Below are 144,179 nucleotides of genomic sequence, written 5' to 3'. Positions count from 1 at the left end.
GCTTACATGTAGTGCGACCATTGACCGTTACCCCAACGTTAATCTAAAGCCAAAATGAGGAAACCACCATTACCCCGGTGTAGAGGAACACTGTAGAGGAACATCTGAGCCATTTGGTCATTAGCTTGTGACATGCCACCAATGAACTACCCCCAGCGACCACCGTATATGCAAGGTAATAAGATTACCATTCCTGATCAGATACAGCACTTGCATTCATTACATCCTGAATCAACACTGAAAGCTCTTCTGATTAGATGCACATAATGATTCATGGGCAGCTGAGGACCGTGGCCTGAGTTTCGTTTGGCGACTGCCGCATCAGCGTGGCAGTAGAATCAGGAGTAGCGAGGAAATGAGCTGAGAAGACCGATAGCCATGGCTTAGGCAGGGCTCACGCCACCTTACGGAGTCCAGAACGCAGCCAAAGCAGGTTTCCCAATGCAGAACTAAAAGACACAAGCAGAGACAGAGTTACTTATACTTCATCCTGACTGAATGATTAAAAGAGTAAATAGGGGATCCTAAGCATGGATCGGAAACAGAGATCATGCTGAGGGTCAAGATCAGCAGAAGAGACTTCCCACACCACACGAGCCTGATAAGCTGTTTAAAGAGAGATACCGATATTTAAAGAGAAAAGCCTTAGATCTTAATCCTAGACTATTTAGACACCCAAGTGATAGAGGCCCTTTATGAATTAACTTACATGAGCGGCATATGCTCTTCATGAGGCCTTTGAGCAATTGAATATGAGCTTAAAGAGGTTAAAATAAGCTTGAGTCGTGCAGACCCGAGAACTATTCAAGACCACCCTCGTCCTCGAACTGGGATGAGATACACTACTATGTCCCATACAAGCAATCTATGATCATGCTGCAGAATCGGCAGCACTGCACATGGGTGATGGTGATGGACTTACTTCTTTGCCAGACACTTTCGAAGAAAACCCAACCGTCCAAGGCGGCCAACACTGGCTGAAGAAGCATTGGTGAATCTCCTGACTGAGCGACCTTAGGACGTCTGAGATTGTGCTGAAAGAAAGCTTAGGGCCAAAAGAACATCTGAGGGTCATGAACCTGTTGAACAAATGAGCTGCAGATAATAGATAAAACATGATATGCTTTGAGAGAAAGCAAGATATATGCCTGTCCTGTATAGCCACTTATTTTTATTATAATTATTAATATTATTAATACATGTATTACTTAATTTAACATAACACTAAACAGCTTCTATGAGGAAGCAATGACAATGGCTACAGATAATTGACAACATTGATGCCACTAACTATGAATTTATTACTGCATTAATTTAGATTGCCATCCAATGCCATTAGTAGCAATAACTAAGATGAGCGGAAAAACAAGCCTTGCTGAGTCATGAGGCCCGGGGGTAGGAGCCCAACTCTTGATCCAGAAGTGTGAGGCGGATTGATGTACACGTACAGCCCCTGGACGTGACACTAGAATGACGCAGGGACTTACTCCATTACGACCGTTGATGCCGAGTGCCGAGGATCGGAGGAGGCACTGGGTCCCCATTTTTCCGGAGTCTTTGGTATGACCCAGCCGGTGATCGAGCCACAACCTCCCAGTCTTGGGGCAGACTCGTCTAGCCGCGAGGCCCCTGGGCTGGTACCAGAACGTGAAGGCTTACAACAAGATTAGAAGTAGCTACCAAGCAGCCACAAAGAAAATCGGCCCCATCCCTACTAACTGCAACGTTAAATAGATTAACAACGAGATATACTGGCCATCTTGCACAAGGCTTCCCAGGCTGCACAGGGGAAAACACAACCAATAGGTTGCACAAGCACTGCGACACGGAAGCCAAGCTTGCTGCGAACATAGACTTACGTCTATGGCTGCCTTCCTTCGTCCCAGGTCCTCTCACGGATAAGTGATGAATTAATGCTTAGGAGTTTCACTTTAGAGCTCCTGGCAGTGGATGTTAGTTGTGCAGAAATGAAGCAATACAGCGAGCTGCTAGCCTACCACCTTTTGAAACATCTTCAGTCCCACAAAACAACTGCCATTACCTAATCAAGGACTGATCAACAGAACATACAGTATGAATCTGAAACATTAAAGGTGACAATGAGCGATGGGACACACGGTGACAAGACGCTATATGTATATATTGATCTGAACTTCTGACCTCAAGAGAGTGAGGAGGGTATGCGCGTGACATCATCATCAAACCAGGAAGTTATGCGGGAACGCCTACTGAGTGGCAGAAAACTACTTCTGGCCTTGACAGCCCATGCATCCAGACAGAAAAGTCCAATATGATTGCATTAAACGATGTTAAGCAACGTTAAACTCACTTTGCCACTCAATTTGCCATTCACTTTATGCATGCGCATACCCTCTATACACTGGAGTGACTAGACCGACAGCTAGATATGCTTGAAGAGGCGGACGGAGGCAGCAGTTTGTTAAGGCTTTTAACTCTTCTCCAAGACAGCTCAACCCGGATAGTGAAGCTGAGACATGATACAACGAAAGAAAGCACTAATTAAATGATACCCATTGAGAAATACGTCCGAAAATAAAACGCTAGAAACAAATCTACAGATCTACAGCAGTAGACCGTAGGCTATGTCACTTGACATGACATTACTGCAAATGCAATTTGCAATTTTAACCTACTTTAGAATGACACTGCACATAACTGAAATGGATTGAGATGAACTTTAAGATGAATAACTATGCCACATATGACTTGACAGTGTTAATGTTAACCAGGCATAAACTGAAGCATAATAAATCACAGGGCAAAAGGGTGCTAGCTTTAGCATTAGTTTAGCATGAACAAACCCTCATGGCAATGAGGAAACCTCAACACTACATGGCTACAAAAGCACCAAACCTATATCAAGATTGCAAGTAAGGTAGTTACCTCACAGACAACACTTTCCAAAGCACATAGAAAGTATTTTAAGGAATACTTTGGTAAGCAGAGTGTGACTGAAGTCTTGCTCCAAAATGAATGAAACTGCTAGGAGACACAAACAGTCAGCTGAGTTGCCAGATCTTGAGAAAGAAAGCAACCAGGTGTAGAACCATCCTGTACCCGACTAGGACTCGCCATGTGACAACTTAACTTACAATATATACCCTAATGACTACGACGACTTTGAAACAATACAGTTCATTGGCCAAGGTCATTTGGATCCATGACAGAACACCAGAACCGAACAATTTGACTACAGAAAACAAGCCCAACGTTGCTTATAAAAGCGGACGTGGCAACCACTGCACATGAGTTGAGGACCCATCACTGAATGGGAGAAACACTGCACCTGGGCTGACTTGGCAAAACATTAGCAAAATGAAAACTTGGCTATAGAACACATACCATGTTACAATAGAAGCTGCAGCACTGACTGCGCATCTGGCTTAATTACCAAAACGGGCTATTATGAAGCTTGTTGAAGCCACATAGTAGAACTCAGCAGCATTAGCAGAATCCTATCAAACTCAATATTTTGCATACAACCTGCAGGCCCTTATCACAGCAAGGACAGTAGCTGAGAAGCATAATTTAAGCAGAAGTAGCTGCACACACGGACAGCAATAGCAGCAGCAACAACCACGAGGAACAAAAACATCACATACAACCAGGGACCATATGCAGAGGAAGGCAGGAAGAGCACATCTTCTTCTTCTTCTTCTTGTGGGTTTCCGGCAGACTGGATGCCTTATCGGCACATTGCTGCCCTCCACTGGTTGAGAGTAACTCTCTTTCTTACATCCCATTACAAACTTAAAATAATTCCCACCCGTGCTCATCACAGCGTGTTCCCATTTCCCACACCACAGTCAATTATTATTTTACTGTCCGTTCTCGTATTCTATGTCTGAGTCGGTGCAACGCCCTCTCTCAGCATGACATCTAGTTCCTCTCCCGAAACTTCTTCAACATCCAGGAACCTCCTAGCAGCATCTAGCACCATTTTGATGCGTTCCGATTTCCTCGGGATTTCAACGGCACAGTTTATGACCATCGCAATAAATGTGAGGAATCGTCTCTTGTCAAGGCAGATGTTATTGTGCCCACTTTTCTCCACCACATCCTCTTTCTCTGCCCCGCTTTCATTCTTCTCCAGGTTCTTGACCGCGTCCGCATATGACAAACCTCCCTGCGTCCTCAACTGCTTCACCTCCCCTTCCTTCTTTCTTCTTGCACATTTAGCCGACCCTGCATTATGTTCTCCTCCGCAGTGTACACACTTTGGTTCGATTCCCTCTTCTTCACATTTCCTCTCTTCACACGCAGCCTCTCCACATCTCCCACATCTGCGTTCCGCCCTGCACACAGCAGCAACGTGTCCATAGCCTTGACAGCGGTAGCACCTGAGAGGTGCTACTTCGATCGGCCGGACTTTGTAGCTCACGTAGTCTAGGTACACCCTCTCTGGTAGTTCACCCTCGATGTCGAATGTCAGACAAATTGACCCACTTTCCTCGAAATTTCCGTCTCTCCGCCGCATCATCCTCTTTGCCTCGCACACCCCTTCAACCTTCTCAAACGATCCTGGATAAACTGACTTTGGTACGCTGCTGATCACTCCCTTCTTCCTTGTTTTCTCTCCAAGTTGAAAACACTTCACCCTTGTCGTTGCCGTTCCGTCATCCCACTCGCTCATTTTCAAAAGCTTCTTAATTTGCCCCTTCGTTCTGCACTCAATTATGACCATTCCACTCCGTGTTACCCTCACTGATCCGATTTCCCCAACTTTTCCCACCAATAACTTCCCCACTTCATGTGGATCGCTGAACACTCCGTCTCTCCAAGATACCGTTATCATGCCAACCACATTATCTTTCGTTAATAGCGTTTCACTTCCCGAGCTGGATTCATCCCTTCTCCTCCTTTTGTTCTTGTCTGTTCCTCTCTTATCTTCTTCCATTCGTATCTCGCGCTCCGTCTCCGACTCCGTCCTCCGACTCGTCGCCATCACCCCTCCGACTCCACCAGCGGGTCTACTGCTCCCAGGAAGAGCACATTGCAGACTGGTGAGCTTAAGTAGCCCGCCCAATTGGTCAGCTGACTGCCACATCAGCGAATGACATGAGGGTCTTGCACACACTGAATACACCCACATAGTAATGCAGCATGTTAACCCCTTGAGTATAGTATGCGCCTTGAGCATGGCATTAACTCCCTTGAGTGTGACTGACAACTAACTCCGCAAGCTACGTCTCATTTAAATATAACGTCAGGCTCAATTAAAAAATATCCAGCATGAACAAACTCTGAGAAGAGTACGGCAAATCTACAGGTCAAATTGCAGTGAGACAATAAGGATAAGATTGAGAATAAAATGTATATTGCGACTTGAGACTATGTCGGATACTGTATAACAAAAGGATGGTTTTAATAATAAAATTCTAAATTAAGTGAATTACTAAAAGCTTTTCCACAAATCACATTTATTTTGGATTCCCTCCAGTGTGAATTTTCAAGTGGCTTTTAAGGTTAGTTTTGTGAACGTGAGTAAAGTCAAAGCAGGAGTTAGCATAACAGTGCAGAAGTGAAAGAAGGTTAAAACTCAATCAGCAGTGGGAAACAGAATTACAATTAAAAAAATAAATTAGAGTTGGAGCATACCTGCTGTTTTCTGGGAGTTTTTCCATGTGGTGCACAGATACTGCTGGTTTATAATAAACCTTAAAACATTGAGTAGTTCATCCAAAAATACTTATTTTCTACCAAACACTCTCCATTGGGACTCCTACTGGAGACTGATGTTATCAAACTATATGGTATGGATATTATGTACATGCACTGAGTATCTGGATAAATATGTACAATCTAACTATTGAATAAGTGGATATGAAGTAATTGTTACTGCAGCAGAGCCATTCATCTTGAGGATTTCTCCACATTCTTTCAGTAACATCAGAACCAAGTAGAACCAGCTCTGGTGAAGAAACAACTGCTCATACTGTGATTTACATCCCATTGTCTTAATTTATCTTGGAACAATGTTACATTTATATTTGTTATTTTCTCTCTCAACTGACTTTTCATGTGTTTATTTTATACATTTTATATTAATGTTTTATAAACATTAATATAATAGGCCTAAGTATTCATAAGTATCAAATTCAGAACAGTCATGTGTCCAGTGAACAGCAGAGTATAACAACTGAACAAACACAATAACAGCAACATTAATGTTCATTTAAATATGGAAACCTTACAGTGTAAGACCTTTGTTCAGGTTGTGTTGTTGTGAAGGAACGTGGAACGTTCATTCAAAGTATTTTTAATGCAAATAATTAAGTACACCTGCATTCTTTCACCTGGTTGAAGTGTAAATAGGGTTAATAGGCTACATGTGAAAATTATGATGGCCGATGCTTCATTCACTATAAACAATGCATTCAAATGCAGAGATTAAGCGTGTTAATGGTCACTGGTTGTCTGGCATTGGACAGATCACCTGTTAATGAGTGACGAGTTTCACCAAAACTACAGAAATAGGTCTATCACATGGAACTGTCTACAGTTCCCAAGATAAAGACCACCCACCCGCAACCACCGCAGTTAGTTATATTATATCAGGATACTTTACCATACGCATTGGTTAAATCTGTATAACATTTTATTTCTAAAAAGTTGCAGCTTTATATAATTTGAGTTCTCCTAATCCTTTTGTTTTGCATGCTAAATTAAACATGTTAAGATTGCCCCAAAGCACATTAGAAATAATGTGTTTTATAGTAGTTATGAGAACCATGAAGCACATTGCTGTGTTCATAGATAGACTGAGACCACTTCAGCACACACAGTACCTCCACAGGGTTTAGTGTGATAAGAATGGAACTGGAACCAGTCCCATTTATTCACGGAAGCTATAATTATGATCACCACTATTGTGAGATAATATTAGAAGTTGACATTGTTTTGTTATTTAATATATATTTTATTGAAGTTGTTACAGACTTAAAGAACGGAACAACAAAGGACAAAATACATTTGGAATAATTCATAAAGAAAAACAAAACAAGAAAATACAATATATTTAATATAAATCCAAGGTACCGAGACGACTCGCCCCTTTTCCAACTCGCCCTCGCGAAAAGTGAAGACGGCTCGCCACAGAATTTCGAAAAGTGAAGACGGCTCGCCACAGAATTTCGAAAAGTGATGACGGCTCGCCCCGAGCCGTGGAGAGCCCGCCCCCATAGTGTGGACGGCTCGCCCCACAGCGTGGATATCTCGCCCCAACGCACGGATATCTCGCCCGTGTTTATTTCATGTTTATTTTACCTTATTTATCATATTGGAACATTGTTTGTCAAAGGAGAACATTTAGAACCAGTTAGAACCCGTTTGTTTGTTGTTGGTCAATGCATGGATAATGAATGGCTTACTCCCCTCCATTGTTCTGGAAATTCCATTCCAAGTACAGTACTTGAAATTATATGCACTCATGTTTACATAAGTACAGTACTTGAAATGATATGCACTCATGTTTACATAATGTTATCCAGTAACATTCGTTTTTGCATGTCATGGTATGGAGTTGCTTATTTCATTGTTTAGCTGGGGACCTGGAGCCTGTGAAATCTTTCACAGACTTACAGTGCCACCAACAGGTGGATTTTTGAAAATGACTCAAATCACGAAGGCAATTTACGTGGAATCTTTCACAGACTTTCATACTAGTCTACTACTACTAGCCATATGCACTCATGTTTATGTTGCATGTCGACATGGTAGGCCTACCTGCAATTTTGTTGTTGTACTAATATACATAATAATAATAATAATAACAACAATAATATAGGCCTACCTGCAATTTTGCATTTATTTCAGCAGGTGGCACTAAAGTTCTTGTTGCTTCCCACTTACATAACATTGTATTATTTATTTCAGCAGGTGGCACTAAAGTTCTTGTTGCTTCCCACTTACATAAAATTGCCTGCCTGTTATTGTATGCTGTGTGTGTGTCAAGTTCTTGTTGCTTCCCACTTACATAAAATTGCCTGCCAGACACCATTCTGTAGAATAGGTAGCCTACAGAATGCAAATGCTCCAACCTCAATACAGGTCCATATAGTCCTATAGATTACAGGAATTTAAAACCCGACTATGATGGCCTGCCAGACACCTTTGATGTGGGCCATTCTGTAGAACAGAATCCCAGAATTCCATGCCAGACACCTTTGATGATGGGCCATTCTGTAGAACAGAATTCCATGTCAATGAATCAATGATGGTCTGGAATGTAGCCTACAGAATGCAAATGCTCCAACCTCAATACAGATCCATATAGTCCTATAGATAAGCCTATCCCACAGAATTTCCCCGCCCCCCTTAATACGCCCCCTTTCGGGGCTAGTGGTGATAGCGTGATGTCACTCCATAGACGCTACATGTTAACAGGGGTAATTTAAGAAGTCTACAACTTTTGTTTTCTCAAGGTAAGGTTTGTTCTATCTGTTCGAGCTGATTTACCATCTTGTTTGCTTCATAATAATATTGGTCTGTCACATTTTTACATTAGAAAATGTACTTGGAAAAAAACTGAGAAAAAAAGTGTAAATGCTAATGTTAAAGACACCACTATTTACCGGAAGTGGGCGTGGAAAGCGGGCTGTGAGATAGGCCTATTACAGGAATTTAAAACCCAACTATGATGGCCTGCCAGACACCTTTGATGATGGGCCATTCTGTAGAACAGAATTCCATGCCACAAGTACTTCCTGAACCACTGTGGAGTCTCCTTGTGGAGTGGAGGGGAAGTTGATCTTTTAGTTTGTGACAACAGGAATTTAAAGCCTTAGACTACATGACTACATAGCTACATAGTTATGGTTAATGTAGTCATGTGTATGACTAATTGTAAATTAAGTAACCCAGATGTTTATTTATAAATATCAATATAAATCAATACAAATATAAATCAATGCAGCATAAATATCAGGTTATTTCAATGTATTTCAAGGATTTACTATAGCCCATAGCATTTACAAACAACAAGTTATTACAAGTTCAATCAATTAATGTAATCTGGAAGAATCTGGTCTCAGTCCACTACGTGACACTGAAGACCATTTCCGTTACCTTCTTGCTGGACTTTGAAACTAACACTAGTTTTTGCTGCTAGTATTGAAGTAGCGTTGTGTATATATATTTTTGTTCAACTTTTTTTCTTCTAGTATTGAAGAAGCGTTGTATATATTTTTTTTGTTCAACTATTTTTTAAAGTGGCATCTGTATATATTATTTCTCTCAAATAAATGGTTACATTCCTACAGTTGATCTGTTGTTGTTGTTCTTGTTGTAGTAACGACCCAGCACACTCAAACAAAAGAGGCTGATGACCCCCCTTGGGCCCCCTCCACTCTCACTATAACTAGACACATACCCCCCCCCCCCCCCCTCTCTCTGTTTAAAAGTACAGGAAAAATCTCAAAGTACATGTACAAATATAGTACAGGTACAAATCTCTCTCTCTCTCTGTTTAAAAGTAGGCTACTATTGTGAATCAGTGGACCATGACAGCTTAAACACAACTCTTCTTTACTTTCAAAATAAGTCAATAATAAGGCAAAGCAACATCATCACACATCATGTTGTATGTCAAGACTGAAGTAGTCGATCCCAGATAATCCCCCCAATCATCACAAACAACACAGGAATATGCAAGAGCGCAGCACAATCAAACAGCTGTCAGTGAGACATAACAGCTACATGTAAAAAATCTCTCTCTCTCTTTGTTGGGGCGACTTCTCCGGACTTTTGGGCGAATTCTCCGGACTTTCGGGGGCGAATTCTCCGCGCGTTGGGGCGACCGCTCTTCCCGTTGGGGCGACCGCTCTTCCCGTTGAGGCGACCGATCTTCGCCGCTTTGGGCGAGTTGGAAAAGGGGCGAGCCGTCTCGTATTCTTTTGTGACAGCCAGACTTTAGTTTTTGTTTTTTGCGAGTACAGAAAATCATACAATGATCACTAAGCCCACATACAATAACCCCTTTCTTGGAGATTCTGGATTTGTCCGAGGTCAGAATGAGATCAATGACAGTTTGAGTAGAATCACACACTCTTGTGGGTTGGGTAATTAGCTGACTGACACTATGCAGATCACAGAACTTACTGAATGACTTAAACACTGGTGCTTCCTTTCGTTGCATGTCTGTATTGTAGTCGCCAATCAGGATTTTCTCTACACATTCCTCCCCAGCTAAGCACCCCTCAAGTATATCATAAAAACCATGCTGATCGGGTGGTCTATAGACGGTGCCAACTAATACTGATTTTGCATTTTTGAAAATTAATTCAACCCACACAGTTTCAATTTCATCATGCTGTAAGTCAGTACGAGTAACGTATTCAGTGTCTTTGTGAATATACATGCACACACCACCACCATGCCTGTTTCTGTCGTTCCTAATGATAGTATAGTTCTCTATTTCAATCTCTGGGTCCTTGGTGGACTCATCCAGCTTTGTTTCAGAGAAACTTAGGATGTTTGCCTTACCACTTTGGAACACTTGTCTGATTTCAGCCAGTTTGGGTCCAAGGCTGTTGATGTTCAGGTGAAACAAATGGAGTCCGTTGACGCTGGCAATACTGTTAATGTCCTCCATGTTAAAATAGGAGAGCGGAGGGCCATTGTTGATGTCTGTAGTAGCCGCGGGTTGCCGTGGGGGGAGGGTGGGGGGGTGCGTGGGGTGGCGGGAGTGGGGCTGCGGGTGGGGGGAGGGGTCCCTCGTCCAGGTTTGTTGTAGGCTCTGGTGGTGATGATTGAGCCATGGTGCCGACTGGAAAAATAGCAGGGAAAGTACTATCCCGGTGTGGCCGATTATGTCCGTCTCCAGCCGCGTCGTCCCCCGTGGTTGGATGTGGAGACTCTTCACGCCTGTAGATGGTGGGGTTAACCGTGTCTTGTGCCTCGACTGCCGCCGACGGTAGATCACTTCTCAGCCTCCTGCTGTTGTCTGGGACGCGCTCGGCTCTTGCGAATATAATATTCACAACCGGGATGTCAGCGTGTATATCCAGCATGGGTGTGCAGGTTGGCTGGGGAGGAAGGATGCCAGCGGTGTTGTTGTTGTTGGTCGTCGCCTCACTAGTCGAGATCATTGGTGTTGCTGTGTCGACGGCAATTCCATTGTTCTCCACCGTTACCTGTCCACACCGGAGCAGTCTGTCGTGTGTTCACGGGACCAGGGTTACTTTCTATGTCTCCAGACAGTAACAAAATAATGAGACAGAAAGATCTCTTCACTTTGCTAAGCTGGAGCTTGTTTCTTCGGACTAATAAGGACTGAATAGCTCCTATGCCGTATCCAGGGCGCTTACCATTGCTCTCGTTGTTTTCGTCACTGGCCAGGAAAATGTGGAAATATCCGTGACTTTGAGTCTGAAGACGCGCACGAGCGAGAGAAAACACGTCTTGCCATGATGAAAGCGGAAGCATCAGGGTCATTTTCAATTCACTGGAATATTTAATGACGTACAAATGTACACTTCTATGAAAAACAGGAAATCATCATATAGCCTAGTTAAAAAAAGGAAAAAAAGGGGAAAAAATAAAATCACACCTGTGTGAAGTGAGGGGCGGTCTTATCATCATAGATATATTTGTGTCCTCACTTTTCCATCCTCAATTTTATCTTCAATGTTTTACAGGGGCCAGTTTTGAATTGCAGCCGCCCGCAAGTGCTCTGTGAGAGCGGTTTTGAAGGAGTCTAGGGATTCACATTTCTTAACGGATACCGGAGAACTCGCCAGTTTAGTGCATTTTAGTTTTACTTCACCTTCATTTAAATTGCATTGAATTGAGACAGAGAGGATAGTTGTTTAGAGTTTACACTAGATGAAGTGGGAATGCTAAAGTTTATACACCAAAGTACCAAAACAATGTAATTCATTAGTAAACAATATCCTGAATAGGCCTACTATCATTGGTATTCACATACTCAACCTTTTATCATTGAATAGCTGACCATTTAATTGCACAAAATAATTTGATCACTTTGGAAATGAACTATAACATCTGTTGGTTTGACATACTACACTGATGAAGACAGCATGTTAGCATAACGATGAAGACATTGATGAGGAGTTTCCGGTGCGGCGAGTTGGTAAACTGGCGAGTTCTCCGGATAGCCTGTTGGTAGGGTGTTTTTCCACGTTAGTGGCATATGTAATGTGTACACCAAAAAATAACCCAAAAAACAAGGAATTGATTGTCGACTTCAGGACGAGAATCAGGCCACAACACCATCCAATGACCATCTATGGATTGATAGATTGATTGATTGAAGTATTTATTAACAGTATGCAGAATAGGTCAATTTCAAGCACAACTCAATACAAAAACTGTTAACTGTAGACGACACCATAAAGCATTATACTTGTTTACACCATTCCACCATTTTCAATTCATCAGAACATTTAGAGACGTACAAATATACACTTCTGTATAAAAAAATCATACCTGTTTGAAGTGAGGGGCGCTCTTATCATCATACATCATCATGCATCATCTCATACTGGCCAATCAGAATGCCTGTTGCCACAAATCTACGTCAGGCCCGCTCCTCTCTGGAGGGCGGTGATGGGGATAATTAAACAATAACTGTCTTCTTTTCTTTCTTTTCTCTTCTAGGTGGCGGTGGTGGACCCAGCGGACGGCGAGATGAGTGGTATAGCCTAGGCTTTAGCGTAGGGCTTTAGAATAGCGTTTAGCATAGGATTTCTCCCCCCCCCCCCCCAGGGGTCCCGTCTACAGGTGAAGTATGACAACAGGTGATATATGTACAATTTACAATTTAGGCATTTAGCAGACGCTCTTAATCCAGAGCGACTTACATTAAGCAAAAACAAAAGCATGGCATACATCACATATATAAAAAGTAGTTATCATGAATCATGCGTAAACTAAGAACGTAACAGTGGAGTATCTATGTTAACTATACATACTATACTATATAATATATTATACATGTGTACTATAAAGTGCTATGACTACATAAAGTGCAATTCTAGAGCTGTCTACGTAAGTCTGTTTAAAATACTATCTAAGTCTACATAATGTGCTATCTAAGGGGCTAGGCTAGGGCAAGTGCTACGGGCCATGGTGGAGTCTGAAGAGGTGGGTTTTCAGACTACGGCGGAGGATTTGGAGTGAGGCTGCAGTTCTGACTGTGATGGGAAGTGCATTCCATAGTTTTGGAGCCAGAAGGGAGAAGAGTTTGGGACGTGTGGAGCGTTGTCCCGGCGTTTTTAGTGAAGGTACCTCCAGCTTCCCTGCGTTGGCTGATCTGAGTGAGCGGGAGGGTTTGTAGGGTACGATCATACTTGTGAGATATGGGGGGGCCATGCCTTTGGTTGCTTTGAATGCCAGCATCAGAGTTTTGTATTCTGTGCGGGCAGCGACCGGGAGCCAATGGAGGGAGCGGAGAAGGGGGGTGACGTGTGAGAATTTTGGCTGGTTGAAGACCAAGCGGGCTGCGGCATTTTGGATCAGTTGGAGGGGCTTAAGTGCACATGCCGGTAGGCCAGTAAGGAGGGAGTTACAATAGTCAAGTTTTGACAAGACTGTTGTCTGGATTAGGAGCTGGGCTGACTCCTGGGTGAGGAACTGTCTAATTCGTCGTATGTTGTAGAGTGTAAACCTACAGGATCTAGTGACAGCTGTGATGTGTGTTTTGAACGAGAGCTGACTGTCCAGGACAACACCAAGGTTCCTGGCTGTCGGGACAGACTTTACCAGGGCGTTGTCTACGGAGATAGTTAGCTCCCGCATAGGGCAGGACTTAGCTGGGAAGAACAGAAGCTCAGTCTTGTCTGGGTTCAGCTTGAGGTGGTTGGAAGACATCCACTGTGAGATGTCAGCCAGGCATGCAGTGATGCGCTCTTCTACCTGGGTGGCAGAGGGGGGGGAAAGATAGAAACAGTTGTGTGTCATCGGCATAGCAGTGATAGGATATATTGTGAGCAGAGATGATGGTGCCAAGTAATTTAGTGTACAGTGAGAAGAGGAGGGGACCAAGTACAGATCCCTGTGGGACCCCAGTTTGGAGGGTGCGGGGGGATGATAGCAAACCTTTCCAAGAAACCTGGTAAGTCCGGTCAGAGAGGTAGGAGGAGAACCACTTCAGCGCTGTCCCGCCGATGCCTAGATCAGCTAGGGTGCCTAGGAGCAGCTGGTGGTTCACTGTGTCAAATGCCGCCGATAGGTCTAGGAGAATCAGGACTGCAGAGTGGGAAGCAGCCTGGGCAGCATGTAGTGCTTCTGTGACTGCGAGGAGTGCAGTTTCCGTGGAGTGTGCCTTCTTGAATCCTGACTGGTTGGGATCCAGCAGGTTGTTCTGTGAGAGATGGAGAGAAAGCTGGTTAGAGACAACACGTTCAAGGGTTTTGGAAAGAAAGGAAAGGAGTGATACCGGTCTGTAGTTCTTGACATCTGAGGGGTCAAGAGTTGTTTTTTTGAGGAGTGGTGATACCCTGGCTGACTTGAAGGCAGATGGGACGCAGCCTGAGGTTACTGAGGTGTTGATAATGGAGGTGATGAAGGGGAGCAGGTCAGGTGCGATGGTCTGGAAGATTGGAGACGGGGCGGGGTCGAGAGGACAGGTGGTAGGTCTAGTGGATGTGACTAGTTTCAGGACCTCGTCTGGGGATAGAGGAGAGAAGGAGGACATGCATGGTATGTTATGGTTAGCATTGGTTGAGTCGAGTGCTTCTTTATGGGGGAGGGGGGTAAAGGAGCTACTGATATCATCAACCTTCTTTTCGAAGTAGGTGGCAAAGGCCTCCGCGGTGAGGGATGAGGGTTGAGTGGGGGGAGGGGGTTTAAGGAGGGAGGAGAAAGTGGAGAAGAGTTTCCTTGGGTTAGAAGTGCAGGATTGGATTTTGGTGTGGTAGAAGGAGGTTTTAGCAGTGGTTAGTGAGAGGGAGAAGGCAGAGAGGAGTGAGTGAAAGTGGGAGAGATCATCTGGTAGCTTTGTCTTGTGCCACTTCCTTTCAGCTAGCCTGAGAGGTGTTCGTTCAGATCTGAGGGTTTCAGATAACCAGGGGGCCGGTGGGGATGAGCGAGCTGGCCTGGTCGAGAGAGGGCAGTGTTGGTCAAATGCAGATGAGATAGAGGAGAGGAAGGATGTGGTTGCGGAGTCGGGTGAGAGAGAGAGGAAGGACTCCAGGGAGGGTAGAGAGGAGAGAATAGAGGATGAGAGGGAGGAGGGGTTTAGGGACTTGAGTTTGCGTCGGGTGGTGACGGTCGGAGGGTGAGTAGGTTTAGGTGGGAGAGTAGAGAGAGAGAGGGAGAAGGTTATGAAGTGGTGGTCAGACCTAATTAAGGGAGTAACAGAGAGCGTGGAGGGGGAGCAGCCTCTGCAGAACACGAGGTCCAAAACATTACCAGCCTTGTGAGTGGGAGGGGAGGGAGAAAGGGAGAGGTCAAACGAGGATAGGAGGGACGTAACGGGAAGATACTTCTCTGCCGTAGGTAGGTTAAAGTCACCCAGTAGAATCAGGGGGGTGCCATCCTCCGGAAACGAGCTGATCAGAGAGTCTAGTTCTTCCAGGAAGTTCCCAAGGGTTCCTGGGGGGCGATAGAGCACAATGAGGGTGAGGGGGACTGGTTGTGATATTGAGATAGCATGAAATTCACATGTGGTGAGAGAAAGGTGAGAGAGATTTAAGACACGGAAATTCCATTTCGGGGACATGAGTATCCCTGTACCACCCCCCTACCTGTTGAGCGAGGGGTGTGTGTGAATTTGTGTGAAACAGAGAGGGCGGCGGGGTAGCAGTGTACATGTGCCAAAACTGTCCACTTACCTCTCTCTCTCCCACCGCAGGCTTTTAGGACGGGACCTGGAAACGTGACGGACGGAGCCGGGATCTACTGAGGGAGGGAAACCTATCTCTGGGCTCTGTGCCGCCTACGGGGAGCGGCGCAGCGCAAAAGGAGGCAGCCTTCCAGGGTTTTGTATCAATCTTCTTCTTCTTCTTCTTCTTCTTCTTCTTCTTCTTCTTCTTCTTATTATTATTATTATTACGTGTTTATTTTTATTTCTTATTTTTTATTTTTGTGTACTATGTGTTTTCCCACCATCCCTATCCTGCCCTTTTCATGTCGCCCTAGACACTACTTCCCCCGCCACAGAAATCCCTCAAATCTCATATACCCAGCTCGCTCACCCAGTCACCACATTGTGGTGGAGGGAGGCCTTTGGAACTGCCACGCAGCTACCAAAGAGGAAATGCCTGAATTTATCTCAGCCCACACCACCCTCAAGTCTCTGCATTTCCTTGCTCTAACCGAAACCTGGATTACCCCTGATAGTGTGTGTTCTTATTCATGTGTGTGTTCTTATTCATGTGTGTGTTCTTATTCATGTGTGTGTTCTTACTCATGCTCACCATGTTCTGCCTGTTTTGCTGCCGTTTCTATGCTCTTTGCTATTGTATTACCGTTACTGTCTTAATGTTACTGTGTTTTCTGCTTGTTTTAATGCTATTGTATTACCGTTACTGTCTTATTGTCTCCACCAGGCCGAAGGCATGGGGAGAGAGTATGTTTTGCACTCCGTCCGTCCGTCCTTCCTTCCGTCCGCCCTTCCGTCCGTCCGTTATCAGCTAATCTCCGGCACCGTTGGCCCGATCAATGCCAAACTTTGCACACACACTCCCTGGATGCCAACGATGAACCTCTGCCCCACATTTTCCAGAACGGCCTGTTATAGCGCCACCATGAGGCAGCTTCTCACATTTTTTACCTAAAACTTCACCGATCAGGGTGATACGTTGCATGCACACTCCCTAGAGGCCAAGGACAAACCTTTGACCTGCATTTTCCACATCTGCCTTTTATAGCGCCACCAGGAGGCCGACTTTTGTAAAACACATTTTTTGATATTACTCCTCCAGATTCTGTCCAAAAATCTCACAAATCGTTACACAGTATCTCTATGGTCATGTGCTCAAGTCGGATCTGTCCGATATTTCATATTCCATCCTAATTGGCTATAATTGGCTTTCACAGTTTGCAAGATTGCCCCGTTTTGAACAAAAGCCTCAAATCATGAACGCAGCATGCAATTTACGTGAAATCTTTCACACATTTTCTTACTAGGCTGAGGAATATATCCCACCCTTTTCACATTGGCCTGTTATAGCGCCACCAACAGGTTGATTTTTGCAAAACACATTTTTGGAACAAAATGCCTCAAAAACATGTTTATATTAATCCTAAACATTTTGCCAAACATCTCACACAGTCCTATCCTCCTGGTGGAGACCTGTGCCCAGAAGGGCACTTTTTCTAGTTGTTACTGTGTTTTCTGCTTGTTTTAATGCATGAATAAGAACACGCAGGTTTAGAAACTCAACTAAAAGCAAGAGTGAATGGTAATAAAATATAGTACGTATGTGATCTACAGCAGGGTTTCCCAAACTTTTTTATGTCAATTGACACAAATTAGCCTGCGGACCCCCCATTTGAAAAGATATGCGAGGGACCCCCATAAGAGAAGTTTTTCGGCTCTAGCAGTGATTCTCAACCCGTTTAATTTCAAGGACCCCCCACTTTGACATGCATTAGTCTACGGACCCCCATTTAATGGCATTTCTATCTCTGGGACCACCTATTTATATTGTAAAATCTATGTTAATTTAACTCAGAGTGTACAGACCCATAATGGTCCATTTGGTTCCAAACTATCATTTAGCTGGGGACCCCCTGGAAGTCCCTCCCCGGACCCCACTTTGGGAACCACTGATCTACAGTGTTTGGAGGTGGTCTTGGTCTCCCTACTCATCCATTGAGACATGTCTAGTGGTATTGCCTGAAGCTCATAGTAGATGTTTGGTCTCTCAGGCGGAAGGCCCGGGTTAAACTCGCCGGTAGGACACGGGCCTGTTTGGTTCCATTTGCACACTCTGAGGATTAGAAATGGTTACATTAAACGTTAAGAATTTTACCGTGTGTGTGACTCTTTGAGTGCCGGAAAGGTGACACTTGTGCTCGTAATGTCACGCCGTCAGTTCAGGAATGGGCCTCATCACTGTGTGACTCCTGAGGGTCACAAATGTGACATTTATCACATCGGTGTCATTGGGACCGTCATGGTCATTTACTCATTTTAAGACAAAGCGTAGCTTCGAGCTAGATTTAAAGGCCTTTTCAAATGGGGAGCGTTTGACGCAGACGGTGTCCGCTGGATCAACGACAGGTCTGCTCCAGGTCTGCTCATGAGGGGTGCGACTCCCGTTGCGTTAAAAAAAAAAGCTCAACACAATCCAGGTCTATAGTCAGTCGCGGGCGTGTGCACGAAACGAGCACACGCGCCGCGCGACAATTTTCACGGGACCGTGCCCATGAAAATACGCTTTCGTTGTCACCCCTCAACTTCTCACAAAAAAACTAATTCGCAGGCGAATTACGAATTACCAGGCGTGTCAGTCGATGCCCGTCTGAAAAGGCCTTAAGTACGAAATGTCATGTGAACTCATCTACAGTACCTGGAGTTACATAAGGAAGCAGTCGGAAACACACGCACGCACGCACGGACGCACGCACACACACACACACACGCGCACACAATCACATCAACACACGCACACACATGCATGCGCATGCACGCACAAACAAACATACAGTACTGCAAGCACCTGTAGACACACATGTTTTTCAGCAGCCTTCTGCATTTTTACAGCCATCCCTCACGTCCATCTGACACTGTATATTAAATGTCAAGTAAATTATCACCAACAATCAGGCCAACAGGCTGGTTTGCGCAGTTCACCTTCTTTGCATATACACATACATACCTGTATGTGACACGGTGAATAGAAACACATGATTTAAATTAACAGGTTTATCTCCATGTCACAACGAGATAAAGCCTGGAATGAACTACTGCCTAAAGTGCCTAAAGCCGGAGCTCCACCGGACGGCGGACGCGTTGCGTCTCCGTCGCATGCGTCAAAAAACGAACCGGGGCAATTTTAATGCAGTCACGCAACGCAATGCGGGCAGTGGAGCCACCCTTCATTGATTAAAAAGGGAACATTCCCTGACGGTGACGGTGACGGAGACGCGACGCTGACGCGCCCGGTGGAGCCTTGGTGTAACCGGAAGTGCAAGAAGTACATGCCCTGTAGGCTATACTTTCTGCACTTCTGGTTGTGGTTCATTGTGAGCTTGGAGATGCTATTTAAAAAGAATGTGACATTTTGGAAAGTTTTATAGATTTCTATAGACTATAGAAATATTTTAGAAATTATTTCAAATGTTTTTGGACATTTTGGAAACTGTTCACATGTGCTGACATGCCCAAAATATCTCTCACTCACATTTTTGTACTCACACTACAAGTATCAATACCACAATGTAGAAATGACATGTAAATGCCCTGTATTCAAATTTAACTTGAGTAAAGGTACAAAAGTATTGGCATCAACATTTACTTAAAGTCCCAAAAGTAAAAGTGATCATTATGCAGAATGTCCCTTTTCACAAGTTTTCAAAATGTATTAAAAGTCTATGCAGATCTACAAGCTCACAACGCGTCGCACCTCAACGCGTTGAGCTTGTACATAGCCAAACTATATACAGTATAGGGATGAAGTGGTTATGTATGGTTTATATGTTTTGTAATAATAATGACTGAAAAAGGAGAGAGGCCGCACAGCTCGTAGTCACGATGCCAATCAAAATCTTTATTTTTCCAACGTTTCGGCAAAACAAGTTGCCTTCTTCAGGGAATCAATAATAAACATAAACAAAGTAACTTGTAACTAGTTTAGTTTTCAAATAATTGTTGTGGAGTACAACATTTGCCTCTGAGATGTAGTGGAGTAGACGTAAAAGTATTGCAAATTGGAAATACTCCAGTAAAGTAAGTAACTCCAAATTGTACTTGAGTACAGTACTTGAGTACAAGTACTTATCGGTACTTTCCACCACTGGCATGATGCTTATCTCTTGTCTCTGACAAGAAGACCACACAATGTGTTGCCTGAAGATGCAATGTGTGTAATGAGTGAAATGAGTGAAACTCACTCTGGAGTGCATTTGAATAATGTAAATTGCATTAGGGGTGGGGTGGGTCAGCTTGTGCAGCAAGCCAATGCTGCTTAGGAAGATGTATTAATTAGAAGGGGAATGAAGCTACTTGAAAGCTCTGCTTTAACTCCACATATTCAAAGACAACCTTAAATAACTGAACTGTCAGCTAATGTTAGCATTAAGGTAAAAAAGATGTCAACCTCACATTATGAAAAAGGCCTTGGAGAAATGCATACTGTAACAACAGGTCACTACTCTCTGACACACAACTAGCTGTGACAACAAGCCACTTGTCTAATTGACAGCCATGATGGCACGCACGCACGCACGCACGCACACACACACACACACACACACACACACACACACACACACACACACACACACACACACACACACACACACACGCAGGCACGCACACACTCGCTGTGTAAGAGTAGCTGCATACCATTTAGAAGAGTAATCCCTAAAGAAAGAGGAATTTAGGCAGAAAGAAAGAATGAAAGAAAGATAGAAAAATAGAAAGACACTATAACTACGTAACTAACTAACCAACTAACCAACTAACTAACTAACTAACTATTATCTCATTAACACACTCACACACTCACTAACTTTCTACAAACCTAATTATCTAAGAATCTAACAAACAATGGGAATGATACACGCCCTCCCTGACAATCCAGAAAAAGAACAAGTTTTCCCTGACAGAAAGTCCTCTAGAAAGGCCAGGTAATGGTTTGGAATGACTGGACGATGCGTCATAGAAACCCAGAAGTGTTTAGTTACAGCACCGCCTCTCTCTCCCCCCTCCCAGCCGTAGCTGCTGGCCAATCGCAGCTGACCACAATCCCCTCCCATGACGGCAGGCAGTTAAAAACACTTCACTAACTTGTGCTCTGCCTATCCACTCTGGTCTCTCCCCAGCCATCCAGCCATCTAGCCTGCCCGCCAGCCTAATCCTTCCTCAGTACAGTCTGAAGCCACTCCAGAACTCACCATGTCAGTGAAGAGGAACGTCACCTACAGTGTCAAGTCGTCCTCCTCGGGGACGGCCCCCAGGAGCTTCAGCAGCATGTCTTACAGCGGACCCAGTGTGGCCTCCCGTCAGAGCTACAGCGTCCGCAGCTCAGGACCCAGCAGGGGCTTTGGAGGAGGTTCCGGTGGCGGCTACATATCCAGCTCCAGTGCCTACGGAGGTGGCATGGGCCTGGGCATGGGTGGCGGTATGGGTATGGGTGGAGGTATGGGTATGGGTGGAGGTATGGGTATGGGCGGCCATGTCCCTATCCAGGCCGTCACGGTGAACAAGAGCCTGCTGGCCCCACTCAACCTGGAGATCGACCCCAAGATTCAGTCCGTCCGCACCCAGGAAAAGGAACAGATCAAGAGCCTCAACAACCGCTTTGCCTCGTTCATCGACAAGGTCAGTGCTTGTGCTGTACAATAAGAGCATGCAGTGAAACCCTGAGTGTCAATGTAACTCCGAGAGGTCAAAACTGACCCTTACAGGTCCGCGTTGACCTCTCTGAGTTACACTGACCCTCTGGATACTGATGATTTCACTTTGTAGGTGTATGTGTGTGAACCTTCTCTGTGTCGAGGTTGCCTTGTGCTTGTACAACTTAATTATACACGGGGAGCCCATTTCTCCTCCTTCTCTCAGCCATAATGGTTATGCAAGCTGTGTTTGATCAAAGGTTTGATCCATGTGTCTGCAATACTATGCTAATACCTTGGGTTCGACGGCGTGGAGAAAAAGTAGATTTACTCTCCCTTATGGTTTCATCACCTCCCACGGAACGCAGTCAAGACAGGAGATAAGAATGTTTGTCTCTAGGGGTTTGGCTTCAGGGCTCATATCTAATGCTTTTTTGGCAGTCCTTTTATAGTGATGGAAAACAGACACGCGGAGGAGCGAGGATTGGAGAGCAAGGGGCGAGGAAAGGGAGCGAAGGGTGTGTCCATATGAAGCCCATAGCTAGTGATACGAGTTACCTTGGGAACGGGCCTGCCCTTTGCTGGGGTGTGGCTCTTAATATGTGGCCCTTACGGACACACACACAAACACACACACACATACACCAGTGACACAGAAACCAAGCATATCTACCTAATTGACAATAACGGAAATGTTCACTACAGTGACATGCCAATGACAAAGTAGTGTCCAATGTTATAGCTTTTCATATGGTATTTCCTGACATTGAGCCCATTCTGCTGCTGCTAGGCGTATAGTTAGGTGCAACGTCTCCCCAGGCCACAGCAGGTTCATATTTTAGAAGGCCAGTTGGTTTCATGTTCTGGTCAACACTGGTAGATTGGTTACATAACCACTCTTCTTCTCTCTGAGGCCTGCGGACCGTCAAACAGAGAGATTATAGGGAAACTGGCTTATCGCTTGATAATTGGTGACAACGGTCTGTTCCTATACGTGCCTCCTCATTGTCTGTTGCAGCTCAAAGGAGCTGCCTGTCAAAAGGCTTTGTCCTCCAGACTTCAGAGCTGCTCTGTGAATAGAATGCAGCAGCGAGGTGGGGAGGGGCAAGGTTCAGTCGCTGGCCATCACATACCTGTTGTCACACCCTGTTATTAATGTCCACAAATGTCTCTCTCGCCTCCCCACCCCCACGGTGTTCTCCAGCCCCTCCCACCCCCAATGGAGTGACTCTCCCCCCCCCCCCCCCCCCCCCCATCTCTCAATCTCTCTTTCCCCTCATCGCACCTAGCTCACAGTTAAATATTTACCTTGCTTGTGTGTGTATGGAAACGAAAAAGGTTGCCTAGCTTCATAACCATGCCCTCCCCCCTCCCTCCTCCTCTCATCTGGTCTGGCACCCGTGACAACGGATATCAGTCTCCCTTGCTCTGTGAAAACAGGAAGACACAAAGGGAGGGATGGGGTTAAATACCTCTTTCCTCGTCATCCATTTTTCCAAACCCGAAATGCACACCTCCCTCCACAGTACACGACCTCCTGTCAGGATGCTAGTACAGCGTGGCCTTCCTATGGAAAGAGAGACACACGCTGGAATGACCAATGAGCAGCTGGCCCACGCAGATTAGAACAATAAACACAGTTGATTGTGAATAGCGGCTGAATCCTGCCGTTTTGGTTGATGTCCAGGATGATATCCAACCTTGTATGTGATTCTCATGTCAGCGAGCAGCGTTTACATCACCATTACAGGCAATTACAACCTGGCGCCCCTATTATATTGTCCAAGAAGAATAGTTACATTTCCATTATTACATTATGATAAGGCTATTTATTCGTTCTAATTTCGGAAATTCGCGGGAAATGTTTGCCTATAATGACATGCCTTCATCTTTCTCCATACCAGGTGCGCTTCCTGGAGCAGCAGAACAAGATGCTGGAGACCAAGTGGAACCTGTTGCAGGGGCAGACCTGCACGCGCTCCAACATCGACAGCATGTTCGAGGCCTACATCACCAACCTGCGCCGGCAGCTCGACGGCCTGGGAAACGACAAGATGAGGCTGGAGGCCGACCTGCACAACATGCAGGGCCTGGTAGAGGACTTCAAGAACAAGTGAGTGACCTGGTAGAGGACCTGGTAGAGGACCTGCACAACATGCAGGGCCTGGTAGAGGACTTCAAGAACAAGTGAGTGTCTGTGAGGCACGAGGACCCAAGCCCCCAGTAAGGCTATCCAACGTTGAAGTTGCCACTACCTACTGGCGAAATGTGGAATTGCAGCACTTAATGGAAGTGGACGGACGTTCATGACGTCACGTGAAAAGCCCGGACCTCAAAGTTGAGGTCCGGGGCTAGGCTAGGATAAACTTCCGCTCACTCTAGGCTAAACTTCCGCTCACTCACTTCCGCTCGTTCAAAACGCCACTGAGCAACTTCCACTGAAATTAATAGCGGGGGGGTGGGGGTGGGGGGGGGGGGGGGGTGGGGGGCTAACGCTCCAGTTCGGTCTCTATCCTTTATATACTCTATGCGAGGACGTGATAGCCAACCCGTAGGTGGTGGGAAGGGAAGGGAGGAAGAACACAGGAGGAAAGGGTGGGAGGGATAGATCTGGAACTTGTGATTCACGGACTCTACCGTCAGTAGTCTTGCCTAGCCAGACGATGAGAGATTTCCGCCTACTGATATGTCGGTGGAATTCTAACGTCAATGTAGGGGCTAGAACAGTGGAGACAATGACCATGCACTGCGTTGAAAACCAATCACATCACCGATCTAATATGAAGGACCACCTTTAAAGTATTTGCATTGGTTCCACAATGCAGTTCCTTTCCCCTAAAACTCAGTTTTAGAAATAACATTGAGTTTAGATGTCACCAGACATACACATGACTAGAAGATCAGGAGCAAGGGTGTGAAAATAAGCTTAACCCTAAACCACAGAAGGATGCATTATTCCAATGAAGTTGAAGGGAACATGTAGGTGAAAGGATTCTTTTTGGTCTTTCTGTGGACTCATATTCTTTATGGACATGCATGTCTCATCTGTTCTAAATTAAAAAATACACTGACTCGGAACAGTCAAGGCTCAGGGTTCAAACAAGTTCTGAAATTATTAAGTTTCAAGTAACTTGACACTACACGGAACGAGCCGTACGCTGGAGTTGATCGCTATGTGACCTACTCCCCACATCTGTCTGACCGCAGATCTGCAGGGAATGACAGCACACAATAGGCATGTCCTGATTTATAAAACCAACACAATACAAAATAACTAGAGACAGAATGACTAGAGACATGAACCTTTCACATGCACGAGATACACAAACACACCCATGCACAGCAGTGCATAGACGATGCAGTGCTGCATAAATCTATTGGCTTCTTATAGACACCTGGAGCATGTTAACTGAAGTCAGAGGGGGCCTGAAAGGGAGAAATATGAACACCTGAAACTACTCACAAGTTGCTCTAAATCAACATTTTGCACCGGTGCAGCACCAGGGACAGAGTACTCACGCCTCCTAGTGTTGAAGTAGCATATTATCTTGTATGTCCATGAAAATGGAACATGTGTTTCCATTCCAATGTTAAATATTTTATTCATAGAACGTACAGACAGTCTTAATCACCTTTAAACTGGCATTCTCATTTTGGGCATGCAGGTTTTCAGAATGTTCAACAATCTTTTTTCAAACAAATTGAAAAGTAGTAAAGATAAAGCACAATCCCACAACGCATCCCATTGTGATGATTTATGCAACTTGTTGAAGTATGGAGACAATGTTTCTGCCCAACAGCGACGATTATGAACATGACTTGATAGAATCCTGTCAAAGCTCTGTCTGTGTGATTTTGTTTTTAATTTTATACTAATGACAGTCTCAATAATGTTTGCACTCAGGTACGAGGATGAAATCAACAGGCGTACAGAGTGCGAGAACGACTTTGTGCTCATCAAGAAGGTCAGTATCCAGATTCAATATTTGAAACTGAACATATTTGTTCTCTGTGCTCTGTTGTCCCTGACGGTTTGACGATTCCGTATGTTTCAGGACGTCGATGAAGCCTACATGAATAAGGTCGAGCTGGAGGCCAAACTGGAGAGCCTGACAGATGAGATCAACTTCCTCAGACAGATCTATGAGGAGGTAAGCAATGATCCACTGCCTGATGTCACTCACCCACTGCATCCTGATTGAATCAGACAAACCCTAGGGCCTCACAAGCACCAGCTGTTTTGGGCCTTGGTTGCACTCACTACTCACAGACTCACTAGAATAAAATAAAAGAAGCAAAGAGAAGAAATTATAAAACCATCCTTGATGAATCATAAAGGTTACAGAGTAGAAATGGTAGCAATTCCGTGTAGCAAGCATGGCTTATTTTGATTGCAAACAGATGAATTCTGGGTTGCTTTCATCAACATTATTCCGGGTTTAATTAGCGAGCTGTCTTTGTTGAGTTATGGTACAGTATGGTCCCTATGATGCCATGTTGGTGTGGGTTGTTACTTTACTGCATTCATGGGTTTTTCCACATCTGTTTAGCATCTTGACGAGATGTTTGCCCTACCTCTGGAACTGAAGGAGATGGTTGAATTAACTTGGGTTGAATTGACAGGATTGAGGATTTTAATTTATACAATGTTGAAGGACCGTGTTGATCCTTGGAAATGATCTTTTTTTTAAATATATCAAATAGTTTTAAATCTGTATCATGTATGGTAGAGTATGTTGTTAATACACTATAAATAAGAACAACATAACTGCAGTGGTTAGAGGTGTGGTCTGGTCTCCCTGCCCTTCTATTGAGACATGTAGATGCTGTGTACAGGTAGGACCACTAGTGGTTGACCAGAGGTATTGCATTACAGTAAAACGTTCTGCACTCGTCTTGCACGAGCGACCTGGGTTCATATCGCGGGTAGGACACGGAAGTTGTGGACTGCAGCTTTAAACAGCCTCAGAATTAATTTCTGCCTGGTGTTTTAATCCCATGTCTGTCATGGTTCTTCCTCCAGGAACTGCGTGAACTACAGTCACAGATCAAGGACACCTCAGTGGTCGTGGAGATGGACAACAGCCGCTCCCTGGACATGGACGCCATTGTGGCCGAAGTGCGCGCTCAGTACGAGGCCGTAGCCAACCGCAGTCGCCAAGAGGCCGAGACGTGGTATAAGTCCAAGGTGAGGTCACTCACACACTGACACGTGTAGCTCTCATCATGTGGAATAAAGCCAAAGGCAAAACCTAGTTGTGTGCCTGTGTGCATACGCTTGAAAATAGCTGATCTGCAAGTTCACAACGTGTCACAGTGCGGCCCGCCGTGAGCTTGTAGATCCGCCAAAAAAGTACGACAGCGCTATAAGGCAAATTGAATTGGCACCTAACGATGACATTTGAAATCACAAAGTTAACATTTCTCTGCGCATTATCAAGAGGCTTTCAAAATACTGATTGGTTGTTTTCCTGATGTCTGTTTAGTACGAGGAGATGCAGACGTCTGCCGGCAGATACGGAGATGACCTGAGGAACACTAAGACAGAGATCTCAGACCTGAACCGCATGATCCAGAGACTGACAGCAGAGATCGATGGCGTCAAGGGACAGGTAAAACATTATGTAGCTCAGAATAGACTTCTGTAGTTGCCATCATTGTTTTCTTATTTTGGACCATTGCAACTTATCCCAGAGTAATTTAGTCATTTTAATTGCCAATCATAAAGATATTGTTCCAGCATTTTTGTTCTTACTGTCATGTGACCAGGAATGGCGCAGTAGATGTGCAAAAACACTTGAAAAACACTGAACCATTTGTTTTTAACATTTTAGCTTTGCCAGTTTTAACTGAGAATAACACAATTTTATTTTCTGAACTTTTTTAATTCTCACCATTGACACATTTGTAGTATTGTGGGGAAAGCTTCCGCAGAAAAAAACAGATCGGCAAGCTGACAACGTGACGCGTTGTAAAAAAAAAACCAACACACCAGCACAGATCCCTGAGGGACTTCACTCAACCATACAAGGGTTCAGTGGTTAATGTCTTCTGTTCTCTGTCTTCGATCAGCGGGCCAACCTGGAGGCCCAGATTGCTGAGGCTGAGGAGCGGGGAGAGATGGCCGTGAGGGACGCTAGGGAACGCATCAAGGACCTGGAGGACGCTCTGCAGAGAGCCAAGCAGGACATGGCCCGCCAGATCAGAGAGTACCAGGACCTGATGAACGTCAAGCTGGCGCTGGACATCGAGATCGCCACCTACAGGAAGCTGCTGGAGGGAGAGGAGGACAGGTTGTCCACTGGCATCCAGGCCATCAACATTTCCCAACAGAGCTGTGAGTTTAAAACATCTCTAGATGGTCAGAGCTGTGAGTTTAAAACATCTCTAGATGGTCAGAGCTGTGAGTTTAAAACATCTCTAGATGGTCAGAGCTGTGAGTTTACAGTTTGCCGTTATTTCCTTGTAATAACTGCAGCTATAGGTTATTATTGTTTGCCATGATTATACCCTGGTGTTGTATTCGTTTTCCTATAGGCTTTAAAAGCAATCCCTTTATTTGCAATCAAACATAGAAATGCCATCTCTGGCAAACAATTACATGACTCTCCTCATACAATATTAAAGGATGTAGCCTACAATATGAAGATAAAAACATAAGGCTACACATTAAAAAAAAAGTATATACAAATGAAAACTGAACAAAGTGTAAAACATCTCTAGATGGTCAATGATTTGATAGATTTCTTCAATTGCCCATTTTCATTCTTGTCCTCGTCCCCTCTCACCAGCGAGCTACGGCGGCGGTTACGGCGGTGGAGAGCAGCTGAAGAGCAGCTACTCTAGCGGCAACTACAGCAGCTACGGCGGTGGTTACAGCAGTGGCGGCTACGGCAGCAGCAGCGGCGGCGGCTACGGAAGCAACAGTGGCGGCTTCAGCTCCGGCAGCAGCAGCGGCGGCTACGGCGGCGTCAGCGGGAGCAGCGTTGTCCAGAACAAGAAGAGTGTCATCATCAAGATGATCGAGACCAAGGACGGCAAGGTGGTGTCGGAGTCCTCCGAGGTGGTGGAGGATTGAGCCGTTCAGATGAGAGCGTCCGCCGCGGCCTGCTAGGATCTTCTCCTGTTTGTCTTAGTAGTTTTATACTCACAGCTCACTTCCCCCAAACCGTTAGTCTCTCAAGCCATGACTATCTCTTCCACAATCTTTGAATGCTACAGAGGGTGCAATTCCGCCCGGTAAAAGTTGAGAACAGGAAGCCGTCATCTGCTCTTCAGGCTGGAAGGGTATTATTCGACCTATCACAATGCGGTGTTCACGAAAATGAAGTACAGACTTTCAGGCGGAAGCATTTGAGAATTGTGGGAGCCTAACACGTCACTGTCTAATAACCCAGTCTGAAGCAATTCCTCGCCATTCCTTCTACAGTACCATGCATAGGCCTTCCATGTGTCCGCTAAAAGAAGCAATAGTCCTGACCCGAAAAGAAAAAAAGATCTGAAAGGGACCAAATAATCTATTTTTGTCAGTCACATTTTGTATGTCTTGAGATGAATGTTTGTTTTTACTAAAACAGTTTTTTGAAGTTTTTGTCTCACAAGCAACAAAAAAAGAGAAAAAGGATCGATGGGCAAATTGCAACTATGTAATAGTTGAAAAACAAAAAGCAACATACAACACATTCCCTCCAATCTATGCAACTTTACTATTCCACACTACAAGGGCTATTCCCTTAAAGAATACATAAATACAGGTTGCATGAAATGGGTAAAGTAGTATTGTGAATGTACTTAAACAGTGCAGAGGTGTTTTTGGTCAACTAATGTCTTAAAAATGTCTGTAGGTAGTGCATGTCACCCCTATGTGTGTGTCCTGTAACTGTCAACGGGCGACCCCTTAGGAGACTGCCCACACAATACTGTTGTCCTGAGGTGTCCTTAGGAGACTGCCCACACAATACTGTTGTCCTGAGGTGTCCTGAGGTGTCCTTAGGAGACTGCCCACACAATACTGTTGTCCTGAGGTGTCCTTAGGAGACTGCCCACACAATACTGTTGTCCTGAGGTGTCCTTAGGAGACTGCCCACACAATACTGTTGTCCTGAGGTGTCCTTAGGAGACTGTCCACACAATACTGTTGTCCTGAGGTGTCCTTAGGAGACTGCCCACACAATACTGTTGTCCTGAGGTGTCCTGAGGTGTCCTGAGGTGTCCTTAGGAGACTGCCCACACAATACTGTTGTCCTGAGGTGTCCTTAGGAGACTGCCCACACAATACTGTTGTCCTGAGGTGTCCTGAGGTGTCCTTAGGAGACTGCCCACACAATACTGTTGTCCTGAGGTGTCCTTAGGAGACTGCCCACACAATACTGTTGTCCTGAGGTGTCCTGAGGTGTCCTTAGGAGACTGCCCACACAATACTGTTGTCCTGAGGTGTCCTTAGGAGACTGCCCACACAATACTGTTGTCCTGAGGTGCTGTTTTTGCTACCAAACCAAATAAAACAGTGTTTACTGAAATCTCCATGTTGTGATGAATTTATCCTTCATTCAAATGAAAGTATGAATAAATGAATTAGCAAATTATGGTTTAAGGTTTTGAATGAATGAATTAACGAATAAATGAATGAATGAATGAATGAATTAAGCAGTTGAGACTAATAAGCAGTCTAAGTCCCTAATTTATTCTGACCCCTCCCCGAAAAGGCCTAGCTGTCCTGACCCCATATCCATCATTTATACATTATGGATAATTAGTGTGGACTTAGACTGTTATTCGTCTCAACTGCTCAATTAACGAATGAATGAACGAATTAGAGAAACCGGAATAAAATACATCTAATCCTTATTATTTATTTATACTATGTGCTATCAAATTAATGCAGCATGCAATTAAAATGACTGCTAGCATTTACAGTTGTTTATCTGATCAAGAACGAGAAATTGCTTTACAAGAAGCTTTATAACAAGCGCCCCTGTTCCTTGACTGCAAAAGGCAAGCCATTTCACATTTTGTATAGCCTTATTAGCAGTTAGCACAGGCCTGTTAGCCCAGGGCTTATAGTTTAGTTTAGTTTAGTTTATTCGCACGATAAAAACAGTACAAAAAAAAGGGTAACATCAATAAAAGAGAAATATGTGCAGGTGAGAAAAGAAACCCATGGAGGGCTTATATGTGGTTCTCACCAAAGATAATTTTACAAATAGTAAATAGACAAAGTAATCAAACAACTATATGTGGGGGGTGCGAGGCAGTGTGGATCTGACTTACCACCCAAAGTCGTTAGTGAGGCGTGCCTCCGTTGTGCCCGTGGTGAACCAGCCGCTGTCAGACGCGGAATGACGTCGTCTTTTATATCGACCCTCCTGGGGGATCCGGCTGCCGCTGATTAGGGTGCGGCCCCGGCATCATTTCACACTGCTGGAGGAGGTTCGGTATGTATCCGTGATCTATCAGCGCGCCGAGGGCGGGTCTTTTGTCCGAGGGCGCTATGTGTCTGACAGCGCGTCTGGTTACCATGGCAACGCACTCACCTGGTCGGGGGTTTCCTAGCGAGACCCCACAATACAAAATAATTGACATGAAATCTATATCTATCTCTTTATCTGGCTATGCTTTTTTACATGCTTTCCTCTAGTTTTTAGGATTTATTTAATGTCAGAGTATTGTTTCGTACTTGATATAACACATTTCTACAGAAGCCGTGGATATCCTTCTGGGCATAAACAAGAAGTTGAACATTTCAGTGATATAGCACAACACAGAGGAGCTGTAGTGGTGAAACCTTTATTAGATAAACTGACAAAACATATATAATTTCCCCCAAAGGCATAAAAGGAGATTTTTTAGGTTATAACAGCACCTCTATGAAGACACAACAGTATAATGAGGTTATAAAACACCTCTATGAAGACAGTTAGGAAATAAAATGGACCCTTATGCATCTGTAAATCAGAGATTGTACAAATGGAACCAAATGGAGTTAAATTAACTTTGATTTTACAATATACATCGGGGCCAGAGATAGAAATGCCATTAAATAGGGGGCCCTTGAAATAAAAATGGTTGAAAATCACTGCTAGAGTCGTAAAAATCGTCTCCTTGGCATATATTTTCAAATGGGGGGTCCGCACCGCAGGGATAATGAGCGTCAATTTGGGGGTCCTTGACATGAAAAGGTTTATGAACCATTGATGTACACCGTGTCTCTGGTATCTAGCATATGATGTACTATGATCATTTAACAATCCAAACAACACACAACGTCAACACAGTGAATAGCAGCATGTCAGCACTTTATGGAACCTTTATTTACAGCCTTTACTGCATATCAATGAACATAATAATGATTGCATGAATATCATAATGAATATGACTCGTTAAATCCTGACAAATGTGGACACACACTGATATAATGCTGTACCAGTAACCTTTGAGCTGGAGGGTATAATACAAGATTTAAAAAATAAAAAAATCATGTTGAATATAAAATAAGATTCATACACAAGATGAAACAAAAATCCATCCAACAAACTATTCATCTTTATTTTAATGTTGATATCATGTTGATATTGTCAGATTATGTGATTCCTCTGCTTTAGTATCCTTGTCATTGTCATCCTGGATTAGACTGAATGATCATTGTCTGTGTGTGACTAACTTATACTAACCCCCTGTATGAGTCCTCATGTGTATTTTTAGATGATACTTCCGAGTAAAGCCTTTACCACAAACTGTACAAGAAAAGGGCTTTTCACCTGTATGAATCCTCATGTGTAGTTTTAGATCATGTGTGCTAACACAGCCTTTACCACAAACTGTACAAGAAACGGGTATTTCAACTGTATGAGTCCGCATGTGTTTTACAAGACTACCTTTCTGAGTAAAGCCTTTACAACAAACACTACAAGAAAAGGGCTTTTCCCCTGTGTGAATCATTGTGTGACTCTCCAGCCTGTGCTTTGATCTAAACATTTTGCCACACTCTGTACAACTAAACGGTTTCTTCCCTGTGTGAATCATTGTGTGACGCTTCAGATCATGCTTTATTCTAAATATTTTTCCACACTCTGTACAACTAAAAGGTTTATTCCCTGTGTGAATCATTGCGTGACGCTTCAGATGATGCTTTAATCTAAATATTTTTCCACACTCTGTACAACTAAAAGGTTTCTTCCCCGTGTGACTCCTCATGGAGTGAGTTTGTTTAGATGATTTCAGGTCCTGGGACAGCTTGCGCTGTCCTCCCACAAGTTGTGTGTTTTGTGATTTCAGTGCGTTTAAAGCTGACTGATCTCCCCTAGTCTCCTCCCACTCATCACTGTCTTCAGTGATGTCAGATTCAGAACAGTGTGAAGAGAGGAGCTGGAGCTGCTCATCACTAGCTGGTTGTGATGTTCCACAGTCAGCTTGTGTTTTCATGTGTTCAGTTGAGGTGCCGGCTACAGGCCCTGTCTCTCTGTTTTCATCATCATCTTCACTTTTCACTGCTAGTATTGTCAACGTTGACCCACCAGCCTCCTCTGGTCTTTGGGGTAGCTCCTCTTGTTCGTCTTTAATCTGTGGAGGTTGTGGTTCCTCCTGGACCAGACTGGAGCTCCTCTCCTCTTCAGAGGAAACCTCCTCTTTAGACACAGGGAGGTGCAGGATGTCTAGGGAAAAAACAGGGATGTGCAGGAAGTCTAGGAAAAAGATACAGTGAAACTCTATAAAAGGTTTGTACTTGACATGATTTCAGTGAGTCCTCTACAGCAGGCTAGTTAACACTTTGACTTCTGAACACGAGTTACACGAGCGAATAGACTGTAGAACACTTTCCCTCCCGTTCGCGAGTTTCCCGAGTTATGTTTTTATGGATTAAAGTCATACGGACTTTCGACCGGACAGAGGGGGATAGGAGATGCGTTTTGATGACGTCAACGCAAAAAGGTCCGTCGCTCCGGTGTGCAAAGGGTTATGGGAAATTGAGTCCCAATTCATTACAATGGTGGGGGTGGAGCGGAGCGGTGCGCTTCCTCCTCCGCTCTGTTGTTGTGGTCGGCACTTTGGAATATTCTTCAACACTACGACAAGCGATTACACCGTTTTAAAGAGGATTTTCATGACAAGCAACTCGTCGATCGTGGCTCAGGGGTTAGTTAAATCACGGCAGTGAGATCTGGTTCACAAAAGTTTAATCACGGCATTAAAGCTGGTAATTACCACGGAAGTAGAATTAACTGAAAAGCTCCAGTAAATATTTTTACAACCCAACCATTGTCCGATTCATGGTACCTTTAGATCAATGCATCAATGAAGTCACATTGTTAATGCTTAAATCGAGAAACGATTCATATCAGTTCATCTTACACCCTCAGTACCGACCCACTTTCACCAATAAAATAAATAAAGACAGAGTGCTTGAAACTTACTGAGATCCAGGTGGTCTTCAGGTTCCTGTTTAAGGTGGTCTTTAGGTTCCTGTTTAATAGAAACAGTGGTGGCTGGAGGACTGATCTTCACCTGCAGACTGGACTCCACACACTGGTCTGGAATGAAGGAATACAATAAGGACATAATGATTACTTAAAGGACCACTTCACCACTTTTCAGCCTATCCTAGTTTAATTGGTCCGCATTGGGTTTGTCAAATTATGAAATTATTACCGATATCCGATCACCCGTCCACCAGTGACATCATCATTAGGCAGATTTTTTTTTTTACAAGATTTGTTTTAAAATGTATTTAGATTTTATTATCGTGAGAACGATGGCTTCAACTTTTGCATTGCAACTTTTCAGGAAAAGAAAGCCTGCCGTTTCTATAAGCTTGGATTCACCATTGATGATGTCACTGGTGGACGGGTTTCTGAACTGCCCACAGCCTTCCTATGAGACACAGACTGAGTAGGAAAACATGGTGGTCTTTTATCATGAACATTAGTTAGGACCAATTATAGGAAGAGAAGTTGAAAAGTGGTGAAGTGGTCCTTTAAGATTTTACACAATATTTGATTTGGCTTTTGTTCTTGACTAGAGGTACTAGACACACTTGATTTATATTGAACTAATTTAAGAATTTTTACATTTATTTTTCATATATTAAATAATCGGGATAAGACTGATAGCACATCGGTGAGATGGATGAAATCCTACCTGGAGGGAAGAGAACAGATGGTGGAGGTGAACGGAACACTGTCCCCCCCCCCCCCCCCCCCCCTCCTCCCAGTGAGCTATGGCCTTCCACAAGGAAGCATTAATGCTTTACTGTTCCTAATATATGTAAACGACATGACATCAGCTTGTGACTGCAACTTGTTCCTGTTCGCAGATGACTCAGCACTGCTGGTCTCGGACAGGAACAAACTGCACGTTGAAAAGGCCCTCAGGAGGTAGCCTGGCTAATAAGCCAGACCGAATCAGCCGTTGGCAAAAAGAAAATTGCCTGCCGGCGGATTACGGTTTGGAGAGGCTCAATTGTACGTCCATTTCCTACACCAGAGAACTGGTGTGGCCAATCGGGACACGGTATGCAATATGGGCGGGCTTTGGTACAGTGACGTTCAATGCTTGAGACCTTTGACTGACAGTAGCTCTGACCAATTGCGTCAAAGAGAAAATGTTTGAACCCGCCCCCCAGGAAACAAGATCCATACACAGCATCTCCAGACTCAAATACCACACGACTGATTTGAGTCTGGCTTATTAGCCAGGCTACTCAGGAGGGGCACGGTGGCACAGTCGGTAGTGCTGTCGCCTCACAGCTAGAAGGTCCTGGAGTTTGCATGTTGTCCCCGTGTCCCCTAGGGTATGTACCCTCACAAAAACATGCAGTAATCCTGGTCTCTAAACTACCTCCCCCTGGCCAGCCAGGGCGCCTGATGGAGGGGAAAGGAACTGGTCGGAATAACGTGTTCCTTCCACACGATATGTCTGGCCCGGGGAAACTCCCCCGTTAGGTGAAAAGAAGCAGCTTGGACTCCTCATGCATAGAAGGAAGCATGAGGTCAGTCCGCTGCCCCCCCAGTGTAGCGCCCAGGATTACATTAGATAATCGACACTGGGTGGAAAAAAATGGGTTGCAAAATCGTGGGATAAAAATTAAAAGAAAAGTAAAGGCCCTCAGCTCTGAGCTTAGAATCTGCACCTGGCTCGCTGATGACAAACTATCTTTACACCTGGGAAAAACTGAATCCATTCTCTTTGGATCAAATAGTCATCTCAGCAAGGCTGATGGCTTCTTGGTTAGAGTGGGTGACAATATTATCACACGAAAAGATGAAATTACCTACCTAGGTTCCATCCTGGAGGCAAATCTTTCCAGTGATGAAATGGCCACCAACGTAATCAAAAAAAGTCAACCAAAGAACAAGATTCCTATACAGGCTCTCCTCACTGGTCAACAAAAACACCTTGAAGACCCTAACAGGAGCACTAGTACAAGGTTTCTTTGACTATGCTTGCACTTCCTGGTACCACAGCACCTCAAAGGCCCTTAAAACAAGGCTCCAGACTTCCCAAAACAAACTTGTCAGGTTACTACTTGGCCTCACTCCCCGAACGCACCTCACCCCTGCCCATTATGACAGGCTGCAATGGCTTAGGGTTGACGACAGAGTACAGCATCTTGCAATGGGTCTGGTCCACAAGATTCGCTACTCCACCAAGATACCCATGTACCCTTCCTATTTTTGGAATGTGTATATTTGTAGCCTACGTCTCTAAATGTTATGATGAATTGAAAATGGTGTAATACTTTATGGTGTCGTCCACTCAGTTGACAGTTTTTGTATTGAGTTTTATTTTAAATGTACTGTAATTCTGCAAACTGTTAAATAAATACTTCATCAATCCGATTATGCTACCAATGTTATTGTGCATCCCTAGTCCTCACTAATGTTCATGATAAAATACCACAATTGTTTTCCACTCATGTCTGTGTCTCATAGGAGGGCTGTGGGCAGTTCAGAAACACGTCCAGCGTTTTTATTATCGTGAGAACGATGGCCATTATCGCGGTGCAACTTTTAAGGAATAGAAACCCTGCAGTTTCTATTAGCTTGGATTCCCTGTCGGACAGTGCAGTGTTGTAGAGGAGGTCTCTCTGAACACGTGCGTATGTCAGACCAGTTGAAACATAGAACCTATTTTTGTCCAGCGTATAATTTGTAAAGGCCATGCACTCAGAATGTATCCATTTAGCTATATTTGTTAATGTATTATTGTTGTTGACTCTACACCATTATGTTTCTTTGTAAAACTAATAATAATAATAATTAGATAATCGTTGAAATGCTTAATTTATAGTTGTACTGTGTAAATTAATAGTTTTTCAATGGATTCAGTTTACTAGAGGGTACTCTTATTTTGAACAGATCGTCAACCGGAAATCTTATATTTGCTATCTTAAGCGTAGTTAATTAAATAATTATTACATTACATTATTAGTATTATTATTACATTACAGTTATTGTGAAGACACACATTATGTTTCTGTGTAAAAATAAGTAATGAAATAACGTAAAAAAGTTATCTAAATGGATAAATGCCCAAGTCTATGCACTGGAGTGCCCAAGTCCATTCACTGGAGTGCATGGACTTTATAAAGTGGACACTGGACAAAAATAGGTTCTATGTTTCAACTGGTCTGACATACGCACGTGTTCAGAGAGACCTCTGTTTTACATCTCTGCTGCTTAGCGGACAGTGTGGTGTTGTAGAGGAGGTCTTCCCGGACATGTGCATATGTCACTAGTCGATACATAGCAGGGATCTTTGTCCAGTGTCCACTTTAGTTCACTTTAGTCTGGAAATGGGATGTTTTTTTACCTTTCACCTCGCTGTATGGTGTGCCAATTTTTGTTTTACACCTCTGCTGCTTAGCAGACAGTGTGGTGTTGTAGAGGAGGTCTCCCCGGACATGTGCATATGTCACACTAGTCGATACATAGCAGGGATTTGTGTCCAGCGTCCACTTTATAAAGTCCATGCACTCCAGTGAATAGCATTTATCCATTTAGATAACTTTTTAATTACTTATCTTTACACAGAAACATTACTTATTACTTATTTTTACATGTGTGTCCTATAGCGTCGTTTAAATGCTTAATTTATAGTTTTAATGTGCAAATTAATATTTTTTTCAATACTCTAGAGGGTACTCTTATTTTGAAGAGATCGTCCACCGGAAGTCTTATATTTGCTCGCTTAGATTTGCCAAACAAACAGTGCCCTTAATGTGGCAGCTAGACAGAGCGCAATCGGGACACTATAGATGTGTTTTAATATGACTGTCTCGATCTAGAGATAAACAATAAAGAGTATACTATAATTGGCTCATCTGCAGCAAACAAGTTTCCTAGTCATTCCTAGAAGGCAGCTAGAAGCTACTTGTTAAAGCCCATGTGTTTACCAACCTGCTCTGTGTAGTCTGATGTGTGGCTGCAGCATCACGTCCAGCAGTTTGTTCTGTTTCTCCAGCAGAGTTTCTTGTGTCTCCATCTCTCTCTGGAAAAGGTTGCATATGAACTCTCCCACCGCGCTGAGGCGCTCCAACACAACCACTCTGACATTAAGCGTCACACCACAAAAATCAACACCACGCTGTTTGTCCAAAACACACAATGGCTGCGTTCGAATTCATTCCCTATGCCCCATATAGTGCACTACTTTGGGGTTCCGCCATTTTGTTATAGTGTCCGAATATGTAGTGAGCATTTTTGCACCCTAATGTAGTGGACTGAAGTATCCCACAATGCACCGGGAATTGTAGGGACCATCCGATGGTCACTACAAAAACACAGCGAAGCAAATCTGCCCCATAATGCATTGCGCAAGCTCGCTCTTGAACGCACATGCACGCGTTTGCGCGCACGTGCGCTGCTTCTGCATGCATGCGCTTATTGCGCTCCAACTCAGAAGAGGCAGAAGTTGAACCAGCGAAAGAAATCAACACAAATGTACTTTTTAAACTTTCGTTTCCCCTCTCTTTTCTTCCCTGGCGGATCTCGAAGCTACAGATCTCGAGACAAATGATCTGTGCATTTATTTGCAATTGTTTTGTTTTATTTATTTATAATAAAACAATTAATTTGCATTACTAATCTGATTCATTCATATCACCCAGGCCCAGCGCATGACGTTAGGAGAGGAATGAGTTGCTTGCTGTAGTGTAGAAGGCCTTATATTTGAATAGTTTTTGGATTAAGGTTGGTGAGGTTGTAAAGCTATGTGCTATTAAAGTCCAATATATATTTTGTACATGCATGTGAGACATTAATTGTGTCTCCGAACATATGTTTTATTAATATTAATTAATTCCTGACATTAAAAAAGATATGTTACCTAACATTATTTCATTGAATTGCGCTAAATACATTACAACTTCATTATGTAGGCAGTAATTTATTGGACTGCTGTTTCTGTTAACGTCCGTATTGTAATGTGAGCAGAGCTTGTAGATCGGCTACTTTTGGTAATTCTTTACCAAAAGTACCCGATCTACAAGCTCACAATACGGACGTCGCGTTGCTTATAGATCGGCTATTTTTTCCGTATCCCCCCCCCCCCCCCCCCCATTATTAGCGGGGGTTCATAATCATGCTGCTGATATTTTCATATTGTTTTCATATTGCTGGATAATGGATATAATATTAATGTATTGATAATAATCATAGGCCTATGTTATTTTAAAAGAATAACCTTTTTATCATCATTTCAGCAGCAGCGTTTTGACTGTTTTTTTGTAGTCAGTTGATTCTTCATATCCAAATGAGTGAAACGGCCGGGATGATTTGTTTATTTTTCAAACAGTTCTTTATGAGGCGATCTGAACCCTATGGGGGATTACAATGCAAATAAAAAGTACATGAACCCGCGGACCTATAGCGCCCTCTACCGATATTGACGTCAGAGTCGGTGCTCCCCATACAGGGAGTATTGTCCGAATTAATCACTATTTGAGTCCACTGAGTCTGGGTCCCCGTATGGGGAGTAGGGAGTAGGGAACAACCCTAGCAATTCGAACGCAGCCAATATCTCCTCTCCCACCGACGTCATGTGTTCATTTATCTTCAGCCGTACAGACTCCATTTGACTCCTTTTACCTCCTTTAGGACACATTTTCTCCACGCTTTCTGTTCCTACTGTAATATATTTATATTATAACGTCTAAAGTAATGTGTAAACTTTAGGCACAAAGTCGAGAAAAGGGCAATGGACGCAGCATGCTCCCACCATTACGCTAAAAAGAAACAACACTCATTTACTTCCGGGTCAACGTGCTACAAGCACGAGCAGCAAAGGATCCAAACACTGTTGTCTTTCGCCGCCTGGTGGAGGAGGTGTGTAACTGTCACTGAATGAAGATGAGATAGATTTCAAAAGAAAGCACAAGTCAGTACAAAAACTGCAAATGGGGATAAATGTAAAACCAGAAAAAAGCACAGTTTACATCAGGGTCATTTTCAATTCACTGGAACATGTAATGACGTACAAATGTACACTTCTATGAAAAACAGGAAATCATCATATAGCCTAGTTAAATTAAGTTAAAAGGGGAAAAAAGGAAATCACACCTGTGTGAAGTGAGGGGCGCTCTTATCATCATACATATATTTGTGTCCTCACTTCTCCATCCTCAATTTTATCTTCAATGTTTTACAGGGGCCAGTTTTGAATTGCAGCTGCCCGCAAGTGCTCTTTGAGAGCGGTTTTGAAGGAGTCTAGGGATTCACATTTCTTAACGCATACTGGAGAACTCGCCAGTATACCGACTCTCTGCGGTTTAGTGCATTTTAGTTTTACTTCACTACACCTTCATTTAAATTGCATTGAATTGAGGGGGACCTTTAGAGACCAGGATTACTGCATTTATTTGTGAGGGTACATATACCCTAGGGGACACGGGGAGACTATGCATGCACTATGCATGCACCTCCTGGTACCACAGCACCTCAAAGGCCCTTAAAACCAGGCTCCAGACTTCCCAAAACAAACTGGTCAGGCTCCTACTTGACCTAGCCCCCCGAACTCACCTCACCCCTGCCCACTTCGACAGGCTGGAATGGCTTAGGGTCGATGACAGAGTACAGCATCTTGCAATGGGTCTGGTCCACAAGATTCGATACACCACCAAGATACCCATGTACCTGTCTAGATACTTCCTTAATGTTAACGAAGTCCACACCCACAACACCAGAGGGAGTGCAACGAACCATGTACAACCCAGATTCGGCACAAACAAGGGACTAAATTATTTTCGCTCCTATGCCACCAAAATGTGGAACGCCCTACCAACTGTCATTAAGACATGCGAATCCCTTGACTCTTTCAAAACCGCTCTCAAAGGGCACCTACGGACGGCTGCAATTCGAAACTGGCCCCTGTAAAATCGGAATCCCTCAAACACGAACGCAAGGACAACACAAGAGACGGTCGCGGCCACACAGCCAACTCAAGGTATGGCCACTGAGCCAACTTGGGGACCCAACGCAAGGACAACACAAGAGACGGTCACGGCCACACAGCCAACTCAAGGTACGGCCACGGAGCCGACTTGGGGACCCAACGCAGCTCCTCCAAGGAAAACAAACAAATTAACGGAGCTGAACGTGAATCCCCCCCACCGCCCACCCCTTTTTTTCCCCTCACTGTATATGTTTCTTTTCCCTTTTTACCTCCTTTATGATGAATTCCTGTTCTGTCTATAGAAGTGTCTATTTGTACGTCTCTAAATGTTTTGATGATTTGAACATGGTGGACCCTATTGGAAACAAGTGTAATGCTTAATTGGGTCGTCCACTCACAGTTAACAGCCTTTGTATTGAGTTTGTGCTTGAAATGTACTGTAATTCTGCAAACTGTTAATAAATTCTTCAATCAATCAATCAATCAATGCAAACTCCACACAGAAAGGCCCTTTCGCCAACCCCGCCTCGGGTATGGGCACTGATGACGCGGAGGAGGGAACACGTCCCCAGCACCCACAGCACCCCCAGCAGGAATCGAAATCCAGGACCTTCTAGCTGTGAGGCGACAGTGCCACCGTGCCCCTGCCACCGAATTCTTAATCCTTTTCCTTGTCTTTTTGGGCCAACTTGTGAAAGCTGCATGCTTTTATTATGAAGGCAAACATTTTCTGAATGTTCTCGGTTCTCACAGTCTGCATATCTCCGCGTGCTGAAAATAGCTGATCTACAAGCTCACAGCGCGTCGCGGATGCGACGTGTTGTGAGCTTGTAGATCAGCTATTTTCAGCACGGAACACGTTGTACGACGAATAATAAATCAGGCATTACTGCGCTTCCCTCACTGTGGGAGGGAGATGTCTTTTGTTGGCCGTTCGGGGCGATATAATAATAATAATAATACAAACTTTATTTATATAGCACTTTTTTAAACAAAGTTACAAAGTGCTTTGAACAGTCAGGCAACAATAACAGAATACATCACAGGTGCAAAAGAAATAACAATAGAAAAAGCAAAATAACAAACAGATACAAATCAGGGAGATGCAAAGGCTATTCTATAAAAATGGGTCTTTAGGAGGGTTTTAAATGTGTGTTAGAGACTGGGTTAGTCTCAGCTCCTCTGGTAGGCTATTCCAGAGCCTTGGGGCCTTAACCACAAAAGCCCGATCCCCTTTTGTGACCAGTTTAGCCTTATGGGTCACCTTCAGTAGACCCTGACCCGATGACCTTAAGGTACGTGGCGGCACATACAATTCTACCATGTTACATAAGTAGCTAGGCGCTAGACTATTAAGAGCTTTAAAAGTTAATAATAAAATCTTAAAATCAATTCGAAAGGATACTGGCAACCAGTGAAGTGCAGCTAAAACCGGAGTTATGTGTTCATATCTCCTGGTGCCTGTGATGAGCCTAGCGGCCGCATTTTGTACCAGCTGTAGGCGGTGAATGAGGTTTTGACTGAGACCAGAATACAGGGCATTGCAGTAATCCAAGCGAGAATAGACCAGGGCATTGACAACAGTTTTGAGGTTATCCGAAGAGAGGAAAGATTTGATCTTGTAGATGTTTCTGAGGTGCATAAAGCAAGTCTGTACTACCTTTTTTATTTGGGATTCAAAACGGAGTTCCGAGTCAAACTGGACACCCAGGTTTCTCGCAACAGAGGTCACATTTGATGCCAGGGGGCCAAGACTGTCTATGAAGGTGGTGTTTGAACTGAGAGGACCAAAAATAACTAATTCTGTTTTGTCAGAGTTCAACTGCAGGAAATTTTGGGACATCCATGCTTGAATGTCTGCCAAGCAGGCTTTAAGGGAGGAAAGGAAGCTAGGGTCAGAGGTTTTGAGTGGTAGATAGAGCAGGGTGTCGTCAGCATAGCAGTGGAAATTAATGTTATATTTGCGAATGATATGACCAAGGGGGAGCATATAAACAGAAAATAATAAAGGACCCAGTATGGACCCTTGTGGGACACCGCAGGTGAGCTGGGCTGATGGAGAGGTGGCATTTCCAACAACAACAGACATAGTTCTGCCTGAAAGGTAGGAACGGAATAGTTGAAGGGCACTGCCACCAAGACCCGCCCATGACTCCAGGCGATTCACCAGAACCGTGTGATCCACCGTGTCAAAGGCCGCACTAAGATCCAGCAGGACCAGGATGGAGGAGTCACCGGCGTCGAGAGTCATGAGCAGATCATTGGTGACTTTAACCAATGCAGTCTCAGTGCTATGGAGGGATCTAAAACCGGATTGGAATGTCTCAAAAAGATTATTGTGCTGTAAATGATCAATGAGCTGTGTGGATATAAGTTTTTCAAGGAGTTTAGACAGAAAGGACAATTTTGAGATGGGACGATAATTATTAGGGAGATGGGGGTCAAGGCTGGGTTTTTTAAGAAGGGGTTGAACTAGGGCATGCTTAAATGAGGAGGGAAAGAAACCAGAAACCAAAGAGTTATTTATTATAGAGAGGATAGTGGGTGCTAGTGAAATGGAGATTTCTTTTAGGAAATGTGTGGGAATTATGTCAAGTTGGGAGGATGATGATTTGAGAGATTGTACTAACTAAATCCATGAGATTGTACTAATAATAAGTGGGGAAGGAGTACTGGGTGGCAATGAGTATTCAGGAATGGAAGATGGTATTTGGAGCCGAATAGTTTCAATTTTATTAATAGAGAAAGTTAGGAAATCGTCTGGAGATGGATCAATGTGTGTAATAGTAGGGGGTGAGGTAACAGAGTTAATTATTTTAAATAGGGTCCTGGGGTTATTGCTGTTACTAGAGATGATGTTTGAGTAATAATTTGATTTGGCTTGATTTACGGCCCTCTGATATCTTCCCATCAGCTCTTTCAGGTTGATGAGTGATGAGTGCAGTGGGTTTGTTTTCCAGCTGCGTTCCACTCTTCTACAAACTCTCTTCAGTGAACGGGTATGGTCATTGAGCCAGGGTTGTTTATTTAGCTTAGGCGTTTTTATGTTGAAGGCAGCAATGGAATCTAAAATGGAGGTGCAGTTACTGTTAAATATTGTAACCAATCCATCAGTATCTGGCTGCTCAGTAAGGGGAGGATGAGACGAAGCTGTGAAGGCCTCACTAAAAGCAATAGCAGACCTAGAGTTAAAAATACGGGCTCTCACGGGAGCTGGGCAAAAAGGTGTAGGACAAGGGAGAGGGGCTTTAAAAACGACAGCCTTGTGGTCAGATAAGCTAAAATGAAGCAGTTCAACATTTTGGATGGCTAAACCCAGGGACATCACCAAATCGAGTGTGTGACCTTTGAGGTGAGTGGGTCCATGTACAAACTGGGTAATATTAAATGATTCAATAAGATTCATAAAAGCCGTAGAGAGAGGGTGGGAAGGGCAATCGACATGGACATTGTAGTCACCCAGCAATAAAATGTTTCCAAAACGCTGAGTGACAAGCGATAGAAAATCAGTAATAAATTCAGTAATAAAAACGCTATTCCCATTAGGGGGTCTATACATTAAAACACAGAGCACTGGCTCTTTGCCTTTAATTATGAAACTAAAAACTTCAAAGGTAGTAAAATTTCCAAAGGTGACCGGGGAACATTTGAATTTGTTATTGTAGATAACGACCAGCCCACCACCCTTTTTTAGTCTATCACCCTTCTTCACTTGTCTTGGAAGTGTAAAATATGAGAAGTTTGGGGGGGTAGTAGCGATGAGAGGAATATTGTCCTCCACACCTAGCCAGGATTCAGTGATAAAAAAGAAGTCAAGGTTATGGAACTGAATGAAGTCTTGACAGATGGTCGACTTTTCTTGAAGAGCCCTGACATTAAGCAGGCCCATACTAACAGATACAGGGACAGATGGAGTGGGACAGGGCAATATATTATAAGTTTTAATCGGTCTGATATAAATTAAGTTTAAGGCGTTTACAGAGCAGTTCGAATTGTGGGAGGAACGGTTAGAGGTGATAATGACAGGGATATTGGCATGGGGGGAGGGGGGTGCTTGGGTTAGTTTAACAGAATTAAATAAAGTATGAATGTTATATGTGTCAGCAGAGAGAAAGGGAGGCGGGGTGGATTGGGTTAGTGGAATTGGGGGCAATTTGAGTTTAGTGGAAGAGGAGGAAGAGGAGCAAGATGGATGGGGAGTGGAATGTCAACATGACCCTCTGAAGGATGCTCTTCATTATTGTATGGTATGGAATCTATGGCGGGATCATGCTGTGAAGAGAGTCATACAGTGTTAAAGGCAACATGGCGTATGTAATTTGCAGTGAGTTGTCTAGTGCCTGGGATGTTAGGGTGAAGTCCATCAGGTTTATAAAGATTATTTCTGGTCCAAAAAGTGTCAAAGTTGTCAATAAAGCCATGGCCTGTTGCAGTGCAAAATCCTCTGAGCCATTCCTGTAGACTGTAGAGTCTGCTAAAATGTTCAGCGCTCTTGGACGGAGCAGGGATGGGACCAGAAAAGACACAGGATTTATTAAGACTCTGAATGTTGTTTGCGAGTGCTTCTAGATTCAATCTAAGTTTGGCTGAATGCCGATCCAGGACATTGTTGGATCCAACGTGTATGAAGACAGTGTGGGCAGAGGGGTAGAGGTCTATAATAGTGGGTACTAGTTTGGAGAGATCAGTGACTTTACCACCTGGAAGACAAAAAGTGATGCCTCCTGGGATTATAATGTTCCTTGTGATCGAATCGCCGATGATTAAGAGATCTGGGTTATTACCTTTAAATAACAATCCCTTATAAACTGAAAGTTTTGGCCAGGCAAGTAGAGGATTGTTATTGGTCGGGGGGGGGGGGGGGGGGGGGGGGTGGAGGGGGGACATAGGGAGTTGGTTCGGCGTTAGGCATTTCCATACTTGAATCAGCCAACCCAATGGAGAGAGGAGAATAGATTCATTCAGGTTCAGGGGTTCCACTGTTAGACTGATGGCTAGTGACGTCATCATTTTCTACAGCTGTGGCTAGTTCACTGGGCAGTGGAGTTGGAGCGGTTGAAGGAGAATCTGGACGGATGCTGATGGAATTTGGAGTTGGACTCGCGGGGAATTGGATGGCAGGAGGTGGAGGAGAACGGTGTTGTGTACGTTTGATGAGGATTCTCGGAGTCAAAGATGGACAGGAGCGCTTTCGCGTTTTGACGGAGCGGACTTGTTGCGCCTGGTCAACGTGTGGACTGAGAGCTGTTAGCTCCGCATTAGCATTAGCCACCTGCTCATCTGAAACTGCTGTTTGCATCCCTCCTGCTGATACTTCTATACTAGCTGGAGGTGCTAAGCTAACTAGCAGCTCTGACTCAGAGTGAGCCACCAACGGGGAAAAAAAGTTTGCCATCGAGATATTGCTAGTGCCAACTCCGCCTGGAGAGAAAAATGGGAGAGCGACCCTTTTCCCCCTCTTCACGACTTGTGGCCCAGGAAGGGGACGTTGCAGTAGATGACCCGGCTAGTGGGGTTGAGTTGTTTGGTCCGTTGCCCGTCAGCGCGTCCAGCCGGGAGAGGACGGCGGATTTCCTGCGGAGGACATCGCCCAGGAGTACCTCTATGCTGTGGAGCTCGGACCTCAGACAGGACAGCTCGTCCACACTCATCACCAGGGTAAGTGGCGCCATTCTAAAAGAAGAAAATGAATCGCCAGTACACAGGTCTTTCTAGAAACAGTTGGTGTTGTTGTTAGCCGATGGCTGAGGCTGGGTGGTAACCGGGAAGCAGTGGTACATACGCGCAGGGGCTCCAAATGGAGCCCGATGCGGTGATCTGGTGTAGGTTATAGATGATAGATGGATGCTCAAGAGTGAGGAGGGTCCAAAACAGTACTTACGCACAAGGGCTCCTAAAGGAGCCCGTTGCGAAGATCTGGTCTGGCATGTAGCGGTGTAGTCTTCAGGTTTGTAGGGTCCGTTGAGTCGTCAACATTCTCATCTGGTTGATGATAGTAGCAGTAGCACTTTGACAGCTAACCGGTTTGTAGCGATTATGGGCTATCAAAAGTTCTGATGATTAAAACATCCTAATGGATGAATATCGGATAGACAGGGCTATCATATCTCAGAGACATACAGCCAAAAAAACAATTTAAAAGTAATAAAAAGCAAGGTTTTAGCTAGACATCCAACGGAGCGTTCACAGACGGAGCGTTCACAGACGGATATGGACACATACCTCCTCGACGCAAAAATAACAAGCTATTGGAAGCTAGTTTTCGTGGCACATTATGTTTATTCAAACAACAAGTTTCCTCAGTGTTTGGGTCGGGAGTCGGGATGTTCTGTGTCTGCTTTCTGCCTGCATGACAGGCGCTGCACGCTACAGTGAAATTGTACGGCTGAGAAAGATTAGTTAATTTGTGTCAGATAAGGACTTATTGGTGGGTTTTCCCGCTATATTAAGGACTGTTTAGTGTGTGTTTTAGCACCGGGGATTTCGCCTGGAAGGCTCTATGGAAACACTCACTCTTGAACGAAGTTGAACGTGAGAAAGCGACGTTCACACACGCCAGAAATGAACGCGTTTACAATGACGTTCATCAAGCAGAAATACAGTACGTTCAGTTCACGTTCACCCAAAATATGAACGCATTGGTGAACGATCGTTCGTGAACGATCGTTCGTGAACGATCGTTCTTTGAACGCGTTCAGGGACAACACTGGGTACATGGGTATCTTGGCGGTGTATCGAATCTTGTGGACCAGACCCATTGCAAGATGCTGTATACTCTGTCGTCAACCCTAACCCATTCCAATCTGTCAAAATGGGCAAGGGTGAGGTGGGTTCAGGGAGTGAGGCCAAGTAGTAGCCTGACCAGTCTGTATCCTTGTTTTAAGGGCCTTTGAGGTGCTGTGTTACCAAGAGGTGCATGCATAGTCGAAGAAACCTTGTACAAGGGCTCCTGTTAGGGTCTTCGGCTCAGCCGTGGAGAGGGTAAAAAGTACAACATTCTTGGGAGTACTGCTGACAGACAACCTGGCGCAGAACAGCAACACCACTGCCATCACCCAGCAGTGTATCTACCCTTTCCGCCGAGTTGACCTGCCTATTCCAGCCCTGACCATGTTCTACAGAGGAACCATTGAGAGCATTACTGTTTCACCTCTTGGTACGGTAACAGCACAGCTGAGGAGAGAAAACAACTGAACAGGACAGTGAGAACAGTAAGACCATTGGTACCTCGCTGCCATCCCTGGCAGACATACAGTATACCAACGATGCATGAGGAGAGCGACTAACACCATTAAGGACACCACCCACCCCTCTCACAGCCTGATCTCCCTTATTCCGTCTGGGGAGCATCAGTGCCAGGACGGAAAGGATGCGGAACAATTTCTTTCCCCAGGCAATCAGATTGTTGAACTCGTCTCCCTAGTAGATAGATATGACATGAACTTGGGGAGGTATGCATTCATAATTCCTATGCATACAAAAATACATGACATGAATCTATACACAGTTTTTATACTGTCTTCATCTGGCTATGCTTTTTCATACAAATTCCTCTATTTTTAGGATTTATTTAATGTCAGAGTAATGTTTTGTGATATTTTATTCTTGTATGAATCTATGTTGTCTTTTAACTAGGGGAAACAAACTGTGCATATTTTTTTATTGAGGCTGCTTGCAGTTGGAAAAACAATGGCAATTAAAGCAATCTTGAATTTCACAACATTCACAAATTGATTTGTAAACTGATTGATTGATTCTGATAATATATCGGTCACAAACATCGGTAATCAATGATCCAGGACTCTCAAACATCGGTATCGGCATTGGAATAACAAATCTGGCATTGGTTGGCCTCATTTATTTATTTATTTCTACAATTGCAACACATTTCTACAGAAGCCGTGGATATCCTTGTCATTCTGGGCATAAACAAGAAGTTGAACCTTCCAGTGATATAGCACACAAAGAGGAGCTGTAGTGGTGAAAACTTTATTAGACAAAACATATATAATTGCCCCCAAAGGGATAAAAGGGATAAAACACCTCTATGAAGACACAACATTGTGTAGAACAGGGGTGCCCAAAATGTAGATCGCGATTTACCAGTAGATCACCAAGGCTGTGCAGGTAGAACACATGGAATGCCCCTACAATGATAATTACAATATAAAAAAAAATCACAAAACTCCTCATCTTTTTGGCATCTGCCACTTAAATTAAGGTGACTTGACATTGACATCAAGGAGGGTCTGTTGGCTTGGCTCCCTTTACATCTTTTAAAGTAGGCAAACCCCCACTGTAATGCTGAGTGTTGTGCAAACGTCAGTAGGATTACAAAGTTATATAAAAATGTACGAGGTGAAGAACCCAAAAACCTACCACTTCCATATAGAATGGAAGTCTCATTTTTCCATGTAACACCAGCACCAATATTCCAAAGCCCGATTCCTCTGCTTTAGTATCCTTGTCATCAGTGACGTAGAGTCTGTGGGGGCCGGCGGGCCAGGGCCCCCATGAGGAATTGGACCAGGGATCTCGACCCACATGAGGAATTAGACCTGAATATATATATATATATTCGCCTCGGTTCGTCCCGTTTGTACCGCACCAGGTCGCGCCCGTTCGCGCAATTCTCGTCTTGCATTAACTTTGTATAATTGCGCCGCTCTAACCATCCAAGTCTGGCACCTTAACATCTTTTTTTTCCTCACTGTCCGGGACGGGGGGTGGTGGGGGGTGGACCGCGTTGCCTGTCCCTTGTACAGACATGCAAACATGTAGCTTTTCGGCGAAAATCGCCGTTTTTACTCCAAATAGGGCACCTGTGTGATTTATGCAAATCCGTTAAAAAAAACGTTTGAGGGGGGTGGGGGGGTCATGTCGATCTCTGGGTCAGTGGAGCCTATGGGTGGAGCCCAGATAAATCTGTCTGGCGGACTCACCGCTGTCACTGCGCAGCACGGTAATTGTCAACAAGATGCAGCTGTGAAAGTTTGCGCGTGCATGCTGTTATGCACGTTATTTGCGCAGTGAGTGTAACGCTGCTCAGAATGGTGAAATCTTCCGCCAACAGGCTAGGCTAGTACTGCTGCTGCTTGCTGCAGTTTGTAATCAATAATCATCTCTTTTATCATGACATGGTTGGGAGTGAGTGGTGACTCGCTGTAGTCTCACTCTGTGACTAGCTGTGCAGTCTGATTTGTGCTCTTATTAAACGCATCAAATTCGTAGTTTTGTTGTTGTTGCTCAGTATTGAAATATAAATAATTTAAATTGCAAAGGAATGATTAAGTGGGGGGGGGGGGGGGGGGGCCGGGGGTGTGTGTGTGTGTGTGTGTGTGTGTGTGTGTGTGTGTGTGTGTGTGTGTGTGTGTGTGTGTGTGTGTGTGTGTATATATATATATATATATATACACAATTGAGTTATATATAATTTTATTTTTTTTATCCTGGGGTCCACTGAGCAGAGGACCACTGGGGTCCACTGAGCAGAGGACCACTGCAGGGTCCACTGAGCAGAGGACCACTGCAGGGTCCACTGAGCAGAAGACCACTGGGGTCCACTGAGCAGAGGACCACAGGGGTCCACTGAGCAGAGGACCACTGCAGGGTCCACTGAGCAGAGGACCACTGCAGGGTCCACTGAGCAGAGGTCCACTGAGCAGAGGACCACTGGGGTCCACTGAGCAGAGGACCACTGCAGGGTCCACTGAGCAGAGGACCACTGGGGTCCACTGAGCAGAGGACCACTGGGGTCCACTGAGCAGTCATACCATCCCTCCCCACTGGGGGCACTGTTTATACCAGTCAGTCTGTCATACCATCCCTCCACACTGGGCCCCCACATGTGGCCCCCACCTTCACCTAATGCGGCCCGCAGGTTAATATCAACTGGCGGCCTGAGGGTGGCCCCCACCTTCACCTAATGCGGCCCGCAGGTTAATATCAACTGGCGGCCTGGTGGGCCGCGACCCTATGGTCGCGGCCCACTGGGAAAATGCCCGGTATGACCTGTGGCCAGTCCAGCCCTGTTTGGTACCCATAAAACCCTCAAAAATTTTCGCGCAAGGAACCCCGACCGTTCTTCTCTGTTTTGGCCCGAGGCCCTGCGCGGGCCCCCGAAGGGAGCCGCGCAAAAACATTTTTGGCCCTTCCCGGCCCCCGGGGCGCCCGGAGATGAGGGACGCGCCCGGCGCGCCCCGGCGTCGCCCCGTCCGCCCGCGGCGGGCCCAAAGGCCCGATAAGTGGAACGCGGCGCCTCCGCGTTCCTCCTTCGGCCGGTGCGTTCCTTTTCCGGTGCGTTCCTATTGGACCCGCCCCAATAGAGTCTTTCCCGCCCCCAATAGAGTCTTTTCTACTATTTTTCTACTGTGGGAGGCGCCTCGGCTCAAAGGTGCCCGCCCATGGTGTCCCGAGGTGACCCTGGCCCGAGGTGACCTTGAAAGAAAAAGCTGTGCGCCGAGTGCTATCCGCCGAGCTCGTAGATCTGCTGCTTTCAAACAAAGTGTGACGCCTCTACAATAACGGTGGTTCTCAAAGTGGATTCCGGGAACTCTGTGGGTTCCTTGAGGGGTGTCCAAATGGAGCCGTACAACTCTCTAACTCGACAGTTGTCGGGGCAGGAGAGCCCGGGCCTCGCGACCTGTCTATTGAAAACCTTAGTAAATACACACTTGTGTGCTCTTCTAAGTGCAAAGTCACATACATGGCCAGTCGGCAGGAGAGACAGGTTTATTTTCCCTTTTTACCTCCTTTATGATGAATTCCTGTTCTGTTCTTTGTCTATATAGAAGTGTCTATTTGTACGTCTCTAAATGTTTTGATGAAACTGGGAAAAGGGGGATGAATGGGAATGAACATGTACATATGACAGTCTTTGTAGCCTATCACACAGAAACCCCCAGCCAGGTGAGAGATCTAAACACTGGTGCTAGAGAAAAGCATAGCCAATGGCGCACTCTCCTGGGCCAGGTGTGCAACTGCAGATAAGTTCCCAACATGGTATGTGGCGTGTGAAGTGAAGTGAAACACGCCAATGGGAGACTACATGAACGGAGCAAGTGAAACAGAGACTTGGTGCATGTAAAAAAGAAAAGAAAATCAGTATTCTGAAGTTTGTCTGTCAATAATTGTATATTAATAGTATAGCTAAATCTGATTTAACGGTATTATGGTTGTGAGCTTGTAGATCGGCTAATGTCCCAGTTCAAAGGTAAGTAATGTTCAAAGGTACGGGACAATTCTAGTCTTTCTTATCAATCAATGGAAGGGATGGAACCAGATCATTTTAAATCCTGGCTATGCCAATAAAGGAAACAAGAAGCTTTTTTTGTTTGTCTTCCTTTCATAATGCAGCAGCATAGATAGCAAAACATTTAAAAAAATGGACAGCAAGCATTTTCTTCCTCTTTTCCGCTGTGGACCTGTCCCACAGGGAGTCACTGAGGGACAGAGGAGGAACCTGGCTGGAAGAAGGATGGGGAGGAGAGGGGTGGAGCCAGGGACCAGAGGGGGTCGAAGGCCATTGTTAAATCATCATTTAGTATTTATTTTTTAAACAATACTGTGGTGCCCAGACGTCTAACTCTCTCAACGGTTCAATTACTGTGAAACATCGGCATTATACAGTTATAGCCTACTGTAGTCTACCTGGCCTAACCTTTTCACAAAAGAAGGCTTAGAGAATCATATAGTATTATAAATCAGAAGTAACCTGTATGCCTAACCAAAGGCTTATTGTACTCAGCTAGGGACAGTGTGGGACTGTGGGTGTGGCTGAGCTTGGAGCTCTCTCTGCATTCTGAAGGAACATACAACAAGTGGGTGGACTTCTGCTCCACACAGGATGAGCCATATGAGCTAATACTATCTAAATATCACACCTCTGCAGGGGGTGGAAGACCCTGGCCGTGGAATGTGTGGAAAAACATGCACAAAAACAAAATAAATCAAAAATCAAACCGTAATGAGTATATAGTATAGTGTAATATGAATGTTAAGATAATATACAGTGTAGTAATATAGTGTCATATTTCTAATCCATGTCTTTACTGTTTAGTTCCATGGGTGAATATAGTTTAACCCCAAATCAACATTAAATTAATGAATACCTTTATTGCACAGTCAACTCATGTTTTAGTGCTTAAGAAGACTGAAACTTCTGCTCACATGCTGCTTTGCCTGTTGTGGTGGAAGAAGTCTCTGAAGACTAATAAATGTATTTTGAGCCTGTAGATCAGCTATTTTCTTTGTACTTTCACTTGTGCTTTACATAATAGAAATAATGATTGTATACTATTCAATTTTTTCAAAACCTTGCATCTATAAGTGCCTAATCCACATGAGAGACAAAAGGACGAGGGGTTTGAAATGAATAATAGTTTATTAAAAAATGTATTGCAATTATAAAAAATAAAAAAAAAACACACACACACACACACACACACAGTAAATAAAGAAAATATATTAAACACCAAGAATAAACACACTTAAACACCAAGAATACACACTCTTAAACCCCAAGAATACACACACTTAAACCCCAATAATATACACACACACACACACACACACTTGCTGGGCCTGGTTTCAAACGTTGAGTCTTTTTTCAGCCAGCCAGACCTCCACAGACTTGCACTCGTGCATGGTGCAAAAGCACCCAGAGCCACGGAGAAAGCTGTGTCCATAGTCTTTGTTCTTTGGCTGTCCGCACAGCCAACACAAACAGCTATTACCGTAGCTCCTACCGCGCTTCACTCTCCAGGCGGTGGTCCTCGGAAGCCTGGAATCGTCAGCCCCCCGTTCCTTCAGCCACTTGACCCTGCCCGCCTGGTTCATGTCTGTGATTGTGCAATAGTATTCGCCCTTGAAATAGGCATGGCCCGTCTCTGCCTTCCTAGCAAGGCCACATTCAGTGCAGGGGTCACCGGCCTTCTGCCCTCCATTGGTGTGCTGCGCGAGGACCGCCCTGTCCTTCTCCTCCCTTTTCTTCCTCCTGTAGATGGTGCATCTTGTGGGGAGAGCAGAGGAGGAGGAATGTGGCCTTGACGGACCAGCCTGTGATGGACCAGCTTCGGGCAATGCGTCCTCTTCTCCAAGGCGGCCTGAATGAAGTACAGAGTAGAGAGATGACAATAAGATTACATAAGGCTAAAATTTAATTGTAGTGAGTGAGTGAGTGAGTGAGTGAGTGAGTGAGTGAGTGAGTGTACCTTTCATTTGTTCGACTGCCGATGATTTGGCTTCGCGTGGCAGAGCTTCAGGAAGATATATGATGAAATTAAATACTTTAGACAGTAGGCACTTAGGAGTACACATCAAACAATAACACGCTCTAATATATACACACCATGTCTGGGTTTCTTTTCCGAACTGGAGGAGCTGGTTGAGGTGGATTCGTCATAGTCCACTATAACACAGAAAATTGGAAGTCTCATCACAACAGGCAGCTTTTCAGAGCTGGTTGAGGTGGAGTCATCAGAGTCGACTATAATAGAGAAAATTGGAAGTGTCATCTTAACCACAAAAGGCATCAAACTGTAAAAATAGCTGATCTACCACTATATCACAAGTAAGACGCGCAAACGCGGGAAGCGAACGCAGCTCGTGAATTGCAAAAACAACAATTAGAATAAATTACGTAATTTTTTAAGGTTTTTTTAAGTTCTCTTTTTTTTGTGTTTAAGATTTTTCTTAAGTTAAGTTTTTTTTTAAGTTAATTTTTTTTTAAGTTTTTCCTTAAAGCTTTTCCTTTTTAAGTTTTTTTTTTTTTTTTTTAAGTTAAGTTTTTTTTTAAGTTACGTTTTTTTAAGTTTTTCCTTAAAGCTTTTCCTTTTTAAGTTTTTTTTTTTTTTTTTAAGTTAAGTTTTTTTTTAAGTTAAGTTTTTTGTGTGTGTGCGTTTTTCCTTTTTAAGTTTTTTTTTTAAGTTAAGTTTTTTTTTAAGTTAAGTTTTTTTTTAAGTTAAGTTTTTTGTGTGTGCGTTTTTCCTTTTTAAGTTTTTTTTTTAAGTTAAGTTTTTTTTTAAGTTAAGTTTTTTTTTAAGTTAAGTTTTTTGTGTGTGTGCGTGCGTGCGTGCGTGCGTGCGTGCGTGCGTGCGTGCGTGCGTGCGTGCGTGCATGCGTGTGCGTGCGTGCGTGCATGTGTGTGTGTGTTTTTGTGTGTGATACAGCTGCGCCCTCTGGTGGGCGGGTGGTGTTACAGCGTGACACACAGACACACACACAGACACACACACACACAGACGTGATCTGCTGGGTCTCATAGTAAATGCTCACTGCGTTCGCAACTATACCTATTTCACATGCTCACAATGTTATAATATTCACCTATTCTGTTTGTTTTGAAGGACCTTTTCCTGCCGGAGCTTTTCATAACCACAGAGGGCGGGAGGCAGTCTGTGTCAACTGTAATAGAGACATTTTTAATTTTGTTAGGCTTTTTACACACACGCACACATCAAACTGTGAAAATATCTGATCTATGCTCACAATACCATTATGAAATAATTTGAATGCCATTTGTTATTTTTTAAATAAACACTGAAACATGATTTGACTGTTAAGCTATAGCCAATAAATGTATTTGAATTGTACCTTGTGAAGTCAGTTTGGTATACTCCTTGGCATACTCCTTATTAGGGCACCACAGATTTCCTGTAGATGTAGATATGTAATGTCATAAACCCTTTCTGTACTGACGCTACATGGACCGATGTTAGTCTGGTGTCTCTTCTCAGACCTGCCTGCCATGGATGCTCCTACGCAGTAGAGCTCTGAGCGTCCTCAACACACACAAGCCTCCATACCTCTTCAAGGTCTCGGTCCACATGGAGGGGAACAGGAACTATATACAAGGGGGGAACGTCCATGACCACCCAGCGAAGTGACTCAGTGTCCTATGCGCACATCACCACTATTAGCGTCTCTCATGTCTGCCAGCCACTGTGATGCACTCTTCCCAGGGTGCAGCGTAGGGAGGACACGGAGGCCCAGGGAAGAGGGACAGTACAGTACGTGTCCCAGTAGTCTGTGTGTGTGGGGGGGGGGGGGGGGGGAGGGGCAGTGGGGCAGGGCAGCTGGCAGAATGGGCACTGGGGTGGGCCATCTTCGCTGGGTGGCCAGGCGTGTAAAAAAAGAAAGAAAGAAAGAAAAAACAAAAAACAGCAGGGCTTGCTTGCTGGCTGGCCCTTTGTCTGTCTGTCTGTCTGGCTGGCTGGCTGGGTGGGTGGCTGGCTGGCTGGGTGGCTGGCTGGGTGGGTGGCTGGCTGGGTGGGTGGGTGGCTTCACTCTGCATGAACAAAAGGTTTACAAATAGATGAGAGGCAATGTCACAGATATTTGTGATTAGCTGTTTTTATACCAAACACATTGAAAAGATGACATTATGGACAAATTAAGCCAACTTACTTTTAGGCTCAGCAGCCCTCTTCTCAGCCAGCCATTCCTCCACCGAGCGGCCTCCGGTCCTTGAGCAGTAGTGCTCTGTCTTGTACCGGCTGTGGCCATTGTCTTTGGTCTTGGGCAGGCCACAGCTCTTACAGATCCGCTGCACGTTCTGTCGGGGGTCCTTGACGACCAAGCCTCTGGCTCTGTCCTTATCCACCTCCTCCATCCTCCTCTTCCGATAAAAGAGGGTGGTGTGTGGAGTGGAGGAGCCAGGGGTGGCAGCAGCAGCAGTAGCAGCAGCAGCACCAGGACGGATATGAACAGGAGGATGAGGACGAAGAGGAGCAAGAGGACGAAGAGGAGGAGCAGCAGGAGGAGGAGCAATAAAGGAGAGGAGTAATAGAGGAGCAGGAGGACCAGATGCTGTCGTTACCGTTGCTGCAGCAACAGGAGGAGCAGGAGGAGCAGCAGCAGCAGCAGCAGCAGCAACAGGAGGATATATGAAATATTGCACTGGCCAGCCATAACAGTGGAACACAAGCTAACATGCTAACAGATGCTACATGGCTGTAACTCTCTCCAAAATAGACAAACGTTCCAAATTAATTTTCGGGTCCTTAGTGATCATCAGAGAGACACAAGGTGGCCATTAATGTCTTTCAAACATCTTCTACGACTTATTAAAAAATATATGAAATATTGCACTGGCCAGCCATAACAGTGGAACACAAGCTAACATGCTAACAGATGCTACATGGCTGTAACTCTCTCCAAAATAGACCAAAACGTTCCAAATTAATTTTCGGGTCCTTAGTGATCATCAGAGAGACACAAGGTGGCCATTAATGTCTTTCAAACATCTTCTACGACTTATTAAAAAATATATGAAATATTGCACTGGCCAGCCATAACAGTGGAACACAAGCTAACATGCTAACAGATGCTACATGGCTGTAACTCTCTCCAAAATAGACCAAAACGTTCCAAATTAATTTTCGGGTCCTTAGTGATCATCAGAGAGACACAAGGTGGCCATTAATGTCTTTCAAACATCTTCTACGATTTATTAAAAAATATATCAATAGTACCTCCAGTCCAGTCTGCTTGTTGACAGGCAAACCAAGATGGCTGCCGTGTTCAGTGGAAAGTGAGAGAGGGGGGCGGCGCCCTGCTGTCAGCTGTCAGTCAAGAGTCTAAACCATTGGCCCCCAGCAACATTAGACTAGGCCAATAGCCATCCAGGGATATACTAATATATTTTACTAAAGTCAGAGAGGATCGGCTGGCCAGGAGCGCAAGGCGCGTCCCCCGCATACTGTCACCTTTTCCAGCTTCGGTCTGTTTGCATGCCTGCTTGTAAACATGCAGATCAGGCATTGAAATGCTAATCTTGGTGCTTGTTTTCACCTGCCAGGTATGGGTATGCATGCATACAGTACTGTACTCTGCTTAGGCTACCCCATGACGATTATAAAAACATTTCGTCTCTGCTTGTCATTGTCATCTTGGATTAGACTGAATGATCATATAAGCGTCTGTGTGTGACTAACTTTTACTAACAGGCTTCCCCCCCTGTATGAGTCCTCATGTGTCTTTTTAGGTGTGATTTTAGATTACTTGTGCTAATAAAGCCTTTACCACATACTGTACAAGAAAAGGGCTTTTCACCTGTATGAGTCCTCATGTGTTTTTTTAGATCATTTGTGTGAGCACAGCCTTTACCACAAACTGTACAAGAAAAGGGCTTTTCCCCTGTATGAGTCCTCATGTGTTTTTTTACAGCACTTGTGTGAGCAAAGCCTTTACCACATAATGTACAAGAAAGGGGCTTTTCGCCTGTATGGGTCATCATGTGTGATTTTAGATTACTTGTGCTAACACAGCCTTTACCACAAACTGTACAAGAAAAGGGCATTTCCCCTGTATGGGTCATCATGTGTGATTTTAGATTACTTGTGCTAACAAAGCCTTTACCACATACTGTACAAGAAAAGGGCTTTTCGCCTGTATGGGTCATCATGTGTGATTTTAGATTACTTGTGCTAACAGAGCCTTTACCACATACTGTACAAGAAAAGGGCTTTTCGCCTGTATGGGTCATCATGTGTGATTTTATATTACTTGTGCTAACAAAGCCTTTACCACATACTGTACAAGAAAAGGGCTTTTCGCCTGTATGGGTCATCATGTGTGATTTTAGATTACTTGTGCTAACACAGCCTTTACCACAAACTGTACAAGAAAAGGGCTTTTCCCCTGTGTGAATCATTGTGTGAGTCTTCAGCTTGTGCTTAAATCTAAACCTTTTGCCACACTCTGTACAACTAAAAGGTTTCTTCCCTGTGTGAATCATTGTGTGACGCTTCAGATTGTGCTTAAATGTAAACATGTTGCCACACTCTGTACAACTAAAAGGTTTCTTCCCTGTGTGACCTCTCGTGGAGTGAGTTTGTTTAGATGATTTCAGGTCCTGGGACAGCTTGTGCTGTCCTCCCACATTTTGTGTGTTTTGAGATTTCAGTGTGTTTAAAGCTGACTGATCTCCCCTAGTCTCCTCCCACTCATCACTGTCTTCAGTGATGTCAGATTTAGAACAGTGTGAAGAGAGGAGCTGCTCATCACTAGCTGGTTGTGATGTTCCACAGTCAGCTTGTGTATTCATGTGTTCCGTTGAGGTGCCGGCTACAGGCTCTGTCTCTCTGTTTTCATCATCATCTTCACTTTTAACTGCTAATAATGTCAACGTTGACCCACCAGCCTCTGGTCTTTGAAGTAGCTCCTCCTGCTCATCTTTAATGTGTGGAGGCTCTGGTTCCTCCTGGACCAGACTGGAGCTTCTCTCCTCTGATAAAAGAGTACAATGAGAAATGCATTTATATAATTAGTTAAAAGCTGAACAACAGAGTATTTCATGTGTATGTTTACAGACATTTGTCATGATTACATTTAAGCACTTTTAATGCACTTCTACTAGTGTGGTAACGGTTCTACGCTTACGCATACTGTTTGGTGCCTTTATTATTACAGAATGTAATTTGGAGTAATTCATGTGATTACAGTATAGTGGTTCATCTGAACATTTAGTGATGCTACAGTCATGATTTTGGGTAATTCACGAAGAAAATGCCAACAGAGTATTGTATCTGACTTCATGGGAACTACATATTGTGCATTTACTTATGATGAATCAGATCTGGATGGATCTGGACATCTGTACATGTATCTATCACTCAAACCTATTTTCAGCTAGGTACCCTGACTGCACACAGGAGGTGCACAGGAGGAACTAAGTTGAGAAATGCGATACTGTGGTGACCACAACCTAAGCTGCTAGAGGTATTTACAATTAGGCTTGTAAAAACGGAGCCTTTGTTAGAATGCTGTCAAACACCCCAGGGGTCGTGGGACAGCTCCAATTTTAGCAATATAATCTCAAACTGCAAACCAACAGCTGTCTGTGTTCAGAGAGCTTGCTGCTCTCTGCTCTCCTTTGACATGATATGATTCTACACTGTAGTTGTGCTTAATCATTCAGACCTGTTAACATTACATTCTACCTTTTTCATTACATGTGTTAAACAATGTTCTGCATACTTCATATATAGTATAGATATTTAATTAGCCTTATTGGTATAAAATATAAAGTGTTACATGAACCAGTTGCCACATGATTCCTCCTCCTCTCACCGGAACATCCTGTGAGTGAACATTCTGATTGGCTACAACAAGCGGAGGTAGCCCAGGGAGGAGGGACGTTGAAGTTAGTATAAACCTGTGATGCGGTGAACTTCTGTGTGTTCACATGATATTAGCTATACGATGTGACTCCTGAATGCCATGGGGCCTTCTGCCCGTGGTGCCTTGTACTGAGTGATTCTGTTCAATAAAACTGATCAGATGCGACGACTAGAACCTGCCTCGCTTGCCTCCTTTCTTCAACTCAACCATCACTGCTACAAAGACACATGGGTCACTTGGTGCATAAAATATACATCACTTACTGTCATTTTTGTGATGATTCAGGGTTAAAGGTCACATGATTAGTACAGTAGTGCTCGTGACATAATGCTGCTATTATTGTAAGAGGATGAGAAAATGTATTTGTGATTGTACATGTATCTGATTATTGCTGAAATTGAGATAAAAGTACCGTTTGGGTTTGGAAGAGAGATACAGCGTTGTGTGATTTCTTGATTCACACATTGCTCCTTTTACAGGGGCACTACACACGCTCCAGTGAAATTGTGCGGCTGAGAAAGATTAGTTAATTTGTGTCGGATAAGGACTTATTGGTGGGTTTTCCGGCTATATTAAGGACTGTTTAGTGTGTGTTTTAGCGCCGGGGATTTCGCCTGGAAGGCTCTATGGAAACACTCACTCTTGAACGACGTTGAACGTGAGAAAGCGACGTTCACACACGCCAGAAAAGAAATCGTTCACAATGACGTTCATCAAGCAGAAATACAGTACGTTCAGTTCACGTTCACCCAAAATATGAACACGTTCGTGAGCGATCGTTCTTTGAACGCGTTCAGGGACAACACTGGGTACATGCAGTATCTTGCCGGTGTATCGAATCTTGTGGACCAGACCCATTGCAAGATGCTGTATACTCTGTCGTCAACCCTAACCCATTCCAACCTGTCAAAATGGGCAAGGGTGAGGTGGGTTCGGGGAGTGAGGCCAAGTAGTAGCCTGACCAGTTTGTTTTGGGAAGTCTGGAGCCTTGTTTTAAGGGCCTTTGAGGTGCTATGTTACCAAGAGGTGCATGCATAGTCAAGAAACCTTATACAAGGGCTCCTGTTAGGGTCTTCGGCTCAGCCGTGGAGAGGGTAAAAAGTACAACATTCTTGGGAGTGCTGCTGTCAGACAACCTGGCCCCGAGCAGCAACACCATTGCCATCACAAAAAAGGCCCAGCAACGTATCTATCTTCCCTTTCCGTCAGCTGAAGAGAGTTGACCTGCCTATTCCAGCCCTGACCATGTTCTACAGAGGAACCATTGAGAGCATTACTGTTTCACCTCCTGGTACGGTAACAGCACAGCTGAGAAGAGAAAACAACTGAACAGGACAGTGAGAACAGTAAGACCATTGGTACCTCGCTGCCATCCCTGGCAGACATACAGTATACCAACGATGCATGAGGAGAGCGACTAACACCATTAAGGACACCACCCACCCCTCTCACAGCCTGATCTCCCTTATGCCGTCTGGGGAGCATCAGTGCCAGAACGGAAAGGATGCGGAACAGTTTCTTTCCCCAGGCAATCAGATTGTTGAACTCGTCTCCCTAGTAGATAGATATGACATGAACTTGGGGAGGTATGCATTCATAATTCCTATGCATAGAAAATACATGACATGAATCTATACAGTTTGTATACTGTCTTTATCTGGCAAACATCGGTATCGGCATTGGAATAAAAAATCTGGCATCGGTTGGCCTCATTTATTTATTTATTTCTACAATTGCAACACATTTCTACAGAAGCCGTGGATATCCTTGTCATTCTGGGCATAAACAAGAAGTTGAACCTTCCAGTGATATAGCACACAAAGAGGAGCTGTAGTGGTGAAACCTTTATTAGACAAAACATATATAATTTCCCCCAAAGGGATAAAAGGAGATCTTTGAGGGTATAAAACACCTCTATAGAGCACCGAAGTCTGACGTCACTTTCAGTAGAGGGCACCAACACACAGGTTTGTGTATTTTTTTATTTGTATTGAAATCTCCATCGGGCGATTTTATGTCGCTTCATATAAGAACTGTGTTTGAAAAATAAACCGACCACCCCGGCCTTTCTGTCAGGGGAGTGGCTGTACGTCGTTAATGATGTCCATTCATATTTGATACAGCCAGTTTCTGGAGAAAATGTAATTAATGTGACTGCAAAAGCCTTGAAACTACATATGAATGCAATGTCGCTGAGCATATACGTCACGCCCAGCTGTCAACATATTGCGTTCCTGAGATTCCTCGTTGACGTAAGCTCAGCTGGTGGTGACTCGACTCGTACTAACCACGATACATTATATATCAATAAAATTCAAATTAAAATAAACGTAATTAACGTTCAGTTTCTGTTGTGCGACGGGCTGCGGGCAGAAGCAGCCTACCCGGAAATGTAGTCTCTGGGTTGTTTGGCTCGTTTCTAACGCTTATTTTGTTACTCTTTGGGTATATTTGTACATTTCCACCTTCAGTCGATGCTTCATATCCATATGAGTGAAAAGGCCGGGGTGATCGGTTTATTTTTCAAACACAGTTCTTATATGAGGGGATCTAAAATCCCCCTATGGAGATTGCAATGCTTGTAAAAAAATACACGAACCAAGGGACTGGCGCCCTCTACTGATAGTAGAGGGCAGTGACGTCAGGACTTCGGTGCTCTATGAAGACACAACATTGTGTAGAACAGGGGTGCCCAAAATGTAGATCGCGATTTACCAGTAGATCACCAAGGCTGTGCAGGTAGAACACATGGCATGCCCCTAAAATGATAATTACAATATAAAAAATAAATCACAAAACTCCTCATCTTTTTGGCATCTGCCACTTAAATTAAGGTGACTTGACATTGACATCAAGGAGGGTCTGTTGGCTTGGCTCCCTTTACATCTTTTAAAGTAGGCAAACCCCCACTGTAGTCTAATTTTTCCATTACAAGCGCGTTTGTCTCATGTAACACCAGCACCGATATTCCAAAGCCTGATTCCTCTGCTTTAGTATCATTGTCATTGTCATCTTGGATTAGACTGAATGATCATATAAGCGGTCTGTGTGTGACTAACTTTTACTAACAGGCTTCCCCCCCTGTATGAGTCCTCATGTGTCTTTTTAGATGAGTGATGATAGCAAAGCCTTTACTGCAAACTGTACAAGAAAAGGGCTTTTCGCCTGTATGGGTCATCATGTGTGATTTTAGATTACTTGTGCTAACAAAGCCTTTACCACATACTGTACAAGAAAAGGGCTTTTCGCCTGTATGGGTCATCATGTGTGATTTTAGATTACTTGTGCTAACACAGCCTTTACCACAAATTGTACAAGAAAGGGGCTTTTTTCCTGTATGATTCATCATGTGTAATTTTAGATGAGCCTTCTGATTAAAGACTTTACCACAAACTGTACAAGAAAAGGGCTTTTCACCTGTATGAGTCCTCATGTGTCTTTTTAGAACACTTACGCTAACAGAGCCTTTTCCACAAATTGTACAAGAATAGGCCGTTTTGCCTGTATGACTCATCATGTGTATCTTTAGATGACTTGTGTGAACACAGCCTTTACCACATACTGTACAAGAAAGGGGCTTTTCCCCTGTATGAGTCATTATGTGTGTTTTAAGACTACTTTTCTGAATAAAACCTTTACAACAAATACTACAAGAAAAGGGCGTTTCCCCTGTGTGAATCATTGTGTGAATCTTCAGTTGTTGGTTTAATCTAAAGCCTTTACCACAAACTGTGCAAGAAAAGGGCTTTTCACCTGTATGAGTCCTCATGTGTTTTTTTAGATCACTTGTGTGAGCACAGCCTTTACCACAAACTGTACAAGAAAAGGGCTTTTCCCCTGTATGAGTCATTATGTGTGTTTTAAGACTACCTTTCTGAATAAAACCTTTACAACAAATACTACAAGAAAAGGGCGTTTCCCCTGTGTGAATCATTGTGTGAATCTTCAGTTGTTGGTTTAATCTAAAGCCTTTACCACAAACTGTGCAAGAAAAGGGCTTTTCACCTGTATGAGTCCTCATGTGTTTTTTTAGATCACTTGTGTGAGCACAGCCTTTACCACAAACTGTACAAGAAAAGGGCTTTTCCCCTGCATGAGTCCTCATGTGTTTTTTTACATCACTTGCGTGAGCAAAGCCTTTACCACAAACTGTGCAAGAAAAGGGCTTTTCACCTGTATGAGTCAGCATGTGTGTTTTAAGACTATGTTTCTTAATAAAACCTTTACAACAAACACTACAAGAAAAGGGCTTTTCCCCTGTGTGAATCATTGTGTGAGTCTTCAGTTGTTGCTTTAATCTAAACATTTTGCCACACTCTGTACAACTAAAAGGTTTCTTCCCTGTGTGACCTCTCGTGGAGTGAGTTTTTTTAGATGATTTCAGGTCCTGGGACAGCTTGCGCTGTCCTCCCACATTTTGTGTGTTTTGAGATTTCAGTGTGTTTAAAGCTGACTGATCTCCCCTAGTCTCCTCCCACTCATCACTGTCTTCAGTGATGTCAGATTCAGAACAGTGTGAAGAGAGGAGCTGCTCATCACTAGCTGGTTGTGATGTTCCACAGTCAGCTTGTGTTTTCATGTGTTCCGTTGAGGTGCCGGCTACAGGCTCTGTCTCTCTGTTTTCATCATCATCTTCACTTTTCACTTTTAATAATGTCAAAGTTGACCCACCAGCCTCCTCTGGTCTTTGAAGTAGCTCCTCCTGCTCCTCTTTAATGTGTGGAGGCTCAGGTTCCTCCTGGACCAGACTGGAGCTTCTCTCCTCTGATAAAAGAGTACAATGAGAAATGCATTTATATAATTAGTTAAAAGCTGACCAACAGAGTATTTCATGTGTATGTTTACAGACATTTGTCATGATTACATTTAAGCACTTTTGATGCACTTCTACTAGTGTGGTAACGGTTCTACGCTTAAGCATACTGTTTGGTGCCTTTATTATTAGAATGTAATTTGGAGTAATTCATGTGAAGTGTGATTACAGTATAGTGGTTCATCTGAACATTTAGTGATGCTACAGTCATGATTTTGGGTAATTCACAAAGAAAATGCCAACAGAGTATTGTATCTGACTTCATGGGAACTACATATTGTGCATTTACTGCGGAACAGTTTCTTTCCCCAGGCAATCATTGTTGAACTCGTCTCCCTAGTAGATAGATATGACATGAACTTGGGGAGGTATGCATTCATAATTCCTATGCATACAAAAATACATGACATGAATCTATACACAGTTTTTATACTGTCTTTATCTGGCTATAATTTTTCATACAAATTCCTCTATTTTTAGGATTTATTTAATGTCAGAGTATTGTTTTGTGATATTTTATTCTTGTATGAATCTATGTTGTCTTTTAACTAGGGGAAACATACTGTACATATTTTTTTTATTGAGGCTGCTTGCAGTTGGACAAACAATGGCAAATAAAGCAATCTTGAATTTCACAACATTCACAAATTGATTTGTAAACTGAAAAGATTCTGATAATATATCGGTCACAAACATCGGTAATCAGTGATCCAGGACTCTCAAACATCGGTATCGGCATTGGAATAAAAAATATGGCATCGGTTGGCCTAATTTATTTATTTCTACAATTGCCACACATTTCTACAGAAGCCGTGGATATCCTTGTCATTCTGGGCATAAACAAGAAGTTGAACCTTCCAGTGATATAGCACACAAAGAGGAGCTGTAGTGGTGAAACCTTTATTAGACAAAACATATATAATTTCCCCCAAAGGGATAAAAGGAGATCTTTGAGGGTATAAAACACCTCTATGAAGACACAACATTGTGTAGAACAGGGGTGCCCAAAATGTAGATCGTGATTTACCAGTAGATCACCAAGGCTGTGCAGGTAGAACACATGGCATGCCCCTAAAATGATAATTACAATATAAAAAATAAATCACAAAACTCCTCATCTTTTTGGCATCTGCCACTTAAATTAAGGTGACTTGACATTGACATCAAGGAGGGTCTGTTGGCTTGGCTCCCTTTACATCTTTCTAAGTAGGCAAACCCCCACTGTAGTCAAATTTTTCCATTACAAGCGCGTTTGTCTCATGTAACACCAGCACCGATATTCCAAAGCCCGATTCCTCTGCTTTAGTATCATTGTCATCTTGGATTAGACTGAATGATCATATAAGCGGTCTGTGTGTGACTAACTTTTACTAACAGGCTTCCCCCCCTGTATGAGTCCTCATGTGTATTTTTAGATGAGCCTTCTGATTAAAGACTTTACCACAAACTGTACAAGAAAAGGGCTTTTCGCCTGTATGGGTCATCATGTGTGATTTTAGATTACTTGTGCTAACACAGCCTTTACCACAAACTGTACAAGAAAAGGGCATTTCCCCTGTATGGGTCATCATGTGTGATTTTAGATTACTTGTGCTAACAAAGCCTTTACCACATACTGTACAAGAAAAGGGCTTTTCGCCTGTATGGGTCATCATGTGTGATTTTAGATTACTTGTGCTAACACAGCCTTTACCACAAATTGTACAAGAAAGGGGCTTTTTGCCTGTATGATTCATCATGTGTATTTTTAGATGAGCCTTCTGATTAAAGACTTTACCACAAACTGTACAAGAAAAGGGCTTTTCACCTGTATGAGTCCTCATGTGTCTTTTTAGAACACTTACGCTAACAGAGCCTTTACCACAAATTGTACAAGAAAAGGGCTTTTTGCCTGTATGATTCATCATGTGTATTTTTAGATGAGCCTTCTGATTAAAGACTTTACCACAAACTGTACAAGAAAAGGGCTTTTCACCTGTATGAGTCCTCATGTGTCTTTTTAGAACACTTACGCTAACAGAGCCTTTTCCACAAATTGTACAAGAATAGGCCGTTTTGCCTGTATGACTCATCATGTGTATCTTTAGATGACTTGTGTGAACACAGCCTTTACCACATACTGTACAAGAAAGGGGCTTTTCCCCTGTGTGAATCATTGTGTGAATCTTCAGTTGTTGGTTTAATCTAAACATTTTGCCACACTCTGTACAACTAAAAGGTTTCTTCCCCGTGTGACTCCTCATGGAGTGAGTTTGTTTAGATGATTTCAGGTCCTGGGACAGCTTGCGCTGTCCTCCCACATTTTGTGTGTTTTGTGATTTCAGTGTGTTTAAAGCTGACTGATCTCCCCTAGTCTCCTCCCACTCATCACTGTCTTCAGTGATGTCAGATTCAGAACAGTGTGAAGAGAGGAGCTGCTCATCACTAGCTGGTTGTGATGTACCACAGTCAGCTTGTGTTTTCATGTGTTCAGTTGAGGTGCCGGCTACAGGCTCTGTCTCTCTGTTTTCATCATCATCTTCACTTTTCACTGCTAATAATGTCAACGTTGACCCACCAGCCTCCTCTGGTCTTTGAAGTAGCTCCTCCTGCTCATCTTTAATGTGTGGAGGCTCTGGTTTCTCCTGGACCAGACTGGAGCTCCTCTCCTCTTCAGAGGAAACCTCCTCTTTACACACAGGGAGGTGCAGGACATCTAGGGAAAACACAGGGATGTGCAGGAAGTCTAGGAAAAAGATACAGTGAAACTCTATAAAAGGTTTGAACTCGACATGATTTCAGTGAGTCCTCTGCAGCAGGCTAGTTAACACTGAAGTAGAATTAACTGCCAAGCTTCAGTTAATACTTTTACAACCCAACCATTGTCCGATTCATGGTACATTTAGATCAATGCATCAATGAAGTCAACATTGGCAATGCCTAAATCAATAAACGATTCATATCGCTTCATCTTTACACCCTCAGTACCGACCCATTTTCACCAATAAAATGAATAAAGACAGAGTGCTTTAAACCTACTGAGATCCAGGTTGTCTTGAGGTTCCTGTTTAAGGTGGTCTTCAGGTTCCTGTTTAAGGTGGTCTTCAGGTTCCTGTTTATTAGGAACAGTGGTGGCTGGAGGACTGATCTTCACCGGCAAACTGGACTCCACACACTGGTCTGGAATGAAGGAATACAATAAGGACAGTCACATAAATAAGAATTTAAAGGACCACTTCACCACTTTTCAGCCTATCCTAGTTGAATTGGTCCTCTCCTCAGTAATGTTCATGATAAGATATCACAATTAAAGGGTAGACGTAATAAGCTTAGGCTTCGTCTATACCTTTTTTTCCCCAGACTATGACATTTTGTGATGATTTAAGAATGTTTTGTATGAAAAAAATAAATAAAAATAAACTAAACAATTGTTTTCCACTCATTTCTGTGTCTCATAGGAGGGCTGTGGGCAGTTCAGAAACACGTCCACCGTTTTTACTATCGTGAGAACGATGGCTTCCATTGCAACTTTTAACCCATTTAGGCCTGAGGCAGATTCTATAAACGCCTTCTAAAGCCTGACCTAAGTTTTATGAAAAACTTCATACAAACAAATGTTTATATAGCAGCATCAATTCTTCTTCTTTTTGAGTGGTGTAAACCACTCCTACAACTGGCTTTTGTGTGCAGAAAAAAATGACCATGGTTGCTATGTTCAAAATAATTTCTGACGTAATTAAATCACACCCGGGTGAACTGGATGACCGTAGCAACCGTGGTCATTTTCTCTGCACAAAAAGAGCCAGTTGTGAAATCACATCCGGGTGTGATTTCATTACGTCAGATCAGAGCTGATCAGGCTATATAATAGCCTTACACCACTCAGTTCACACGGGTGTGATTTTTTTTAATATACTGTACTTTGGGTTCCTGAAGGGGTAAAACACCAAAAGGGGTTCCCGCCGAGAATGCGTTGGAATAGAAAGCCTGCAGTTTCTATTAGCTTGGATTCCCTGTCGGACAGTGCGGTGTTGTAGAGGAGGTCTCTCCGAATGTGTGCATATGTCAGACCAGTTGATACATAGAACCGTTTTTTGTCCAGCATCCAGGGGTAGGCAATTATTTTTCCCAAGGGGCCAAATGAGAAATCGAAAATATTTTGGAGGGCCGGGCCAAAAGGCTGAACTTAATTATGCATAATATCAATTTTATTTCTATATAAAAATCAGTACATGGCCATTTATGATGATGTACAATAACAGCGCCCCTCATTTCACATGGGTGTGATTTTTTTGTACTTTCTACTTCCGGGTCAACATGCTACAAGCACGAGCAGCAAAGGATCCAAACACTGTTGTCTTTCGCCACCTGGTGGAGGAGATGTGTAACTGTCACTGAATGAAGATGAGCTAGATTTCAAAAGAAAGCACAAGTCAGTACAAAAACTGCTAATGGGGATAAAAGTAGTATTTTCAATTCACCGGAACATTTAATGACGTACAAATGTACACTTCTATGAAAAACAGGAAATCATCATATAGCCTAGTTAAAGAAAGTTAAAAAAGGAAATCACACAGGTGTGAAGTGAGGGGCGCTCTTATCATCATACATATATTTGTGTCCTCACTTCTCCATCCTCAATTTTATCTTCAACGTTTTACAGGGGCCAGTTTTGAATTGCAGCCGCCCGCAAGTGCTCTTTGAGAACGGTTTTGAAGGAGTCTAGAGATTCACATTTCTTAACGCATACCGGAGAACTCGCCAGTATACCGACTCTCTGCGGTTTAGTGCATTTTAGTTTTACTTCACCTTCATTTAAATTGCATTGAATAGATCAGCTATTTTCCGCACGGAACACGTTGTACGACAAATAATAAATAAGGCATTACTGCGCTTCACTCACTGTGGGAGGGAGATGTCTTTTGTTGGCCGTTCGGGGTGATATGGACACATACCTCCTCGACGCAAAAATAACAAGCTATTGGAAGCTAGTTTTCGTGGCACATTGTTTAATCAAACAACAAGTTTCCTCAGTGTTTGGGTCGGGAGTCGGGATGTTCTGTGTCTACTGTCTGCCTGCATGACAGGCGCTGCACGCTCCAGTGAAATTGTGCGGCTGAGAAAGATTAGTTAATTTGTGTCGGATAAGGACTTATTGGTGGGTTTTCCCGCTATATTAGTGTGTGTTTTAGTGCCGGGGATTTCGCCTGGAAGGCTCTATGGAAACTCACTCTTGAACGAAGTTGAACTTGAGAAAGCGACGTTCACACACGCCAGAAATGAACGCGTTCACAATGACGTTCATCAAGCAGAAATACAGTACGTTCAGTTCACGTTCACCCAAAATATGAACGCGTTCGTGAACGATCGTTCTTTGAACGCGTTCAGGGACAACACTGGGTACATGGGTATCTTGGCGGTGTATCGAATCTTGTGGACCAGACCCATTGCAAGATGCTGTATACTCTGTATAGTCTGTATACTCTGTCGTCAACCCTAACCCATTCCAATCTGTCGTCAACCCTAACCCATTCCAATGGGCAAGGGTGAGGTGGGTTCGAGGAGTGAGGCCAAGTAGTAGCCTGACCAGTCTGGAGCCTTGTTTTAAGGGCCTTTGAGGTGCTGTGTTACCAAGAGGTGCATGCATAGTCGAAGAAACCTTGTACAAGGGCTCCTGTTAGGGTCTTCAGCTCAGCCGTGGAGAGGGTAAAAAGTACAACATTCTTGGGAGTACTGCTGACAGACAACCTGGCGCCGAGCAGCAACACCACTGCCATCACAAAAAAGGCCCAGCAGCGTATCTACCCTTTCCGCCGAGTTGACCTGCCTATTCCAGCCCTGACCATGTTCTACAGAGGAACCATTGAGAGCATTACTGTTTCACCTCCTGGTACGGTAACAGCACAGCTGAGGAGAGAAAACAACTGAACAGGACGGTGAGAACAGTAAGACCATTGGTACCTCGCTGCCATCCCTGGCAGACATACAGTATACCAACGATGCATGAGGAGAGCGACTAACACCATTAACCGTTTCCGTCCATCCGACGTGTCAGCACGTCCTAGGGGTCCCAATTGACGCGTACATCCGACGTGTGAGGACGTCTTAGCGCATCCTCAATGATACGGGGCGAGATAAGAATATTCTGATTTTTTTCCTTTTTGTCAGTTCGCCTTTCGGCTACCGTAGCCTATGCTACACTCTAGGCAATTGTTAGCTTACCATTGACTTGGCCGTTAGCGCGGCGGAAAGAATGACTGGTCTCTCCTAATCCAGGGCGCTCTCCGTGGTGTTGAACGGATCGATATACTGGCGCTTCATTTCTGCTCCTCATCCGTCTCTCCCGCAAAATATGAACGCTTTTTGGATCATATATCGTATAAACTAAAACGATCACAATGTAAGCTAGCTATGTAAAGTAAACTTTTTTAGTGGATTGTTTCCGGGTCATGGGTTTCCGAGTTTTCCGCGGCCATGTTGTTCCGGCACCCCAGAGCTCCTATTTTGAAGGACTTCCGGCACTGATTGTGTTAAGGACACCACCCACCCCTCTCACAGCCTGATCTCCCTTATGCCGTCTGGGGACATTACTGCTAGTAATGTCAACGTTGACCCACCAGCCTCCTCTGGTCTTTGGAGTAGCTCCTCTTGTTCCTCTTTGATCTGTGCAGGTTGAGGTTCCACCTGGACCAGACTGGAGCTCCTCTCCTCTTCAGAGGAAACCTCCTCTTTACACACAGGGAGGTGCAGGACGTCTAGGGAAAACACAGGGATGTGCAGGAAGTCTAGGAAAAAGATACAATGAAACTCTATAAAAGGTTTGAACTTGACATGATTTCATAGTCCTCTGCAGCAGGCTAGTTAACACTTTGACTTGACTGTACAGTCAAGTCTCTTGTACAGTACTGTACTGTACTGTACTGTACTGTACTGTAGTGTACTGTACATACAGTACAGTATTTTAGACTTGAGCGTCTAACATCATTAAAGACACCACCCACCCCTCTCACAGCCTGATCTCCCTTATGCCGTCTGGGAAACAATATAGGAGCATCAATGGTGCCAGGACGGAAAGGATGCGGAACAGTTTCTTTCCCCAGGCAATCAGATTGTTGAACTCCCTAGATATGACATGAACTTGGGGAGGTATGTATTCCTAATTCCTATGCATACAAAATAATTTACATGAAATCTATACAGTTATACGGTCTTATCTACGCCATGCTTTTTTATATGCATTCCTCTAGTTTTTAGGATTTATTTAATGTGAGAGTATTGTTTTGTACGTGATATTATATTCTTGTATGAATCTATGTTGTCTTTTAAAGGCCCCAGACGGAGATCACCGCCAAGTTCAAGTTCATGGTCAAGTGCCCCAGACGGAGATTGATAAACGGGACGGAGATTAATGATATCAAAACCGATCGCATCTCTCCACAGCCTAGGAGCGCTTGTTGCCCAATCCTCGGTGTTGCACAACAGTGACACGCCATCGAAAATGTTCCCTGTCTGTTTAGCGGACGAAAACGAAAACCTTAAAACGTTCATAACTCGCGATCTAAATCATCCCGTCTAATTCTGAAAAAAGATCCTGTGTTGGACGGCGCTCCGCGGTCCAGTCGCTAGTCGCGATAGATTTATCGCAGACATTCACAACAACTTCTGGTGCCCCGGTAAAAGTGGTCCGGGCGCTATAAATGATGGGCACATTTTATTAATGGATTAAATAGGTCCGGGCCATCAAGGTGTTAACTAGGAGAAACATAGATATTTTTATTGAGGCTGCTTGCATTTGGAAAATCAATGCCAGATAAAGCAATCTTGAATCTTGAATATACATTTATGCTCCAACATTCACAAATTGATTTGTAAACTGAAGAATTTCTGATATCGGTCAAAAACATCTGTAATGAGTGATCTAGGACTCTCCAACATCGGAATAAAAAATGTGGCATCGGTCGGGCTCATTTATTTATTTATTTCTACAATTGCAACACATTTCTACAGAAGCCGTGGATATCCATGTCATTCTGGGCATAAACGAGAAGCTGAACATTTCAGTGATATAGCACAACACAGAGGAGCTGTAGTGGTGAAACCTTTATTAGACAAAACGTGTATATATATATATATATATATATATATATATATATATATATATATATATCTTTTCAATTTCCCCCAAAGGCATAAAAAGAGATATTTGAGGTTATAAAAGCACCTCTATGAATGAAGACACAATACTGTGTAGAATGAGGTTATAAAACACCTCTATGAAGACACAACACTGTGTAGAATGTCAACAAGTAATCAAACCAAGTGATGATGTACACGTGGGGTCCGGGGACCCCTAGGGGTCCTTGAGGGAGTCCCAGGGGGTCTCCAGCTAAATGATAGTTAGGAAATAAAATTGACCCTCATGTGTCTGTAACTCAGAGATTATACAAATGGAACCAAATGGAGTTAAATTAACTTTGATTTTACAATATACATTGGGGCCCCAGAGACAGAAATGCCATTAAATAGGGGACCATAGCTTAATTCAGGTCAAACCGGAGGCCCTTGAAATAAAAATTGTTGAAAATCACTGCTAGAGTCGTGAAAATCTTCTCTTATAATAATAATAATAATAAACAACTTTATTTATATAGCACCTTTCATACATAAATGCAGCTCAAAGTGCTTCACAGGGCAGGACACAAAAATAGAATACAATAAAACACAGCCAAGTAGTTAAAATGATAGAACAATGGCAAAGAACATAGTATAAAAACAGAGAAAAAATAAATAAAAACACAACATGCAGCAAATCAGTCAGGACAGAGTAGGAACGCAGATATTAAAACTCAACTAAAAGCAAGAGTGAAGAGGTGAGTCTTGAGTTGAGATTTCAACCTACAGAGGGTGCGTGTCTGAGCTGGAATGATAATTTATTCCAGGCTGTTGGGCCGTAGAAGCAAAAAGCTGCCTCACCATATTTTTTTGTGCACTTTTTTTTAGGCACTTCAAGCAGGCCAGCAGTGGAGGACCTGAGGGGGCGGTTAGAGACATATCTAGGTAGGCAGTCACGGAGGTACGAAGGTGCAAGACCATTTAGATTTATAAACAAGTAAAATAATTTTAAAATAAAAACCACTGGGAGCCAATGCAGTGATGATAGAACTGGAGTAATGTGTTCTCTCATTTTAGTTCTAGTTAACATTCTAGCAGCCGCATTTTGAACAAGTTGGAGTCTGTCCGTTGATTTCTTTGGCAGGCCTGAGAGGAGGGCATTACAATAATCTAGTCGAGAAAAGGCAAAAAGCATGGACCAATGTTTTAGCATCATCTAAAGACAAATATGCTCTAATACGTGCAATGTTTCGAGGATGAAAGAAAGCTGAAAGCTTGATTAATGTGCGCATTAAAATTCAGATCCGAATTGATAATAACCCCTAGGTTCTTTACTGTCGACTTACTTCCTACATTTAGGTTAGTTTATTTCTTATCAATTATTTTTGCTCATTAGAGCCAATTATAAGAACTTCTGTCTTATCCTCGTTCAGTTGGAGAAAGTTCTCACTCATCCAGCATTTAATGTTGGACAGACAGGATCAAGGACCAAGGATTGAGCCCTGTGGAATACCGGAATCAATATTGTGCATGTCCGATACAAAGTCGGCTGACAAAATAGCTTCTTCCTGATAAGTATGAGGAGAACCAGGATAAGGCCGTGCCTGAGAGGCCTATCAAGTGCTCGAGACGTTGTATTAAAATTGAGTGATCAATTGTATCGAAAGCGGCCGTTAAGTCCAGGAGTAGTAGAACGGACACATGTTTCTTGTCGGCGGATACCCTGAGATCATTGATTACTTTTACAAGTGCCGTTTCAGTGCTGTGCCCTTTTCTGAAACCGGATTGAAATGTATTATGTATATTATCTAGTTGGTGAAAGATGATTTTTTTCTATTACCTTGCCCAGAAAGGGGAGATTGGAAATTGGTCTGTAATTTCCCAACACAGAGGGATCAAGGTTATTTTTCTTAAGTAGTGGCTTAACTACAGCCGTCTTCAGTGAGTCAGGAAAGATGCCTGATTGTAAGGAGCTGTTTACAATTTGCAGGATTTCTCCAATTACACACTCTAGCACCTCTTTGAGGAAGGGGGTGGGAATACCGTCCAGTGTGGATGAGGACATCCGCATTATGGTCTTGCGGAGTTCCTCTTCCTCGACTGTATGGAAAGACGCCAGGCTTCCCCTAGGGCGAACAATATTTCGATTTGATGATTTTGGCATCAAAAAAGGATGCAAACTTGTTGCACTTAGCAGTAGAGGCGGGAAAAGATTGCTTGTAGGACTGGGGAGGGTTAAGTACACGTTCAATAGTGGAAAATAGTGCATTTTTTCTTGTTCCTAACAATGATGGCCGAGAAATATGCCTGCCTAGCCAAGCGCAAAGCTCTGTTGTAGGCAGCTGTTGAGATCTTAAGAGTCTCTAGATTGATCGTGTTTTCTCCAGACACGCTCTGCGACAGTGTGTCTTAAGTGAGCGTGTATGCTCATTTATCCACGGTGTTATTCTGGAGTTGCATTTCTTTTTGGTTTTTCACGGAGCCATTATATTAAGGGCAGATTCTACTTTGGAATTCAATTGTTGGACCATATCATTCACTGAGGGAGTGACCAGTGATGGGGGAACAGGTGTGAGATGACGGGAAAAAGCAGTGGCGGTGGATGTGTTAAAAAAACGTTTTTTTATAGTATATACTGTGTTTTTTTCTAGAGCCGTATTAGTCATATTAAAACATAGCAAGTAGTGATCTGATAACTCAGGCCTTTCAATGGTCCTATCAATCCTAATCAGGTTTCTGCTCATTACCAGGTCAAGGGTATGGCCATGGTTATGAGTAGGCCCAACAACATGCTGAATAAAGTCGAAAGAATGTAATAGTTGTAGGAAGTCCATAGCCACGCTGTCTGAGGCATTGTCCACATGCAAATTGCCATCACCTATAATCAGTGTTTTATCATAGTTCGTGGAACAAATAGATAAAAGCTCTGACAATTCGGTTAAAAAGAGGGCTTTACTTGATTTAGGAGGACGATAAATACGAATTAATGGCACAGAGGATTGACTCTCCAGTGTAGTGGCCTGGTACTCAAAAGATAAAAAAAATCCCGAGGGCCAAAGGCTTGATTTTTAAAGTGTCAGAGAAAATATTGGCCAGTCCACCTCCTTTCTTAACCTCACATGCGGCTGCTAAAAGAATAGCTCCGTCGGAACCAAGCCATGTCTGATGATATGATATGATATCAAGCTTTTCTTTTCTAATGATATCATTTACTGAGGAGAGCTTGCTAGTTATTGATCTTATATTAAACAGGGCAAGGTTTAGCTGGACTGGTGGTGACTGATTAACTGTGGTGGGGGCCATTGGGATGGTTAATACGTTTGAGTTTATAGCTGAACGTTTTGATGATTGGGTATGTCTGGCATAAATTAAATCATGCTCGTTTTGCTGATGAGCTCTAGATGTTATTAACACAGGAATATAATATTGTGGGACAGTCTCAGAAACTTTAATGATAGGCGCAGGTGTCATCTGACTGCCGGGCCACAAGGGGGCAGGCATAGTACAGATAACAGTGGTGGAACGAAACTGAGAATGACCAGAAGTGACCATGTTCTCGTCGGACATGTTTTGGTGTGGGACAGAGAGTCAGGGATGACCGTCCAGCGAGCGCTGCAAGTGAAATGATAAAGAATTATTTCCTAGTGTACTAGGATGCAGGCCATCCCGACAGTAAAAGGCATGGCGAGCCCAGAACAAATGGAAGTTATGGACGTAATTTATGTTGCAAGAGGAGCAGACAGATTGCAGCCAGTAATGGAGGTCCAGCAATCTGTCGAAGCGGCTCTTTCCTGCACGGAGCGGCGCTATTGGACCCGATATGAAGATGTTTTTTCCACAGCTGAGGAGGAGGTCGAGGATGTTTTTAAAGTTGTTGCGCGTTTCAACGGACTGTTTATCATTGACGCCTACGTGAAGGATGATGTTGTTGATGGTGGATGGGAGAGAGGCGAGAATAGTGGGAAGTCGGTCGAGGATGCACTGTGTATTAGCACCTGGATAACAATATTTTAAGGAGTTGGGGATATACATATTCCTCGTAAAACTGTAGCCAATGATTGACACTGTGGGGGGAGGGGGAGGGCGAGAGTGCTGAGAGACGTTGGACCTTCCGGAGAGACCTGGGGTCTTGTTTGTAAACAGAGGGGCTTTAAGCAGGGGTTGTTTACTTTTAGCCCTGGCGGAGCTCACAGTGGTGGGCTGAGATGTAGCAGACCGAGCCTGCGAACGTGGAGCAGTACGGGACGGAGGCACAGGGGTGAAGTGGACAGCAGCAGGAGGGCGGGTAACATCGCGTCCGCGGCGGTCAGGGACTACCACCTCCACCTCGTTACGAAGCGAGGGGTCAACATCCCCAACAGGTCTAGAGCACGTAGTGCGTCCGCGGTGGTCAGGGACTCCCGCCTCCACTTCGTTGTGAAGCGAGGGATCAACATCCCCAACTGGTCTGGAGCGTGTACCCGGGCGCTTGCTGCAGCTGTAGGCTGCAAACCTCGCTGTAGGAGAGTGATCTGGGGTCGATCTCTGTCGGTAGAGCGGGTGGAAGTGCAGCTCTATCCCGGCGCCTAATCCTTTTTGCCCTGGGGGTGGACTGGCGATCCTCCAGGAGAGAGCTCAGTAGCTCAAAACTGTTGCCCAGAGGAATAGGTGGTGAATCAGCTCGCGAGGTGTTTCTATACCGTTTGAGCTTTGAGCGGTGGACTGGAAACCAGGCATCCGATGCAGCAGCACCAGCGGTAGCACAAGCAGGCTGTTTCGGCTTGGCGCTGAGGGTAGGCCAATCCTCCACCGTGATGAAACCACCAGCTCCGGGCAGTGGATCCACAACCGGAGGCTCCTTCGGTTGGCGGCCAGACAAGGAGTGCTCCGGAGTAGGAGAGGCTAAGCCTGAGGCGGCGACATCCAGGGAGTCTAGAAAGTACTCGTTGTCTCTTATCTGGCGGAGAAGCGAGATACGGACCTCCAGTTCGTTAATTTTCTGCCCCTGATGGAGACAGCTTTCAGTCGGGAGAGGTGAGTGATGGCATGATAGCTACAGACACCATTTTTGCTGTCGCTGACAGCCGCGGTAGGCACCGCAGTTTGTGGTGATCACAGGTGATCAAAAGGTCTGATCGTGAAAGTAGTCCACTGTATTCAAAACGGATAGTTGTAACAAGTAAGACGCGCGAACGCGGGAAGCGAACGCAGCTCGTAAATTGCAATAACAATTAGAATAAATTACGTACTTTTTTAAGGTTTTTTTTAAGTTCTCTTTTTAAGTTAAGTTTTTTTTAAAGATTTTTTGAAGTTAAGTTTTTTGAAGACAGACAGACAGACAGGATCTGCTGGGTCTCATAGTAAATGCTCACTGCGTTCGCAACAACCTTAACCCAAAAGAATGTAGTTTAAAACTGACTTAAATGTATTAAAAGGATTAGGTTTTTTGCGAGACGACGGTCGGTGCTGTCAAAAACGCTCATTAGAGATGCTCCGATATATCGGTCGCCGATATATATCGGCCGATCACCAATATATCGTATCGGATCGGTGGTCACCGATCCGCAAATCCGATACAAAAGGCTAAAAGCTGCGCAGTTTACATGATCCAAAATAATGTGTCACTTTCTCGGTTCTGCACCGCTGTACTGGAGAAGTATATCACATCACTCTTTCGGTCGGGCAGCGCAACTAACCCCGCACGCACACACACACACACACACACACACACACACACACACACCTACACTACACGTCTACACCAGAGAGAGAGAGAGAGAGAGAGAGAGAGAGATTTTGGGGTCACGTTAGCAACAAGCTATAAGCTCACTCACACTCACAGCATGTAAAAAATAAACGCTAGATCTGCAACCGTCTGGGGGCTGAGAGAGAGAGAGAGAAAGGAGATGCGCGTGCGTGAGAGAGAGAGAGAGAGAGAGAGAGAGAGAGAGAGAGAGAGAGAGAGAGAGAGAGAGAGAGAGAGAGGAGAGATGCGTGTGAGAGAGAGCGAGAGAGAAGGGGGGTCGCGTTAGCAGCAAGCTAAACTCACAGCATGTAAAAATATTCGGTAGATCTGCTACCGTTTGGGGGCTACGAGAGAGAGAGAGGAGATGCGTGTGAGAGAGAGAGAGAGAGAGAGAGGAGATGCGTGAGAGAGAGAGGAGATGCGTGAGAGAGAGAGAAGTCTCCTCAATGGTTTTACAGACTAACCTTAAGTCTTTAGAAAAAAAAGCAAAACTATAATCCACATGGTGTGTCCAGATACAAACTTGCTTGGAAATATGCATAAGCATATTGCCAGCGGGCACATGGCAGACAGCTATGTACCTGCCTGGGCATTTCACACAGCTGTGAGCTATCTCAGCTCCACTTGGGACATCAGTGACCCATTATGCTTTGCAGTTTATATGATTGTGTGATGCTTCTAATGTACAGGATTCTATAGGTCAGTGTTTCCCAACCTGTGTGCCGCGGCACTTTACTGTGCCGTTTGATGTGTCCAGGTGTGCCGCCTGATTTGACCGAAAATAACACTAACCCTCCCCCGAAAGCAATAGCTACTGAGCTGCAGGATTCGTGCGACAACAACAACAACGGAACAATAGACTCTAACGACCATCGGCCATAGGAATGTTAATCACCTGTACTCGCCTGGCAACTTTACTGTAAAAATGGGTAGTGATGTACCGGAACGCGTTCAAAGAACGATAGTTCACGAACACGTTCCTATTTCGGCTGAACGTGAACTGAACGTACTGTATTTCTGCCTGATGAACGTCATTGTGAACGCGTTCATTTCTGGCGTGTGTGAACATCACTTTCTCACGTTCAACTTCGTTCAAAAGTGAGTGAGCCTTCCAGGCGAAACCCCCGCTAAAACACACCCTAATCACTCCTTATTAATATCTAGCGGAAAACCCACCAATAAGACCTTATCCAACACAAATTAACTAATCTTTCTCAATCCGCACAATTTCACTGGAGCGCACAGCGCGCATATGCACGCAGACAGCAGACACATACAGTCCTACATGTCCCGACCCAAACACTGAGGAGGTAAAGTAAACTTGTTTATAATGTGCCATGGAAAATAGATTTCAATTGCTTGTTATTTTTGCGTCGATGAGGTATGTCGTATGTGTCCAACTGTCCATACATGATCGCCTCGTTCGGCTAACAATATATATCTCCCTCCCTCCACAGAAGCGCAGTGATGCCCGATTTATTCTTCGTCGTACACGTGTTCCATGCTGAAAATAGTTGATCTACAAGCTCACAACGCGTTGCGTCCGCAACGCGTTGTGAGCTTGTAGGCTGTGGCTGTGAGGCTGTGAGCTTGTAGGCTGTAAGAACTGAGACCCTTCACAATAAAAGCATGTAGCTTTCACAAGTTGGCACATAATAAAGACAAGGAAAAGGATTAATCCTTAAATTCAGTGGCATTTCACATTGCAAAGAGCAATTTACTTTGCATTGACAAATTGAACATGTGTGTGCTATATTTCGTATATCGAGTTATTTGATGAGTGCTGTCATGTGTGTTTTTAAAAGTATATTGGGTTCAAATAAGTTTTACTCTGTCAAAAGTATAATGTGTTTGGTATCAAAGACGTTTTACTATATATATATAGTATATATAGTGTATATATATATATATATATATACATACACACATGCACACCCCCCGTATATCTAGGTGTGCCCCGAGATTTTTAGGCTATGAAAAGTGTGCCCTGGGACAAAAAAGGTTGGGAAACACTGCTATAGGTCACCACTTTTGGTGTGACACACGGCAGAGACAAAATGTTTTTATAATCGTCATGGGGGCCCGCTGATTTGACCGAAAATGTAACACTAAGCCTAACATTAACCCTAGCTACTGAGCTGCAGGATTCCTATTGTTGCGACAACGACGGAACAATAGACTCTAACGACCATCGGCCATAGGAATGTTAATCACTAGTGGTGTCAAATCTGTCAAGTCTGGATCGGTCAAAATAGCGTCTGCATCGGACGTTGGTTCGATCCTAAAGTTGTGAATCGATATAATTCAACTAACTGCGGGAAAAACACAGATGTACAAGCCCAAAGCGCTGTGCATTGCGACGGGTAGATAACGTGTAGATCTGCTACTTCCAGCGCAGTAAGGGCGCATGCTTATGACGCTCATTAACTATGCATCAGCAGCCAGTGACAGTCACAACACACGAGCAGCAGACGGGATGCACAGGCAGATCCGACACAAGTTTATTGCACACATCTGTGCTTTCATCCACGCTTCCATGGCATTTTAAATCTTATTTCCCATCCACGGGCACAAGCAGTGATATCAGCAGCTTCCACCCGATCTGTGGTGGTGTTCTGTTGTCTGACGAGGGAAGCTACTAGCTAGTAGCTAGCATGGGAGCTAACGTTACTTTCATATAGTTAGAAGGAGTTAGAAGTAGTCCTCCTAATTAACACTATGTACTTTCCATCCGTTCCCCAACCCCTCACACTCGCTGCTGCGTTTACACGGGCAGACATAAAGACGGATGGGTTAAATGTGTCAGACAATGTGTCAGACAGATGAGTGCTGTCATGTGTGTTTTTAAAAGTATATTGGGTTCAAAGAAGTTTTACTATATATATATATATATATATATATATATATACACATACACACATGCACACCCCCCGTATATCTAGGTGTGCCCCGAGGTTTTTAGGCTTTGAAAAGTGTGCCCTCGGACAAAAAAGGTTGGGAAACACTGGCCTACAGTACTGTATGCATGCATACCCTTACCTACCAGGCACGTTAAGCACCCAGATTAGCATTTCAATGCCTGATCTGCATGTGTACAAGTCAAGGGGACAGGCAACGCGGTCCACCCCCCACCACCACCACCCGCACCGGATAGTGAGGAAAACAGACGTGTTAAGGTCTTAGAGTATAAGGTTAAGGTGCCAGACTTGAATAGCTCGGAGCTCCAGCAGGCTAGGGAGCCCCGCGTTCAGGTCAGCGGTATATGACCGCGGGACGCGGGTTGCCAGGTTCTTTTTTTTATAAGTAAAAAAACAAAAGAAAAAAAGGAAATAAATATTAAAAATAATATTAAAAAATATCGGAATCGGAATCGAGCATCTCTAACGCTCACACATGCCGACGCATGCGCACAGGTCCTCCCACCTTATGGGGGTCCTTGACATATATTTCAAATGGGGGGTCCGCGCCGCGGGGCTAATGAGTGTCAATTTGGGGGTCCTTGACATGAAAAGGTTTATAAACGATTGATGTACACTGTGTCTCTGGAATCTAGCAAATGATGTACTATGATCATTTAACAATCCAAACAACACACACGTCAACACAAGGTGAACAGCAGCACGTCAGCACCATTATTTACTGCCTTTACTGCATATCAATGAACATAATAATTATTGCATGAATGTAATAATGACTCAAATCCTGACAAATGTGGACAGACATCATATTGTTCTACCAGTAACCTATGAGCTGGAGAGAATAATACACGATTATAAAAAGAAAAATGAAATTCCATCATGTTGAATAGAAAATAAGATCCATACACAAGATGAAACAAAAATCCATTCACAACAAACTATTGTTAATCAGTCATGTTGATATTGTCATATTATGCGATTCCTCTGCTTTAGTATCCTTGGATTAAGTAATCCTGGATTAGACTGAATGATCATATAAGTGTCTGTGTGTGACTAATTTATACTAACAGGCTTCCCCCCCTGTATGACTCCTCATGTGTCTTTTTAGATCACTTGTGGTAACACAGCCTTTACCACAAATTGTACAAGAAAAGGGCTTTTTGCCTGTATGATTCATCATGTGTATTTTTAGATGAGCCTTCTGATTAAAGCCTTTACCACAAACTGTACAAGAAAATGGCTTTTCACCTGTATGAGTCCTCATGTGTCTTTTTAGAATACTTACGCTAACAGAGCCTTTTCCACAAATTGTACAAGAATAGGCCGTTTTGCCTGTATGACTTATCATGTGTATCTTTAGATGACCTTTGCTAACACAGCCTTTACCACATACTGTACAAGAAAGGGGCTTTTCCCCTGTATGAGTCATTATGTGTGTTTTAAGACTACCTTTCTGAATAAAACCTTTACAACAAATACTACAAGAAAAGGGCTTTTCCCCTGTGTGAATCATTGTGTGAATCTTCAGTTGTTGGTTTAATCTAAACATTGTGCCACATTCTGTACAACTAAAAGGTTTCTTCCCCGTGTGAATCATTGTGTGACGCGTCAGATCTTGCTTTGATCTAAACATTTTGCCACACTCTGTACAACTAAAAGGTTTCTTCCCTGTGTGAATCATTGTGTGCCGCTTCAGATCTTGCTCAAATCTAAACATTTTGCCACACTCTGTACAACTAAAAGGTTTCTTCCCTGTGTGACTCCTCGTGGAGTGAGTTTGTTTAGATGATTTCAGGTCCTGGGACAGCTTGTGCTGTCCTCCCACAAGTTGTGTGTTTTGTGATTTCAGTGTGTTTAAAGCTGACTGATCTCCCCTAGTCTCCTCCCACTCATCACTGTCTTCAGTGATGTCAGATTCAGAACAGTGTGAAGAGAGGAGTTGCTCATCACTAGCTGGTTGTGATGTTCCACAGTCAGTTTGTGTTTTCATGTGTTCAGTTGAGGTGCCGGCTACAGGCTCTGTCTCTCTGTTTACATCATCATCTTCACTTTTCACTGTTAATAATGTCAACATTGACCCACCAGCCTCCTCTGGTCTTTGATGTAGCTCTTCCTGCTCCTCTTTAATGTGTGGAGGCTCTGGTTTCTCTTGGACCAGACTGGAGCTCCTCTCCTCTTCAGAGGAAACCTCCTTTTTACACACAGGGAGGTGCAGGACGTCTAGGGAAAACACAGGGATGTGCAGGAAGTCTAGGGAAAAGATAGTGAAACTCTATAAAAGGTTTGAACTTGACATGTTTTCAGTGAGTCCTCTGCAGCAGGCTAGTTAACACTGAAGTAGAATTAACTGCCAAGCTTCAGTTAATACTTTTACAACCCAACCATTGTCCGATTCATGAATACATTTAGATCAGGCCTGTCAAACTCAACTTGGGGTGAGGGCCACACTGGTCAAAAGGTCACTTGATGTGGGCCACAACGCGTGCTCACGCTGTCTCAGTCACTGCTATAACCACATATATATGTGTGTGTGTGTGTGTGTGTGTGTGTGTGTGTGTGTGTGTATATATGTATATATATATATATATATATAGTTAGCCCACCTCTAAACCATATGGGACCTACTTGAGGCCCGTATAGTTCAGCCCACCTTGAAACCATATGGGACCCATGTAAGCCCCACAGACATTTTCCACATTGGGCCCACCTAGGACCCAGGTAGAACCCACTTAAAACCCACATGGGCAAGCCCAGGTAGGACCCACTTGGGTCCCACATAAAAAAGGCCCAGTTGGGGCCCACCTAGGGCCCAGGTAGAACCCACTTAAAGCCCACATGGGCAACCCAAGTGTGAATATGGGTTGCATATAGTTAGCCCACCTGGCTCCCATAAATGTAGCCCACCTCTGAACCATATGGGACCCACATAGGCGTGCTAGCTGGGGTCGGTCTCAAACGGTTATCTGAATAGAGAATTCTGCCAGCTGTGAGAGTTTGTCCATGTACCTGTGCATGTTTAGCTCCATTAGCTCCTTTTTTGTGCAGTTACAGACAGCAACGTGGGGAAATTAATCGGGACGTTTTGTGACAGTTGCTTCTGCCACTTAATTTCGAAGTCCGATGTTTTTATTAGACAAAAGATTGTCGATGGCCAGCATGCACTCTCTGATAAATTCCCCTTTGGAATACGGCTTTGATGCGGAGGCAATTTTTTTGGGCAATAATGAAACTGGCCTTCACAACCTCGTCATGAGCAACACATTTTTTGCCGAAGAGAGACTGCTGCTTTTACAATAGTTTCACGACAACACCTGTCTGCTGCTTCTTCTTTTTTTTCTTTTTTTCAATCATTGACAGTGCGCTGCTCAAACCAGAGCGAGAGAGAGAGAGAGAGAGGAATGAAAGACAGAGAGAGAGAGAGAGAGAGAGAGAGATAGAGAGAGAGAGAGAGAAAATGTTTGTTTTTTTCAATCAATGAGGGTGCTACGCTCAAACCAGAGAGCGAGAGAGAGCTGCATTCCACAAATTCTTGATACTTAACTGGGCATTGTTCACAGCTGCAGCAATTAAGACGCTCGGGAGGGGTGGGGGAGAAGCTTGCACATTAGAGAACCAAGCGCTTGCACTGGCTTAGAGGTAGTGTTAATTCACTTTTTGTGTCGCGGCCGCGGGCCGCTTTGGACCTGTCCGCAGGCCGCAGATTGCCCGCAGATCACCACTTTGACACCACTGATTTAGATCAATGCATCAATGAAGTCAACATTGTCAATGCCTAAATCAATAAACGATTCATATCGCTTCATCTTTACACCCTCAGTACCGACCCATTTTCACCAATAAAATAAATAAAGACAGAGTGCTTTAAACTTACTGAGATCCAGGTTGTCTTCAGGTTCCTGTTTAAGGTGGTCTTCAGGTTCCTGTTTAAGGTGGTCTTCAGGTTCCTGTTTAAGGTGGTCTTCAGGTTCCTGTTTAATAGAAACAGTGGTGGCTGGAGGACTGATCTTCACCTGCAGACTGGACTCCACACACTGGTCTGGAATGAAGGAATACAATAAGGACATAAATAAGAATTTAAAGGACCACTTCACCACTTTTCAGCCTATCCTAGTTGAATTGGTCCTCTCCTCAGTAATGTTCATGATAAGATATCACAATTAAAAGGGTAGACGTAATAAGCTTAGGCTTCTGTCTATACCTTTTTTTTCCAGACTGACATTTTGTGATGATTTAAGAATGTTTTGTATGGAAGAAAACTAATAAACTAAACTAAACAATTGTTTTCCACTCATTTCTGTGTCTCATAGGAGGGCTGTGGGCAGTTCAGAAACATGTCCACCGTTTTTATTATCGTGAGAACGATGGCTTCCATTATTTCATTGCAACTTTTAACCCATTTAGGCCTGAGGCAGATTCTATAAACGCCTTCTAAAGCATGACCTAAGTTTTATGAAAAACTTCAAATGTTTATATAGCAGCATCAATTCTTCTTTTTTTTTTTTTTTTAATACTGTACTTTGGGTTCCTGAAGGGGTAAAACACCAAAAGGGGTTCCCGCCAAGAATGGGTTGGAATAGAAAGCCTGCAGTTTCTATTAGCTTGGATTCCCTGTCGGACAGTGCGGTGTTGTAGAGGAGGTCTCTCCGAACGTGTGCATATGTCAGACCAGTTGATACATAGAACCATTTTTTGTCCAGCATCCACTATAGTCTGAAATGGCACATTTTTTACCTCTGATCGCACTGGATGGCCCGCCACTTTCTATTTGACACCTCTGCTGCTTAGCGGAGAGTGTGGTGTTGTAGAGGAGATCTCTCCAAACGCGTGCGTATGTCAGACAAGTTGAAACATAGATTGATTTTTGTCCAGCGTCCAATTTATCCTTTTTGTTTTTTTAACAAAGAAACAATGTGTGTTGTACAGCAGAGGTTCCCAACCACCGGTGCCGGTCCGCGGGTCACTGGTACGTGAGAGTTTTCCCGTCGTATAAAAGTTTTCCCGTCATATATAAAAAAACATTTGAAAACACTGAGAAAAGAGAGAGGACAAACACCAGACCTGATGGCCGTTGCGTGTAGAGCGTGACGCTCAATCACCCATTGGAATGCAAATGCTGGCCTTTCAGACTTCCTTTGTATCCTACTCATCTCTTTGAAAACGCTTCCGATTGTGCGGGGGGTGGCGGGGGGTGGACGGATGACGGGGACGACGACACACCAAAAAGTTGACTCGTCCGTTCACTTTATAAACGGCTTCGAGTCAGTGTTACTTCCATGTTGCGTAGCACTGTCCAATCCTTGGTATCTTTACCGTTCATGTATGCTCTGCGGGCAGCAGCAGCTGTAGGCTATTTTGTCACGATCGCGCTAATGAAACCAAACGCTACACGGTGACGGTACAGGATTATTATTTCATGTCAAAACGAAAAGATGATGTTATCCAGGTAAAGTAGTGGCCTAATGCCTAATGTGTCACTCTGCATGTTTAACTAAGTTTTCCACATGTCCAAAGCAATTCATGAAAAAGACTAACCCTTTTTTTTTTTTTTTTTAAATCATACTATCATTGTTTTTGTTTTTTTAAGTTTTTTCTTTTTAAGTTTTTTTTGTGTGTGATACAGCTGCGCCCTCTGGTGGCGGGCGGGTGGTGTTACAGCGTGACACACACACACACACACACACAGACAGACAGACACACAGACATGTTCTGCTAGGTCTCATAGTTAGTGCTCACTGCGTTCGCAATCACTGCGTTCGCAAATAGGCCTATAGCAGCGGGTAGCCTATTTAAGCTGTCTTCCATGAGAACGTTAGGGTTTTGGTACGATGACGCGCGAGCGCTTGGTCTGACAGGCCAGCCGGAAGACTTAGCCTTACGAACAGTGAGACAAGACGTGCAGATCCTTCACGGGGCGGGCTGTGTCATTTACAGTGTCCCCAGTCTCCCAACCGAAGAATGTCTTTCATATATCAAGAGCGTTCACAGCCGAACCCCTCGGCCTTGCTGAGCACAGTCAACCAGCCAAAGCTCTTCAGCAGCGCTACCCTCACCTCGCTGGTCTGCCTCTGCAACAGTTTCACAAGGTACACCCTGTTCTTCTGATTGGATCGGACTGTCCACACCTGATTACCCCCATAGCACCTGTGCTTCTTGGTCCCTCAGGTGGGCCAGCCGCTGTGAAGACCCACCTTGGATGGACTTTACAGGGTCCAGCCCATGGACTCCGACACACGCTGTCCCCTCAGCACTGCCTATTCGTATCTGCAGCATCACCATCGGCTGAGCTCTACAGTCAAGTCGAGAAGCTTTGGCAGATGGATGTGCTGCCTTATCGGAGTGAGAAAGCTGTTACGAAGTCTAAACAGGATCATGAGGCGATTAGCCTACTTGAAAGGGAAACAACGCAAGTCGAGGTCAACGGGGTGCAGAGGTACGCAACACCCCTCTTACGAATCAAGAATATGCCTCTCCTGCATGCACCCAAGGAAGCAGTGCTGCCACATCTCCGCTGCATTGAGAAGAGGCTGGAGAAGAACCCTGCTCAAGCTGAGATATACAAGGCAGAAATTCTCAAGTTGGAGCAGGCCGGGTACGCCCTTAAGCTGGAACCTGGTGAAGAAGCAAACTCACACGAAGCATGGTACATTCCCCAACATCTAGTACAGCACAACGGGAAGAGCAGAGTAGTGTTTAACTGCTCATTCAGCTACAAAGGTGATAATCTCAATGCGTACTTACTCCCTTGCCCCACCTTAAGCCCTTCCCTGTTGGCGGTGCTACTTCGTTTCAGGGAGCACACCGTTGCCATCAGTGGTGATGTGCGTGGAATGTTTCATCAAGTTAGGCTGCTCCCCAAAGACCGCCCTCTACTCAGGTTTCTGTGGAGACATATGGAACGGAATGACCCACCAAGCGTCTACGAGTGGCATGTCCTGCCATTTGGGACAACTTGCGCTGTTTATGCCCTCCAGAAGCATGTCTACGATCACAGCCAGCCTGGCGAAGACGTTCGTGAAACAGTCGAACATTCCTTCTATGTAGACAACTGTTCGCAAAGTGTCTCCTCCCAAGAAGCTGCCAGAAATCTTGTTGACAAGTTGCTCAGTGGCCACCATGCGGAACATATATCGAGTATTGGCCAGCCAATATGACCCGCTTGGTTACATTGTGCCCTACACCACTCGGGCCAAGGTATTAGTGCAGCGCCTGTGGACCAAGAAAAGGGAGTGGGATGACCCCCAACTGCCAGAAGATCTGGTACAGGCATGGCGCATCTGAGAGAAGGAGCTCCAGGATCAACCGAAGATTATGCTGCCACGATGTTACACAAGTTCAGAGATGGATGAGCCAAGCTGTCAGCGAGATATCCACGTCTTCTGCGATGCCTCCGAGCTTGCCTACGGCAGTGTGGCTTATCTAAGGACAGAAGATCCCACAGGCAGAATCGAAGTAGCCTTCCTAGCAGCAAGATCCAGGGTTGCCCCTAAAAAGCAACAGTCGATACCCCGTCTTGAGCTTTGTGCTGCACTCACCGGCGCTCAGCTGGCCAAGGTCCTAAAGACAGAGTTATCGCTACCGTCATGTCACTCTGTGGTCCGATTCCACGACTGTCCTCACCTGGATCCGCTCTGAGTCCTGTCGCTATAAGGTGTTTGTGGGAACCCGAGTGGCAGAGATTCAGGACCTCACAGATCCGGATTCCTGGCATTACGTGGAGACCATTCATAACCCAGCGGATGACATAACACGAGGTAAAACTCTTCTCGAGCTGGCTGCCCAGAGCAGATGGAACCAAGGCCCTCCCTTCTTGAGCCAGCCCATAGATCAGTGGACGCAAGGATCAGTTCCTGTCATCACTGAACCAGAGGAGGAGATTAAGAGATCTGCATTCTGTGGTCTCACTGTCCCTCAACCAAACCAGATCATCCCAGATGTCAGTCAGTTCAAGGCTTTTCCTGAGTATCTAAAGGCTACGGTCCAGCTTCTGCACGGGGCGGCTGCACGTACGGATGGAATCTCAGCTGCAGACTACAAGGAGGCCAAACTGATCATTCTCCGAGGTGCAGAGAGAGAGCTTCCCTATCGAGCTCGCTCATATGAAGGCAAAGAAGTCTGTGGCCCCTAGCAGCCGTCTAGCCTCACTTGCCCCAGAGTTCGACGATACCAATCAGCTCATCAGAGTTGGAGGGCGACTCCGCCTAAGCAGTGACCTGGAGGAGGATGCCGTTCACCCTATCATTCTGGACTCGCATCATATCCAGTCACAAAGATGATCATTCAAGACTTTGATGAGAAACGTCATCACAGGGCGGAAAGGGTCTTCGCGGAGGTCCGCAGACGGTACTGGGTACTTCGTGGTTGAGAGGCCATTCGTCAGCATCAACGCCAAGAGGTTCCAAGAATGGCTGACCTTCCTCCTGCACGGCTGCGCTTTTTGCGACCACCATTCTACTCGACCGATGTTGACTGTTTCGGTCCTTTACAAGTGAAGATTGGTCGTCGATCGGAGAAGGTGGGGCATCCTTTTTAAATGCATGACTACCCGAGCCGTGCACATTGACGCCCTGACTGCCATCAACACTGATGCGTTCCTGATGGCCCTCAGGCGTTTCATCGCTAGGAGAGGAAGGCCTTTTGAGCTGCTTTCAGACAGAGGTACGAATTTCAAAGGCGGTGAACGAGAGTTGCAGGACACCTTCGCCGCCCTACAGCCGGAACTCAAGGCCCAGCTGACCAGTCAGCAGATTAGCTTCACTTTCAATCCCCCAGGAGCGCCCCATTTTGGGGGTTGCTGGGAGAGAGATTCGCTCCCTTAAGGCAGACCTTCGAGTGGTTGTAGGAGCCCAGTCCGTGTCTGAGGAGGTGTTGAGGACAGTCCTTGTCGAGATAGAGGGCATGCTCAACTCCAAGCCTCTCGGGTACACATCATCTGATGTTGCCGACTTGGACCCTGTCACCCCTAACAGTCTGTTGATGGGTCGGGCAGATGCCTCTCTGCCCCAGGTAGTTTACCCGGAATCGGAGCTGCTAAGTCGACGGAGGTGGAGGCATAGCCAGCTCATGGCTGATCATTTCTGGAAGCGCTTTATCCAGCACTATTTGCCCGGTCTCCAAGCCCGCCAGAAGTGGCGTACGGATGGGAAGGAACTGCAAATCGGAGACGTGGTGATGAGGGCCGTGCGTTTAGGGTAAACGTGCAAGAAAAGCCTGGTGTAGCTTGGTCGTTAGCAGTCAACATTAGCATGAGTGTAGCTTCAAGCTTTCACAACTAACTGCTATCTTTGTCAAACAAAACTTTCTGAGCTTTTGTTTTTGACCAATGCCCACTTCAAAGATCATCTGATCTTACACGTGGACAGTGTTGGGTGAAAGACAACTAGCTCAGCGATGAGTACAGAGAGCAGGCTGACTGAATGATCAGAGCGGAGTGAGAGAGAGAGGGAGGCAACATGCATGGCATGCACTCTTTCAAACTTCACCATGCGTTTCGTTAATGAAATTGACGCCGTTAACGGCCAAGCTACACCAGGCTTTTTGCGCACAAAACGCGCGCGTTTACCCTAAACGCGTGCGTTTGGTCCAGTCCTATTTTAAAAAACGCACGCGTTTAGGGTAAATACGCGCAAAAAGCCTGGTGTAGCTTGGCCGTAAAAGGAATTTGCGTGCATTAACTTTGACAGCCACAAATGTAAAAAAAAATCTTCAAGTAATAAAGCTGAAACATGAACTAGTGTTTTGAAGCAGAGAGCTACTGGCTATCTGGTTTGACTCGGTCGGATTTTGACTTTTCTTTTTCTTTTTTTTTCACCAAATGCCAATAAAAGAATCTGGATCGCACATATTTAATAGAGTCGGTCGGCAGCCGTTTCGACCGAAAATCAACCGATAATTCCCAGTAGGTTACTTATTAAGCCGATCTTATCTAGCCGGTCGGCTCGTCTGGAGCCTACTGGCTGCGATTGGCGTTGATGACACGTTAACCGATCTTATCGGTCTATTCAGGTCTACTGGACATGCTGGGAGCCTACTGAAAATGACAAGCCTCCTCATACCCTCCCCTAAACCGCAAGCATGTCGCAGCGCGGTCCTAATATTAACGCATGTTCGCCAACCTTAATCCTGTCGTTTTGGTCTACTGCCTACTAAAAACGACAAGCCTCCTCATACCCTCCCCTAAACTTAACCGCAAGCATGTCGCAGCGCGGTCCTAATATTAACGTATGTTCGCCAACCTTAATCCTGTCGTTTTTGGCAGGCATGCCCATACTCGTCGAAAACCATCATACTGATCCGAACTGATAACTGCGGTCTTGTCCATTGATAACAGTCGAAGCGGGTGCGGTCGGCAACCGGAAACCAATGTATTATTTTGCGTGGCCTAACGGAGTGGTTTGGTAGGAGCACGGATAAACGGCCATGTGCTTGTGTACCCCCTTTCTCTTAGGGTAGAAGGATATGAATTAACTAATCTTTCTCAGCCGTCACTGGAGCGCGCATCTGCTGCATGATGATCAACTCATGCACGCAGCACGCAGACAGACAGGAGACACTGTCCCAACTTAGTCCCAAACACTGAGGAAACTTGTTGTTTGATTAAACAAAATGTGCCACGAGAAATTGCTTCCAATAGCTTAGTTGGTTATTTTTATGTTGAGGAGGTATGTGTCCATAATATCGCCACGAACGGCCAACAAAAGACATCTCTCTTCCACAGCGAGTGAAGCGCAGTGATGCCCGATTTATTCTATGTCGTGCAATGTGTTTTCCGCGCTGAAAACAGCTGATCTACAAGCTCACAGCGCGACACGAGTCCATGACAACGAGTCGTAGGGTGGCCAGACGTCCGGTTTTAGACCCACCTGTCGTCCTCCCTCCCACCTCAACCTCTGGCTGGACACATCATTGTCCGTTTTTTGTGATATACAGTGCTTGTGTATCGTCTCGGGATTAAAATCTCTGCAGCGCTGCTCAGCTCTACAGCGAGCCGGCCACACTCCCACTGTCAAAAACAGAGACAGAGCAGACGTTGCGGTGTTGCCATGTCCGCTTATTATATAAGCGACTTCGGGCTTGTTTTATAAAATAGCCCAGTCAGGCTTCTTTTGGGCTTGTTTTCATAGACATGGCTGCTTGTTTCTCTCCCAAAACCTGGCAACACTGCCAGTGGGAGGGTCGGTTTGTTTTAGAATCTGTGCTCTCACAATCACTCGCTAGTTAGTTAATGTAGAGATGAATAAACCAAATATGCCGAAATGAAAAACTACATTTAATGAGCAATGGAGCAGGGAACTCGACATCATAAAGAAAGGGATCCTAAAGCACTGTGAACATATAGGCTACTGATTTATCTCAGTCTCATTATTTTATTTGAATATATTTTGGGTTAATATTTGCCTAGAACCTGTGGTACAGTGGTTTTCAACCATTTTCATATCATACCATATATCATACCAAATCCATTTGGTTTAATTTTACACTATCAAGAGTTAAAGATATAAGGGTTAAATATCTAATGAGTGTCCATTTGGTTACCAACTCTCCATCATTTAGCTGGGGACCACCTGGAACACCCTAAAGGCTCACTGGTGTCTGGTGGTCCACGGACCACTGATTGAAAGCCACTGCTGTCACAGTTACATAACATGTGCAATGTACTTAAAGAATTCATTAGAAGTTTGCATAGAAAAAGTTTTACAAGGTCAAAAGAACCACTACACTAGACTGTTTTGGAAAGGCCCATTTTGTTTTATTCCTCCACAACCTGGTAAAGAGCATAAAGAAAGATCTTGTGTAGGCCTATTTCCTCCTTATTAGGATTTTAAAGATTTGTTAAGTGGTGGTAAATTATGTGACAATGCATCTCAGGCGATTGTATGGAGTAACGCAAAAGTAGTGTAACGAGTAGTGTAACTAGTTACTTACTCCAGGGAGTAATCAAGTAATGTAAGGCATTACTTTTTTCAAAAGTAATGTGTAATATGTAGTGTATTACTTTTTTGAGTAACGGAGTAATTATTAAAGGTGTAGTGAAATGAAAAATACGTTTTTCACACTTTTAGACCATATCCGTGGTCATTATATGGGCATACCTAACAATGGAGGCCAAATAAATGGGCAAATTCTAATTTCTGAAAACGAAAACGTGCTGCGTGATGACGTGTCGAGGCCCACATCGATAAAAGCCAATTAAAATGAAGCTCACCCGTTTAATTCCCCATATCTCCGCATCCGTCCAAACAGGCAAACACAGCTGCTACTGATTACAGAAATCCTCCGTTTTTATTCCCATTCAAGATAACATCCAGACAGTGTATTACTCGGTTTCAACTTAATCATCACGCTAAAATATGTATCAGAAAACATTATAGGGTAGAAATAAGCCACATAACTAAAAAACATCGCATGGATGCACCTGGGACGTATCCTCAGTGATGTATCCTGTGGTCAACAGGGTTTCGGGTCTCTCAACATCAGTCGACCCAGCCGGGAGTGATCAAGTCCCGACTTACGTCCCAGTAGCTACACTCAATCAGTCCCACTAGGGAAAAACCAGGGGCACACAATCCGTTGGAACTACTCCAGAACTACTCTGCCAGGGCTGGGAGGTACACTTCTGGCGCATGGAGGGACTAGGCTCTGTGGGTTGTCTCCTGTCCGGGCCCCTCCTACGTCTCACCAGGTCCACTCCTGCTCTCACCAGGAGCAGAGCGAGGACCTGTGCGTTGCACCAGAGCCCCAGCACCAGACAGTTCATTCAGGAGTGGTAGGCAATGGTTCCGCAGGGTCATGGTGCTGCGGTTCCGCTTGCTGCTTGCATGGCCCTCCCAAAGGCCTCACCGAGGGCTGTTGGGCTTTCCTCCTCACGGAGGACACGGGCTGGGGCGCTAACCCATACTGCTCACCCGGGTGCCGTCTACATTCCGGCTGTCACCCGTCTCTCCGGTGGTCACCAGACTATACCTGGTTGTCACATAGTCTATTCCTATGAGTCACTATAAATAGAAGAACTATAACAAAAAATCATTGCATGGATGCACCTGGGACGTATCCTCAGTGATGTATCCTGAGGTCAACGGGGTTTCGGGTCTCTCAACATCATACCCCTCACTCAGGCGACCCAGCCGGGAGTGATCAAGTCCCGACTTATGTCCCAGTAGCTACCCTCAATCAGTCCCACTAGGGAAAAACCAGGGGCACACAATCCGTTGGAACTACTCCAGAACTACTCTACTCTGGGAGGTACACTTCGTATAACAGTAAACCGGTACAGCATGGCCGACTGTCTGACTTGTAAACAAACACACACCATGCGCTGGTATATCATAGCTACCGCCCCTAGCTACCGTCCCATCGCCTGAAGGGATTAGGGTTGGGTGACGATACGAATCTATCGTCAATCGCGAATGTACGAGTCCAATCGCCGAATATTTTTATTAGGCGATTTTTCGGGACGATTATTTTCTTTTGCAAAATATTAGCCCAATTAACCTGTAAAGTGTGAGCAACATGTGAATCAATTTGGGCCAGCAAAGTAGTAACAGCGGCCGGGTAGAAAACCCCTCCTCCCTGGTATGCTCCCCCAGTCCCCGCACCGCAGCATCGGGGAACACTCTGGCAGCCAGAGTAAAGGCTGGGAGGGACCGAGCCGAGGGAGGCTACTGTACTGTAGCCTACATGTTGTTTATGCTCCGGAGTCCAGACCCATGCAGTTTAATAATATACAGTCACAACAGAATGCACACTGCTGTCTCGTGTCTCATCACAATCCCAATGCGCCACCCGTGAAGTCGGGGGGAAAATAAAAAACAGGCTGCTAGTGTTAGTGTAGGCTCGGGGATCGTTAGCTTAGCGTGTAGCTACTGATTCAACCCACTGATTGAACTTCATCTCCGCCTGTAATCTAGGTTATTTTTTTATTGACAACGTGAACGAACCCCGACACCAGCGCTGCAAAAATAGACAGATCTACAAGCTCTCAACGCGTAGCGAACGGCGCTGCAAAAACAGGCAGGACGCGATGCCTTGAGAGCTTGTGGATCAGCACCGACGGTGCGGGGAGGCAAGAGTTCTCCGGGGAGGAGGAGAAGTTACCAGGGCATGCTACATGTTGCTGCGGCTAACAACACTGTCACCAGCCAGTGGTTGTGATGTTAGCTTGGCTTGCAGGCAGCTGCTTGTCCGTTCCAACTTCACTTCATCTCCACCTGTAACTTATTTTTTATTTTGTTACCCTGGCTGCGCAGCTGCGCAGCAAAAATAGACGGATCTACAAGCTCTCAACGCGTAGCGAACGGGGCTGCAAAAACAGGCAGGACGCGGCGCCTTGAGAGCTTGTAGATCTGGCTTTTTTGCGACCTGTAGTGAGCTGTTCTCACTTTACTTTTATGACACGAATATATCGTCCATCGGCGATTTTTGGACAGACGATGGGCGATTGAAAAAGATTGGCATATCGCCCAACCTTAGAAGGGATGCGACGCTCTGATTGGTTCAGAAACTTCATAGCTGTGTTTCAATTTGAAACCGTCTGAAACTTCAAAATAAAATGTCCACCATTTCCGTTTCACTACGCCTTTAAGAATTTGGTGGCATTTCACATTGCAAAAGAACAATTTTTGTAAAATGTAAAAAAATAAAAAATGATAAGGAATTAATTTGGGTAATGGAGATATTGTAAAAGTTGTTACTTTATTAATCCCAAAGTAGTTTTTTTAAGGTTTGGACTTAATTTGGTATAAAGTATGCAGTTTTATATGACTATATGGGCTGTGGCAATAATAAAAAGGAAAAAAAGAACAAAAAAGAACTATAATAGTTCATTTTCTGGAACGATGAACTTTAGTTCAAAATTTTGAATGATGAACTATGAACGGAACTAGTTCATTTAAAAAAAATTGAACTGTGAACTGAACTAGTTCATAAAAAAAGAACTTTCCCAACACTGCTGTTTGTAATCTCATTCAAGATGACATCCAGACAGTGTGTTACTCGTCTTAAACGTAATCATCACGCTAAAATATGTATATAAATTGTGTATAGGTTAGAAATAATCCCCTGGCTTTGCTGCACGTCTCTCTGTCACTTTGTTTACAAAACGACTCTGCATGTGCGTGCATGTGGTCGTGCATGAGACAGACTCCCATAGCCTGGAGGGATGCGACGCTCTGATTGGTTCAGAAACTCTGACTTTTTGATTGATTGATTGATATTAACAGTTTGCAGAATTACAGTACATTTCAAGCACAACTCAATACAAAAACTGTTAACACCCTGAGCGCACAGGACAAAGTTCTTCTCCCTTTCAATTAGTAACGCCCAGTGCCCAGGACGAAGATTGATCAAAAGGATGGAGATTATTGATATCAAAACCGATCGTATTGCTCCACAGGCTGGGAGTGTCTGTTGCGCAACATTCGATGTTGCGCAACAGTGGGATGTCATCGAAAATGTCCCCCCCCCCCCCCCCCCCCCCCCCGTTTAGCCGACGAGACCGAAAATCTTAAAACAGAGTTAATAACTCTTGATCTAAATCATTTCGGCCAATTCTAAGCAAAGATTATGTGTTAGACATAATCTAGCAGCTAGATGTAGCCAAAACACTCTGGATTCTAGCTGCTTCATCCACATCCGGGATAACATCCGGTCCGTCGGTAAAAGTGCTCCGCTGCTATAAATCGCTGGGCGCTATGATTTAATGGATTAAATAACCCCGGGCGTTCCGGGTGTTAACTGTGGACGACACCATAGTGTTACACTTGTTTACAATAGGGTACACCATTTTTAATTCATCAGAACATTTAGAGACGTACAAATATACACTTCTATATAGCCAAAAACAGGAAATCATCATTCAGACTTTACGGGGGCCAGTTTCTAATTGCAGCCGTCCGTAGGTGCCTTTGAGAGCGGTTTTGAAGGAGTCAAGGGATTTGCATGTCTTAATGAGTGTTGGTAGGGTGTTCCACATTTTGGTGGCATAGGAGCGAAATTAATTTAGTCCCTTGTTTGTGCCGAATCTGGGTTGCACATGGTTTGTTGAACTCCCTCTGGTGTTGTGGGTGTGGACTTCATTGAAATTACGGAAGAAGGTACATGGGTATCTTGGTGGTGTATCGAATCTTGTGGAACAGACCCATTGCAAGATGCTGTACTCTCGTCAACCCTAAGCCATTCCAGCCTGTCAAAGTGGGCAGGGGTGAGGTGGATTCAGGGAGTGAGGCCAAGTAGTAGCCTGACCAGTTTGTTTTGGGGAGTCTGGAGCCTTCCCAGGTAACATTGCCCCGCTAGCTACCGCCTCCCGCTGTCTATTTCACAGCGTAGCACGCCCCGGCGTGGCCCGGACTCCCCCCCGCTGTCCTCACGTCATACGATCTCGCTCAGTTAGATTTTCATGCCTCTGTGAATTTACAGCCCTCTTCACGTCGTGAGGCTTGCCCTCCCCGCCCCTCTCTCTCTCTCTCTCTCTCTCTCTCTCAGAAAAGGATGTGCATCGTATGTATAAATAAATCATTTGAGAATATTTTAATATTATATTTTGTAGGATTATTATTATTATGATTTATTTTTAAACAGTTTGCTTGCCGCTAATTGTTTGATCCAGTGTTCCGCCGCTGCATAATACGACATTCCCGCTATTTGTTTAATGCGTTTCATTCTGTTTTTAAATAATTAAAAAGAAACCGCGCATTTATCCGGGACCTGATGACGAGGCCGTCGCGTTATGATGACGAAACCGGAAATCAAGTCTGGGCTGCTAGGGCTTCTGGGAGCCCAATGCAAGTGAACGGGGGGTTTGTTTGGACTACATCTTGCTCTGCACTGTGGTTTCATTTCGCATTGTCATGGCCGCTGGCTCGTCTCATCATGACAAACCATCGAACCATTTTTTACCGGATTTTCGTGGTTGAAAGCTGCAAATACTTCAGCGTATGCTCCAAAGGTAATAAAACAATGTCGGCAGCGTTGGATATTTGATTAAATGCGGGGAACGCGGGGTATGGCGTCAAAGTGTTAACTATTATTGAATATAATTAAGTGGATTCTTCTTCTTCTTCTTAATAAGATGCACCTGCAGACTATAGTAATTGTAACACTTTATTGTGGTTGTGGGGTAAGTTTTGTTCAGGCTATGAAGCTACCCGGCATGCATTGCAGAATTGCAGGCAGCTGTTGTGTTGTTGTTGACGGCGCTGAAGCAGAGCAGAGTAGAGGAAGACAAGAGTGAGCAACAAATGCTTATATTTCACCATTTTTCTCCGGAGAAATTCAGTTGAAAGGTCAGTGTATTTTTATATCCGATATCTACCGTGTGTAGTGTAATTGCACGTGTTAGAATCATTTCGATCTTTATCTGTGCACGTTTCCCTCTAGCTAGCTAATCCATTGTTTGGACGGGGGATGGGTTAGCAAACGTATTACTCATGCTATTTTAGCTTTAAAAACATCTAGCTCCGTTGGAAAGCAAGAGAAAGCTACTGCAGCTTAAAGGACCACTTCACCACTTTTCAACCTATCTTCATATAATAGGTCCTCACTAATAATCATGATAAAATGGCATGATTTTTTTCTACTCAGTCCGTGTCTCATAGGAGGGCTGTGGGCAGTTCAGACACCCGTCATCATTAGGCAGATTTTTTTTAAACAAGATGTTTTTACAAAAATGTTTAGATTTGAATTATCGTGAGAACGATGACTTCCATTTTCGCATTGCAACTTTTCAGGACTAGAAAGCCTGCAGTTTCTATTAGCTTGTATTCCCCACTGATGTCACTGGTGGACGGGTTTCTGAACTGCCCACAGACCTCCTATGAGACACAGACCGAGTAGAAAATAATTGCACCATTTTTTCATGATTATTAGTGAGGACCTATTATATGAAGATAGGTTGAAAAGTGGTGAAGTGGTCCTTTAAGCGTTATGGTGTTTTATATTAAGGTTGCTTTGTTCCATAGTCCAATCTGGACTCTACTGCCGTTGCATTGAGGGCCGTTCTTTTTCCTGGCTCACATGAAAAGCGGACCACCACCTACTAACCAATACAAAGACTGTGTAATTAGAAAGCCTACTTTCATTAGTGGATGCACTCTGAGCCCCCCCACCCCACCCAGAACATGCACGTTTTTGGCCAGAAAGGGATTTGTTTTCACAAGAGGAAAAAGTTACTAATACTGGTATTTGATTTAATTTTACAGACAAACAAGGTGACATGCTGTACAGAGCTGAGCATGTACGTTCCAGCAAGACAGGGAGACGGTGGAGGCTGGAGAAAACAACCTCATATCAGAATTAAGTAAAATGGTTTAGTAGCGAACAATAATTATATGTATCATGTTCTTTTGTAACGTCTTCTTATGTTGTCTTATGTTGATAAAAGTCCTTAAACACAATTATTCGAATTGGATAAGATTTGATACGTTGCTTGTGTAGCTGTAAATACATTTTTTTGTCATTCTTTGTTTCAAAACTTGCACCATGAAACTCATGCATTTTCTAAAGTAAGTATAGGCCTACTGTGATGACTGTAGACTTAAATATCAATGCTAATGTTAATCTTTATTTTGCAAACAATTACAAGCAGTCACTGAATTATTATTTTGTTCAATGTCTGCCTGTTATCTCCTATGGTACCACATCAATACAGCATTTATCATTGGATATCACAGGATCATTGATGAGGTGAGGAGAGGTGAGAGGCGCACACGAGTTGCAGCGGCTACTCCAGCTCATGTTGCTTATTGTATTGTGCTTATTGTAACTTTCAGTATGCGTCCTTTATACAGAGACAACGCTTGCAAACATGTGTATGATAGACAGTCTCTGTTGCATATAGGTAGATTGCTCATTCAAGCCCATATGAGCGTCCCAGTGGAAGCATTAACGCGACTCGGGTTGCTACGCCGACCAGCTACAACGGCATCGCATGTCTCTATTGTCGGGGCGAGGATGCGCCGTAAGCGGCGTGAGAGAGCCCAGAAGCGCGGTAAGCGCGGAGGTGTCAACGGCAGGCTAAAGGCTAGCCCACACCGACCGGCTGTACCGTCAATCCTGCTGGCGAATGTACGCTCCCTGGATGCACAGCTGGACGAGCTGAAACTACGGATGGCTGCTCGGCGCGAGATAAAGGACTGCTGTGCTTACGTGTTCACGGAAACATGGCTAAATGATCGCATCCCAGACACAGCTGTTCAGCTGGATGGATTCTCACTCCACAGAGCTGACAGGGTGACGTCACTCTCTGGGAAGACCAAGGGAGGCGGAGTTTACATCAACACAGCCTGGTGCCAGGATGCTGTGACTGTCTCTAAGCACTGCTCAGAACGAGCTGAGTTTTTACTCTTAAAGTGTCGACCATTTCATCTGTCGAGGGAGTTTACCAGTGTTTTCATGGTGGCTGTGTATATTCCCCCCAGTGCCAATACTAAGGAGGCAATGTATGAACTGCATGATGCTATCAGTAAGCAGCAGACTAGACATCCTGATGCATTTTTTATTGCACTAGGTGACTTCAACCAGGCTGCCAAAGTTTTACCAGCACATACATTTTGCAACCAGGGGAGAAAACATATTGGACAAGGTCTATACCAGCTCAAAGGCAGCATATTGGGCATTTCCCCTTCCTAAACTGGGCTCCTCCGACCACATCTCTATCAGGCTTACAGGCTTACACCCACATACAGACCTCGGGTGAAACTGGTGAAAGTCAAGAAGCAGATTAGAGTGTGGCCAGAAGGGAGCACATCAGGCCTACAGGACTGTATGGAAACTACGGACTGGAACATCTTCAGAGAAGCAGCTACCTATAATCATCAGACGGACCTGCAGGAGTATACAGAGGTTGTGATGGACTACATCAGCAAATGTACGGATGATGTAACACAACCAAAACAATTACTGTGCGCTCCAACAAGAAACCGTGGATGACGGGAGAGGTTCGCTCTCTGCTGAGGACTCGAGATGCAGCCTTCAGGTCAGGGGACACGGTAGCCCTGAACATGGCTAGGAACGATCTGTCTCGGGAAATCAAGAGAGCGAAGAAACAGCACTCCAGGAGGATACATAACAACTTCACTGAAACCAGTGACGCACGTCGCTTGTGGCAGGGGATCCAAGCCATCACAGGCTATAAACCTCCCCCACAGGTCTGTGACAGTGACCCCTCCCTCCCAAACCAGCTGAATGACTTCTATGCACGATTTGAGGCCACAAACAACACCCGTCACAGGTTAACCCCCGAAAGGCTGCGGGTCCGGATAATATATCTGGGCGGGTACTCAGAGACTGTGCGGAACAGTTGAAGGATGTCCTTACAGACATTTTTAACACATCCCTGCGTCAGGCTGTTGTCCCAAAATGCCTCAAATCTGCCACCATCATTCCAGTTCCAAAAAAGTGCCCCGTATCTTGCCTAAATGACTATCGCCCCATAGCACTGACACCCATCATTATGAAGTGCTTTGAGAGGCTGGTCTTGGAGATCATCAAAAGGGCCCTGCCCCCCAACATGGACCCCCATCAGTATGCATACCGGGCCAACAGGTCCACTGACGATGCTGTGTCTACTGCCCTGCACTTGGCCCTTACACACCTGGACAAGAGAAATACATACGTCAGAATGCTGTTCATTGACTTCAGCTCCGCTTTTAATACTATCATCCCCCAGCAGCTGATAGGGAAGCTGAGCACACTGAGTCTCAACACGCCTCTCTGTAATTGGATTCTGGACTTCCTCACCTGCAGGCCGCAGTCAGTCAGAATAGGAGGACATAACTCTAGCACCATCACACTGAGTACTGGCTCCCCCCAGGGCTGTGTGCTCAGTCCACTCCTGTTCACCCTATTGACCCACGACTGTTCTGCCAGGTCCAGCTCCAACCACATCATCAAATTCGCTGACGACACGACAGTGGTGGGTCTAGTCACGAACGGCGATGAGACACAGTACAGAGAGGAGGTGGAGAAACTGGCCATGTGGTGCAATGACAACAACCTGTCCTTAAATGTGGACAAGACCAAGGAGATGGTCATCAGAGGCCCTTGTGTGCACACCCCACTTACCATCAACGGTGCTGCTGTGGAAAGGGTACAAAGCACTAAGTTCCTGGGGGTGCATATTGCTGACGACCTAAAGTGGTCCACTAACATCTCAGCTATCACCAAGAAAGCCCAGAAACACCTGTACTTCCTGCGGAGACTGAAAAAAGTGAACTCCCCCCCTCTATTATGACAGCGTTCTACAGAGGAACCATCGAGAGCGACGTACTGCATCACTGTCTGGTATGGGAACTGCACAGATGCCGACCGCAAGTCCCTACAGAGGATAGTGAGAGCAGCGGAGAAGATCACAAGTGTCCCCCTCCCCCCATAGCTGACATATACACAGACCGTTGTGTCAGGAAGGCCATGAGTATTATGACCGACCCCTCCCACCCCTCCCACCATCTCCTTGAACTCCTGCCATCTGGTAGGAGGTTCAAGAGCCTAGGAGGAAGCACCAGCAGGCTGTCCAACAGTTTCTTCCCCCAAACCATCAGGCCACTTGCCCCCAAGGCCAACATCCTGAGAGATGAATAGCACTTTACACATATGCATTTTGAATGCATCAGCACTTTCTCCTGCTAATGTTGTCTGCTCCTTTTACCGTTTAATGTTTTTTAAAGGGCTTTGCCTCTTTTTAATGTGTCTATTGTTTTAAAATGTGAAGCATCATGAGCCGTGGAGAACGGTATTTTTGTATGCCCAGTGTATATTGTGGAAGTGACAATAAATCTGATTGATTGATTGATTGATGTAAACGTGGACTCTAATGGGTCTGCAAAGCTAAATCTTCATCAAATGGTGGTCCGTGGCTCAAATACAGAATCAATAATGGGCCTTGATCTACTACTGCGCTTGATCTAGGCACCTCTGTCTTGCAAATGTAAAAAATATCACATAGTAGGCTAATGTTTAAAACAGACTTTTTTTGTTATTCTATTACAGGTGCAGATGCAGTGACCAACATGGGCATTGCCATGCAGGTACGTTCTGAGCCATTTCTTTTACTCTTCTCTCTGTTCTTGTCTCCTCTAAAGGAACTCGCAAAGTAATTTTAGTCATCAGTTTTAGGTTGCATGCTGAAAATAGCCGATCTACAAGCTCTCTTTCCTCAAGTTTGCCGTTACATTTGAAAGAAATTTGACTTGAATTAGTTTTAATTTTACAGACAAACAAGGTGACATGCTGTACAGAGCTGAGACATCGTTCTTTAATTTAAGGTAATTGTTCATTTTCACCAAGGACAGAAAATTGGCACCCAACAATGTGTAACTGTGTACCATTGTTAATTTGTTACCATCATGACATTTTAAATGACTGGGGTGTAGAAGGGAGATGGATTTGTATTAAACTAGTGGGTGTACAGGCAATTCATTTTTGCAGATGGATTGGAGCATGTTGACTTTGCACTTTTTTTATTGTATTTTTTTTTTTACTATGCAGATGCAGTCATGAAATTCGACCATGAAGCAAGAGAGGGAGACGGTGGACACAGCAGGCTCTCAGGACTCATTGTGGGGGATCTTGGACTTCAGTGTCGGCAGTGACGGGAACCTGTGGTCGGAGAGCCAGAGACATTGGACAGGGCGCCTTCTGGAACTTCTGCTGGCGGCCACCACCAGTCGGGCTTCATAAAGGAAGGAAACGGCCAGGCACGGCAGGCAGCCAGGCAGCTCATCAAACGGTGGTCCGTGGTTCAAATTCTGAATAACCTTGGCATGAAAAGGGTTAAATCCAACCGCTATAGGGGTTTCCAAATGGTCTCTTGAATGTATGCTACACGATTTCTTGCTCAAAGGTGAATCTCGATTTTCCTCCAAGAATTGAGATCACGATTCTCACATGACTATATTGTGTAGTAGGTGAACATTACCACCTTCAAAGTAGCTCTCAAGTCAAAGTGTGGGCACTCAGCCTGGCCTGGCCCTGCACCCATCGGAGTCTCAGGCCTGAACCAGGATAAAAGTTTGGTTTTGAAATGTGAATGGAGTTTAAGTAATTACTTTTTCAAGCAACTGAATGTTTTTTTCCTGAAAAGTTTAACAAATATTGCGTGCCATTATGTGTTCTGTTTATTGCTGTGTAACTGTAATTGAAACATTACTGGGCCTACATAACTACTCCACACAGAATAGACTTGGTGTTCTATAGACTTAAGAAATTAAACCTGAGAACTGATTCTACAAAACGTCTTCTAAATCCTCACGCTACGAGCTTGTAGGTCTGCTATTTTGTTTTAACCTGAAAATGTGCAAATCTTTGAATATATTATTTCAGAGCAAACGTTTTTAACTCAAATCTTTGCTTCTGGTAGTCCCTGGAACAACATATTTTCAGATAGGTGTCTGCGGCCAATTTCATAACATTTCTGGGGTCCTTGACATGACATAATTTGAGAACCACTAATATAGAAACATAGGTTTTTCAGAAAACTGTCATGATTTAGAAGACATTTTGTAGAATCCAGCTCAGGTCTAAATGGATTAATACAGTGTGGAATTGTGGACACAATCTTATCCAACAACATGTTCTGGTGGTTTCAGGAAAGTTGGTGTTTTACTGTTTTATAGATTTTAGGAGCCAGTGGTTCTCAAAGTGTGGTCCTAAAGTAATCAAAATCAACCACTTGTATTCTAAACTGCCGTTATTTATGTTTAACATGGCTGTCTAAATGTTTTCATTGTAACCTTTTATTTCCTAATAAAGAAAGTATACATGTGCCGCTTTATTATGATTCTATAAATATGGGGGAGGATCGAGGGGTGTGGGGTCGCATATGGGGGGGGGGGGTGTCATACGACAGCTCCACGCTGTCCTGCAGCTGCCGTCGGTAGCTGGCGTTCGAGTCGCGGCAGAGTAGCGGGGCGCCGGCTACACGCGCGGAGCGGAGGACATGATCGGCGGAGTGCGTGGACCGCCTCACGCCAGCGTCACGGCATGACTTGCTAGCTGGGTTGTTTTAAGGGCCTTTGAGTAGCCGCAATTTGCAACTCTAGATTTTTTTATAATGGGATGAATCTAGAGTTGCAATACCCTCCATTGACTCCCCACTCATCCATTTGCGTTTGCGATCTGCTTGTCTTAAACGACGTTAAACTCACCAACATTGCAGCTGTAGTCCAAGCTTGAATTATTCTCTTTCAATCTGCCGAGCTTGTTTTTCATAAAAAATCCCCCGTAGACATGTTATGAGCTACTTTCTGTCAAGAAGAAGAAATGTTGGAGTTTGGAAACACTCGTTTTTATTAAGGGGTCGCGCTGCTGCCTCCTGCATTGTGTGCAAATGCGAAACAGATGCATGCAGGGACGTTCAGTGACTTACGACGAGCACTTCCAAACTCCAGCACTTAGAAAAAGAATCACTTGCACAGAATTTCTTGACAGAAAGCAGCTCATAACATGTCTACGGGGGATTTTTATGAAAAACAAGCTCGGCAGATTGAAAGAGGATAATTCAAGCTTGGACTACAGCTGCAATGTTGGTGAGTTTAATGTTGTTTAAGACAAGCAGATCGCAAACGCAAATGGATGAGTGGGGAGTCAATGGAGGGTATTGCAACTCTAGATTTATCCCATTATAAAAAAATCTAGAGTTGCAAATTGCGGATAGCCTTTGAGGTGCTGTGGTACAGTGATGTAAATAGGTTTTCAATGTAATGGGTCCCGGGATGCACAGGTGGTCATTCAAATGAGTCCCAAAAAATTCTTATGAGTCCCAAAGAAAATCACACCTGTGTGAAGTGAGTGGTGCAACTCCGTGAGGGGGTTCGCGGGGGGAGTGGTTGGACCACTCCGTAAGGGAGTGGTTGCACCACTCAAAAATAATAACATTTATAAAAAAATATATATATATAAAAATATCAAATAGGCCTATACAGTATATCTTTTTATGTAGGCTAGTAGTATTAGCAAGCACAACTCAGTAAGAAATACTAATAGTGGGCAACAGTGGATTTAACATAGCTTAATATACCAACCAAAAGTTGTTTGCAGTTGCAATTATTGTACTTAGCCAAAATGCAAATAGGTTTGCCATTGTGGATGTAAAATAATTTATTTGGAAAAGTGGAACTTAGAAGTCACTTGAGTCCCTGTCTACAGGGAAGAATGGCAGCTGCCCTACACAGTACACACGCATTAAGGTTGGGCGATATAGCAAAGTTTTCCCATCGTCCATCGTCTGGTAAAAAATCGCCGATAGACGCTATATTCGTGCAATGTGATTACAGTTTACAGCAGGTCGCAAGTCGAAAAAAAGACAGATTCACAAGCTCTCAACGCGCCGCTGACGCAACGCGCTGAGAACCTGCAGATGCGCCCGTCTCTGCAGCGCCGTTTGCAACGTGTTGAGAGCTTGTAGATCAACGTGAACGAACCCTGACACCAGCGCTGCAAAAACAAACGCGTTGACTTGAGAACCCGCAGATGCGCCCATCTCTGCAGCGCCGTTTGCAGCGCGTTGAGAGCTTGTAGATCTGTCTGTTTTTGCAGCACTGGTGTCAGGATTCGTTCACGTTACAGGCGGACATGAAGTGAAGTTCAATCAGTGCGTTGAATCAGCAGCAGCAACAAGCTAATAGCCAACACCACCACCACCAGTCTGTTAGCATAGCTTGTTGCTAACGATTTGTCACTCCGTCTTTTTCTTTTCTCTTTTATTATTTTTCCCCCCGACTTCACGGGTCGCGCATTGGGTTGTGATGAGACAGCAGTGTGCATTCTGGTGTGACTGTATATTATTAAACTGCATGGGTCTGGACTCCGGAGCGTAAACAACATGTAGGCTAGTCCATTAGCCCCTCGGACCCAGGCTCCAGCCTTTACTCAGCCAAAGTGTGATATGAGTGAGGCGAGGGGACAGCGGAGCGCTCAGTGCTGCATGACTTAAACTTCCCCCGTTCCCCCGATGTTGCAGCCTGTGTGTGACCGAAAAAGTGCTAGACTTCCACGTAGAACAGTGTGTGACCGAAAGAGTGCTAGACTTCCACGTAGAACAGTGTGTGACCGAGAGAGTGCCATAGTCTTCAGTGCAGCCAGGATAAAGTTGCGTCCACAGGACGCAGAGGCTGTTGGTGTATTGCGTCCCATAACTATAAAGTGCGTTTTGGGACGCAAAACGCACCCTATTTACATCACTGGTGGTACCAAGAGGTGCATGCATAGTCGAAAAAACCTTGTACGAGGGCTCCTGTTAGGGCAGTATTTCCCAACCTGTGTGCCGCGGCACTTTACTGTGCCGCGGCACTTTACTGTGCCGTTTGATGTGTCCAGGTGTGCCGCCCGATTTGACCGAAAATAACACTAACCCTCCCCCGAAAGCAATAGCTACTGAGCTGCAGGATTCGTGCGACAACAACAACGGAACAATAGACTCTAACGACCATCGGCCATAGGAATGTTAATCACCTGTACTCGCTTGGCAACTTTACTGTATAAATGGGCAGTGATGTACCGGAACGCGTTCAAAGAACGATAGTTCACGAACGATAGTTCACGAACGATAGTTCACGAACGCGTTCCTATTTCGGCTGAACGTACTGTATTTCTGCCTGATGAACGTCATTGTGAACGCGTTCATTTCTGGCGTGTGTGAACGTCACTTTCTCACGTTCAACTTTGTTCAAAAGTAAGTGAGCCTTCCAGGCGAAACCCCCGCTAAAACACACCCTAATCACTCCTTATTAATATCTAGCGGAAAACCCACCAATAAGCCCTTATCCAACACAAATTAACTAATCTTTCTCAAACCGCACAATTTCACTGGAGCGCGCAGCGCGCATATGCACGCAGACAGCAGACACATACAGTCCTACATGTCCCGACCCAAACACTGAGGAGGTAAAGTAAACTTGTTTATAATGTGCCACGGAAAATAGATTCCAATTGCTTGTTATTTTTGCGTCGATGAGGTATGTCGTATGTGTCCAACTGTCCCTACATGATCGCCTCGTTCGGCCAACAATATATATCTCCCTCCCTCCACAGAAGCGCAGTGATGCCTGATTTATTCTTCGTCGTACACGTGTTCCATGCTGAAAATAGTTGATCTACAAGCTCACAACGTGTTGCGTCCGCAACGCGTTGTGAGCTTGTAGGCTGAGGCTGTGAGCTTGCAGGCTGTAAGAACTGAGACCCTTCACAATAAAAGCATGTAGCTTTCACAAGTTGGCCCATAATAAAGACAAGGAAAAGGATTAATCCTTAAATTCGGTGGCATTTCACATTGCAAAGAGCAATTTTTTTCCCAAAATGTAAAAAGAAAATCACACCTGTGTGAACTGAGTGGTTGCTCATGTTTAAGACCATTGTATTGTGGCAAAATAAGTATTTACTTTGCATTGACAAATTGAAAATGTGTGTGCTATATTTTGTATATTGAGTTATTTGATGAGTCATGTGTGTTTTTAAAAGTATATTGGGTTCAAAGAAGTTTTACTCTGTCAAAAGTATAATGTGTTTGGTATCAAAGACGTTTTACTATATATATATATATATATATATATATACATACATACATACATACATACATGCACCCCCCCCCCCCCTATATCTAGGTGTGCCCCGAGATTTTTAGGCTATGAAAAGTGTGCCCTGGGACAAAAAAGGTTGGGAAACGCTGTGTTAGGGTCTTCAAGGTGGTTTTGTCGACCAGTGAGGAGATCCTGTATATGAATCTTGTACTTTGGTTGACTTTCTTTTATTACGTTGATGGCCATTTTATCACCGGAAAGATTTCCCTCCAGGATGGAACCTAGGTAGGTAATTTCATCTTTTCGTGTGATAATATTGTCACCCACCCACTTTGATTGATTGATTGAAATATGTATTAACAGTTTGCAGAATTACAGTACATTTCAAGCACAAACTCAATACAAAGGCTGTTAACTGTGAGTGGACGACCCAATTAAGCATTACACTTGTTTACAAGAGGGTCCACCATGTACAATTCATCAAAAACTCTGTTTCGATCTAGAGAAAAACAATATAGAATATACTATAAAAAATGTTTTGGCTCATCTGCAGCAAACACGTTTCCTAGTCATTCCTAGTCAGCTAGCTAAACTACCCATGTGTTTACTAACCTGCTCTGTGTAGTCTGATGTGTGGCTTTTGTAGCATCTCGTCCAGCAGTTTGTTCTGTTCCTCCAGCAGAGTTTCCAGTGTCTCCATCTCTCTCTGGAAAAGGTTGCACATGAACTCTCCCACCGCGCTGAGGCGCTCCAACACAACTACTCTGACATTAAGCGTCACACTACAAACATCAACACCACGCTGTTTGTCCAAAACACACAAGATCTCCTCTCCCACCGACGTCATGTGTTCATTTATCTTCAGCCGTACAGACTCCATTTGACTCCTTGTACCTCCTTTAGGACACATTTTCACCAAGCTTTCTGTTCTTACTGTAATATATTTGTATAATAACGTCTAATGTGTAAACTTTAGGCACAAAGTCGACAAAGAGCAAACGAGAGCAACGGACGGAGCATGCTCCCACCATTACGCAAAAAATGAACAACACGCATTTACTTCCGGATCAAAGTGTTACAAGCAGGATCCAAGCACTGTTGTCTTTCGCCGCCTGGTGGAGAAGGTGTGTAACTGTCACTGAATACACAAGTCAGTACAAAAACTGCTACTGGGGATAAAACCAGACAAAAGCACTAAGACTTGTTTACATCAGAGTAATTTTCAATTCACCTGAACATTTAAAGATACAAATATAGCCTATACGTATGCTAGCCTGTTTTTGATTGATTGATAATTGATGAATTTAACAGATTGGAGAATTACAGTAGGCCTACATTTCAAGCACAACTCAATACAAAACTGTTAACTGTGGACGACACCATAAAGTATTACACTTGTTTACAATAGGGCCCGCCATGTTCAATTAATCATAACAATTAGAGAAGTACAAATATAGCCTATAGGCCTATAGCCTATAGCCAAAAACAGGAAATCATCATAGAGGAGGTAAAAAAAAAAATGTGGTCACTTGATCTTGTGCAAATGTTTATGTACATGCTCCGGGCATCATTTTAACCCTTATAGGCCTATATGCCTTGCAAAAAAACACATCTATTTCCCAAACTAACTATACAAAGCATTCACTGCATTCACAAATGATATTCAATATAAAGTAGTCCTAAACACTTGATTATGTCAATAATGTGAAATTCATACTGTACCACAAAACAAAACAGGGCTCTTAGTTGTCAGTGCCTGGTTGTTGATTAACTTAATTGCATGTTTTACTACTGTAACCTTTTATGGAGACCTTAGCCTTTGCATGACTTGACAAATCTGTGTTGTGAGTGAGCTCTGTGAAGCCTACTCTCAGTGAAATCTGGATCGAGGTTTAAATGGGAATAGGCTAAGGCTACCACTCATTTTCAACATTGAACTATCTTAACTATAAATGCACTGTGTGTGTGTGTGTGTGTGTGTGTGTGTGTGTGTGTGTGTGTGTGTGTGTGTGTGTGTGTGTGTGTGTGTGTGTGTGTGTGTGTGTGTGTGTGTGTGTGTGTGTGTGTGTGTGCGTGCGTGCGTGCGTGCGTGCGTGCGTGCGTGCGTGCGTGCGTGCGTGCGCGCGTGCCAAAAGGCCTCTGCCGGGGCTCTGGACAGGGCCCCTGCTCAATGTCCATATATGGAGCTGGCCTGTTCTGACATCATTCTGACATCTGCATAGACTCCATATTTGGACGTGCCTGACAAAGAACTCCATATATGGGCATAAAAGGGACACAGACATAATATCTGGGTAGGGCATGCATTTACAACATGCATCGTTCCAAGTAGGCCAGTGCCCAACGGGCACCGCTGTAGAGGCTCCAACGGGAACCGCCACAAAAGGCCTCTGCCCACTCTCTGGACAGGTCCCCTGCCTGGGATCCATATATGGAGCTGGCCTTTTATGACATCACGACACTCCATATTTGGGCATGCCTGGCTGACACACAACTCCATATACAGGAATAAATGTACACAGAGAGACAGATACACAAATCTCCACAAATACGTTGTGACGTCTGCATAGACTCCATATTTGGGCATACCTGACAAAGAACTCCATATATGGGCATAAAAGGGACAGATACATAATAACTGGGTGGGGCACGCATTTCCAACTTGCATCGTTCCAGGTAGGCCAGTGCCCCACGGGCACCGCTCTAGTGTCATTAATATACCTTAGAGTTGTTGTGTGGAAATAATACAAACCCTCCTTCTGTTTATCCTAGAACTTGAGGTCATGTGATCAGTGTACATCACGTCAGTGTACTCTTTGGCCTGCAGAGTACGTGATCACATTATTAATAGACTGGAACCCGCTTGCCTAATGGCCCCTACACACTGTAGGAGTTTTAAAGTTGTCGGCGAGTCATCAGATCGTCATGTATTTCACACTACAGGTCTTTTTTTTAAATCAGCTGTCATTATATCTATGTGGCTTTCACACTAAACGATTGGTCGCCGACTAGGGATAACACACTGCAAGAGTTCAATAAGATGCGATCCAGACCCGATATAGGCTATAGGCCTACACATCATTTGTTTTTTATTCTCTCTCTCTCTCTCTCTCTCTCTCTCTCTCTCTCTGCGTGCACGCCACACACACACAGGACACATTATTCAAGTGAAATTAGTTGGTTTTATAGACTATTTAACAGCAACATTGGGCTAATATAGCTACCATTGTATGACACAGGACAGGTATTTACCCATGGAATAAAGGTTATATATATTATTATCATCTGATCATCTATCGATACAGTCGACGACCGACAGACAGACAGATATAGGCCTACATCAATCTGTTGCGAAGGTGTGAGTCAGGCCTTACACTCAAAGGCCTGACTCACGTGCACAACAGATTGATGTATAGCTGATGCATGAGACTTGTTTACTGATGCAAGCTCGCAATTCATTTCCAATGGGAGTCACATGGTTTGACACAACATTTCTGTTGTATGAGGGGGAGGGGGGCAGTCGAAACACAGCCGAAAGCCGTACAACACAAATGTTGTGTCAAACCATGTGACTTCCATTGGAAATGAATTGGGGCAAGATGTAAACAAACCCTTTGCTTACATCTAGCATGCATCAATGTTGTATGCTAGATGTAAAGGTGTGAGTCAGGCCAAAGAGCGTGCAGTCATCAGTGATGTCACAACGTCCTGACCCTGGTGTGCAGGTGACAGGTAAAACAGGTCCGGTGACTGATAACGACGTCCGCCCGAGAAGAAGCTGCTATTAGTCTATCTCTAATCTGTTGTGATAAGGAACGGCTCACCTACAGCCTACTGCTAGTCCGTGGCCACTCGCACGCAAATGTCTATTATGGTCCAGGCATCATTTTAACCCTGCCTTGCAAAAAACACACATCTATTTCCCAAACTATACAAAGCATTCGCTGCATCACAAATGATGTTCAATATAAAGTAGGCCTAAACACTTGATTATGTTAAAAATCACACCCATGTGAAGTGAGGGGCGCTAATATATTAAAGTGTAACTCATGTTGATTAGGTGGTGTAAAGGTGATATAAAACAAATGGTGCAAACACAAACACCACGCATTTAACAATAAAGAGACAATATGACGTAAATTACACATTATGACGTAAATCTTCCCTTCATTGCCAATGGCGTTTACAAAACAAACATTGAACTATAAAGACAAACATTAAACCTGTATATAGGAGGGGCTTGCGCACCTCAAAAATGTGAAAATCATACTGTACCACAAACAAAACAGGGCTCTGTTGTCAGTGCCTGGTTGTTGATTAACTTGCATTTGTTGCTACAGTAACCTTGTATGGAGACCTTAAACTTTGCATGACTTGACAAATCTGTGTTGTGACCTGTGAGTGAGCCGGACCACGCTCTGAGAAGAAATGCTAGGGGATGAATGTACTGACACACCCTATAGAGCAGGGGTTCTCAACGTTTTTGGCCGGGGACCCCCGGAAATGCTTTGGCAATGTCTCGGGACCCCCGCCCCGCCCCCTCCCGACCCCCAATATAAATTGACTGCTACAATAACCTTAAACCATTTTGGGCGGGAACGCCTTTTGGTGTTTTAAGCATTGTTATAATTTAGCTATTGAAAAATAGCAGATCTACAAGCTACGAGCTTGTAGGTCTGCTATTTTTTTTAAATCGTGAAAATATGTTTTTTTTCTTTTTTTTAAAAAATAATTTGGGGACCCCCCAAAATAATTTGGCGACCCCCCGAGGGGTCGCGACCCACGGGTTGAGAACCCCTGCTATAGAGCAGCGGTTCCCAAACTTCTTCATGTCAAGGACCCCCAATATTGACACTAATTAGCCCCACTGACCCCCATTTGAAAAAGATAGGGTGATTGGCTACCCTTTGCCCCCCTTTGAGACCCTGTTTAGGAGTAGGGCTTTGAGGAGGGCCAGGAAGATCATGGCTGACCTCGCACACCCTGCAGGCCACAGTCTTTTTGCCCCACTCCCCTCAGGCAGGAGGTTGCGGTCCCTAAAGACTGTGAAGGCCCGACATTCAAACAGCTTTTTCCCCACGTCTATCTATCCGGCTCCTCAATGCTGCTGGTGTCTCCCCCTGACCACCTTCTATCCTCCCTCCACCCCCACTCAGGCCCCTTTTCCACCGGTTGGTTCCCAATGGGAACCAGTTCAGTTCTTTTTGGTTTTTAGTCCATGAGCCAGAGCTTCAAATTTAGAACGTTAATTATGAATTGTATGTGCAGAACCATACCTATATTAGATTTGTATCACCACGAAACTTCCCCAATTGAGTACTTACACGAAGACAATGATCTATTGTATTACAAATTTTACATTTTTTAATATGCAAATGAGGCATTATGTAGGAAATTATGCAAAATAATCGAAAATATGAAAAAGATACTACTGTGGAAGGGTTATCATGTATTAATTTACTTGTATTGAACCTATAAACAATGTAATATAGGTCTAGTTTTCCCACCAATTTTGGAGCTCTGGCTCATGGACTAAGAACCAAAAAGAACTGAACCGGTTCCCATTGGGAACCAACCGGTGGAAAAGGGGTCTCAGAGTAAAATGCTCTTGTGCTGACTGACCTGAACACTTGAACTCTGTTGTTCTTGTCCTGTTTTGCACTTGTCCTAATGTTGTAACTGCACTCTGCTGTCCACCTCACCAAATTCCTAAAATGTTTACATGTCATGGCAATAAAGGCTTCAGATTCAGATTCAGATATGACAGGGGCCCCATGAGAGAAGACTTTTACGGCTCTAGCAGTGATTCTCAACCCGTTAAATTTCAAGGACCCCCACTTTGACATACGGAAACCCCATTTAATGGCATTTCTATCTCTGAGACCCCGATTTATATTGTAAAATCAATGTTAATTTTAACTCTGAGAGGGTCCATTTGGTTCCATTTGTACACTCTCAGAGTTACAGACCCATAAGGGTCCATTTGGTTCCAAACTATCATTTAGCTGGGGACCCCCTGGAACTCCCTCAAGGACCCCTGGGGGTCCCCGGACCCCACTTTGGGAACCACTGCTATAGAGACCTAGGGCAGTATTATGCGTGTCTTAAGTACTAGGTCTTATTACTTAACTTAAGACCTGGAGGCGTGGTCAATGCTGTTTGGCCACTCAGAATAGCCAAATGGCATTGATCACGCCTCCAGGTCTTAAAGGAGCATTCAGTGATTTGGAAAAAAAACCCGGTCCACCCGGTAACAAGATGTGCACATGCACACGCTCTACAGTGGGGGAAGTACAACAGACCAACAGCACGTGCACCAATGCCCGCCCCACTCGATCATGATTGGAGGAAGGCCCCTCTCATCCTGATTGGATGAAGGCTTTGCCACCCAAAGCCCAAACCGAAACTAGGGTTTTTTGACCCCAGGGGCTCACTGGGGACAGGGAGGAACTCCTTATATGGTCAGCACACTTTATAGTAGGGAGGATTATCCAAAAAAGAAAAAATAAGTGATATTTGAATTAAGTGAAATCACTGAATATACCTTTAAGTTAAGTAATAAGACCTGGTACTTAAGACACGCATAATACTGCCCCTACTCTCAGTGAAATCAGTGTTCCCCTTGGTTCTCAAAGTGGGGTCCGGGGACCCCCAGGGGTCCTTGAGGGGGTTCAAGTAGAATTAGTTAACATAGCATCGATAATCTTGAAAGCAACACAATATTTTTTTTTAGATGGGGTCTGTTTGGGGTACTTGACATGAACATGTTTGAGGACCACTGAACACAATATAAGAATGGAAAAAAAGTTTGAAAGTATATCTGAGCGTCGACCCTTGATACGAGTTGGTTACTGTAGTGAAGAGTTGGTTTATTGCAGTGACGAGTTGGTTTATTGCAGTGACATTTGTGCACACAACACAACACAACACACACAGACATGTTGTGTCATGTCTGAAATAGCCCAACATTATTTTCATATGGCTATTTGCAGGGTTAAACAGCTTAATTTAGGTAGTTATAGAAATAATGTGCCTCTGCACTGACATAATAATAAATACAAAATAAATACAAAATAACTTCATAGTAGCAGTATGCAGTATAGGTTATAGACTGCGATAACAAACAATGCAGTAGTGGTTATCTCAAACACATCTTTGTGTGTAAGTACACACCAGTGTGTGCACTGTGTGGGAAGCAACAAGCAGAGTCACGTGAAGCTCAGTCACGTGATGCTTCCATATTTGGGCACGTGGGGGCCGGCCCAGTATTGTTGCAGTGATTTGAGGCAGAGAGGGACAGGTCTCCTATAGCAGTTGTTGTTCAACTCTGCAGGGCTCAGGAGAGGAGAGAATCAGATCAGGACAACATCATGTGGTTCGTCCCAGACTTCTCCATCGAGACCTGGACTCTCATAGCCATCGCCTTCTCTCTCTTCATGCTGTGAGTGTTATTGGCACAATTATCAAGCTTGCTTTTATACCAAAACCAAAGTTGAAGCTGTCAAAATATTGCAGTTTGGATATGGAGTAATAGCCTATGGCTGTTTTGATTTTGATTTGAATTAATTTTGTATGTAACGCTTATCTACATGTTCAAGAGTTGTTCAAGTTCACTTAGGCTATTTTTTATTTATTTGTTTTTTAACCAATAAAACCAGTGGTGGAAAATAACTATTACATTTACTCAAGTACTGTACTTAAGTACAATTTTGAGGTACTTTTACTTTACAGGATTATTTGAAATGACCAATACTTTTACTTCTAGTCCACTACATTTCACAGACAAATATTGTACTTTTACACCGCTACGATTATTTGAAAACTTTAGTTACTTTGTGGATTTTGTTTAATGTTACAAAACATGCATTACGAGGACCCCCTCTAAAACGAGATGATGCATCTCAAGGGGCTATCCTTTAAATAAATGTCAATAATAATTAACCACTTCAGCCCTATATGCATTTCGGGCCATTTGAAAATAGCAGATCCACAAGCTCACAGTGTGTCGCGACGCGACACACTGTGAGCTTGTAGATCGGCTACTTTCAAAGGATTTATTTTTAATACATTTGAATACAAGTGAAATGGGAAAATACCAATTAATACTTTTGTAGGCCTATATAGTATATATATTTTCCTCTAGACTTTTACTTGATAATTTATTTCATATTGCAGTATTGATACTTTTACTTAAGTAAAACATTTGAGTACTTTTTTTCCACCACTGAAAAAAAAAAAAAAAGAAAAAACACTGAACAGTTGAACTTGTCTGTTATGTAAGACTACAAGTTTCTGACCTGTGAGAGAGATCTCCCGTTCACCACATGTTAACCCTTTCTCCACTTAAGGTGGAGCTAGTGGATCCAGCATTGTTTCCACACACGCATGCATACATGGTGGTTATGTAACAACACAAATAACACAGCTTTTAAGGGTTAGACATGGCAGGTGTAATGGGTAAAATAATTAACTAATAGCTATCACAATGAAACTTCTCAAGTTGATTACTTGCATTGAGACTAAGCAATGTTTGTATTACACATTTTCTGAAATGATATGTTTACATTTGCAAATTAGGCATTATATGCAATAATTTGCATATGCATTTCGGCAATAAATCTGAAAATGGGATAAAGCCAGGTTCAAAAGTATTGTTTCTTTATTTGACATATTAGAGACAAAACAAATTACAGCAGGGATTTTAGATATATCTTCTTATCACTCCATAAATCAGAAAATAAACGTGCCGACAGAGCTTTGTCGCTCTATATGTAAAGTGTCCTGAGACAACAACTGATTTGACACTTTAATAAAAATGTAATTGTAGGAAAAAGCTTTCGCACACCTATAAATCAGGCGTATGCAACTATGCACAGGTGCGTAGGCCAGTGGACATCAATGAAAGGAATGAAAATACACTGCTCGGTACATGAGTTTTTTCTTTTAACCCATTTAGACCTGAGGACGCATCTGTGTCATATTATAGCTTTTAATGAGGCATCATGGACCTTCTTCAGGCATCAATGCATCATGCCTGAAGAAGGTCCGGAGGGACCGAAACGTTGCCTTATTAAAAGAAAACAACTCATGTACCGATTAGCCAATAATCTACAGAATGTTCTCAAAACTAATAAGGCTAAATAATAACAGAAATAATAGTCAGAAAATACAAAACACAGTGAAATGGCTTCCATACATTCTGAGGCACCCCTGGACATGCGTCAAGGCACCCACTTTGAGAAGCCCTCACTCACCTAAAGTATACTAGAAAGGCCTGTCGACAGCTGTGTTGTTTTTGGCAGCAAATTTTGATTTTAGTTTTAGTCATTGTCTCTTGAATAGTTTTCATTTAGTTTTAGTCACATTTTAGTCTCCCGGAATGTTTTAGTGTTGGTCTAGTTTTAGTCGACTAAATATCATAACATTTTAGTAGACTACATCTACAGTTGATTTAGTCGACTAAAATGTATTTTGGCGGGCCTTGATGCCGTCGTAATGACTGATTTTACACTTGCTGAAAATAGCCACAAGCTCACAACGCGTCGCAGCGCGACGCGTTGTGAGCTTGTAGATCAGCTATTTTCATGCAACCAATAGTGTAAAATGACTTATACAGGATCTCTTGTCCACTAGTCCCTTTCTAACATTTTAGTCTAGTTTTTATTTGTTGACGAAATTGTCAGTATATGTAGTCTTAGTTTTAGTCATCATAGCTTAGTTTTTATTTAGTTTCCATTTAGTTATCGTCAGTGAAAAAAGGTAGTCAACGAACATTTTTTGTCTTAGTTTTAGTCGACAGGTGTTTGGCCTTCTGCACAGTGTTGTTCAGTCTCACATGGACTTGAGACAACGATAACACTATCTCAGTAATAATTATGGCAGTGCCATTATGATAGCTGTAAAATGCACATATGCTGATATAAGAGTGTAAACGATACTAAACATCTAACGTATATACCCATGTTATATTCCTGGTCCCGACTCCCTCCTATAAGCTGGTTGGTACCTTATGCAACACAATCATTTCCACCACTGGGGGGGGGGGGGGGGGGAATGAACCAGATTTCTGGGTGCACGCATGTTGAATGTTGATGTTTCATGTCCGTGGACATTGTAATTCATTTATTACAAGGCCACATGATGTTGTACGGTGTCATTTACTGCCCTAAACAAACATTAAAGTCTGCTGGGGTAGCCGTCTGGGCACCGTGGCTGGTAATCCAGTCTGGCAGTGACTACTGTATACCTATCCCTCTATAAAATAAAATAAAGGCGAAAGCCACAAAAAATAATAATAAACAAATTGGGAAAGCCATGCATTGGAGGGGTTATGGCGCCCCTCAAAACTAAAGCCATGCATTGGCTTTAGTGGCTTTTGAGGGGCGCCATAACCCCTCCAATGCATGGCTTTAGTTTTGAGGGGCGCCATAACCCCTCCAATGCATGGCTTTAGTTTTGAGGGGCGCCATAACCCCTCCAATGCATGGCTTTAGTTTTGAGGGGCGCCATAACCCCTCCAATTCATGGCTTTAGTTTTGAGGGGCGCCATAACCCCTCCAATGCATGGCTTTCCCAATTTGTTTTATTATTATTTTTTGTGGCTTTCGCCTTTATTTTATTTTATAGAGGGATAGGTATACAGTAGTCACTGCCAGACTGGATTACCAGCCACGGTGCCCAGACGGCTACCCCAGCAGACTTTAATGTTTGTTTAGGGCAGTAAATGACACCGTACAACATCATGTGGCCTTGTAATAAATGAATTACAATGTCCACGGACATGAAACATCAACATTCAACATGCGTGCACCCAGAAATCTGGTTCATCCCCCCCCCCCAATCGGAGGGGTGAATAGAGAGTTAGCCAATGCGCCCCTCAAAACTAAAGCCATGAATTGGAGGGGTTATGGCGCCCCTCAAAACTAAAGCCATGCATTGGAGGGGTTATGGCGCCCCTCAAAACTAAAGCCATGCATTGGAGGGGCTGTGGCGCCCCTCAAAACTAAAGCCATGCATTGGAGGGGTTATGGCGCTCCTCAAAACTAAAGCCATGCATTGGCTAACTCTCTATTCACCCCTCCGATTGGCCAGAGATTGGGAACTCTTCCCAAGGCATTTGTGCGCTTTGCCCTCGTCTGATTGGACAGTATACGGTGACATCATAACATCATACCCAACTCAACTCTTCTAATTGAGCAATATTCCTGTAGAGATAGGCAACTACACTCTGCAGGATTGCATCTTTCTATTTATTTTTGAGTGGTGCAACCACTCCCTTACGGAGCTATGTGTGTGTGTGGGTGGGTGGGTGGCTGGGTGCGTCTGAGCATGAATACAGCATGGTTGTTTTTCACCACCTGTGCGCAACCTAACACACACAAAAACACACACGCACATATTAACTGTATATATGGTGATTTCGGGTGTGCCAGTATAGTACAGTGACAGTACAGTACAGTACAGTAGAGGGTACAGTAGAGGGAGCCCCACATGGTAACTCTGTCATTTCTCAACCGTTTCGGATGCAGGGCGGCTCGCCAGAATCGGACCGGCACCCTGGATGCGTTCCTGTGGGTCAGGATCTCCCCCCCTGGGGACCCCCACACGGAGTTGCACCACTCACTTCACACGGGTGTGATTATATTGCATAATTGTCTCTCGTTATTATCATCAGGTATGGATATGCACCTTATGGGTTCTTCAAGAACACCGGCATTAAAGGACCAAAGCCATGGCCGTTCATTGGGACCTTCTTGGAGTACAGAATTGTGAGTCGCCTGCGGCTGATATGTTTATGATTATTATTATTACATGACAATTTCAGATGTTTTTTCTGAAACTTAAAAACACTCCTCTGGTTTAATTTGTTAGGGTGTCCATAACTTTGACATGCAGTGTTTCCAGAAGTATGGTAAGCTGTGGACGTAAGTTGGAGTGAATGTGTCATTCTAATATTTTGCAAAAACAAAATTACCGGCATGCTTATGAAAGACAAACATAATGTTAATAATGCTAATGTAACCAAATGGACCTGCTTTTACGGGTCCATTCGGTTACATTTGTATAAAATCTCAAGAGTTAATTAACATTGGGTCATATTATCAAATCATCCTTCCTGAGGAGAATCGATATGAAATAGCCATAGCTTTTAATATATCGTTGCTGTCGGGAGGAAACCTCATAACTCCATTTTTGAGGTTTTGGATTTTTTTCAGTGCTATTGAACACCCTTTACTATTATATGTGTTTCGTTTCGAAAATATTGAACCAATGGAAAGTAGTAAAAAGTGCTTTGGACAAAACCTCTTAACTCCATTGGACCCTCAAAATGTCTGCTAAAGCAACTAACTCCACCACCTCTCCCCCTCTCATGGAAGTAATTGACAATATATAAAGTTAACACCAACTTTGATGAGGCTGTATTACTTTGTTTTAAGGTTTTCTGATTTCCTGAAAAATGAACATTTTGGAGTTAAGAGGTTTCCTCCCGACAGCAGAGATATACAAGGATAGCATGTACAAGAATAAGAACAACTTCATATAAATGCTAGTGCTGCACACTTCTTGCTCAAATGTGAATCTAGATTTTGCTCCACAAGAATTGAGATCACGATTCTCACACAAAATGTAATTTGGTCATCCCTGCACCTTTCAGTCATGAAGCTGATTTTCAAATTGTGTCGGTGCAGGTTCTTCGATGGCCGCCAGCCGATGATGGGCGTGATGGACACGGCCATGATCAAAGCCATCCTGGTGAAGGAGTTTTCCGTTTTCACCAACAGACGGGTAAGGACACTTACAGTACTTCACTAAACAGTATGTAGGACACTACACAGTAGGTCACTAAACAGTATGTAAGGACACTTACAGTACTTCACTAAACAGTATGTAGGACACTACACAGTAGGTCACTAAACAGTATGTAAGGACACTTACAGTACTTCACTAAACAGTATGTAGGACACTACACAGTAGGTCACCAAACAGTATGTAAGGACACTACACAGTAGGTCACTAAACAGTATGTAAGGACACTACACAGTAGGTCACTAAACAGTATGTAAGGACACTACACAGTAGGTCACTAAACAGTATGTAAGGACACTACACAGTAGGTCACTAAACAGACAGTAAGGACACTACACAGTAGGTCACTAAACAGACAGGTAAGGACACTACACAGTAGGTCACTAAACAGACAGTAAGGACACTACACAGTAGGTCACTAAACAGACAGTAAGGACACTACACAGTAGGTCACTAAACAGTATGTAAGGACACTACACAGTATAGGTCACTAAACAGTATGTAGGACACTACACAGTAGGTCACTAAACAGTATGTAGAACACTACACAGTAGGTCACTAAACAGTATGTAAGGACACTACACAGTAGGTCACTAAACAGTATGTAGGACACTACACAGTAGGTCACTAAACAGACAGTAAGGACACTACACAGTAGGTCACTAAACAGACAGTAAGGACACTACACAGTAGGTCACTAAACAGACAGGTAAGGACACTACACAGTAGGTCACTAAACAGACAGTAAGGACACTACACAGTAGGTCACTAAACAGACAGTAAGGACACTACACAGTAGGTCACTAAACAGACAGTAAGGACACTACACAGTAGGTCACTAAACAGACAGTAAGGACACTACACAGTAGGTGTTATAACATTAGTTTGTTGATGACTTTTGATGCAGCAATGCTCTTCTCTCTCTCTCTCTCTCTCTAGAGAGACAGAGAGAGAGAGTCTAGAGTCTAGATGTATACTGTACATACAGTACCACTAATGCCTTTCTTTGCTTGTGTTAAGGTTTGAGTGTATAAGGTATGTTCCTCATCCGTGCATGTGTGTGTGTGTGTGTGTGTGTGTGTGTGTGTGTGTGTGTGTGTGTGTGTGTGTGTGTGTGTGTGTGTGTGTGTGTGTGTGTGTGTGTGTGTGTGTGTGTGTGTGTGTGTGTGTCAGGACCTTGGGCTGAACGGCCCTCTGGCTGACGCGGTCTCAGTCGTGGAAGACGAGGCATGGAAGAGGATCCGCAGTGTGCTCTCACCATCCTTCACCAGCGGACGACTGAAAGAGGTAGAACGAAAAGAAAAGGCCAATATTATTTTAGATCCATCTTTTATTAGAACTCGCTCCGAGCAGGAACATGACGGTATACCTACCGTATGCGTCACATAAACTTTATGAAGGCTTTATCTGATAAAGGTTTCCCAGACAAGCACGTGAGGTCATTCAACCTATGGGAACACATTCAATGTGTTCCCAGAGGTTGGAGGCTAATCTTTCCGGTGATACAATGGCCACCAACGTAATCAAAAAAGTCAACCAAAGAACAAGATTCCTTTACAGGATCTCCTCACTGGTCAACAAAAACACCTTGAAGACCTTAACAGGAGCCCTCGTACAAGGTTTATTTGACTATGCATGCACCTCCTGGTACCACAGCACCTCAAAGGCCCTTAAAACTAGGCTCCAGACTTCCCAAAACAAACTGGTCAGGCTCCTACTTGGCCTCACCCCCCGAACCCACCTCACCCCTGCCCACTTTGACAGGCTGGAATGGCTTAGGGTCGACGACAGAGTACAGCATCTTGCAATGGGTCTGGTGACGGTCCACAAGATTCAATACACCACCAAGATACCCTTGTACCTGTCTAGATACTTCCTTAATGTTAACGAAGTCCACATCCATAACACCAGAGGAAGTGCAACGAACCATGTACAACCCAGATTCGGCACAAACAAGGGACTAAATTATTTTCGCTCCAATGCCACCAAAATGTGGAACGCCCTACCAACAGTCATTAAGACAGGCGAATCCCTTGACTCCTTCAAAACCGCTCTCAAAGGGCACCTACGGACGGCTGCAATTCGAAACTGGCCTCCGTAAAATCTGAATCCCCCCCACCGCCCACCCCCTTTTTCCCCTTACTGTATATGTTTCTTTTCCCTTTTTACCTCCTTTATGATGAATTCCTGTTCTGTTCTTTGGCTATATATAGAAGTGTCTATTTGTACGTCTCTAAATGTTTTGATGAATTGAACAAGGTGGACCCTCTTGTAAACAAGTGTAATGCTTAATTGGGTTGTCCACTCACAGTTAACAGTCTTTGTATTGAGTTTGTGCTTGAAATGTACTGTAATTCTGCAAACTGTTAATACATATTTCAATCAATCAATCAATTAAATGACAATTCAGTTATTTGTAATGATGTGTAATCGTGACAAATAAATGTTGTTTGTCACGATTGCACATAATTACAAACAATTGCGATTAAGATCACGCTGCTCCATTCCAACAACAATTCTTCTCACCTCTATCTTTGTACAGATCTATAAGATCACGAGGCACCATTCCAACATCATGTATGTCTCCTCTCCTTGTACAGATGTATAAGATCATGCAAGGCTCCATTCCAACAACATGTAATGTCTCCTCTCCTTGTACAGATGTATAAGATCATGCAAGGCTCCATTCCAACAACATGTAATGTCTCCTCTCCTTGTACAGATGTATAAGATCATGCAAGGCTCCATTCCAACAACATTTAATGTCTCCTCTCCTTGTACAGATGTATAAGATCATGCAAGGCTCCATTCCAACAACATTTAATGCAGGGGTGGGCAACTGGTGGCCCGGGGGCCACATGCGGCCCCCACCTTCACTTAATGCAGGCCCTCAGGTTAATGTCAGAATTCTGATATAATATTGGTTTCAGCTGATTACAATTCCACAACATGCAAACATGACCCACTTTAATTACTTCAGTCTAAATTAGTAGCTCAATGCTTCAACACAAGTATAATTAAAGGCATTTGAAATGACATAAAAATGTTAATTTTCAGGATTCTGATTAAAAAATAGCAAAAGTTCAAGATTTCAATTCGAATGTAGCAAAAATAGCCGATCTACAAGCTCAAAACGCATCGCGCTGCGACGCGTTTTGAGCTTGTAGATCGGCTATTGTTGCGACGACAGTAATATATGGCCCTAGGGAGTGAGTGTTGAAATATAGTGGCCCTCTCCATCGTCAAAGTTGCCCACCGCTGCTTTAATGTCTCTTCTCCTTGTACAGATGTATAAGATCATGCAAGGCTCCATTCCAACAACATTTAATGTCTCTTCTCCTTGTACAGATGTATAAGATCATGCAAGGCTCCATTCCAACAACATTTAATGTCTCTTCTCCTTGTACAGATGTATAAGATCATGCAGGTCCATTCCACCAACATTAAATGTCTCTTCTCCTTGTACAGATGTATAAGATCATGCAGGTCCATTCCAACAACATTTAATGTGTCCTCTCCTTGTACAGATGTATAAGATCATGCAGGTCCATTCCAACAACATTTAATGTGTCTTCTCCTTGTACAGATGTATAAGATCATGCGAGGCTCCATTCCACCAACATTTAATGTGTCTTCTCCTTGTACAGATGTATAAGATCATGCGAGGCTCCATTCCAACAACATGTAATGTCTCCTCTCCTTGTACAGATGTATAAGATCATGCAGGGCCATTCCACCAACATGATCAAGGACCTTCACAGGAGAGCAGAGGCCCGAGAGGCCATAGTAGTTAAAGAGTGAGTGCAAAGAGCCGCGATGATTACTTATTTTATCCCATTTTAGGCCTGACGTCGAAATAAATAAAAAGTCTTCTGAAAGAATATATATTCAAAGATTTGTGCCACATTTTCACGGTTTTTCAAAAATAGCAGATCTACAAGCTCATAGCGCGCCACCGAGTGGCGCGCTATGAGCTTGTAGATCTGCTATTTTTCAATAGCTAAAGTATAACATCATGCTTAGTTAAAACACCAAAACGGGTTCCCGTCCAGAATGGGTTAATCATAGTCTAATCTAAAGTATATCAATTACAAAAGTTTTAACTGAGTCATCTTAACGACACAATACAAGAAAAAAATCTAATTCCAATTGGTATAACTTCTATTGTACTTAGGCTATTCTTAATTGGCTGATATTTTCATGGAAATAAATCTAAACCATTTTTTTAATTGGTGATGGTGGCGGGGGTATAAATTAATAGAAGTGACATATATCATAAGTATAACTAGAACTGCACTCTGTCGAGTGCCTACTTGCTTGTTGCACACAAGTAGGCCATAAATGGCCTACTAGTGCGCAAGCAGAGCGTGCAAGTACTGTAGACCGCTACAAACTTTCAAATCTCAGCCTATCTGTGAAAGAACGATTGCAATATTGAATTATTAGGTTTAGCTATTTGCTACGTGCCTTTCTTTTGGAGGAGAAAAAGTAGTATTTTTAAGTATGGTAATGATTACTTATGCATGTTATGGCAGTGGTGTCAGATTACATACATGTATACATAGGGGCATTACCTTTAGTCCACCCGACACTGAAACATGTCATCGTTACGTCACCATCGATAACCAATTATACCCTGGCATTGGTACATATATTCATCACGTCATATGCTCATATGTCTATATATGTGTATATGTCTATATGTATGTATATGTAATTTCTGTGATTAGTGGTATAATGTGGTTACTCGGGTGGTTTGATGCGTATGTCCCTGACACTGAAACATATCATCATTATGTCACCATCGTAAACCAATTATACCCTGGCATTGGTACATCATTTTCATCACGTCATGGGACATCCGCGGAAAACATACCTGCACGGTCTGCTTCCGTATGTCCGGGGCCAGCATATGACGTCATATCATATGCATTCTAAGGGACATTGGTACATATCTTCATCACGTCATGGGACATATGCTTCGTAGCATGACGGAAAACATACCTGCACGTTCAGCTTCGTGCCAGCATATGACGTCATAACATATGCTGGCCCCGGACATGCGCATCGTAGCACCTGACTGATAACATTACTTGCACGCTCTGCTTGCGCAAGTAATTAATAAGATATATTGTGATGATAATAGCACTTTTTGGTCATTTTGAAATAATTACAATTTGGGGAAGTATGAAATAAGGCTAAATTGATTAAAACCAGGAAAGGATTATGCTATATTATGATATCCAAAATATCCAAAATATCCAAATATCCAATAGGATATCTAATCTCATAGTCTCGCGTAGCCGTACAATTCGGATTAACTGTTATTATAAATGTGCATAAAATTTGCAAAAAAGAAAATATATTTTTTTTACATAATTTCCTCTTATAAGTCCTAGTAGTAAAAAGTAGTAGTAAGGTTGAAATCTGTTTTTTGCAAGTAGAAATTAATCCGGGTTTTACAGGGATAAGGAAGCTGCCATTTCCGTTCACGAAAATATATTTTAAATAGCTTTACATTTAGGTATATCTAAATCCATTTCTGCTGAGCAGCACTGTATTTTATTTATTTACAGCGTGTTTGGACCGTACAGCATGGACACGGTCACCAGCACAGCGTTCAGTGTGGACATCGACTCCATCAACAACCCGTCCGATCCGTTCGTCAGCAACATCAAGAAGATGGTCACGTTCAACTTCCTAAACCCGCTGCTCGTGCTCGTCGGTACGTGTGTGTGTGTGTGTGTGTGTGTGCGTGTGTGCGTGTGTGTGTGTGTGTGTACGTGTGTGTGCGTGCGTACGTGCGTGCGTGCGTGTGTGCGTGCGTGCGTGCGTGCGTGCGAGTGTGTGTGCGTGCGTGTGCGTGAAACCTGCATGATCTCTTACATCTGTACAAGGAGAGGAGACATTAAATGTTGTTGGAATGGAAACAAGTGCCATGGCTTTTGGCCAAACGAGGTATGAGTTATGTCTGTTCAAAGGTTTCATTTTCAAACAATTGCTATAGCGCCCCCCTTTGGCCAATTGGAGTAAGACTGGTTACAGTGCTATTTGGCATGAACCTCAACCATACTGTAGTTTCATAAACTACAGTGACACTGCATGTACTGTATGTAATAGGGTCAGGAGAAGAATTTTCATAAAACTGCAATTTTTATTGGCTCATAAATCCTTCATTTTTTGAAATAAATCATAAATGTACTCCTAGTTTTGTGTCCGTATAGGTTCAAAGTTCATAGACATTTTGTGCATTTTGATCAAAGATCCCGAGTTCAGTTCAGTTGTAGTGAAGTAAAAAGCATGATATTGTCCTCTGGGTAGAAGGAAAAGTATTGGAATTTGAAATAGTTGAATATTTAAATACTCAAGTAAAGTAACAAAAGAAAAATGACTAAATTGTACTTAAGTTACTTTACACCAGTGTTCTTAACCAGCATTGTCTGTGATATTGTTTCTGCTAAGAACTGAACTTACATTATTTCTTTTCATTCCAATTCAGTTCTGTTTCCGTTCCTGGGAAAGATCTTAGACAAGCTGGAGGTGTCCTTCTTCCCTGCTGAGGTCTCCAAATTCTTCTACTCCTTCCTGGCGAAGGTCAAATCTGAACGGAGCATAAACGACCGCAATGTAAGTGTCACATTTAGTTTTGACACTTATTTGAAGATGTTTTAAGGTGCAGTAAGTTATGCCTGAAGGAGGGGAAAGGAACTGGTTTGAATAACGTGTTCCTTGTGCACGCGCTACGTCCTATACCGGAGAAACTCCCTCCCTGTCAGGTGATGAGAAGCGGCCTGCTGACTCCTCATGCATTGAAGGAAGCATGAGCTCAGATTCAGGGCTCTCCCCAGGTTGACAGAGGGAGAGTAGACGGCTAGGATTACAGCTTAGGTAGGCAAATGGCACCGGGTTAAAAATGGGCTACAAAACTGTCGGATAAAAGTTATAGAGTGAAAAACACTCTAAAATAAGGATTATATCAGAATAGCGCTTTAACTGTTTTGCTTAGAGGTAACTTTTGCAACCAGATCTTATTTGAATGCTGTTTGGGGCACAAGAAACACTTTCCTGGAGTTTTGATGTGTGTAATGTGTGTTTTTAGATATTTTAGTTATGGTGTCCATGTTCATGACCAAAAACCTGTCATGACAATGTGGTCTCACTTTCCTTCCTGGACTACAAAGTCACACCTCCATGCAAGCCTCCTCCCTCTCCACAAGGAGGGGAAGTGCACTAAAGCATTATGGGCATTGTAGGAATTCAGAAATCCAGTCAAACCCTCTAGTCAAACACACAGACTTAATCATTTTTCTTGCCATAGGGTGCAAATTTCAAATTATGCTACTGTTATCTACTACAAATACTATTAACATTGAGTGACTGCAGTGTATTCCAGTGGTGAAATGTGTCCCTTTAACCAAAAATCGTATCAGTGTGACCCACTCTGTGTATCAGACCCACTCTATTCCCTAACTGTGTTGTATCAGTGTGACCAACTCTAGTCCCTAACTGTGTTGTATCAGTGTGACCAACTCTAGTCCCTAACTGTGATGTATCAGTGTGACCAACTCTAGTCCCTAACTGTGTTGTATCAGTGTGACCAACTCTAGTCCCTAACTGTGATGTATCAGACTGACCCACTCTATTCCCTAACTGTGTCGTATCAGTGTGACCCACTCTATTCCCTAACTGTGTTGTATCAGTGTGACCAACTCTAGTCCCTAACTGTGTTGTATCAGTGTGACCCACTCTAGTCCCTAACTGTGTTGTATCAGTGTGACCAACTCTAATCCCTAACTGTGTTGTATCAGTGTGACCAACTCTATTCCCTAACTGTGTTGTATCAGTGTGACCAACTCTAGTCCCTAACTGTGTTGTATCAGTGTGACCAACTCTATTCCCTAACTGTGTTGTATCAGTGTGACCCACTCTAGTCCCTAACTGTGTTGTATCAGTGTGACCCACTCTAGTCCCTAACTGTGTTGTATCAGTGTGACCCACTCTAGTCCCTAACTGTGTTGTATCAGTGTGACCCACTCTATTCCCTAACTGTGTTGTATCAGTGTGACCCACTCTAGTCCCTAACTGTGTCGTATCAGTGTGACCCACTCTAGTCCCTAACTGTGTTGTATCAGTGTGACCCACTCTAGTCCCTAACTGTGTTGTATCAGTGTGACCCACTATAGTCCCTAACTGTGTTGTATCAGTGTGACCCACTCTAGTCCCTAACTGTGTTGTATCAGTGTGACCCACTCTAGTCCCTAACTGTGTTGTATCAGTGTGACCCACTCTAGTCCCTAACTGTGTCGTATCAGTGTGACCCACTCTAGTCCCTAACTGTGTTGTATCAGTGTGACCCACTATAGTCCCTAACTGTGTTGTATCAGTGTGACCCACTATAGTCCCTAACTGTGTTGTATCAGACTGACCCACTCTAGTCCCTAACTGTGTTGTATCAGACTGACCAACTCTAGTCCCTAACTGTGTTGTATCAGTGTGACCCACTATAGTCCCTAACTGTGTTGTATCAGTGTGACCAACTCTAATCCCTAACTGTGTTGTATCAGTGTGACCAACTCTATTCCCTAACTGTGTTGTATCAGTGTGACCAACTCTAGTCCCTAACTGTGTTGTATCAGTGTGACCCACTCTAGTCCCTAACTGTGTCGTATCAGTGTGACCCACTCTAGTCCCTAACTGTGTCGTATCAGTGTGACCAACTCTAGTCCCTAACTGTGTTGTATCAGTGTGACCCACTATAGTCCCTAACTGTGTTGTATCAGACTGACCCACTCTAGTCCCTAACTGTGTTGTATCAGTGTGACCAACTCTAGTCCCTAACTGTGTTGTATCAGTGTGACCCACTCTAGTCCCTAACTGTGTTGTATCAGTGTGACCAACTCTAGTCCCTAACTGTGTTGTATCAGTGTGACCCACTCTAGTCCCTAACTGTGTTGTATCAGTGTGACCCACTCTAGTCCCTAACTGTGTTGTATCAGACTGACCCACTCTAGTCCCTAACTGTGTTGTATCAGTGTGACCCACTCTAGTCCCTAACTGTGTTGTATCAGTGTGACCCACTCTAGTCCCTAACTGTGTTGTATCAGTGTGACCCACTCTAGTCCCTAACTGTGTTGTATCAGACTGACCCACTCTAGTCCCTAACTGTGTTGTATCAGTGTGACCAACTCTAGTCCCTAACTGTGTTGTATCAGTGTGACCCACTCTAGTCCCTAACTGTGTTGTATCAGTGTGACCCACTCTAGTCCCTAACTGTGTTGTATCAGTGTGACCCACTCTAGTCCCTAACTGTGTTGTATCAGTGTGACCCACTCTAGTCCCTAACTGTGTTGTATCAGTGTGACCCAATCTAGTCCCTAACTGTGTCGTATCAGTGTGACCCACTCTAGTCCCTAACTGTGTTGTATCAGTGTGACCCACTCTAGTCCCTAACTGTGATGTATCAGACTGACCCACTCTAGTCCCTAACTGTGTTGTATCAGTGTGACCCACTCTAGTCCCTAACTGTGTTGTATCAGTGTGACCCAATCTAGTCCCTAACTGTGTTGTATCAGTGTGACCCACTCTAGTCCCTAACTGTGTTGTATCAGTGTGACCCACTCTAGTCCCTAACTGTGATGTATCAGACTGACCCACTCTAGTCCCTAACTGTGATGTATCAGACTGACCCACTCTAGTCCCTAACTGTGTTGTATCAGTGTGAACCAAACTAGTCCCTAACTGTGTCGTATCAGTGTGACCCAATCTAGTCCCTAACTGTGTTGTATCAGTGTGACCCACTCTAGTACCTAACTGTGGTAATTCAACCCGGCAGAACCGAGTGGACTTTATGCAGCTGATGGTCGACGCTCAGGTTTCTGAGACCGGCAACCATGACAAGGGGATCCAGAAAGGTAGGAAACCACGCGAAGAAAATAGAGATCTATACGATACAGTTTAACAGTGATACGATACGCATCACGGCATATGGTTGACGATACGAACGATACATGGACGTATTGGTTCATACATGGTGATACGATACGGTTCAATGATTTATAATCGATACAGTATAACAAAAAATATATATATAAACAAATGTGTGTCAAACATGTGGATAGATGCGCAGGTTTTGGAAGGGAAATGTGTTATTTCGGCTATAAATAAGTAAACGCAGTGATTCTCTGGCTTCTCATTATATTTGAACACATCATTTATGGACAAACCCAGAAACCCGTACCAACTGTAGCAATGAAACGGAAAAGTCATTAAACCTCTCTTTCCTTCTTTTGTCTTACAATTGCTAAATACAACGCACAGGTACTTCGTATCGATCCAAACTATTATTGCATTGAGAAATGACGATACGATACGATACAAAGTCAAACGGTACGATATGTTGCCATTTGCATGTCGATGCAGTTGTATCTTGTATCTCAGTTGTAAATTAGAATCGATGGCGTCACTGCATCGTTACAGCCCCAGAAGAACATGAATACCATCAGTGTGCCGATAGTTAACTTTGCCACAGTGAGATATGAGATCTCGTAATGGTTGATGCATGTGGTCTGTAGTGTTGTAGTACTAGAGTCCTTGACTCGTCTCGAGTCCGGTCTCGTCTCGCCTTTACTTTGACTTGGACTTGACTCTGTCTCGGACCAAGGGACTCAAGTCTACTCGAGTGAAGTCACTACAATGCAATTAAATAAATGTATTATACCCATATTAAGAGGAGCTCATTCACATTAACATCATAGGAGCGCTAGTCTGGTGCTTATAGACAGCTAGCTATCTTGTGAAGTAACGGAGTGTAGTTGACGCGCATGCCTGCACTCGTACTTTTCTGTACCTATCAAATCAGGACAAAAGAAAACAAATCTGGTCTTGGTCTTGCCCCCCCCCGACTTGGACTCTCTTTATGTGGACTCGACTACAACAATAGTGGTTTGTGCGTCTGTCTGTGTGCCAGGGCTGACGGATCACGAGATTCTGTCCCAGGCCATGATCTTCATCTTCGCCGGCTACGAGACCAGCAGCAGTACGCTCTGCTTCCTAGCGCACAACCTGGCCATCAACCCTGAGGTCCAGAAAGCCTTACAGGACGAGGTGGACCAAGCCTTCCCACAGAAGGTATGAATGAATGAATGAATGAATGAATGAATGCATGAATGAATGAATGAACCAGGTGTTTTTCTTGCTTACTGTAAATCGCTCTGGATTAAAATTGTAATTATTGTAAATTGAGTGCTCTGTTTCATCTCCATCCACCACCAGGCCAAGCCTACGTACGAAGGCCTGCATCAGATGGAGTATCTGGACATGGTCCTGAACGAGTCCCAGAGGCTCTACCCCATCGCCAACCGCCTGGAGAGGATCGCCAAGAGCTCCGTGGAGATCAACGGCGTCACCATCCCCAAAGGAACCTGCATCGCTGTGCCCGTGTACGCCCTGCACCGCGACCCGTCCCTCTGGCCCGAGCCCGAAGCCTTCAAACCCGAAAGGTAAGTTACGCCCTGCACCGCGACCCCTCCCTGTGGGAGGAACCCGAGGCCTTCAAACCCGAAGGGTACAGACCCCTCCCTCTGGGCCGAGCCTTAAGCCTTCAAACCCGAAAGGTAAGTTACGCCCTGCACCGCGACCCCTCCCTGCAGGAGGAACCCGAGGCCTTCAATCCCGAAAGGTATGGTGTTGAACGAAAACCCAAACGAAAATACAACCGGCGCTTGAACACATTTGGCTGTTGGTTAGAGCAGTGGTTCCCCAAACCTTTTAGCGCAAGACCCAAAATAAATTAGACGTTTGTATATCCTATACTTCCAGGTTCAGCAAGGAGAACAAGGACCAGATTGACCCGTACGCCTACCTTCCGTTCGGCGCCGGGCCCAGGAACTGCATCGGCATGAGGTTCGCCGTCATGTCCATGAAGCTGGCCGTGGTGGAACTGCTCCAGAACTTCACCATCGTCACCTGCAAGGAGACCGTGGTGAGAAGACATTCTAGTACTAATACACATGGCTGAGGGAAGTAGGGGTGCTGGGGGGGCTGTAGCACCCCCTCCCCCCAGGCACAGCCCCCCCTCGAACAGGAGAGAAAGAAAAAAGAAAAGAGATTTAAATATGCTGTATCACAGTATTGGCACCTTATCCTGGTTAATTGCCTGTGTCAGTTCGTTCATATATAACTTGCGTGTGGAGAGGGAAAGTAAAGGCCATGTTTGCGCGTGGAAATGCGCGAAAATGCGCGTGCACGATGCGCATGCACGCGCATTTTTGCGGCGCGCGCTATGCGCGCGCACCCCCAGGTACACGTTCAGCCCCTGCTAGTGTAAAGTACTTCCCGCGGGCCTGCTAATACACACTAACATCCACAGTAATCAGTTTAACAAGGAGACCGTGCTGAGAAGACATTCTACTACTAATACACACTAACATACACAGTAATCAGTTTAACAAGGAGACTGTGGTGAGAAGACTTTCTACTACTAATACACACTAACATCCACAGTAATCAATTTAACAAGGAGACCGTGCTGAGAAGACATTCTACTAATACACGGTACCATCCAGAGGGTCAATTTAACCACAGGGGGACAATATTATTTGAATATTTATTTAGCGACACAGCAGCAAAAATATATACACACTTTTGACCTTGAGGTCATTATGAAATATAGTTTGATAATAGACTGCACGGTGGAAAGGTGTATCGGCCTATATATATTGTTTGCTGTAAATATCTTCAAAAGTGAGTTGCGAGCCTCCACTTTATTTTCTGAGAAGACTTTCTTCTACACAGTAAACTCACAGTGTGAATTTAACCTGGACTGTGGGTCATCAATACCCGTGGCAAAGACTTTGGTCTTTTCCGTGAGACATTTTAGATTTTATTTTTTCACACACCATTATATTGTTATTAATTTGTTTTGGTTTTTTTTGTAATTAGTGGAGGAGTTAAGACCCCACTGAGCAATAGCCGGGCTATTAGACGTGCGTCTAAAAATGTGAGAACAGATACAAATTAAAGTTTTTTAGACGATATCCTTAGATTAGACGTTGATTAGCGGTTGTTTAAACGTCTATATATAGACGGTCTATAGACGTTTAAACAACCGCTAATCAACGTCTAATCTAAGAATAGACGTCTAGACGTTTTTTATCGCATTTAGACAGCCCTTTAGACGAATATTAGACGTCTATAAGACAAAAAAGAAATGCTCAGTGGGACACTTAACTTCAAGTCATGCTACAGAGGTATGGATGTACATTAGGGTCATAAGAAAAGGGTACATTTTGAAATATTCAAGTTTTTCAAAATGGCCACCGACAATTAACCACTTTTACACCAGACCCCATATCTTTGCTTCTGTTAGAGCTATAATAATAATATTGGTGTCAAAGTATTCCTTTTTATAGGGTCAAGGAATCCAATTAAATAGATTTCAAGATTTCATATGGGCCTCATGGCTCTGCAAGGCTTACTACTATTTAACTCTTACATTAAAAAGTATAGATCTATACATTTGGATGATCTGTGATTGTTATGTGTTTGTCCAGATTCCCATGGAGCTAGGAGTGGACGGCTTCACCACACCAAAAGACCCCATCAAGCTCAAGTTGATCCCAAGAGCAGACGTGGCTGCTTAACCTGCTAAATGCTAAATATATGATCAGTGGTGCATGGGAACTTCTGGGAAGTAACTAATTATACGCTTACTTATAAGTACAATTTTGAGATAGTTTTACAATACTTTTACTTCTACTCCGCTACTGTACATCTGTACATGATGATCCAAATATTGTACTTTTACTCCACTACATTTATTTGAAAACTTTAGTTACTTGTTACTTTGTTGAGTTGGATTCTTATCACAACACATTACATTAAACACTTCAGCCCTATATACATTTTGGCCATTTGAAAATAGCCGATCTATTTTCAAAAGACAATTTTACATTTTAAAACTTTTAAATTCTGCACGGAGTACTTTTGATATTCTAAGTAAAATTTTAAGCAAATACTTTTGTACTTTTACTCAAGAAAGTATGATGAATTCCGGACTTTTACTTGTAACAGAGCATATTTCTATATTGCAGTATTGATTCTTAAGTGAAGACATTTAGTACTTATTCCACCACTGCACTTACTTCAATATATCTCACTTTTGTCGAGCGCCATTTTGTTGAAAGGTATGCGAGGTATGAATACTCGCTTCAACTGTACTGATCAAGCCTGCCCTTTCCACAGTTTAATCACATGTCATTATTTTGAGCAGTTATGTAAGCTTTAACCATTCTTATTGTATATAATAAAGCGATTATATTATAGAGTGATTATTACGTTGACCACCTGGTAATAATAGACATATTTGAATTATGGAATAACGCACTTTGGAATGTATCAGTCAAGTCAAATTAGGCCTACTGGATTAAAAACACTTTAGAAACACGTACACTAGAAATAGAGTACAAAGAGTTTTGCTTCATCGCTGTTACATGGGCTGTGTGTGTGTGTGTGTGTGTGTGTGTGTGTGTGTGTGTGTGTGTGTGTGTGTGTGTGTGTGTGTGTGTGTGTGTGTGTGTGTGTGTGTGTGTGTGTGTGTGTGTGTGTGTGTGCGCGCGCTCGTACGTGCGTGCGTGCATGTGTGTGCGTGTGTGTGTGTGTATACAGAGAGCGAGTTTATCCAGGATATCAGGACTTTATACTGCCTTCTCTGTGCAGAGTTCAACAATGACTGCTTTAGAGATGAAAGCACAGAATGAAAGATAACACCTGCTACCATATACTGCATTCCAACAACAACACCAGTCAGTGTAATATAACCATTAGCTCATATATAGTAGCTGTCACACAGAACCAGTCCAGAGCACACATTCTAAAACAGTGGTTCTCAAACCTTTTCATGTCAAGGACCCCCAAATTGACACTAATTAGAAAATATATGCAAAGGACACCCATAAGATACGATGTTTACGGCTCTGAATTATGTCACGGTCCCCCATTTCTAACTCTGAGAGTGTACAAATGGATCCATTTGGTTACAGACCCATAAGGGTCTGTTTGGTTCCTAACTATCATTTAGCTGGGGACCCCCTGGAACTCCCTTAAGGACTCTATACACTCTAAACAGGTTTTCACTGCCAGCCCGGCCTCTCTCTTCTCTTCTTGTCTTTCTACTTCACTGAATAGATGGCCTCCTTTCAAATGTTTGGACATATTGTTTCAGGAGGAAGCAAGCACTCCCACTAGCTATCTAATCTCACGCCCCATCTCTGCACACACACACACACACCCACTACATAAACAAGCTCCACCTCTATGTTCGTAAATGATACGGTTTCATGTCCCTACTCAATTAAATGTGCAATTCAAAGGAGCCTTTATAGGCATGAGAGAATACGTTGAATTGCCAAAGCAAGTGTCAAAATATATTAAAAAACAGTTGAAAATACAGCATTTTGTAAACTCTACTCAGCATTGTGAAAGTCTGATATCTAGTGGAACGCTGTTGCATTGAAATATTACAGAGGTTTTCCATCCTTTTCATATCAAGGTCCATTATTTATTCGGCATTATATGAGCCACGGACCACCGTTTGATGACATTTAGCCTTGCAGACCCAAAACTAAACAATAGCCTATGATGTTATCATTGGATACATATTTGTCCACATTTCCAAGCTGTATTGATGTTGGTACCATTAGGTGAGATAACTAGCCCCTTTTTTGGACGACGGCCGTCCAAAATTCAGAAAAGGTAACCGAGGGTCCCAAAAGGGGCTAGAGAGATAACAGGCAAACATATAACAAAATAACAATTATTTTACATTATCTAATTGTGTAGACTTCTTGAAAAATGAAGTAATGCAGATGTTTAACCTTTTATTTATTTTTTACTCTTGAGAGCTTAAAATGGACCTAGTCAATTTGGTTTCATTTTACACTCTCAATATAGTTAAATATCTAATTAGGGTCCATTTGGTTGGACTTTCCATAATTTATCTGGGGACCACCTGGACCCTCCTCAGGGACCACTGGTGGTCCCCGGACCACTGTTTGAGAACCATTGGAATGGAATATGAGGACATGGCAGCTATGCTGTTGGGTAATATTTAGCAGAACTATTAGGCCTCTACTGCATTATTATACCAGACCTCAATCCAGGTGAAAAGGTAAATATTTAGACACACAAACTATAGGGAACGTGTACAACCGTGGATGACTCACATAGTTTAGTTTGAGAAAGGCTAGAGTAAGGAAGAGTTCTCAAACTCTGCCCGAACCCGAAAAGGCCCGACCCGACCCGACATTTTAGGGCTGGGCAGGGCCTAAAATGTATGCTAATCTGTAAGGCCGGGCCGGGCCTCGGGCTCTATGAAAAAAAATATTGCCTATATATTGAATTTGTTTATAATAATACAAATAATAGTTCTGTTCTGTCTGTTTGTGTATTTATCTATTATGAAGATGGTGCTGACTGGCGTTTCACTTTTACTCTGTGATAGAGTTCTCAAATTCTGCACCTTAATTTTCGGGCCCGATGAGAACTCTAGTAAGGATTGGGTACATTTTTGCAGGGTTGTAACTTGTGTCTGGACTCTGGAGACCATTGTTGGAAGGTGGCGAGATGGTTGTTGTAATACTGCTTTTGAGCCACCAAGGGGAGCTAGAACGCTACAGTGTGATTGTGTCCGAGGCCAAGAAAGACTAGGCTACTGTTTGTGGCAAACTTGTTCTTGTTTAGTAATACGTGTAGCCTAAAGGTTTAAATGTATCCTAATGTAGTGAAGCTATTACAACGTCCAAAAGTAGTCACGAGTCTTCCCCTTGGACTCTTGGAGATCTGTACAATTCAAATTCATTCTAGCCTAAAATACTAGAGATTAGATAAAAATCGATGGACATCATGTCATGGCATGTGTCCAAGGTGTCCTTTTATATCATTCAATCTATTTTACACACACACACACCGCTGCTGGGACTGTGGGACTGGAGACCGAAACTGAAGAGCTTTATCCTCCTCACCAGCGTTGCCAGATTGTGTCAGTGAGAGAAATAAGCAAACAAGCCCAAAAGAAGCGACTAGGCTATTTGAAAATAGCAGATCTACAAGCTCATAACGCATGCAATGCGTTGTGAGCTTGTAGGTTGGCTATTCAAAAAATTACAAAAAAATACGAATGTGGAAAAAAAATCAATTTTTTTTTTAAAGGACCACGTCACCACTTTTCAACCTATCTTCATATAATTGGTCCTCACTACTGTTCATGATAAAATACCACGATTTCCCCCTGTGTCTCATAGGAGGGCTGTGGGCCACATCATCATTAGGCAGATTTGTATTAACAAGTTTTAAAAATATATAGGCCTATGTTTACATTTTTATTATCGTGAGAACGATGGCTTCCATTATCGCATTGTAACTTTTCAGGAATAGAAAGCCTGCAGTTTCTATTAGGTTGGATTCACCATCGATGATGTCACTGGTGGACGGGTTTCTGATCTGCCCACAGCCCTCCCATGAGACACAGACTGAGTAGGTGGGGGGGGGGGGGGGGGAGTGCTGTTATATCATGAACATTATGCATTCAACTTCAACCGCTTATCCGTAGTCGGGTCACAGGGCAACAGTTCCAGCATAGATTTCTCCAGCCTTCCCTCTCCAGAGCAACATTAGCAACTTCCTCCTGGGGGATCCCGGGTGTTCCCAGACCAGTGTGGAGATATAATCCCCTCCATCTGGTCCTTGGTCTGCCCGGCCTCCTCCCAGGTCCTCCTCCCTGGTCTCCTCCCAGTGGGATGTGCATCGAGGACCTCCCTAGGAAGTAGCCAATTAAGTAGGGAGACGCTCGAGAGGCATCCTAACCAGATGCCCGAACCAAGCGAAGAAGCAGCGACTCTACTCCGAGTCTCTCTCGACTCTCACATGACTGAACTTCTCACCCTATCTCTAAGGGAGATGCCAGCCACCCCGCCCACCTGTCTAAAAAAAGTCATTTTGTCCGCTTGTATCATAGAGTATAAAGAAGGATAGAGACTGAACTGCCGCAAAGCTCCGCCCCCCCCGCTATTCATGTCAGTGGAAGTTGCTCAGTGGCGTTTTGAAGCACCCGGAAGAACCGTCTCAGAACGTCTACTTCCGCATTTGACCACCACATTTTGGTGGTCAAATGCGGAAGTGCAACCGAGTGCTCAATGTTAAAGCCCAGCTGCACGGGGTTTCCCGGTCATGAATCCACGGGTCCGCCTGTAGTCCCTCCTCTTACCACTAGGGCCCAGTGCTTCAACGTTGAATAGCCTCACTGGGGCCTTGGGCTTGTATCCGCAACCTAATTCTTTCCCTGAATAAACCCACTTCCGGGTCCCTATAGCACAACATATGTTTATAGATCCTTGACAAATACATTCACCTGGGGGTGCTTGACTGGAAAATGTGGGAGAATCACTGGTTTAAATGACATTTAGGAAATAAGCCCAAATAAGCAACTAGGCTATAGAAACAAGCCAAAAAAAGGCAACTACCAATATTATTTTACAACTAACTTCACAGAACACCGTGAACCACTCCATACAGGTTAACAAGCTAAAAGCAATTGGTTTTGATAGCACATCAGAAATCTGCAAACTGTTAATAAATACTTCAATCAATCAATCAAAACAATAGTCGCTTACAATAAGTAGACATGGCAACAATGCTCCTCACACTGGGAACTCCCCCCATGCGCGTAAAGATGCGCCTATTGGATTGGCCAGCCCGCTGGCTGCTGCTCTCCATCCTGATAGGCTGGCTGTCTTGTCACTAGAGCCGCTTATTCAGGGTTGCCATGTCCGCCTATTACAAGCGACTTTGGGCTACCTTTTCTGTAAAGTTAGATGTGTTCAATTCATCAAAACATTTAGAGACGTACAAATAGACACTTCTACAGTGACGACGACTACGTGGGGGCTGCGAGCCCCCTTGATGATTTTAGGGGATTTCTAGTTTTTCTACATTCCCACCTTAACACGTCTGTGTTTCTCACTGTCCGGGGCGGGGGTGGTGGGGGGTGGACCGCGTTGCCTGTCCCTTGTACACATGCAGATCAGGCATTGAAATGCTAATCTGGGTGCTTCACCTGCCAGGTATGTGTGTGAGGAGCTGATCACAGTCACAGATAGAGGGAAAGTGTTATATTTGGCCTATTATTTATGCTATATATTATTGACCGCGTCTGTGTCACAGTCTCACAGTCACAGACATTGCGCACACGAGAGAGAGGGAGAGAGAGAGAGAGAGAGAGAGAGAGCAAGAGAGAGGGAGAGGGGTGCTGCGTGTTAAAAAATAAATAGGCTACTCATCTTTGTGTTCTGTTTCACCTTATTGCTGCGTGACCATCACAGGGAAAGCAACAAGGGGTTTAGAAGCGGAAAAGTCTGTTGTGGAGAAAAGGAACTATAGCCTATGCACTCCTCACACAGTGATTAGACTACTAATGAGTGACAGGTGATGCCACTTTTGGAGCGTGGCTGAGGATGTCTGTTGGAGAGAGTGTGAGTGAGACAGAACCTGCCGAGGCGGACAGGACTATAGCCTGCAATCATGGCATTTAAACATGCTCTTCTGTTTATAAACTAAACACTGTGACGTTTAAAAAGTGTTACAAATAAGTGTTTAGAACCTAAACGCTTGGGTTTAGTGTGAAAAGAAAAAACAACAACTTTTTTCTTTCCCCGCGGGGGGGGTGCGGGGAGGCGGGGCGGCACGGGCCCCCTTAAGGATTATGAAAAGTATTCGTCCCTGCACTTCTATATATAGTCAAAGAACAGAACAGGAATTCATCATAAGGGAGGTAAAAAGGGAAAAGAAACATATACAGTGTCAGTTATGGGAAAAGGGGTGGGCGGTGGGGGGGATTCAGATTTTACGGAGGCCAGTTTCGAATTGCAGCCGTCCGTAGGTGCCCTTTGAGAGCGGTTTTGAAGGAGTCAAGGGATTTGCATGTCTTAATGACTGTTGGTAGGGCGTTCCACATTTTGGTGGCATAGGAGCGAAAATAATTTAGTCCCTTGTTTGTGCCGAATCTGGGTTGCACATGGTTTGTTGCACTTCCTCTGGTGTTATGGGTGTGGACTTCGTTAACATTAAGGAAGTATCTAGACAGGTACATGGGTATCTTGGTGGTGTATCGAATCTTGTGGACCAGACCCATTGCAAGATGCTGTACTCTGTCGTCGACCCTAAGCCATTCCAGCCTGCAAAAGTGGGCAGGGGTGAGGTGGGTTCGGGGGGTGAGGCCAAGTAGGAGCCTGACCAGTTTGTTTTGGGAAGTCTGGAGCCTAGTTTTAAGGGCCTTTGAGGTGCTGTGGTACCAGGAGGTGCATGCATAGTCAAAGAAACCTTGTACGAGGGCTCCTGTTATGGTCTTCAAGGTATTTTTGTTGACCAGTGAGGAGATCCTGTAAAGGAATCTTGTTCTTTGGTTGACTTTTTTGATTACGTTGGTGGCCATTTTATCACCGGAAAGATTAGCCTCCAGGATGGAACCTAGGTAGGTAATTTCATCTTTACGTGTGATAACATTGTCACCCACTCTAACCAAGAAGCCATTTGCCTTGCTGAGATTACTAATAGATCCGAAGAGAATGGATTCAGTTTTTCCCTGGTGTAAAGATAGTTTGTTATCAGCGAGCCAGGTGCAGATTCTACAGAGTTCAGAGCTGAGGGCCTTTTCAACCTGCAGTTTGTTCCTGTCCACCTTAATTGTTCAATTCATCAAAATTAATCATTTGCTTAATAGCTTATTTATGCTTGTTATTTGTCAACAAGGATCCCCATCTGAAAAAAATGGTCTGTGCCAGGGACCCCCATATACCATACCAGATGTGATTGATTGCTTGCTTGCTTGATTGATTATTTGATTGATTGATTTGTGTAGAATGATTTGTGTAGAATGATTTGTGTAGAATGATTTGTGTAGAATGATTAAAAAAATAAAGATGTTTTGGAAAATAGCAGATATGTGCTTGTAGATCTGCTATTTGCATATGCCTATAGCTGATCAATGCATTATTGTATTTTTTGGGGGCTTGTTTTCCTAGAGCTGGTGCATGGTCGCTTATTTCTGTCACAAAATCTGGCAACACTGCGCTCAAGACTGTTCTTCGCAACGTGCGCCTCCAGTCAGTCAGTCAGTCAGTCAGTCAGAGTGGCCGAGTCCCAGCGCTCATAGCCGGGGTGGATTCTACAGTCAGTCCGCTGATGATAGCCGGGTAGGGTGGGACCGCTGGGACGGGACAGCGACAGGGACGGGGCTTGATTCATGGTGTGGTCCGGAGGACAAGGCGGATTATTTTTGGACTGGGAGAAACTTGATGCAGCAGAGGCGGAGGAGGAGCGCATGAAGAAGGTAGGTTTGATTTACAGGAGGACTGAGAGCCAATATAAAATCCTTTCCCCAACCGTTTCATCATATTCTTATAAATATGTAATTAGAAGACACTACAGGTTAGTCTCTTATCCTAAAGCAGGGTGAAACTTTACTGCTGGCAGAATGATGCTCTGTAGCCTAAAAAGGGGACTTTTGTTTAATGCAGATATATCTTTTTTTTGGGCTGGGCTTATATCTTTAAAAAAAACATTAGTTACAATAGTTAGCCTATTATCTGTGAGCCGGTCTGACACAGAATCAATTGTTTCCCGTTGAACCTATTATCTGGATATAAAGGGTGTGTGTGAGTGATACAATAACTCAATTGATATTGATGCGGTATTGATTTCTAGACATTACACGCATGCAGGGGACCAAGGTGTAGTGTATAAGAAATGCATTACATTCAGTGCCTGCCTGGTGTATTATTATAGCAGAGACAGAACGTTAAGGGCTTGTGTGTGTGAGTGATTTAGTCTCCCGTGTTGTTGAGAGACAAAGGCTTGTGTTCCAGCCCAGGATGGCATGCATGGAGGAGGCAGGTGCATTCAGCTAGTGCTGGGAGGAGGAGGAGGAGGAGGAGGAGACAGATCTTGGGGTTGAACAAATTGTGCCAGTATCTTCAGTGCATTGTGGGGAAAAAGTCACTTTTTTTTTACTGAAGTAAAAGTATCAATACTGCAATTTAGAAATACTCTGTTACAAAGTATTGGCATCAAAATGTACTATAAAGCCAAGAGTAAAAGTATAGCTCATTGTGCAGAATGTCCCATTTCGAGATTTCAAATCCTATAGGCTATTATTAAATCTTTTGAAAATAGCAGACCTGCTTGTTTCAAATGGCTGAAATGTATGTAGGCCTACATCTGAAGTAGTTAATGTATTGTTTTGTCATAATAATCAAAGCAACTAGTAAACTAAAGTT

General features: G+C 43.9%; 5 protein-coding genes and 1 long non-coding RNA gene across 6 annotated transcripts in view; 4 read left to right on the top strand and 2 right to left on the bottom strand.

Moving 5' to 3' along the window:
- The first annotated feature begins 20,965 nt into the window (after positions 1 to 20,965).
- LOC306916983 (intermediate filament protein ON3-like) lies at positions 20,966 to 28,783 on the top strand. The gene is made up of 8 exons (XM_079495093.1): positions 20,966 to 21,475; positions 23,394 to 23,602; positions 25,394 to 25,454; positions 25,545 to 25,640; positions 26,513 to 26,677; positions 26,976 to 27,101; positions 27,562 to 27,826; positions 28,281 to 28,783. The coding sequence occupies exons 1-8, from the start codon at positions 21,050 to 21,052 to the stop codon at positions 28,565 to 28,567; spliced, it is 1,635 nt and encodes a 544-aa protein (XP_079351219.1). The 5' UTR covers positions 20,966 to 21,049; the 3' UTR covers positions 28,568 to 28,783.
- Positions 28,784 to 28,876: 93 nt separating this feature from the next.
- On the top strand, positions 28,877 to 30,012 carry LOC306917047. The gene is made up of 2 exons (XR_013789099.1): positions 28,877 to 29,421; positions 29,964 to 30,012. It is a non-coding gene; the product is annotated as an uncharacterized lncRNA (long non-coding RNA).
- Positions 30,013 to 53,463: 23,451 nt separating this feature from the next.
- LOC306934081 (uncharacterized protein) lies at positions 53,464 to 55,545 on the bottom strand (the record flags this gene model as incomplete). Its single annotated transcript, XM_079516543.1, has 4 exons — positions 55,468 to 55,545; positions 54,224 to 54,283; positions 54,087 to 54,131; positions 53,464 to 53,978 (listed from the first exon to the last, which is right to left on the bottom strand). Exons 3-4 carry the CDS (start codon positions 54,091 to 54,093, stop codon positions 53,464 to 53,466), a joined length of 522 nt encoding a protein of 173 aa, XP_079372669.1. The 5' UTR covers positions 54,094 to 54,131; positions 54,224 to 54,283; positions 55,468 to 55,545.
- A 611-nt stretch (positions 55,546 to 56,156) lies between these two features.
- LOC306934071 (uncharacterized protein) lies at positions 56,157 to 110,069 on the bottom strand (the record flags this gene model as incomplete). Its single annotated transcript, XM_079516532.1, has 8 exons — positions 109,660 to 110,069; positions 85,416 to 85,580; positions 83,627 to 83,794; positions 71,407 to 71,574; positions 67,829 to 67,969; positions 67,236 to 67,535; positions 56,281 to 56,697; positions 56,157 to 56,161 (listed from the first exon to the last, which is right to left on the bottom strand). The coding sequence occupies exons 1-8, from the start codon at positions 109,955 to 109,957 to the stop codon at positions 56,157 to 56,159; spliced, it is 1,662 nt and encodes a 553-aa protein (XP_079372658.1). The 5' UTR covers positions 109,958 to 110,069.
- Positions 110,070 to 116,369: 6,300 nt separating this feature from the next.
- On the top strand, positions 116,370 to 136,144 carry LOC306935719 (cytochrome P450 3A30-like). Its single transcript, XM_079518898.1, has 13 exons — positions 116,370 to 116,488; positions 120,722 to 120,815; positions 120,919 to 120,971; positions 121,737 to 121,833; positions 123,028 to 123,141; positions 125,563 to 125,651; positions 127,431 to 127,579; positions 128,354 to 128,481; positions 131,687 to 131,765; positions 132,821 to 132,981; positions 133,126 to 133,352; positions 133,672 to 133,834; positions 135,405 to 136,144. The coding sequence occupies exons 1-13, from the start codon at positions 116,418 to 116,420 to the stop codon at positions 135,492 to 135,494; spliced, it is 1,515 nt and encodes a 504-aa protein (XP_079375024.1). The 5' UTR covers positions 116,370 to 116,417; the 3' UTR covers positions 135,495 to 136,144.
- Positions 136,145 to 143,161: 7,017 nt separating this feature from the next.
- Positions 143,162 to 144,179, top strand: part of cttnbp2nlb (CTTNBP2 N-terminal like b) — a 420,337-nt gene continuing 419,319 nt past the window's right edge. The window contains exon 1 of the mRNA XM_079516520.1: positions 143,162 to 143,233. Coding sequence (XP_079372646.1) covers positions 143,225 to 143,233 — 9 coding nt within the window. The 5' untranslated portion in view covers positions 143,162 to 143,224. The remainder of the gene's footprint in view (positions 143,234 to 144,179) is intronic.

This window comes from Electrona antarctica, assembly GCF_951216825.1.
Source record: "Electrona antarctica genome assembly, chromosome: 2".
NCBI lineage: Eukaryota > Metazoa > Chordata > Actinopteri > Myctophiformes > Myctophidae > Electrona > Electrona antarctica.
Note: the sequence above shows the minus strand (reverse complement) of the source record. Positions and strands in the feature narration are given on the sequence as shown.

What these genes read in the sequence shown, in the direction of transcription:
- LOC306916983 (XM_079495093.1), top strand. Translation starts at nt 21,050, where the DNA reads ATGTCAGTGAAGAGGAACGTCACCTACAGTGTCAAGTCGTCCTCCTCG. An exon ending in TTGCCTCGTTCATCGACAAG is followed by an intron (nt 21,476 to 23,393) that starts GTCAGTGCTTGT and finishes TCTCCATACCAG; the next exon opens with GTGCGCTTCCTGGAGCAGCA. An exon ending in ACTTTGTGCTCATCAAGAAG is followed by an intron (nt 25,455 to 25,544) that starts GTCAGTATCCAG and finishes CGTATGTTTCAG; the next exon opens with GACGTCGATGAAGCCTACAT.
- LOC306935719 (XM_079518898.1), top strand. Translation starts at nt 116,418, where the DNA reads ATGTGGTTCGTCCCAGACTTCTCCATCGAGACCTGGACTCTCATAGCC. An exon ending in GAGGCCATAGTAGTTAAAGA is followed by an intron (nt 125,652 to 127,430) that starts GTGAGTGCAAAG and finishes ATTTATTTACAG; the next exon opens with CGTGTTTGGACCGTACAGCA. An exon ending in GGAGCATAAACGACCGCAAT is followed by an intron (nt 128,482 to 131,686) that starts GTAAGTGTCACA and finishes TCAACCCGGCAG; the next exon opens with AACCGAGTGGACTTTATGCA.